Below are 104,182 nucleotides of genomic sequence, written 5' to 3'. Positions count from 1 at the left end.
GAAACAGTCCTATAAAATCTCCTTTGTTTACTCTCACCTCGAGTGAGTCCAATTAGCAATTAGACTGCCGGTCTAAATCCCACAGGGATCAACGAACGCTTTTCATTCCACTAATTTATTCGTATTTTTCTCGTTGCCATGTTCCCACCAATAACGTAGCTCCATTTTCTGCCTTTAAAATTACACACAATCCACAATTCTTCTATTCGCTCCCACGAAGTGCTAATGCTCGAAATGTCAGCTTTTGTAATCGTTACGGTGGCCAATTTACCATTTCAACTTTGTTGATATATCCAAATTATTTCGTTACCCCCACCGACGCAGCCTCAAACAGTTTCTTTAGAAACTATCAGCCTTTATTCACTCTACAAAATACTAAAAGTAATGTACACTTGTCCTTCTCCAGTTTATTTCAATCAGCTGGTCTCATTGAAGCGAGGTACAAAAGTTTTCAGTCAACGGCATGAGTCGCGTTCTAATGAGTTGATTCTATGGAAACTGATCATATTAAGAAACTGTACACATTGCCGCACATATTTAACTCATGACGAAAATGAGTTAGCTCATGACAAAGGAATTTAGCCAGAATGTGTTTTGACCACCTTCACATTAATTAATTTGAATAATCACTTAAGAGTGACGAGGTCGTTAAAAAATTCGCCGTTATGCTTCATTATTAGAAACGCAATTTAACGTAAATTAATTTTGATAATTAAGCTGCATTTCAAGTTCAACCGACTCAACTGATTAAAGTGTATACTAAATACTTTCTAAAATTGGAATTGTGAGAATCATTTGTAAAAGAAAATGACTGATGTTTATGCGGGAATAAAGGGTTCACCATTTCCGAAAGCAGACATTGACAATCATTTATCATGATCACTACTTTAATTGGACAAAAGCTTTTAAAAATATTGGACCGTATTATTCCTAACTACCTATGGTTTTATGTAAAATACTCGATCTAAGGTACCATGTGTTCTTTGATATTCATTCCCTACCACTTACAACACTCGTAACCTCGATTTGGGTCTACAGTTATTCCCTTTACATATACTTTCCACTTCTTCTTTACGACTACCTCCTCTTACTCTCCAAAGTTGTTGAAAAGTCGCTGCTGCATACACGTGCATCAACGGGTAAACATACTTTGAAGACCGCTTCCTGTTTCGTGTGCGCAAAGAGTGCCCGAGGGTGTTTAAAACATAATTTTCATGTGTGTAATGATGTCTAAGAAACCGCAAGCCGACGGCAGAACAAAAAAATTAAACCAAAAAAAAGAAATAATAATAATAATAATAATAATAATAATAATAATAATAAAATAAGGAAACAAACAAAAAGAGGGAGAGACAAACAGCGCTCATACACGTCCATCAAATTCAGTGATACATTTCTTCATCGTGACAGTACCGGGTACTGTCGCGATGAAGAAATGTATCTAGGATATGGAATTTCCTAACGTGGCATTCACTGACTGAGTCATTACAGGAAAATAATTGTACTCCCTACGCAGGTAAGGCTGGGAAAATCTGGCAAAAAAAAAAATTGCCTTATGATAAAGTCGTATTGGTTGTGGTACCACAGGCAGCCCAAGCTCTCTTTGAGAACCACACAAGGAACACAATTTGCCTATCGATTTATAAGGATTTGTATGGGATTTTCTACAAGATAGCCATAGAGATAGTTAAAAGTGAAAATATTAAATAAAAATGGCTTACCTTATTCCATACGTGTGTTGCTTGCTCCTGGTGTCGTTATTTTACCGATTTCACTTGATTTAATCGTTTTTGTTTTAATCCTGGTTTTCTCTTCTTAAAAAGAAGACAAGGCCGAACACTTCTGTCCACACAGCCTCCCGAACGAAGTAAAAAATCCCGAGCTAAAATGTACCCACGGCCACAAATCCACCGCAGAATTCAAGGGCAAAGGTTGACCTTTCATTTCGATTCTCTAGCCACACAATCTCAGCCCTGCGATCGACGCCAGGTGGCTCTTCGAGTCCTCAGTGAAACTTTAAAACGTTTGTAGACATCCGAGTCCTTTTTAAAGACGACACAAAGACCGTTGAAATCGGCTTGGTAACCTCGTCATGTTGGCAAACCAAGACTCGCCCGGGTACCAAACCTGAGAGGACCCCGGGTTTTACAAGAAGTTTTGTTGATAATTTGAGATCTAGTACCCCCGCGAGTCTTGGTTTGCCAACATGACGAGGTTACCAAGCCGATTTCAACGGTCGTTGTGTCGTCTTTAAAAAGGACTCGGATGTCTACAAACGTTTTAACGTTTCACTGACGACTCGAAGAGCCGCCTGGCGTCGATCGCAGGGCTGAGATTGTGTGGCTCGAGAATCGAAATGAGAGGTCAACCTTTTCCCTTGAATTCTGCGGTGGATTTGTGGCCGTGGGTACATTTTAGCTCGGGATTTTTTACTTCGTTCGGGAGGCTGTGTGGACAGAAGTGTTCGGCCTTGTCTTCTCTTTAAGAAGAGAAAACCAGGATTAAAAAAACCGATTAAATCAAGTGAAATCGGTAAAATAACGATATCAGGAGCAAGCAACACACGTATGGAATAAGGTAAGCCATTTTTATTTCATATTTTCACCTTTAACTATCTCTATGGCTATGTTGTAGAAAATCCCATACAAATCCTTATAAATCGATATGCAAATTGTGTTCCTTGTGTGGTTCTCAAAGAGAGCTTGGGCCGCCTGTGGTGGTACAGGCTTAAAGGGTAAAGACAAGCTTTGTTCGTGGCGTTTTGCCGTCATCATGTCGAACAACAACATGATCGAAATATTAACCTTCGTAGTTGTGACCGCGTTGTGGTTATTAACCCGAATTGAAACTGCTGTGTTAAACATGTTTCTTTTTAAATATTGGTCTAACACGCTACATAAGCATCCTAAAACAATGAAAATATTCATTATGGGAAATACTTTTCCGTCTTGGGAGACAGGATGCGGAAGTTGCGTAAACGGTACAATTGGAAGCAATGGTCTATGTCAAGTCAAGACTTTTGCTACGTAAACAATACATGCTATTGCAAAAGCAGGTTTAAAAGTTGTTATCCAGACCAGTTTCTGCGTTCGGTTTTTGACGTATCAGTACTTTCTATTTCTACAAAGGAAGATGCGGCCCACACTTGTTTATTTTGCGGTAATTGTCTGTGCAAACTCGCCTGGTAAGTTTTTTTCCTACTTCTAGAGCCGCACCTGTACATATAAAGTCAACGTAAGCTTCATTTATTGTGTGTACAGGACGTTATAATATAAAGTGGTACTGAAAAACAGATATTCGACAATAACAACTTCTGCATAGGTTCCAAAGCTGAGGAAATTTCGAGTTGAACGCATTTCGTGACAGTCACAGTTGGAGCTGATATACTTATTTATGTACTTGTAATTTAAACAAACGCTGAGCTCAATTCAATTTACTTGCACGGTATATTCATAGCTAAGGTAACTGCCATGATCGTAAGTACCCATCGATAGTGACATTCAAACAGATGCGTGGCAGTGACCGTGAGAAGGTGAAAAGGGAAAGTATTATTGAACTCTCTGTCTCGGTGAAGTATTCGTTATTGAAACTCAGTGGCGAGTCACTCGAGACTGTGATTCTCTCGTTATTTTTACGTTGAGCCGGACACTGATCCTATTTCGCGCTCTGAAGAGGATATCATTATACTTGACTTGGATTTGTCAATATATGACGAAACTTTCTTTCTAAGCAAATATCTCGTACGTTCAATCGTTTTTATTATCGTCAAACTATCTCGCTTGAGTGAACAAACCACTTTCAGAACTTGTTCAAAACACAGCTCTTGCGATGCTACGAGTTATTTGACAATCTAACTTTTCAAGAATCGGTAACCATAGCAATCCAAAATCATTTTTTCCCCCTGTTTACCTAAGTCTCCAGATATCTTACAACCATCAGTTATATATTGTGTTTTCAGGCTGAGTAAAACCCTCAGCAAACATTTATCATTCGGGCTCATTTTAATTTTACTCACGAGCAAGTCCATGTAATAATGTCTATATTGAGTCACCGTGGTACTGTGTCAGCTAACAAAGCTGTAGATTCATTTTTGCGAGGACGTGGCAACTGAAATATATTTAACCGCTATGTTCCTGGAGATGTTAATAACCTCTAAAATCCCAAGGCCATTGAGGCTAGATTGACCCGGCCTCGCGATCCAGACCCTTGATATACTTGATTCTTACGTATGATGTACGATCCTTCGAAGTAGATAGCGCTATTTATGCAATAGCGAGAATCAAACCTGAAAAAAAATCAGGCCTGTACGGGATTCGAACCACTGACCTCTGCGATACTAATGCAGCGCTCTACCAATTGAGCTAACTAGCCAACTGGGAGCAGGCCGTTAAGTCGATTCGTAATAAACCCGTGATGATAAATCAGATATGATAAAGTCGTATTGGCTGTGATACAGGCTTAAAGGGTACCGGCAAGTTTTCTTCGTGGCGTTTGCCATCATCGTGTTGGACAACAATATGATCGAAATATTAACTTTATTAGTTTTGACCGCATTTGTGGTTCTTAACCCGAATTGAAACAGTTGTGTTAAATATGTTTTTTTAAAGACTGGTCTAAAATGCTGCATAAACATCCTAAGACAATGAAAATATCCATTTTCGGTAATACTTTTCCGTCTTGGGTTACAGGATGCGGAAATTGCGTTAACGGTACAATCAAAAGCAATGGTCTGTCTCAAGACTTTAGTTCCGTAAACAGTTCATGCTATAGAAAAAACAGGTTGAAAAGTTGTTATTTATGCAGTTTCTGCGTTCAGTTTTAGACGTCTTAGTACTTTCTATTTCCACAAAGGAAGATGCGGCCCACACTTGTTTATTATGCGGTGATTATTTGTGCAAACTCGCCTGGTAAGTTTTTTCCTACTTTTAGAGCCGCACCTGTACATATAAAGTCAACATAGCCTTCATTTATTCTGTGTGTGCATGAAGCGTTGTGATATAAAATGGTGTTGGAAAACAGAGATTCGACAATAACAGTTTCTGCAGAGGATGCAAGGTTGAGACCATCATGAATTGAACGCGAGAGTTTGTGACAATCACAGTTGGAACTGACTGACTAGGTAATTGTAATTTAACCAAACGCAGAGCTCAATTCAATTTACTTGCACGGTATGTTCATAGCTAATGTAATTACCAAGATCGTAAGTGCCCATCGATAGTGACATTGAAACAGATGCGTGGCAGTGTCTGAGAGAAGGTGAAAAGAGAAAGTATTATTGAACTCTCTCTCTCGGTGAAGAGTTCTTTATTGAAACTCAGTGGCGAGTCACTTAAGACTATGATTCTCTTGTTATTTTTACGTCGCTACACTGACCCTATTTCTTTGAGAACTTGTTCAAAACACAGCTCTTGCGATGCTAAGAGTTATTTGACATTCTGTCCTTTCAAGAATCGGTAGCCTTAGTAATCCAGAATCGTATGTTCCCCCAGTTTATCTTAAGTCTCCAGATATCTTAGAACCAACAGATATATATCGTGTTTTCAGGCTGAATGAAACCCTCAGCAAACATTTATCGTCCGGGCTCATTTTTTAATTTTATTCGCTGCACGTACATGTAATAATGTCTATGTTGAGTCACCGTGGTATTATCTCAGCTAACAAAGCCGTACATGTATATTTTCGATGACGTGAGAACTGAAATATATTTAACCGAAAAGTTTCTGGAGATGTTAATGATTCCTAAAATCACAGGCCATTGAGACTACATTGACCTTCGTGATCCAGTTCCGTGATGTACTTGATTCTATAACTTAGAGATGTTATTAGTAGCACTATTGTTACAACCATTCCATATTGCGAATGACGTCGGTCGTTACACAGTGTTGACGCAAGCATACTAATTAATCAAATAAGTGTATTAGTTATTAAGGCAGGATGGCACACTCTTTTTCTTTATTCTTAATAAGAACGTCTAAATTCTGAACGTTCTAATTGATCCTTTTTTAATGCGATATAAGCCTGAAAACTTTCTTAACATGTTCTTAAAGTCGTGTAGTTAATTTCATGAAGTTTTTAGAAGTTTCATTCGTAAAGACTAAGTTAGATTACACACTGAGTTGTTCTTAAGTGTATCGTGCAATACTGCATCGTGAATGTTGAAATACGTTCATAATTATTTGAGTTAATTGTCCTGTTAGACCTTAGTTTTACACCTCTTTTACCATTTTGTATACTTCTCGCAAAAAGATAAAAATAAACATAAAAGACATTCTTAACTGACACACAGCCTTGAAAGTTTTGTTAATCTAAGCCTATACGCTCCTTTATATAAAAAAAGGTTGCTAGACGAGTGCACATCAAATGTAGGCTTCGGATTGCAATCAACGAGTGATGCCTAAAAAGGAAATTACGAAGTTTGAGTTATGAAGACATATTTCTTGATAAAGAATCTCAACTTATTTGAAGCAAAAATTACGCTAAAACGCTGCACTTGTAACTTTTTAAGCTAAGCTCTAGAAGATTTATAAAGTAAACAAATAGCTGGGGTGCTCTTTCGTACAGCTATTTTTCTAGAAGAGTAGCAGTATTGATTCGTCTCAGAAAAACCCCGGTAGACCTGTTTTGTTGTTGTTGTTCTATTTTAGCAGTAATAGGACAGCAGCACAATATGTCCCATTCACCAGAGTTTCGATTGAGGAAGACTCTTCTTTCTTCATACGACAAAATGGTTCGTCCGGTGTTGGAGCCGTCAGATGTTGTGCAAGTCGATTACAATGTGCAGTTCCAGGCGCTAAACGCAGTGGTTAGTAAAACTTTCTAAGAAACACCACGTCTAATTCTATAATCTGCAACGGGATGTGTTTGTGTTCCCTGCTTCCTTGATGTCCAACTCACTTGCCCCACTAAAGAAGGAATAGTCACGTATCTCGGTTTACGATAATGAGTGGATCTGTTTCATTTTTCTCAAAATTTGTATCACTCAACAGGAAATCTCTCTTAAGAAAATGAAATAAAGTTTTGACACGTAGAAAAGTAAGTCAAGAAGAGAATCTTTTGGTTAACTAACTCACTCCTAAGCCAAATAGCCCTAGTTTCTGAACATGTGTCTGCATCTATTTCACCCCAACGATCAATCACTCTTAAAGGTAAAATGATATTTTCATCGCATGAGGAAATATTTTCATGTCACACAGGACAATAAAGGACAAACTATTACAACAGATATGATGATCACCCAGGTATGCTATGTTTCAGTTTTAGAAAGTGCAACCTAACTACGAGGCAAATGGAGATATGAGCCCTTCCTAATATTTCTGGTGTTAACGTGACTTTAAGGAGTGGTTTTGAAGTTATTATCTAACAACGAATTAAAAGTCGGAGATTCTCTGAAATTTATACCTATATTTTATCTATAACGACCGAAAGATATGTAAATAGAATAAATTTCATCTTTACTACCGAAAAAAAGCAAAAAGTTTGATTTTCTTTTAAAACTTGATTGTAAAAGGGCAAACCCGAAAATTTTCCCAATTTGTTGTATGTGTCTGTATGTGGAAGTAACTTTTCAGTCCATAAATATATAACTATTGCGAAGAAATTTGAGGCAAACTTTCCAGAACTCTAAACTATTTCAAATTGATTTGCCTGTATTTTGCAAGAGTTCGGCTAAAGTGGAAGCTGGATTTTTTATATCTGCATATACTTTGCACAGTTGGCAGCGGTAATTAAGGTTCGAATATCTTCAACCAAGCGCCCTTATAATTGTTTTTTTTGGGCTGAACTCCTCCTGCCTCTAAATATTCATAATTTTATCTATAATGAACGTTCTCGGTGGAATACGAAGATCCTAATTAATAAAGTGTATATACCTGTAATAGTTGATGGTAACTTTTTATTAATTCCTTTATCTTTTACTCTTCAAAACGGATTAACCTAACACGAGCTGTCGCGAAGTCTTATAACTCTATTCCTTGGCTCGCAGAAATGGAATAATCCTTACCTACGTTGGGATCCCTTGAATTATAAAAACTTAACACAGATACTTGTGGATCCAAGAGAAGTTTGGGTACCGGATATAGTACTAGAGAACAAGTAAGTTAAATTCTGAAGCATTTCAAATCATGACACTTTGAAAGTGACGCGGAATAAGCTACTATCCCGAGAGGTAATAAATTGTTGATATTCTCTTGGCTACACTAAAAAACAAAAGATCATAATCTCTTGATGGTATAAAAATATTTAGAATGCTCTTTAAAGTTGAAACAACAGGATTATTTTGCATCGGTTTGAGAATTGAAAAACATGGACAATAATACATGTGCTCCTTTCTGGCTATGGTTCGACCCCTGGGCTTTAATTGAGTTGCTTTCAAATAGTATTTCGTTGTGAAGTATTCTTAGTTCCACCGGTCATGAGCATTACTGACAATCTGTGCATATCCACTTCTTTCAACCTCCAGTGCCGATTATGGTGTCGTTCAAGCGGGACACTTAGAGAAATTCCGAAGTTGGGTGCGTTTGCACAGCAATGGGCAAAACACGTGGCTATCTCCAGCAACGTTCAAAAGCAAGTGCAAGCTCAGTTTTAAGGACTTTCCCTTTGACATACAGGAGTGCAGCATGTCTTTTCGTTCAGTAATATCTGATCGCACCCTTTTGAATGTCAAAACCAAATCAATCAGGAACGATGATCCTGAGGAAGGTAAGGTTACATGGAAACATTTGTGTTAAAATTCAATGATCAGAAATAGCTATAGGAGCCCAAATAACTCAATTCAAATATTGCCTTACTGAAAGCAGTAATGTAAGCAATTATATATCAATATATTACTTTTCTGATTTTTTCGGGATTCAGAGCTTAATATTACGACATCTAATGGTTATTGGTCACTAAGAAGCATTGAGATCAGGACAGAGGACGCAAAGCAATCGCCGATATTCAGTAAAGTTGAAGTATCATTCCGTATTGGTCGCAAACCCATGTTCTTTGTACTTTTCACCATCGTTCCATGCATGATCATTGGGCTGCTGATTCTCGTCAGCTTCTTTATACCAACTGAGGCTGGTGGAAGGATCGGATTGTGTTCCACGATTCTGCTGTCAATCAGCGTGTACCTACTCGTCGTCGTAAATGAACTTCCAGAACAATCTGACGAGTTGCCCCTCATTGGTGTTTACTACATTGTGATCATGTTTGAGATCGGTCTGGCGCTGACCACTACAGTTCTGATCACAATGGCTCACCATGCGACTTCCGAGCCACCCGTCATCTTGACTTGGATAACAGGTGAGGCTAATAAGAAAGAAAGAAAAAAATTTTCAGCAATGAGTCCATAATTGACAGTAGCAATTTTAATAGTAACTGATGATATGGTAAATTAATCATGATTACAGAAAGATGTTTTTCGTCTAGTCACGAGCGTGGTACAAAGAAAAAACTCTGAACATCCATGAGGAATTGAACGTCAGAAACGCGTCCTGTATACTGCTAGGATTGGCAGTGTCAAAAGCGTCATCTTTTGTAAAGAATAAGAAAGTATGCGGGACACGTGTGAAATATGATCTTCGTAATGGACCTTGCTCACCGTAGAGTTGTTGTGGCTCAGTGGTAGAGCATAGGAGCGCGGAATCCGAAGGTCTGAGGTTCAATTCTTCATGAATTTTTTCTTTGCACCACGCTCGTGACCAGACGAAAAACATCTTTCTATATTTCTTTACCGGGCTCAAAACTTATCATCTTTCTTATTCTTTACAAAAACATGATAATCTTGATCATGACGATGATGATTACAGAGAGAAAGGAAACGATAACAGTGACCTACTAAAGACATTGATACGCTCCTCAAGGCAGTTCTACAAAAGGCCAAAAACTAGCTCTATCGATTTTTCAAATTTCAGTGTTCAACAAGATTGGCTCCTGGGTAAGAAAAAAAAGAAGACTCGACATCAATCAATCTACTTACGGCACATCTCCTCAAGTTAATGAAGGAAATGTCAACATTGAAATGGTGAAAGTTTCTCATGAGGAGCATGGAAAGGTGGATAAGCAGATTTCAGCAGACACCCTGGAGGAGCAGACGATATCCACTTCAGTTTCTAAAGACGTCAACCAAGAAACCTGGAAGGAAATCGCTCGCGCACTGGACCGTGTTTTCTTCTGGTTGTTTTTGGCGCTGGTTGTGTGTTCTTCCATTGCCATTTACTCACACGCAGGAAAGCTTTAATCACTTGGTAGATATAATTACTACTGGCCTCTTAAAAAACTGCTTAGTGAAGTTTACTCTGGTGTGTTCCATATATTAATCAAGTAATTTCTGTCTACTTTTGAGTAGCTTTTGTTTCTCTTGAGACTAACCGTGTGAACAAATCCAAAAACTTGTGGTTTAACCGGTCCCACTACTAAGTGGTAGTAGACAGACTGTAATGCGGGCAGGACAAGCTAGCTGAGTGAATTTAACTAATAAATTCTAATTGCTCCTTCCAGTCGAAGTCCAAACTGACTGGTATTACTAAATGCAGCAATATTTGCTGGAAACTGGACGCAAAATACTTTAATTAGTTAGGATGATCAAATCCAAATTTGTAATGAAATGTTTCCATCATCATGATTTTAATTGCGAATAATAACATTTTCAAGAACTAAGAGTGAAGGACGAGAGAACTCAAAGGTCAAGCAAAGAACGAAAGAAAAACAGTGGGGAATGAAGGAAAAAGGCCATGAAAAGATAATAGAAAGTTAATCACGTTGACGGTTGACGGTTAAAAATAAGCCTTTTGACGGTTGACGGTTAAAGTTAAGGTCATATGGAATGTCGTTTATAAAAGGAACCAAGCGTGGGAATTTGGGGGTAATATTTCATAATGACGCTTTTCTAAGAAACTTTTAATCCATAACACTTTTCATTAATAAATGACTAACGCTTTACGACACCAGAATTGTTTCCACACCGGAAGGCAGTTCTCTCGCTAACCAGTTTTATTTGCGGCTAGAGGTTATATAGGCTCGATTACCAGCCGCTGTTCGGGAACCGGAGCCCGCGCTCCTCCCCGAACTCTTTTCGTGGAGGAAAGAAAAGGACCGGACTCGAGAGAGCGGCGGTAATCGAGCCTAGAAGTTATAGGACTTACATAAATGTATTTTTGCGATATATCAAACTTTGATGTATAGAAAAACCGAACTTGATCCCAATTAAGGCAATCGTTTAGCTCTTAATTAAGGATATCTGAGACATTTGATGGCTAACATTGGCTTGCTTATTTGACGGTTGAAGGTACAAATTTTGCGTTTTTGACGGTTGACGGTTAATAATTTGGCCATTTGAAGGTTAACGGTTAAAGGTTAACCTTATTGGACTCTCTAAGAAGAAGAGAGCTTTAATCTCTTTTCTAAGCTTGTTGAAATAGGAACTGTTTAGGTGATGCAGTAAACTTTTTTGGGATATGTATCAACTCAGCATGTCAAAGTTTTAAACTCGCTTGCTATGTTACATTTTAACGCGTTTGTAAAGAATTATATAAGTACCCTTGTAAAAATCTAATAAAAATACTGAGTGTTTTCGTTGCAACAGCCTGACAAGAGGAGAGTTGCATATCTTGATTAAATCTTGATTTAGAGTTTTTCCCTTTTCTATATACTCTGACGTTCATTGATAACAAAACCTTCGGAAAGTACTTGAAATAATAGAAAACAAAAAAAAAAGAAAAAAAAAGGTCTTTTGAGTGAGGGACAAATAGTACTTCTGCACAGCATTAAAATTCAGTACATTTCTTCATCACGACAGCACGATTAGGACAGGAAGAGAAATACCGCTGCCCATGTGTGTAGAATTTACCTAATGATACAGTTGTAATGGTTGTGACAAAGTCTTAAAGGGTACCAAAAATAATAATAATAATAATAATAATAATAATAATAATAGTAAGGATTTATTAATTCATGGTGCGCCTTTTAACATACCAGGTGAACAAAAGCGCATACCAATACACTTTCTACGTGGCGTTTTGCCTTCATCTTGTTTTGGTCGCTGTAATGAAAAATAGATTATTTCAGAAAGCAATAGGATCATTACATACCAACCTTTAGCCCACTGGTTTTTACCACATCGGAAATTATTAGGCAAAATTTAACAAGTCGTGTTAAATATATGTATATATTTTTAAGACTGCTCTGACGTGCTACAAAAACATCTTAAAATAATGAGAATATCTACTTTTCAAAACACTTTTCCGTTTTGAGAGAGAACAAGCTATTGCGGAAGATACACACTCAGAAGTATGGTCTGTGTCAATGTGTCAAGACGGTTGCTATTAGCAAAACAGATAAAGAAGGTGTGTTACCTGAAAACGTGATGGCTCTGTTTGTGCGTTCAGTTTTAGCCACCTCGGTACTCTCCATTTCCACAAGGAAGATGTGGCCTGTTTTAGGTCATTTTGTATTGGTTAATTGTGCAATCTCGCCTGGTAAGGTTTTTCTTACTCAGATCTAGTTAGAGCAGCATGTGTGCGTCCAAATTTATAGCGCCTCATTTACTATGTGTGTTCGAGACAATGAATAGTGTATTGGAAAACATAGATTCGACGGTAGCAGCTTCGGCACAGGTTCCAAAGTTTAAGACAATTACGAGATGAATTAAAGCATTTCTTGACACGTACAGTTAACAGTAACTATGTACTTCAGTCCAATAACGCTGAGTTCAATTCACTCGTACGTTACGTTCAGAGCTAAACTAATAGTCATTGTAACTTCCCATAGTAACATTCAAACGGATGCGTGACAGTGACTGTCTCGTTGAAGTATTCGTCATTAAAACTCAGTGGGCGAGTCACCCAAGAATTTGAATCTCTCGTTATATATTTTAACGTTGAGACACCGATCCTATTTCTTGCTCCCAGGAGAAATCATTGCTTTGCACAGGTTCATGTCACAATTGTGTCCCGATCAAATAGATGTACGGACGTTCTCGTTTCAAAATTTTCTTTCTAGGCAAATATCGCGTTTAATATTTGTTATTATCAACAACTTAGCTTGCTTGAGCAAACGAACCCCTTTCACGGACCTTGTTCAAAAAATGGCTCTTGTGATACCACGACTCATTTGACATTCCTTGTTTATCTTAAGTCTCCAGGACACATCAGTCATATATTGTGTTTTCAAGTTATGTAAAATCATCAACACTTATTTTCCTGCGGGTTCATTTTTAATCTTGCTCGTGTGGGCATCCATGTAATTTATATAATTCTACAATGAGTCACCGAGGTACCGTGATTTCAGCTATCAAGGCTGTACGAATATTTGTGCTATGCCGCGTGTAACTGAAATCTTCTTGAAGATGTTAATGATTCCTAAAATACCACGTATTCATCTTCACTATCCAGTTTCATGATATATTTGATTCTATAACATAGAGATGTAGTACTACTGTGGCAACCATTCTATTAGGGAAGCCAGTTGCGAGTTCAATAATATGCGGATAAGAACGTCTTATTTTGGGGTTCAACGTTTTCCTTTTTTTTTATATCATTTTTTGGGCTATTTGAGCCTAAAAACGTTCATAACATGTTCTTAAAGTTGTGTGGTTTCTTTCATGAAGTTTTTAGAAGTCTCATTCGTTCAGACTGATTTCGATTACAAACTGAGTGGTTCTTAAGTGAATCGTACGATAAGATAACCGCATTATTAATGTTAAAAAAAAATGACGCCATACATTTAATTGTCCTACTAGACCATAGTTTTAAATTTCTTTTGCTTTCATTTATACTTCCCCTTCCTAGATTAAATAAATAAATATATAAATAAATAAATAAATAAGCAAAATAAAGACTTTCTTGACAAACTCTCAGCCTTGGTATGTTGTTGCTATGCTCATAAAATTTCGGTTAATCTCAGCCTCAAGAATTGAAAAATTAAAAAAAGAATGTTTATACTTCTGATAGAAATCAACAAGAGAGTTTTGGTCACAGAAACAATGTGGTAAATTGACATTATTATACATTCTCTTACGTCGTACCTACAGAAAATAGATTTTACATATGTAGAAGTGACGTCATACCTACAGACAATAGATTTTACATATGTAGAAGTGACGTCATACCTACAGACAATAGTTTTACGCGCTCTTGCCTTAACAAGTGCAGCTCAGGAATAGGCATTATAAAACAATTATTGAGTTTAATTTTCGCATGACAGCGATAATTATTGAGGCCTCAGTTTGTTGTGTTATCCGCCTCAGCCTTCGGCTTTGGCAAACAAAACTTTAGCCTTGATATTTATCACTATTATGTTCAACCTCATTCAATAATTGTTCATTATTTGGAACGTTTATACCTGTTTTTGTTTTTGTTTTTGTTTTTTTGTTTTTTTTTTGTGAGCAGTGGTTGGACAAAAGCACAGTATATCACACTCAGAAGAGTATCGATTAAGGAAGGCTCTCCTTTCTTCGTACGACAAAGTTGTACGTCCAGTGTTAAAGCCGTCAGATGTTGTAAAAGTCGAATTCAATGTGCAGTTCCAGGCACTCAGTGCAGTGGTAAGTATTAGTCAAGATTATGCATTCCTCATCAACCTGAACCGCCAACCCAGCAATGCAAACATAAGAAACATAATTGAAAATTAAACGACACTTACCTGGAAGTTGAAGTTTGATTGGAATTCTATGAGTCATTACACTGCATCCTGGGATAACATGAGATTGCTTGCGCATGCGTACATCAGTTTTTAAAGCTCGAGTGTGGATGTTTTCTACTGAAGAGGACTGTAGTATTTCCCATAGTGCGTAATATATGTATTACTAAGTAGTAAGGGAGGCAAGAGTGGGCGGGCATGTTATCCCTGGATGCAGTGTAATGACTCATAGAATTCCAATCAAACTTCAAGTTCCAGGTAAGTCTAGTTTAACTTTCAATCCCATTTCGTCATCACTGCATCCGGGATCCCATGAGATTTTAGAGCCAACATACACACGAGAGGAAATAAAGCAGAAGCAATTATTTGGTAATGGAAAAACCCAACCCAATTGTACATATAACAATCAAAGTGACTGAAATGTCAACAGTTGTTGATCAACACAACAAGACAATTATAACTGTCCAAGAGACTGATATGTGAACAATTCACTCAGTCAGCTTTCAGTACAGAATCGGCAAATGTGGAATGTGGTTTGTTGTAAAATCTGTCAAATGTCCGGTGATTGGACCAGCCAGCTTGTTTCAGTATGTCCTGTATAGGAACACAAGCTTGAGTTGCTTTGGATGCTGCAGCCGATCTAGTGCTGTGGGGCTTGAATTTGGTAATATCAATTCCAGCTTTCAGCTTAACTGTACGAATCCATCTTGCTATTGTGTCCTTGGAAACTCCTCTGTGAGGTTGGACATAACTAACAAAGAGCTTATTTTCCTCCCCTCGAAAAAAATTTGTTTTCTTGAGATATTCATTCAAGTGGTTAATTACACATAATCCTGGGTCTGTAGGGTATGCTTTAAGGATAATGGTGGGGGTTTTATACCCTGGTCGGCTTTGTTTGATACGTGTAGGAATAACAAATTCAACCGTATCGTTGCTAGGTTTCATAAACTGTAAATCAAGTAATTGAATGCTCTGAGCTCTCTGTGCTGACACAAGTGCTATCAACATAGCAAGCTTATGAGTGAGATTTCTAAGATCCAGCTGGCTTGGTGAGGCAAAGGATGACAGACACGATAAGACTACTTGAACATCCCAAGTGGATTCATAACGAGGGCAAGCAGGTCTGTTTCTAAGTATGCCTTTCTTAAACCGTGAAATCAGAGGCTGGTTACCAAGGGCTGGGCCGTTCTTATGGCAGAGACTGCTGATTTAGCTGTATTGATTGCGTCATATCTAAGGCCTTTGTCATATAGGCTTGTAAGAAAATCTAGGACCTTGATTAGAAGTGGATCATAGGGACTAACCTTCCTTTCACAACACAGCTTGAGCCAGGTCTGTAGATAAGGTTGGAACTGCTTGAGCCGGGAAGTATGTGCCCAGGAACACATGATGATTTCTGCAGCTTTGCTTGATACATTCTTCTGCAGGAAACTAGTCCTGATAATTTGCATGCTATTAGCCGCATTTTCCTTCCAAGAGGGTGTTGTTCCCCTGTCTGGGGTAGAAGTAGCAAATTGTCTGACTGAGGAAAGACTAATGGGCTGTCTATCAGCAGGTTGAGGAGAATTGAGAACCATGCCTGTGTGTTCCAAAAGGGCACTATCAGAATTCCTGTTGCCTTGTCCTCTTCTAACTTCTTCAGGAATCGAGGAATGAGACTGGATGGTGGAAATACATAGAAAAAGCAAGGTTCCCAACCAAAGCAAAAGGCATCTTTGAATTTAGCCTTTGGGTCAGGTCTCCAAGCAACATACTTTTTCACTTTGTAATTTGGATATATCAACAAAGTTGAAATGGTAAATTGGCCACCGTGACGATTACAAAAGCTGACGTTTCGAGCGTTAGCCCTTCGTCGGAGCGAAGGAGTGTTTCGCTCCGACGAAGGGCTAACGCTCTAAACGTCAGCTTTCGTAATCGTTACGGTGGCCAATTTACCATTTCAACTTTGTTGATATATCCAAATTATTTCGGTACCCCCACCGACGCAGCCCCAAACAGTTTCTTTCGAAACTATCAGCCTTTTTTCACTTTGTAGTTGAGTCTTGAGGCAAACATGTCAATATGAAAGGGACACCAATGTGTAAGGATAGATTGAAATAGTTCTTTTAATAATGACCATTGAACAGAATATTTAAACAGTCTTCAAGCTGTGTCACCCGAGTATTCAGTGACCCAGGGATGTGAAGAGCACTTATCCATATACTCTTAGAGATGCACCACTCCCAAATCTGGATTTCCATGTTATGACATGGTCTGATTTCAGGCCCCCCGTGGCATTAAGATAAGTACTGCAGTTGTGTTATCTCAGTGACTCAATGCAAATATGGGTAGCATGAGCATCTCTACACAAGGATGGCAACCCTAACAAAATTGCCTTCATTTCTAAGTAGTTTATATGAAAGCTTTGTTCCTCTAAGCTCCATTGGGCTCCCGTTTCTTTCCCATTAGACACTGCACCCCACCCTAGAAGAAAAGCATCTGTTGTATGAAATAGAACAGGTTTCTGAAGCACAAGAGGTTTTTGTGCATGATTTACATTACTTATCCACCATAAAAGTTCTGATTTTGACTCCTCAAACAAGGTCATTTCTGCATCAAAATCCCGTGGTTCTTTCTCAGGGCATTAGGTTTGTTTACCTCTAGCTTTCTGTAATAAAGCTCCCCATATTGTACTACTGGCAGGCTAGAAACTAGAAGCCCAATAACTTGAGCCGCACCCCTTATTGTGATGTGCTTTCTGTTTAGGATATTTTTGCAAGCTTCTTGCACTTTCGCAGCATTAGCCGCTGAGAGTCTTACGGACATAGAAAGGCTATTAATTATAAATCCAAGAAATTCTATTTCGTGCGTAGGTGTCAGAATTGATTTCTGAGGATGTACCCTGAATCCAAGTTCTGTAAACAAGTCAACTGTGTCATTAATGTTTGCTGCACATTTACTGAAAGACAGGGCAATTAACAATGAGTCATCGATATGCCCCGTAGATGTATGACCCAACATTCTAAGATGGGCATAGATAGGTTTAAGTATTTCGTAATGAGTCTCGGGGCACAGGATAAGCCATTGGGCAGGCAAGTGAACCGATAATATGACCCCTGCCATGCAAACATTAAATACTTTTTATCCTCTGTTGCTATGGGGATAGAATAGTAGGCATCTTTCAAGTCGACAGATGCCATTAAACATCCTGGTCGAATGACTTAACTGCGGTTTGAACGATGGTAGGACACAAACGTATTTAAACCCTTCAGGTTTAGAATCATTCCGTGAGTGCCATCCTTTTTTGGACGTACAAACACATTTGAGAGGTAACTGTTAGGGGTATAGTTTGTTGCTTCTATAGCCCCTTTTTCCAGAAGTTTACAAATTTCACTGCTAAAAACCTCTTTATCTTTTTGGGAGAACCTCGGATATGTAGGAAGCAGAGTTTGTAAAGGAGGTTTGCCCTCAAACTCAATATTGTAGTGCTGAATTAAAGGCATTGAGAATCACAGGGTCTTGTGTAATCAACTTCCATTGAGGTAAACAATTTTTTACTTGACACGCAAAGAAAACCAGAGTCTGGGCCTGGCCATTTGAAGCACGAAATGAAGGAATTGAGTTCAAACCTACCGGACCTGTTAGTTGTTCTTTAGGGTAGGGGAGAGGCCTTTTACTTAGAAAACCTCTCTCAGTTCAAAGATGCGCAACTTTTAAAAGTCGAGGAGTATATAAAATCTATTCGTGTAAAAAAATGACTTCGTTTTTAAACCTTTTGACTGAAACTGAGGCAAACCCGAAATTTCTCTCTAATCTGTAGAATATCTGTACATGTTAATATGTTTTGTTATTTGTCAGTCGTATGCACCTTTTAAGTTTTCCTCTTTCTCCATTACATAAAAATATAGCCTGTTTCTTTACACTTAAGTCATTATATTTTAAACGCTTTCATAGTTGAAATATCATTAAAAATGATTGTATCGCAAATTTTATGAAAGGTACAAAGGAAACTGAATACCCAATTGGGCCAACTACTCATTAAAATACACCACACGGCCAAAATACATAAATAGTCCTTTGTAAATGTTTATTATCATTACTCTTGCTGTGGTTAAGATTTTTTGTATGGATGATCATTTCGCGTTGTGCGCTTTAAATCCACTAACGCCAGAAGATTGTGGCTGAACTTTTTTTCCAAAAAAAACCTTCGCTAAATGCAGCTTTTGCACCAACGGATTTCTTTCGAAAACTATAGACAGTCTCTAGTCAAAGAGCTTATTTCATGTTCACGCACTTTTGTTCCTCAGAATTATGACTCATAATAAGTTCTACAATAAAATTTTGCAACTTTTCAGTTAGGGTTCCCAGCGCATCTTCTTCAGTTTTTTGCATATCTCTAGGATCCGCAAAAGCTAAAATGAAACATGACAATAACATCAATTGTAAAGCAATTTGAGGCAAATCTTCAAAATTCCAAACTGATTAAAATTTGCTCTCAATTCAGTCAAAATGGGAAATGGATTCTTTTTGCATTTCTGCTTACGCAGCTGGCAGCTGTAAGTAAATTTAGAATATCGACAACCAAGCGCCATCAAAATACTTTTTTTGAGTAGGACTCCTGTTTTCTCTAAATGTTCATAAGTTTATTTAGAAGGAATGTTCTCACGAAGATCTCAATAAAATAAACCTATACTTTTATAGTTGATATATATTTTAATACCTTTTACTCCACCAAACGGATTAAAATAAGCCCCAATCAAGACATTGTATGAACAAAAGCGAAGGTCATGCGAAGTGTAGTACCATCTGTTTCCACTACTTCACTTTATGGTAAATTTGATTTTCTTTTCCATATGTTTTTGTCGTACGTTAAATCTGTTATAAAAAGCTCTGAAGATTTGTTGGCACAGAAGACATCTTAAATAGCGCGCTCTTCGTGTATATCTAATTAGGCCGCCATAATGACCCTTACACAACATTTAAAGAAGCACTGTGATGTAATTTACTGAATTTTTCTCCAAAGTTCTTAATTAAGATGGGGTACGGAAATTGTTCATCATGCGAAATTTCGGATCCCACGGGTTTTATGCTTTACAACGGGCATCTATCACAAAAACTTAACTTCATCCTGAAAGTGGGGAAAATACCTTGTGTTACAAAGCTCGTTCGTTTTATTCATGCAGAAATTGACATCTTGTGATGTGCCATAATGAGTTTATTGTAGAAACTGAATATCTGCTAAAATAAACGAGTAGTTAACAAACTGGATCGGCAATAGCCCTATGTAACTGGAACAACTGGTACAACTCGCTCAGAAATGATCAGATCACGTTGGCACAAGTTTGAATGTTTAGCAAAGGTGTACCGGAAACCCTAATCCTTCAAAATGTCCAACGGTAGTTTTGAGCTTTTAATTTGAATGATTCAGCCTCTGATGACGACAAAATACCCACCGGTCCGACAGCTTTCGTCATTGCTAAATATATTCTCAATATTCCACTAATAGTTCCATCTGTTCTTGGAAACAAAATAGTTTTCGCAGTCGTTTTCATGACATCGGCCTTCGCTTCGTTCACCCTCCATAATTTTGCCGTGTGGTCTCACTGTTGCCAATCTCGTCGCGGGTTTGATAGTCTAGCCGATTTTCATAGCCAAGGAGTTTACATCTGTTTACTTTTTATTCAGACGGACAAGAACTTTGGCAGCTTTTCTGTGGAATTTCACTCGCAACCATATCGGCAATAATTGGGAATATATTTTTGGCTTTACAATTTCATATTGTTTTACTGAACTCTGGTAACTAAATCGCGAGTGGAGATAACTTTGACATAATTAAATTTGGCTGATAAACTTTATGCTAATGTCCGTTCTTAATATATGGCATGCACCGACGCATGTTTATTTAGTCTTAGTTATATTCAGTATCTGCATTATAGCGTCCACCATTTTGTACATTGGTATATAGTGACTTTTTTTCTCGATGGACAAAGAAGTTTGGGTTTTTATAGTGACTTTGGTGCTTGTAAAACTGTGCCATCAATTCTTTCTTGTACTGCTGGCGAATTCGCGATCTTCGGAAGGCAATCATAAAAGACGGAAAACTTCATTTGAATGAACGAAGTAGTCTGGATGTCGAAGAGAATCAGTCCCAAGGACAGAAAAGTGTTACTTTGTGCATGTTACCCCGGTAATGATAGGCAGCAATACATGCCAGTCTAGATTTGTGTGTCTTATTTAAAGGTGATTTGTAGTTGGAGAGACGAAAGTTTCGCCTAAAGCGAAAGGTGGCTGTAACTTAATATATCAACACCCTCCTGAGTCGAGTAGCAAGAGGTTAGAGTGTTATGTCTTGTGGCAGATTCAGGAGAGTGTCAGGGGATCCGGATCGCCCTCCTTCACCTTCCTCGATGAAACCCGCGGGTATGCCAACTATTTGATTTTAGTTACGCGTTTCAGTCGTTCTCGATATCCAACTGTTTCCAGCTGGCCTCGAATAAGTCCCTTAAAACAATAAATAAAAAAAATCAATGAAAATAATATTTTGAATGATAATAATGATAATGATAATAACGGCAATAAAAATTACATTGAAAATGTCGAGGAGAGCCACGTTTTTAAGCTGGGAACAGATTGCACATTAATTATTAAAAAACCTATATGTTAGAAACACAAAACTGTGGAAAGAACAAGAGGACAGATGACCTCGTTGAATTGGGAATCAAAAGTGCCTGTTCAAACAGTGGTCAAGGCAAATGACATGCATTACATTACCGGACACGAGATTTGCCGGAGTAAAAGAGCGAGTGTTTGATTTTGAAAAATGAAAATCGGTCACATTTCAAGAGGAAAACTCCGAGTTGTTTGGGGGTGGTTAAAAAAAGGCAAAAATTGGTCCAAAGTGCACATGAAATGAGAAAAAAGTGCGAGGTTTAATTTTTTAATCTAAGGCTAAGACAGGTCAAGTGACGAGCGTGCACGTGTGCGTCACGTACGTAGAAAAGTCGAGATAACATGCTCGAGAGGAATCCCCAGTGCAACGCGCTTGAACAAATCCCAGTCAGTAACAATTCACATTGAACAAATCTCAGTCAGTAACAATTCACATTGAACAAATCCCAGTCAGTAACAATTCGCATTGAGTGATATTGCGATACGAACCGGCTTTGCTATTCAGTCCAAAGACTATGCGAACCTTCGGAACGACACTTCTCTTTAAATGTGCTTGAATCCATTTTCGATACCGTCATTTTGAATATTTCCAAGGAATCTGACCATTTCACCCACATTTTTTCATCTCTGGACAATCTTTTGAACAAAAAGGGGAGAAACAGAAAAGCATATTCTAGTTAACGAAACTTAACCTTATTTACTACGTTACTGTAGCCCCATAGAAGAACCAGAAACGGTTTGAAATCACTTTGACTTAATTGTCTTTATGTCAATGTAACTACAGCCAGGATAAGGCAATTTGCGAAACTTTATTTCGATTCGTAGTACTCGGTGAGCTGGCTACGCGCCGGTGATTAGTAAACTTTATCTTGAACACAATAGAAACCCTTTCCTTCAAACAATAGATAAGGACATAAAAGGAGCGAAAGGTTGACTTATCGTCCAGACAAAATCCTAAGCAAAACTTTCATACGGCATGCAATCCTAATCATAATTATCCATTGAGGCATCCTTAGGTTTTTTCCATTCATCTGTCCATCCCTTACAGCCTTTTAAGCAAATTTCTCATCTCATGAATTTGTCAATAGATTTTTCCTGTCTCTATCGTTAGTATGACTATCAAAAACAAAAAAAGAATTAAATACTTTTTAAACCTGGCTCGATAGCTTTGTACAAACAGATCAAAGAAATCCAGTTACAAAGTCCGAATTTTAAGATACAGGGTGAAAACTTGACAAAAAAGCCAAGCAGCTGTCGATAGGTTATAAGATTGTAATTAAAATGAAATAAGATGATAACCGAACACGAGCTGTCACCAAGTCTTACATGATATCCCTTTGTCCACAGACATGGAATAATCCTTACCTACGTTGGGATCCACTGGACTATGAAAACTTAACACAGATAAGAGAAAACAAGAGATCATTATAATCTCTTGTGAAAAAAACTATCAGAAAAGATTCAAATACTCGAGTATTTATGCCAAGTAACACGAGCCTTACACACGTGAAAGATTTTAAAGTTTTGAAGGTATATAAATATTTAGAATGGTCTTTAAAGTTACAAATTACGGGTTGTTTTGCATGGTTTTGGGACTTGAAAAAAATGGAAGATATATAACATGCTCAAAAATTTAAAAGAGAGTTTTATAGTTGTAGAACAACTATAAATTGTTCTACAAAGTGAGCATTCAGTATTTCCTATTGCATGCAGCATTTTAGCTTTCATTAAGACTGAACAGGCATGCATACAGTGTAACATTAGCAAGCGCGTTCCTCAGTCTCTGATTGGTCCGATCCCTGGACGCTAAAACAAAATTTTGTCATGGTGTCGTCCTGGTGAATTCGGCCCTTTGTCGTTCATTTATAACACTCGCTCCGACGAAGGGCTAACGCTCGAAACGTCAGCTTTTGTAATCGTTACGGTGGCCAATTTACCATTTCAACTTTGTTGATATATCCAAATTATTTCACACATACGACTTAAGCTGTTTGTTTTCCAATTGTCATGTCAAAAAAACTTGCGTGTTTTTATGAGCCACAATTCGATCGCATTTCACTGAACAATTCACTGAAAATTAAGAATAAAAAAACCTTATGTAGGTGTTAAATTCGACCTGCTGAAATTATTTCAGTTTGTGAACTATTGTAGGTTGTGAACTGATTATTTGAACGGTTTACGGTCAATTCGCCACCACAACAAACTCGCCACCACTCAAAGTCAAATCGCCACCGGTGGCGATTTGACTTTAACGTTATGTCTAGCCATGTTGATATCATGAAGATTATGATCAGTTTGCGAACAGCAAAACCAGAGTGATATTCGCCGAGTGATTTCCGCTAAGTGATTTCGTGTATTAAAAGACTGTAATTAAAATGAAATAAGATGATAACCGAACACGAGCTGTCACCAAGTCTTACAAATTATAACGTTATGTGTAGCCATGTTGATATCATGAAGATTATGATCAGTTTGCGAACAGCAAAACCAGAGTGATATTCGCCGAGTGATTTCCGCTAAGTGATTTCCGCCGATATGAATGACATCTTATGAAACTTACATCATTTAAATGCTAAGAGGTCAAAGTATATTGCGAAATTAAATGCGCGTACAAATACAGCGAAGTTTACTCAAACAAACTTTGGCGTCCTTTCTATGTTTAGTAAACCCTCTGTTTTCAAAATCGATCTAATGTATTCAAAATCGACTTGTTTAACGCCTTCAATTAGTAATTCGTGTTTGTTTGTCCTTAACATCGCCCGCCTAGATTAGCTCGCTATTTGCAGGCGGTGTTTATTGTAAGTAATTTTGGAAGACCTAATCAACTTGAAACTTGATAAACTTGAAACAAGGAATGTCGACGTTAGCTTTCACACGAGTTTCGCTCTTAAGAACACGATTTGCAATCAAATCTATTGAAACATATCATACGAAAGGTTAGATCTTGAATTTTATTTATAGTTTAGTTTTTATGATGTAAAACTAAGAGTGCGTGCAAATACAGTAAATTCCACAGGAAGTGACTTGACGTCCTCTAGGAGTCCTTGAAGGGCAAACGGATCAAACTTAGAATTAATTAAAATAGTGAGTAGCATGTCAGAGATGTTCCCTCTGATGGCCGCATTCGTTAAATTATTCGATCAATATCGTTTTGAGAATGTAGTATTATCGTCAAAGGCTCCTTCTCTGGTTTATTAAAAACTGTGTCCTGCAGAGCCCAGAAATCGAAAACTGAGGTACAATGCCAAACACAAGCGCTTCATTACGAGTTTCAATCACTGAAAAACAGATGGCGTCTCATGATGAAGTACGAAGCCCGAGTTTTTGACATGACTTCTTAATTGAATCAATCAGAAATTATGAAGTGACATTTTTTTTTTTAAAATAAGATAATGATAAATTGTGCAGTGGCCCATTTTTGTCGCTCACGGAAAGAACACGTTTATGTTTATATGCATGATGAATTGTTGTGCTGTTGTTCGGTTGACGTTCGACCATGAGTGGAGAAGGCGCGTCGTCTGTAAAGTTTAAATAGCCAAAAAAACTGAAACTTTCTTCGAAAATTGATACGCTACATCTAACTTCTGAGTCCCTTTACCTTTTCGTAATATACTTCTACATCTTAGCTTCCATTTGATGTAAGTTTCACACGGAGAGGCTACACATAAAGTTTAAGTGAAATCGCCATCGGTGGCGATTTTACTTCGAGTACTTTTTTACTGCGAGTTATGTGGTGGCGAGGTTGTTGTGAATTGACCGAATACCATTTGAACCATTCTGACAGGGATTCTGATTGACCTATTGTAGCGTGTTTTATGACAGTAAACAGCATGCTTACGACACTCTTCTTCGCTTTGGAAAAAAAAATTTTTGGAAAAAAAATTTTTGGAAAAAACAATTTGGTTTCAATATTGAAATAACTACGCGGAGAATTCAACGGATTCTTTATTATAAAACAAATAGAGAAGCCTTGACGGTGCTCTGTTCTGTTGAAAAGCTCTCAGGAAGCGGCAAGAGCACTCAAAAAGTAGCGAGAAAATAGTCTGGTTTTTCTCCCTTCACTTCTTTACTGCAGAACAGATCACAGTCAAGGCTTCTCTATTTGTTAAGACTAAGTGTTTTCTTTGCAAAAGCCTGAAAATATGCATGTCATTCAGTCTGCGAGCAGGCTTTGACTTGTATTGCGACGAGAGCATCGTAGCCTGCCCGTTTCTAACTCAGCGAGCGTGCGAAAAAGTCGCGAGGATTCTGGAACGACACAGACCTCTTGCACGCTCGCTTCGCTTGCCGGCTCGAAACTTACATACTTCGCCACTTGTCCCGCAGCGGTGATGAATACCTGCATGAATGCCTAAGCGGTCAAAATTCGGGAGAGGGCTAGGGACCAATTTTGCCAGCCTCCCAAGACTCAATACTCCGTAAACTTATTTGAAAACGACTTATGCAGGTGACATACAACAAATGAGAGTTAATTAAAGTTTTACCGGATCACACTAAAAGATCACAGGTCAGAGCTTGCTCAGTTCAGTCAGAGAATTTGACACCTATTCTCTCACTGTTCATACTACTGGGCGCGAGTGGTTGCGACGCTCTTTTTTTTTAGTTTCCTTCAAGTTATAGTGTTTGGCGAGATTTCTGGCGTACTACTGTTCGACATGACTCCGATTGCGAAGCAGCTTGCAAGCCACTGGCCAAGCATTCAGTCGTCGAATGATCCAATGACTGAATGCTCGACTGAGTTCGATTAGATTACATTACCTGGCAATATTACCTGCGGTACAAAGGGAGTTCTTTCCTCAGAATTTTGTTAGCCGTTGCGCCAATAAATTTAAAGGCTTTAGAGTTTCCAGCGTAGAAACTTGTTTCTCCTTTTGGGTCCATCTAAGCTGCGCTGCAGGTTGGCCGAGAACAAGTGCGTCAAAGGAACATCAACTCCGACAAGATCTATTTTCAGGTTCTGGAGGAGTTCCATTTAATTATATAATTCGACCTGTGCTAAACTCGAGGGAAAATATTAAAGTGAAATTCAAGGTGGAACTGAAAGCTGTCATGGATGTGGTAAGGTCCAGTTATCTCAGAGTCAGTGTTATGCTTATGGGTCGTGAATGTTACAGCTCAGGTGAGGGCTCCCTAGGAAAACAAAAAAAACAATTCTGCTTATTTTTTTTCGAAGTCAAAGACGTATCTTAAAATCACCTACCTTACAAGTGTATTTTAGACCTTATGCAGTGCATTCTAAAGAAATCTCAAATAGGAATTTTACTCTGAAAACGCAACAAACATTTTCCGTGCTCACAAGAAAACGGATGAAGTGTTTCCTTTTAAACTACTCTTGAAAGTTGAAAAGTAAACCTGATATTTTGGAATTCCGTGCCGATCTCTCCCAAAACTGTCACAAAAATGCTACGTCTCCGTGTCCCTGTGTATACCATACATTACGCGGTTTTCCGCACGGTTGTATTTCTTGCACGAAATGCCGCCTACAATACATTGGTTCCACAACAAAAGACTTTAGGGCTAGATTTCGAAACCACAAGTCTGCTATGGTCACTAAGAAAAAGACCTGTGAAATAGCGGTACATTTTAACAAAACACCACATGATTTAAACGATTTCTCATTCCAATGCATTGATTCAGTGCAGGCAACAGTAAACAGTTCAGGTAGCATCGAGAAACTTCTAATTACCAAAGAAGCATATTGGAGCGCACAGCTGTTCTCTCTGGCACCCTTCGGCTTGAATAAGCGCCAGGAATTTCTCTCCAAAAAAAGAATAAACTATAATTAATGCGAAGAATTTTTTCAAATTGGGCGGGCATCAAAAGTCCCAGTCTCAGCGTTAATTGGGAATTTTAGTACAATTCTCGCCTTTCAAGTCAACGCTGGTTCCTTTACATTTTCAGTGGATTTGACAATTTTTCTATTTCTTTTTATAGTGATAATTTTCGCGTAGTAATTACTGTGTTTCTTTATGTGTCATCAAGCCCTATATAAATCTATTTTAGGAATTTTTAAGTCATTGTATTACAACTGATGAAGGTCTCGGACCGAAACGTTTTTTAATTAAACTTTTTAGACTTTTATTGAGTGTATGTCTTCCTTCGCTCGAAGTTGTCCGTCCTCGTGTGCCACACTACTTAGATATATATATATATATATATATATATATATATATATGATGTCCTTTTTTCTATTTTTTTTTGCAATATTTTCAGCGATGGAATAACACTTTCTTCATGTGGACACCCAGTATGTATGGAGGAGTGGAGGAAATTCTTGTCAGTCCTAACGTTATGTCGGCACCTGACATTGTGTTACACAACAACTACGTGATTTTTTGTAGAGTTTAGGTTTTCATTGGCATGTTGGGTATGAGTAGCTATAATTACTCAAAAGAACGACCTACTAACTGATCAGCTAACTGACTGGCTGACCGGCCAACCAACTGTCTATAGAAACAGACGAAGTTTCTTTAGAGAGGAGGAAAGGCGAAGAGAGTGATGAGGACCGAGATTTCGGTATGTTTCAGAGAATAGATGATTGAATTTCAATGAGTTGGTAGAGGGACTGAGCGATCAGAGCTATTCATTAAGTCGGCATTAAAATGACTTTTGTTGGAATTTCGTGAATAATAACATCATTAAGTGAGATGAAAATTTAAAAAGACTTGATTTTGTGCGAAATTTTGTACTGAATTTTGCACGAAAAGGATTACTAAGGAAGTAAGTTAGTAAGGTAAGTAACCTTTTATAATGTGGTCAAATACATTTAGCTCATAGCAGCATTGTGAGTATCACTATTCTCCAGATCAGTTATAGCTGAGAGCAAGCACAGTGCTAAAAGAAACTCAACTATGTACAGATAATTGGAATTGTGTGTTGTCAGTTTTTTTCTTGCGCTCTTTAAAGGTATTTAGTTTAGTCTTTTGTTTCAATGCTTCTGGCAATGCGTTCCATATTTTCGGGGCCAGGTACTCTTTTTCCATGAACACAATATTCGCATCGATTCCAATTAACAGAACAGATTCAAAAGAGTGCCTCCTGATCAATACAGAAGATAGAGGTAACAAAGAAAGAACATCGTATCGAAGGTTTTCCTCACCGGCCCCTTTACTGTGATTCACTTGAGCCTCATAATCTGCCGGAAACCACTGCACTTTGTTGTCTTTTGCATGGTACCGTGCATGCTGATCGGAGCATTGATTTTTGTTAGCTTCTTCATTCCTGCAGAAAGTGGGGAGCGAATCGGTTTCAGTTGCACAATCCTTCTCTCCGTAAGTGTTTACCTCTTGACCGTGACAGAGGCCCTTCCCGAGCAGTCTGACTCTTTGCCACTGATCGGTGTGTACTACATTACAATCATGATAGAAATAGCGTTGGCGCTGACCGCCACCATTTTAGTACTCAAGGCCCATCATGCTACTACAGAACCACCTGGCTTCCTCAAGGGGATGTTATTTATCAACAAAATCTACAGATGTTGTCGTTAGCCTAAGAGAAGTAAACGAAGCTCAAAAATTGAGCCCCCGCGCAAGCGGTCGTGCTGGACTACAGCAGTGATCAAAAGGAGAAACAAGAAGACAGTGAAGAAAGATACCGCAAGAAAATCTCAATAGTCTGAGCCAGCTCTCAGTAAGCAGGGGTTCCCAGCTGTTCACTCGCCCCAACACCACCGACGGTGAAGTGGAAGAAGGGGGCTGGAGCGAGACCTGGCGCCAGATTGGGAAGGCCCTAGCTAGACTGCTCTTTGGACTTTTACCATAAGGCTTTTTATTTCTACTAGTGTCGTTTTCACCATCCTTAGCCATGTCGTTAAATGATGAAGTGGTTAAGTGCTACGGTGCTCAAAAAGGAGCTTGAGGACATAACTTTTGAGAAACGGACTGCGACTGGAAGGGGAATGTAACTGACTCCTTTTGATGCGCACTGACATAAACGAATTATCTGAGAAATTTCTTTTTTCTTAAATTTTAAACTTTATGTTATACACAAAAGATCTGCAGCAAGCATCCGAGGAAATAACTCTCAACTTCTGGCAGATATCCAGTTATATAAGTGGCCTGTACCTAAGCTGCCGAAAAAATAATCCCAACCAGGTTAACTGCTTCTATGCGAACTAGATCTATCATGATACCGGGAAAAATTTAGAATTTTACTTCGTGCGAAAAAGCACCAGTTGCTGACCAGTAGGCTTTTTTTATTTTGATTAGTATGAAATTGGTTGAAAAGATAAACAGAAGTAAAGTAATTTGCATACGAAACTCATTAATGTTTGAATAGAAAAGCAAATTTCAAGTTGCCTTGTTTTTGTTTGAGGTACCTGGTCAATACGACCACAGCATTAGATTTGTACTTCTCGCATGGATAACCATCGAATCTGAGATTTTGTAATTTTGTTTCCCGTCGATGTCATCTTTGACAAGTCGTGGAATCAAAAATTAAGAGATCTTGTGGTAAATTCTACAATTAACTTGGTTTCGATTTACTTGGAACAATTATTAAAAATTCAAGTAAAAAATGTAATCAACTAAATTACCGGACGTGGTTAATGTATGTTTGAATAAAGTGTTGTCAGCTATATCAGAAATTATATTAGTAATTGTAAGCGTTGTTACCGAGTATCCGCCAGTTTAGTTGCTTTATTACTGTATACTTGGAAAGGTGAACCATATTCGTGTCATCTATCGTAACATTGATAAGATTAAGGGGAAATACACGTTCGGCGATGGCACTATTAATGAATCTAGAAATTGTAAGTGTTGTCACCGAATATCCGCCCATTTAGTTGCTTTTTTAATACTGTAAATCTGGATAGATGAACCATGGTCGTGTCGATCATCTATCGTAACATTGATAAGATTAAGAGAGCATACAGTCACGTTCTGCGGGGGCACTATTGACTTTGCAGTGAAATGAAAAACACACCAAAAGAGAAAACTTTTTAAAATTTTTATTCTACCTTAGCGTTTATCAATGATTGCAAAAACCAAAACAAAACAAAACAAACAAAAAAACAGCACCACCGCCAACAACAAATAAAACAGAGAAGCCCAAAGATATGTCCCTTTCCAAATGTTTAGAATAGTACTGATGAATGTTTAATCCGGAGAAAGTTTGTCGTCTTAAGTTGTAATGAGTGACGTGCAAAAAAAAAAAAAAAAAAAGGTATCTACAATCAACTGAATATAACTGGAAACTAATAAAATTTGAACAAATAGTGAGTATTAAAGAAAATACTTGTCAATTCTGGAAGCGCTTGATTGATCACTTGTCAGCCACCAGGACTTAACGGGTTTCTCTAGAGAACAAAAAGCGGAAAAAAAAAAACCAAACGATCGGGTAGCCGGTTATTTGACTCTTCTCACCAACGCCGATTCAAAGCCTAGGAACGGGTGATTTCAGCAGTGGCCAAGACGTCTACGACACCCATTGCAAGTAAGTTTATAGATTGAACTGCTCGCTATCATTGAATTGGAACAAGATTTTTTTGTGTTTTTCGTTTTCTTCAAGTCGGTTCTCTGAGCAGCTGTTCTGATAAGTAGAGAGAATATCATTAACCCCTCCAAAATTCACTTCATTTAATGTTTCAGTGACCGAGAAATTCAGTTAGGTATTTGTCCTCGATAACTTCCCTTTCAAGAGTCGTAAATTTTAAACTTAAGCGATACAATCTATACTTGTGAGACGGAGGCTTCAAGCGCTAGCATCAGCTAATTAAATTCAAATGCATAGACGGATAAGCTTTATTGCAGTCGACTGTCTTCGTATTTAAGATATATATGGATGAAACTAAAGAAACATAAGCTACCATACGGCAACGGCGCACAAGATGGAAACGCTGGACAGGTAGATGATAAAAAACTGTTCTTTCTTTCTTTCACGAGCGTGAAATTTCTGGCATGATGTGGCTGAGAAAGTAAGAATATTGCAAGATATCTGCTTACTATCTTTTTTAGGCTAAAGTCGGAGATCATTCCACAATCATCTACTGAAATGTTGAGCTCAGTCTGAATGTAAAATAATATTTAGATTCTGTTATCATGATCGAGAGGGCGGAAAGGACTCTGGAAGCATAGAATCATTCAGTTTCCCTGAGCAGATATACTGATTTGCTTTGTTCCTGTTGTATTATCGCAGTCTAGGAAATACTTTCTTTCCCTATTTTTGACTGTCCCTGTATTCTTTCCGTAATGGGAATGAAAAATGAGAGACCAATGTCTTATATACCATCAAGGAAAACAGAACAAAAAAAATTCAGCAAACATTGAAAAATCAGAGAGAAACGAAAAAGATATCGACATCACCCGCTTTGGTGATAAAAACTTCCAAAGTCTACGTAGAATAATGATCGAATTACAGTTTAGAGGGTTAGATGTTATTGTTGATGTTTCCTTTTTTGGTGGAGAAAAAACCGTCAGAAAAAAATACAAAATAAAATTCCATTGCCCAGAAACTTGTCACTTGTATGAAACCATTGGCATAACATTCTGTACAATGTATATCTATCTTCCTAATACCTATCTTTGAAAGTAGGCTGATCGAGGTAATTTCTGAATTCTCGTAAAAGCTGTATTTCATGTTAAACTAAACCAACACATTTTTTATATATCATCATCGTTCTCAACTGCTGCTTGTCTTTTTTTCCAACGGAAGAATTGATTGAAGTTGGAGAAATTTGTTTTACATTGATGTCAAAAAGATATTGTTTGGATTAACTGACATTTCCTAGTAAGACAGTTTTGCTAAAGTGTGTTTAAACATTCTTGAATTGTTTGGAATTTATTGGAACAGAGCTGTCTCTGAAGTACACAATACATCGGATATTTGTCTCTCCTTCAGCAGGTGAATCGTTGTTGTAATAGCAATGAAAGAACAACATTCTGAATTTTGGGGATTTATTTTAAGGGAACGCTGGCTAACCAGCTGCATGTGTTAAGCCATCACTTTGTACAGCTTGCCTCCCTCGATCTATCGGATTAATTTCTTTTATAATGGAAATGGTATCACAAACATGATATTTATTCTTTTTAACGGGAGAGGAAGAAAAGGTTCACCTACTGGTATTAATGTCTTCGCTATAACATATTGGCAGGGGCGTAGCATGAGATTTTGAAGGTGTACCCACAGCGCGGAAATTGCGAGCACCGAAGGCGCCCCAAACTAGGGCCTCCCTCAGAAAATTTTGAAATCTAAGGTCTCGGGAATGCCATTTTCAACAATTTTCGCGGAATTTTTTTAATAAATAAATGCGACAGAAAATACAGTAGTTGTTTATTTTACCATCTCTAGAGTCTTAAAGCTGTAAGGGTGCTGGCTTCCTAAAATAACTAGAGAGTTAACAAGTCTAGAAAGCCACATAACTTTTCTTGTCGTTTATGGAAAGGTACTTGAAAAACAAAGACATACGCCAGTATAATTCGAAATTTAAAAATCGGTCCTATTTTATGGCAACTATGACAAATGCTATGAGGGAATAAAAAAAAGATTCCAGATTTCAGCTGTTCGCACGGGCGTACGTGCGTATATGAACGTTATGCCTCTGATTGGTGAGAGCCATGACATAATGCAATACAAAAGTGAAAGAAACTGACAAAACAAAACAAAACAAAAGAAACCAACATACAAAGAACAAAATTTATCGACCGTTTGTTGACAATTACAAAAGAATCCGACAATCTTCGTTGAAATGAGATTGACAATAGTTTTTAAAAGCGGCTCTACAACGGTTAGATCACCAAAATTAATAGACTGTCTTGAAAGTGATATAAACGCAACCCAAAGCAGACATTCTGAAAAGTTGATTCAATGAGTCTACATTTTTTGTCATGTTTATCCTTTGAAGCCCTTCACCAAAATATGGCTGAGAAGCACTAGCCAATTTGATTAGCACTCATCGATATTCGTTATTGTGGGATTCCATTTCAGTGGATCGACATTTAACTGGTTCCCTAGCATGCATGTGTCAAACTAACGTTTTGAAAATCCTGCTACCTTCAACTTATCGAGTTTTTTTTAAATGCTCCGGAGTGGAGGATGAAGGACCCAATTTTGAAAGAAGCTGAGCTTGCCCTGAATCGCCTCAGAATCATAGAGCATGTATCTAAAAAAGAATGGTAACAAGATTAGTGTCGCTAGTGGCATTTCTGTTCTTTAGTTTTCAAAAATTAAGTAAATGATGAAGACGTTTGAGTCAAGTTTGGGGTTCTCCATTTTCACAGCAACTTAAGCGACAAAAATAAAAAAAAATAGTTTTGATCCAATATTTTTTCGTCTACAAATACGTCAATTGCCAACTGTGAATAATCTAATTTTTTTTCCACTTTTTGCAGTAAGAAGGACGGAGGCAGCATTTGGTCCGACCTTTTTGAATTCCGGCCAATCTGAGTACACAACATCACCAAATCATCAAACGATATTTATCTTTCCAACTTCAACATCAATTTACAGTAAGACTTTAGCACTGACGGGCGGAAGAAGTTATGTTAGTTGTGCAAACAACTTTATGCAATTTGTGAATTTTGCCTTAAAGTAGTGAAGACCTACAATTACAACGATCACCACTTGGAAAAGGCCAACTTTGCGGTACAACGGTGCTGAAAGCAAAAACTAGATGAATAACAAAACTCTTGCGCGACGACCACCTCTGTCACCGGAGTTAGCTTCCCTTATAAACACGGTAGATGTAGTGCATCTGATATCTGGAGTTTATCTTTCCATTATCGCTGTCCTGACGATAATTGGAAATGGCCTGCTTCTCTTGGCTATCATGAAAGACCCTTTCAAGTCATTCCGAACACCCACAACCCTCTTTGTGGTAAGTCTTGCGGTAGCGGATTTCCTTACTGGTGCCGTTGTGGAACCGTTGACAGCTTATATTTACATTGGTGTATACCTTAAATTTCATCTTAATCCAGAAAAGCAGAAGGCATTTAACAATTGTCAAAATTTTACCTCGCGCTTCTCCTTTGTTACCATGAACGCATCTTTCCTGATTTTACTGGCATTGACGTTTAGTCAGTACGTGGCCATATCGTTCCCGCACAAGCACCGCTCTGTTGTCAACCATAGAAATGTTATGATCGTTTTGATCGTAATAACGATATATTCAGTTCTGTTCTCACTTCTTCCCGAATATAACGTCTCTCTTAGATTGAAGTTGGAAATAGATGTGCTTTTAAACACCAATGCCATTGCCCTCGTATTACTCCTGAGCTATGGGCTCCTCTATCGAGCTTATTATTTACATCTTAGTCGTGTGAGCTCATTGGACGAAAACGAGGCCGCACGGGCTCGTAGGAAAGAGCAAGAACGCGAATTTACCACCGTTAATTTACTTTTGGTGACATTTTTTCTTGTATTTACACTGCCTTCCATTATTCTTTGGAATCTCACGCTGTATAAGTATTACGATACTCGTTCTCTACCCCCTGACCAACAGCTGAGACTTTCTCTTGCACGTGCGCTTATTTTTGATGTTTTTGTCATGAAGTTTGCTCTTGATCCATGCATTTATGCGTGGAGATTGTCCAAATACCGTCAGGCAATCAAAAAGGTTATTAAGTGTGGACAAGATGTTTCTGAAATCGACGCAAGCACTTCTACGAACACAACTTCACTCCAAAGTTCAAAATACGCCGGAGTCGATAGCAAAAAAGGTCAAGAGAGGGGTCGGTCTGGCTCTACTGCTCTTCCCCTTAATCCGCATCATCAGGAAATTCCAGGGCCATAAATTAAATATAATAAGGATAAGTGACCGAACTAAGTTGGCTTGTGAAAAAAAAAAAAAAAAAAAAAAGGAAAAAAAAAATGAAAAAAGGAGACGGAGGTGAAAGAGGTGTGAGAAGAGAGGTAAAAAGGTGTAAGACAACTTTGAACCTGGCATAAAGATGGAATCGAAAGGACAACTTCAGGGATAAAATGATAAAAGATACGTGTTGATAAGTAAATAGATAAATAACAGAATAACTAAACCGACGCATACTTATGCAATCTGTGTAAATAAATCAAGTATTGTAAATTCTGGGGGCAGCATCGCACCACCTGTAGGTTTTACACGTGAGGATAATATCGATTCTGCTAAGGCCCTATCTGACCCGTTAGTGAATAAATATTGCTTATTATCTTCGCTGATGTGGTCGTTGATGGCTTTTATTTCAATAACATAACTGAATTTTATGTAGAATGCTGCCAGCTCACACGATCACGTTCCTAAGTTCAGGATTGAGAAACAATTGAAAATACGCTAGTTCGCGTCTTAATGATACATGCCTTTGGTGGCGATTTCGGAATTTTCCATAACGTGTTTACTTCCTTTTTTGAAAAATTGATCCCTTCATGGTTGACTCGTTAACTTTCTCTTATCACTGAATAAAGGCTGATAGTTTCTAAAGAAACTATTTGGGGCTGCGTCGGTGGGGGTAACGAAATAATTTGGATATATCAACAAAGTTGAAATGGTAAATTGGCCGCCGTAACGATTACAAAGGCTGACGTTTCGAGCGTTAGCCCTTCGTCGAAGCGAATAGAGCTAGGAATTGTGGGTTGTGTGCGCTTTTAAAGGCAGAAAATGGAGCTACGTTATTGGTGGGAACATGGCAACGAGAAAAACACGAACAAATTAGTGGAATGAAAAGCGTTCGTTGATCCCTTAAAAACTTTAAATTACTTCAAAACGATCCAGAGACAAGCACTATCTTTTTGCAGCCTCCGCTCATTTCATTCAAACGCGACAAAAACATAGGCAATTTTTTTAGTCAGAAGTTCTTTTCAGACTGATGACCAACCAGGCACTTTTAAATGCACTCGTGCACGATGCAAAACGTGTCCTTTCATTCACAACACTGATAAAATATCGGGACCCAAACGATCCATTAAGATCACCGATCACTTCACGTGCACCTCCGTCAATGTAATCTATTGCATAACTTGCACTTATTGCAAAAAGATATACAGGCAGAAGACTAGGTGACCGATTCCGAGAACACCTTCAGTCGCGAGGTGGAAAAGAATGACAAGGACACATCGACACCAGTCGCTAGACACTTTAATTTACCTAATCATTAATGAGTTTAATGATATATTACAATGATATATTACAATATTATAAAAAATTAATATGCACTGCCCGCAGTTAGCAAAGGCTAGTCGAGGCAACATATGGCAATCCGCGGTCTTTCCTTACACTTAGGTGGCACGAAAAGCCGTAAAACTCTTGAACAAAAGCTCATCTCCTAAACCGGCAGTCTACATCCCACAGGGATGAACGAACGCTTTTCATTCCACTAATTTACTCGTGATTTTCTCGTTGCCATGTTCCCATCAATAACGTAGCTTTATTATCTGCCTTTAAAAGCACACACAACCCACAATTCCTCTATTCGCTCCGACGAAGGGCTAACGCTCGAAACGTCAGCTTTTGTAATCGTTACGGTGGCCAATTTACCATTTCAACTTTGTTGATATATCCAAATTTTCTCGTATCAACATTGTTATCCCGATGAGCGGAACTCGTCGGGATAACTCCGATTTGTTATCCCAATAACTCGTCGGAACTCCGATTTCGCTTCTTCGTAGTTCCGAACCCATTTGTCGTTCATTGCACTAAATGAATGAGGGTCCAGTTTTTCGTTAGTCATGATAGAAGCAATATAAGCAAGGTTTGCAAACATTGAAAAACAAAAATTACATAAAGTTAAATAGATAATGGAATAAATCACATAAAATAAGATAGGAAAAATGAAAGAAGACAAGAAAGTAGAAAAAGTGAATCATTCACAACCTAAACAATGAGCGGAAACCAAATAAGCAGATAGAAAAAAACAGATAGAAAGTTCAAATAAGGCACCAATAGTCTTACGAAAATGATAAGAATAAAAATGGAAAAAGAATAATCATAATATCAGCGCTTGTTTTTTCCAAAGTAGACGAAAATGGGCGAACAGTGTTTCCGTTTCCTCTTTTCTCATTGAATGTTTGTTAAAAATGCATGATGGGTAGAAACTGGACATCGCGCATGCGTAATACGAGCACGTGTTCATATGATGTCACGACGGGCTCAAAGAAGGAAAACTTTTTTATTTGTGTGGACTGATGGGCTTGTTGTATTCGCGTGTTAGAACTCCAGAACGACTTTGAATGAACTAGTAATTTGAAATATTGGACAAAATTTTAATACAGTTATTATTGAAACTCCTAAAAACGCGATTTACCACGACGAACTCACACATAAACATCAAGAACTCTCCGGTCCGCGCCAGACGTAAGCGAGCTGCTTGCGGTAAAATGGCAATTAAATGTCTGCATTCTGACCATTCGTCTACGGATGATCAGGTCAAATATCAGAAGACTCAGGCTGAAGAAGATCAAAAATTTAAAGAAAGTGAAGGTAAGGACTAAAATTGGGTGAGACATTGCTGTATACTAATTAACAGTAATGTTTGTTTACTATTTGTCAGAGGACTGTCATGAACCCCTAACGGAAGTGATATACCTATCATGATCTGGCTTTCATCCTTTTCTTTAGTGTATTTAACCTTACGTCAATCCGTATGTCAAATGTTTCACTCTTTTTCCCTTTCTTTTAAGAATTTGGTCGCCTATGTATCCTTATTTCGTTATTTTTCTTTGTTGATAAGTTGTGTTAAGTTGGCTCATTGAATTGTATACCATTTTTTATTTTTAATTTTAGTATTTTGAAAGCTTTTGTTTCCTTTTTTTTTTTAAGTTGGGTCAATTCCAAGTCTTGATAGTATCATGTACAAGCCATTCTATGAGTCAACTTGAAATTAAAGTGCAGATGAAGCCAGATCAGTTTGATCTTCTTAAATTTTCTCTGTGATCTTTTAAATACAAACAAGTGAGACTGAAAATCTTAGTATTATAATTGAGAATCATTATGTGCATGGGGGTAAACATTAAGATAAACACCAACAAATACAACAAGCTAAGAGAACAAAACCAGGTTTAGCCAAAACTGAAGGTTTTCTTATTACAGTAACTTTAATGTAACTGGCTATGGTTTCTTTGGTTCTGAATTTCTTTTTACTTTAAGATATGGGAGGTTCTCAAGTAGTCTCTGGAATGTGTGTAAAATGAATCTTTTCTAATTGGATTTTATATTTTGTACATATGAACAAAGAAAAGTTCTCATAACACAAAAATTTCTGGCCAGTAAAATTTTTATGCTAGCCTACACCAGAAGTATATTAAGTAGTTAAAGTTACACCAGGGTTAAAGTTTAAGAACTGTTTTATTTTGATGTTTAGGTGCTGATAATGCTGGTGTTTTATATGTCCTACCCCATCTTAAGCATGACTGGTATCAGAAGGTGAGTTTTAATCAAAACAAATTCAAAAATACTCTAAGGAAAGTATGGAACTACCGTCTGAAAAGGATTATTTTTTCTTCATGTTTTTAGGGTACAACATGCATCTACCATGCATGTAATGTGTATGTATACATTTAACATGCATGTAATATGCATGTAGTTTTGATTCCAGTATGCAATATTTCTGGCTGTTTTCTAAGTTTGTGAGATGATTTTATTTTTTCATTTTGAAACATCATTCATTACATAGAGGTAAAGATACACTGAATCAGGGCTTGACACGGACTTTCAACTTCCTGGACAAGTGGCTAGTGACAATTTCAGTTTGTTTATTGGCCAAACTGGCAAGTGGAAATCGAAAACCATTAGCCAAAACTGAATTTCTACTAGTCTATGGCTAGTTAGCTACTATTGGTGTCGAGCCCTCCTGAATGAATTTGATTTTTGTTTGAGAAAATCAACGTTTAACCAGCAATTCTAGAAAGTGAGCAACATATTGTTTTAACATGAAGAAGTACTATAACCAATGAGGTGTATAAGGCTCTTTAATTTTTCTTTTATTTTAGAGTCTGAATAATGAAAAAAATATATTTCTCAGATTCTTGTATCTTGTAAGCTAAAGTTTCTTCCAGTCCTCTCCTTTCCTCTCCACTTCAAAGTAACTATAGGATTAATTCTAAGTTTATGACTGAGTTGAAACTACTTGTGGGGTTAGCATTTCTTTGCTCCCAGAAAGGGATTTTAGCTCCACAACATGTAAATTTATTACTTGCTTTTAATGATAATCGTTTTCATAAACATAAGAAATGACATCATCAAAACCCTAACCAGGGTCCTTATGGTCCATTGCTACTGTGGAAATACATGCTACTCAAGTCCCTGATAAAGTGAATTGAATGTTAAGTGTATTATCAGATAACAAAATTGTGTGTATATAGGTATTTAGGTGTTTATGATCTGTTATAACTGAATTAATGGTGGTGTAGTTTCAGATAAAAAAATTGTGTGTACATGTTAGTATTTATGGTCTGTAATACATCTATTGCATGACCCTCAAGGATATATATAGTAGTTGGAAACTTTGAAGAGAATCTACTAGAAAACTATATTAGGAAATAGAAATTAAAGTAAAACTGAAACATAAAGGTAAGGAAGAAAGGAGTGGAAACCTTAAGAGAATAAAACTTGCAGGAATAGTCCAAGTCAGTTATAGTCCAAGTCAGTTATATGACTATGTTTTTTAACTAGATGCAATCCTAAACATTCTGGAGTGTAGTTGAACCCCACTAACTCAAGCTTGGTGAACTCAACCCCCTGGTAACTCAATCAAGATCCAATTTCCCTTGACCCCTTTCAGTCATTTACCATCAGCTTAAACTTGAACCTTTGCTAATGAACTGGCATCATTTTTCCCCCTCTGGAGTTTCAAGAGTTAGTGGAGTTCTACTATAATTTATTTTGGAGCTTAACAAGAGCCAATTGTTGACTGAAGACTGATTCTGTATGCTGTTTTGTTACATGTCTTTGTTGTTTTCTAACTTATGGAATTTCTTGGTTTTTAAAACAACAATTGACATGCACTTTGTGTTGTTGTATCTTTCTGTTTCTCTCAGGGTGAAGTTGTTGTTGTCCATTTGTATATTAAAAATTTTATCATGCTTGATACAGTCCTTTATGAAGATGAAATTCAGGTTAAATTTTCCACCAGGTTTGTTGGCATATTTTATTGATTATGTGCATTTGTTGGTGATCCTGTAGATACATTGATGCAGTTTTTTCCTTAGTTCAACTTATTTGTTCTTATCTTGGGTAGGGTGCGGAACATTATGTTTTTAAAAATGATGAACCGATTGATGGTTAAAATTTTACTGCAACATACAGTTTTGCTAATTTCCATATACAGTACATACTATACATTTCCTTGTACATGAACTTATTTTTGAGAAGTATAGAATGTTTGAATACATCATACCTTTGTTTTGATTAACTCTGAATGAGAGTTAAGTCAGCATTTTTACTTTTAATGAACTTTCGGGTGAAAAAGAAGAGTAAACCAGCTAAAAGATTAAATTCTCTCTATTTAGATGAGAACCAGATGTTTAGACTCAGCTTAGAGCATTTGTAAAAATAATTATCATAAACATATGGTTTTCAAGAAAATTTTTCCCAAACCTTTTCATCAATTAGCTATGGAAAATGGTGTTGTTGTTTGCCAGTTGATGTAAACACTTCTGATGTTGGTTGCAATGTTTCCTTGGTAATTTTGCTCTCTGTTGAACTCTATCAATTAATTTGTTTTACTGAATCAATCCAAAGGAATGAAGCATTTCTGAAGATGTACTCTGGTACATCGGAAAAGACTTTGTTTTCATGGAATCTTCAACTCAGGTTTGCCACAGATAATTGCAAGAAATTTATGTTTTTTTGTAAACTTTTTGTTAACCCATTAATCCCTTAGCAGCGCTCTAAGCTGCGACCATTTTGGTCGCCATGGCAAGTGAAAAAAATATTTGGCGACTAAAATTCTGGCGAAAGTCGCCAAGTGGCGACCAACAGATTAAAAGAGAAACTTACTTGAAAAATTATCATCAATAGGACGAATTTAATCAATAGTACAAGGGGGGCGACTAAATTTTTTTTATGCCAACCATTTTACAATTGAAGGTCACCAAACAGTGACTTTTTGAAGAATTGAGCTTAGAGCGCTGCCTAGGGTGACTGGCTTGCATGCACATGGAAGGTGATGGAAATAAATAAAATGATCACAGATTTTAAGAATCTCCTGATACTCAAACTTTGGGGAGAATATGAAAACCAATTTTTGGTTGCAAAGTGTAAAAACTTGACTCTGATTTATTCTAGTGCTGTGTATTTTGAACTCTTCCTGTTATTTTTTAATCATAGCCTGCCCACAAGTAGTTTTGTTTTTACTTGGAACCTCTGATGCCTACATGTGCATGTAGACATCATGTACACCTGTAGTGTGATTAAAAACATCTCCTGTCCTGTATTGTTTATTCACATATTAATTACCTATCACTGACAGCAATTTAAGAACATTTTTTCTTTACATGTAATGATGTTGCCCCAACTAGTACTGGACTCGATACTAACTTTTCATCTTGCTAGCCAAGTGGCTTGTGACAACTTAGATGTTACAACAATTTCAGTTTGTTTACCAGCCAAACTGGCTGGTGGAAATTGAAAACCACTGGCCAAAACTGAATTTCTACTACATAGTCTGTGGCTAGTTGGCTACTGTCAGTGTTAAGCCCTGCTAGTAGTCATTCAGTGATGGTTAAACCAAATTCACATTATAATACATTTAACATTATTCAACGATTATGATTCTATCTAATAACAAAGGAGAAATTTTGTTATTCTAGTTTCTATTTTGAGTATTATTACGTCACCTTTAAATAAAAATAAGCCACTCTTCAATAATAATTATAATAATAATAATAATTATAATGATAATAACACCTTCATTTAGACATGTTAATGTTTAAAGCTGAACAGCTTGTGGGGTTGTGTGTAAATCCAAATAAACCCTAAATGAAATAAATTCAAATGATGGTGGTTTTTGAGGAGAGGGGGAAACCAGAGTACCTGGAGAAAAACCTCTCAGAGCAGATTAGAGAACCAACAAACTCAATCCACTTATGACGCCGGGTCTGAGAATCAAACCCAGGACACATTGGTGGAAGGCAAGCACTCTCACCACTATGCCAACCCTACTCCCCCTAGAGAAACAGCCTAGAGACACATACCGTGGTCAGTATGGACAAATTACGTATGTTATTTACACAAAACACGTGCAAACTTAATAATTTGCAGACAAACGTAACAAAAAGCCAGCAAACTTAACAAAATGTGTACAAACTTAATAATGGACATGCAAACTTAACAAAATGCGTACAAACTTAATAGTGGACATGCTAACTTAACAAAATACGTACAAACTTAATAATGGACATGCTAACTTAACAAAATGTGTACAAACTTTATGACAGGCATGCAAACTTTAAAAGTAGAACGCAACTTTAAAGTGAAACACATACAAACCAAAAATGAAACGCATACAAAGTTAAAATGAAAAACATGTAGACTTATTTGCGTATGTTCTATTTTAAGTTTGCGTGCGTGTTTGCTCTTAAGTTTTTAGGCGTTTCATTTCAAGTTGGTGTGCATTTCATTTTAAGTTTGTTCGTCTCATTAAGTTTGTGCATGTTTTATTAAGTTTGTGTGTCTCATTTTAAGTTTGTGTTTTCAATTTTAACTTTGTACGCTTTTCATTTTTAGTTTGAATGCGTTTCATTTTAACTTTGCTTGCTATTTTTAAAGTTTACATGCCTGTCCTAAAATTTGTACACATTTTGCTAAGTTTGTATGTCTTTTATTAAGTTTGTACGCATTTTGTTAAGTGTGCATGTTCATTATTAAGTTTGTACACATTGTGTTAAGTTTGCATGTCCATTATTAAGTTTGTACACATTGTGTTAAGTTTGCATGTCCTTTAAGTTTGTTAGTGCTTTTTATACATGTAGTTTGCGTGCATTTTATTAAGTTTGCTGGTTTTCTGTTAAGTTTGTCTGCAAATTATTAAGTTTGCATGTGTTTTGTGTAAATAACATACGTAATTTGTCCATACTGGCCACGGTAGACACAGCCTAGAGAGACAGCCTAGAGAGACAGCCTAGAGACACAGCCTAGAGACACAGCCTAGAGACACAGCCTAGAGACACAGTTGGTGGATTGTTCCGAATGCAAGAGATAATGATTTTAGTTTTGGCATGTTGTTAACGTTTTCAACAATTTTGTCTTGTTCTTTCTCTGACTATGCAGCGAGAAAGTTGATCTGGAAACTTCAAAGAGCAGAACGTCAAAAGCCATTATTGAGTTATCGTTAAAAAAGACAACCCCCAACCGATGGCTTGGCTTAACACCACCACATATCCCAGGTAGTTAGATATCCAGGCTTAATTTTTATCCTGCAGTCCTGACAGGTATATTTTTGGGGAGCAAGTACTTGGTATTTTGTATTGAAAATTTTTTCCATTATCATAGAAAATGACAAGAATTTTTCACCTCCTTGGTGAGCTCCAGCTGTTGGGAAAATGGTGCTTTTTAAGTAACAAAAAGATGCCATGTTGTTGTGCATCTGTTCAGTAATACATGTCCATTAGATCACAGATGATGTCAAAATGTGGTGGAAACAGAATGTTGAGTTGCACACAAGGTGCAGTGGAGTGTGTCTTCTGAATCTTTAATATTCTTACCACATTTTGATGGCTTCTGTGATCTATTATTATACAGACCCACAAACAAAATGGAATCTATTTCTTTTATATCATAAAAAAAAAGGAAATGTTAATGGTGACCTCTTCTGTGAATTTGTCCTCCAATAGATCATTTAAGTGAGAACTAACCAAAATGTGTGTAAGATTTAGCTTATGTTATACTGGTAGCTGATTTTTGTTTTCGAGAATTTACCTTCTGAATTGTCCACTTAAATTTACCCTGCTATAAATCATGTTGACTAAATTGTCTTCCAAAAGTTTATTATGGATGTTGTTGTCATAATGATGACTTGAGTTAAACTCAAGTGAAAAACCCCCTACTAAAATGTCACTTTTTTCATTAATTTATTCAGAAAATATAAAGGACAGTAATTCATCAATCGATAGGCCCTTCAAACAACTAGTTAAAATCCCAAACTCAGATACAGGGTCACTGTCCAAAGAACCAATGACAAATGGAATTCATGAGCATTCTAATAGTGAAGAGAACACTGAGGCTGCTCTGCCTAACGAATCAACGAAAAGCATACCTATGGAAGATAAAGAAAATGTTGGTGAAGAAGTTGCTGCTAGACCTGAGGAAAAACTACTTCAAGGTGGGCATGCTGAGACACTAAAAGAAAGTGACTGTCCTCTGACAAGTGGGTCTTTTGTGTCCGAGAATCCTTGCAACTCCTGTGAAACTTCAGATAGGGAAAGTGCCAACTTAGATTTTGCTGAGGAATGTATACCAGGAGCTGTGGATAGTGATGACTTAACAGAAAATTGTGATACAAAAACTGGATTGCAATCTCAACCACAGGCAAAAGATAGTGTAATTAGAACTCCATATGTACACACTGATTCATCAAATGGGCAAGTAACTTTAGACAAACCTGTTGAAAAAGAAGAAACAGAACAGGATATGTACTCTCAGGTTCAACATGTGGCAGGGACCTCTACTGCAGAAAGCCTGACAACTTCATTCAGTACTCTTTCCACTTCTGTGCAACCTAGTACATCAACTTCGACCCTTCCTTCTGTGTCACCATTTGACTCAAATTTTAGTTCAGCAGGGGAAGGAACTGTACCTCCACCACCTCCAATTCCACCACCTCCTTCCTCGCACACACCTGCTGTGCGTGGATACAGTGATGGCCAAGTGAAGACTAGAGTTATGGGTGGAAACAACAGTAATATAAATCACCTTCCGTTCAGTGATGCCATTAAAGCAGCAGCGTCCAAGGGTACCAGCAGCAGTAGTTTTGATGATGATGATGATGATGATTATTATTCTGATCAGGAGTTGTCCTATGTTGGCCTCACAGGGTTGGAAAACTTGGGAAATACCTGTTACTTGAACTCCATAATCCAATGCTTAGCTAACACAAGACCCCTTAGGGACTTCTTCCTTTGTAAGTTTTAACAATATTTTATATGATTTGTAATCTTCAAAAACTGGTCTTGTGCCACAACTGCCACTCGACATCATTTTGAGTTTCATGGCATGAGTTATCAGCATGTGACGGTCTGTCTTTGTGAGATACTTCTTTTTCACTGGGTCTTTCCTTAAGAAACAACTCTGATCAGGGCTCACACCCAAAGCTCTTGTTGCAGACTGCAACAGGCTGAGCAATGAGTAAATGCATCTCATGCATACAGAACACTTGGACAATGTATGTTACTTGGTCAGTGCTGGTATTTTTGGCATCTGACGATTCTTTCAAATCGATAAAGGCCAACTTAACAAAGGGAGAGTCATGTTCAAGTCTGTATTATCTTGCACATGTGATTGTCAGTTTTTTTCTTTCATCTTAATTTATTTCACATTCAGATGAACAGTTTAAAGAGGACATTAACACAGAGAATCCTCTAGGGACTGGAGGAAGGCTTGCTCTCATTTTTGCTGACCTAATGAGAAACTTGTGGTCTGGAAAAGACAGATCATTATCACCATATAAACTAAAGGTAACAAAAAATTAAATTATATGTGCATCACTGCATCCTTAGACATGATCATTTGTTATATCTGGGTAGATAATTGCCATCCCTTGGAAACTAGTCACATTTTTGTTGTTTTTTATTCATGTGGCTGCATGCAATCATGAATGGTAGATTGTTGAAACTGAAAGAACAGGGTGCACAGACATGACTGTGGCAAGCATTTGAAGAGTAGTTCTTTGTCATCTGAATGATTATTGTTTTTTACTGTAGGGAATTGTGGGTGAGAAAGTCTGTCAGTTTAAAGGGTTTATGCAGCAGGATGCTCAGGAATTCATGGCCTTTTTATTGGATGGCCTTCATGAGGTAAAAGAAGAAAAACGTTTTTTTAGTAGGTGTAGAAAAGCTGTTGCTCTGTTAGTAAAATGAATGTTTAATCGCAAACCTATAATTATTGTAGATAAACTCAAAGAAACAGTTACAACCATTTGCTCTAGAACCTACATAACTTGTGACTATTAACATGTGTTGGGTATTTGTTAGGATCTTAACAGAGTCAAGAAGAAGCCCTATGTAGAAGAGGTGGAGGGAGCAGGGAGGCCCGACACTGAGGTTGCAAATGAAGCATGGAGAAGATACAAGAGCAGGAATGACTCAGTGATTGTAGATTTATTCCAAGGACAATTGAAATCCAAACTCACTTGCCCAGTGTGTAAGAAGGTTAGTCAGGGGAAAGGTGGAGTTGATTGAAGAAGACTTCGACAATCTTAAAGTGCGTGAAAGTTGCACAAAAAAAAAAAAAAAAAAAAAAAAATTCCAGGAAAATACTGCGATTCATTTCCAAGTTTGATTTGGAAGTTTGGATGGGAGGCTGCTACCAAAATAATATTTGTCTGAATTATTTCCATGTGTCATGCAGGTGGCAGTATTGTAAAATCAGACAAAGTTCTTGGGGAAATTTTCTTGTCAACATCTCTGTTTTAATGATCAACTGTCCTCACTTGTTGTGGGTAAATGCAAATTCAGATCTTTTAACTTCTTTAGATGTAGGGTTAACATGTGTTAACAAGTTCAAAATTAGTCCAAGATGACTCGTTTTGCGTTCAACATATATAAGTCGTTTAAAGCCTTTCTGTGTCACTTTAGTTCATCTCTTGCTACCTTTAATTCAAGGCGCACTTTAGTCTATGATTAACATAACAGATCTAGAACTCAGTTTTACAAGATTGTAAACATATAATCAATTATTAATTATTTTTTATTTTTTGTCCCTAGATTTCAATAAAATATGATCCCTTTATGAATCTGTCCGTACCACTGCCAAAAGATCAGAAAAAGCTGCCTGTGTATATTTTCTTCAAAGATTACAACAAAGTTCCTCTCAAGGTAAAGGGAGAAGGGGGGAATGTTAAGGTTAGCTCAATTGGTTAGAGCGCTGGGTTGTGTTTTGCGGTAGGTCGAGGGTTCGAGCCCTGGCCTGACCAATACTCAAGGTCTTAAAATAACTGAGGAGAATTTGCTACCTTTCGATAATCAAGAAATGGATAGATATTCTAGTCTACGCGGACAAGGACGAATAAACCGTAAGCCCCGTTTCCTACAGGGTTAGGGGTAGGAGACGTTCATTTCTCACGCACGAGATTACTGTATGGTGGATGTCCTCCCCTGGGTGGGATGGGTGGGTGTTGGCCTTCAAAAGCCCCTATGGGGAGTGGTCAATTAACCTATGTATGTGTGTATATGTGTGTGTGTGTGTGTGTTTGTGTGTGCGTGTGCGTGTGCTTGCGCCTGCACGTGCGCGTGTGCGTGTGCGTGTGCGTGTGTGTGTGTGTGTGTGAGGTTAAAAATTGTTCTGGATTTATTATTTTAGAATCAAGCTGGCTTGAATAAGTTAAAACAAAGTAAAAAAGAAGTGACACGTACATTTCTGGCATTTTTTGTTTCTTTGTCTGTTCGTTTTTTTCAATCGATGTACATTTTTTGAATTGGTTTATTAGTTTCAAACTTTTTTGTCATTTGCAAACTACTTTGATTTAATTTTGTTGATCTGTTAGTATTAGCCCTTGAGTTTTTAGAATAAAATCAGTCTTTTAATGTCCTTTGTCGTTGTTTAAAATAATCTGTACAGTTCACAGACAAAAGGATAATTCTTTTCTATGTGTCCATTTTAGATTGGGGTGAAAATAGCTTTGGGCGCTAGTATCGAACAGTTCAAGTGTGCTGTAGAAAGATTTACTGGAATTCAGCCTGATAATGTAAGTGGCCTTTTCTGTAAGCGTGCATACTGTTAAACCGACTGGGTGCACTATTTTTTAGGCGATTGTTATTTAGAAACGTTCTTATAGAGAAACCCTAATGGTCTTTGAACTAATTTGCGGACAATTTTTAAAAGTGTTAAACCATCTCAGTGTATCAAAGGGACAAAGCATGTAAAATTGCATAAGATGTCTCTCCTACTAGGGGTTAGCCCTGTTGCAAGTTAATGAATCCTCTCGTATCGGGGGCATTTCAGTTGGCAAAAAAACAAACAAACAAACAAAAAAACCTAAAAGACAAAAACAAAAACAAGAACATTGAAAAGCTTTCTTTCTCCCATAGGCCATTTGTTTCAGGACAGTAATTTCTCATATACTGTAAAGTAATATGCCCTGTTTGTTACTAATGTCACACAGATGAGAGTTTATGAAGTCTTTAGTGGCAAATTTCACCGCGCATTTGACAACGGAACCAGCTTGTCTTCTGTGATGTCAACTGACATAATAGTTGTGTGAGTACTTGTATTTTACTCATTCTCATATTTGTAAAGTATTGCAATGTGGTGGTTGGTTATATATTCCCTTAGCTCCGGTTGGAGCATAGGCCATTAACCACTTCCGTCCTCCATCGGGTTCTGTCCTGGGCAAATCTTCCTAAAGTGGCCCAAGTGTGGCCCCAGTTTCTCATTTGGGACTCTACACCTCTTCTCCAGGAGTTCCTGGGACGACCCCTCTTTCTCTTGCCCTGAGGGTTCCAACGTAGTGCCTGCCGGGTGATGTTGTTAGCCGGTTTCCTTAGGATGTGACCTATCCATCTCCACTTTCTCTTTGAGATCTGAGTTATGATTGGTTCCTCGCCTGCTAATTCCCACAGCATCTCGTTCGTTACCCTGTCAGTCCAACTGATTTTTAAAATTCGCCTAAGGTGGTTGGTTGCTAAGGGGAAAAAACATGGATCTGCTTGAGGTTAGAAGAGGTCTACAACAGTGAGAGAATGTAAAAAAATTATCGATGTATTGTGAAAATGACGCCCAAGAAATAAGTGTGATCGTAAGGTGTTTTTCGATAATACTCGAATTTTCTTACAACTCTTTGATCGCCAAAAGATTTGTTGATACTGTGCTTGTGCCATAGCAGGAAGCGGGAAGCTTTTCGCAGAGTAGAAACGCCGGAATTTTGCAGCAGAATATCTACACGTTTGTGTTTATTATTATTATGTTTATTTCGTCGCAGTTACGAAGTGCTCAGCGAAGAGGAGGCAGGCGAACCAGTGTATGAAGTACCAATCATACAGGTATCACCTCTAAGTTCCGAAAGCTAACCCTCCTGATCTATTATAATAGATTTCTCTGTAGCGTATGCTTGAGAAGACTCAATCTTCCCGAAATTTTAACTGTTTTAACATACTATGTCCACAGGGCAGTGCAATAAAATCGTAAATGGAGGAGGCCTAAGTATAGTATTACGCCAAATCTTTCACAGGATGTTGCTTTTGAGGGAAATTGACTAAACGCAAGCTCCTTCACAGTTTTTTTTTTTTCCATTCTCTCTTTCCCTTAAGCCTCTAGGAGAACAATTTAACGATCTCGCGAGTTTGGTCGTAGGGAGAAAAGACCAAAAAGATAACACAACGGCAATGAAACTAAAGGGCACATAAAAATGGATTGTTGGTGGCTTATTCATTCGAGAGAGAGTTTCCTTTAGATGCAGTAAAACGCAGAGTTCGACCAGGTTTTATATTTATTTCCTATTTTTTGTTTTTGTTGTTGTTTTCGTAGAGAACAGTGTGTCCACGAGTGGTGCCCTCTCATTGTGCAAGCTGCTACAAGCATCCGGGACACAATGAAACACTACGGAGATGCACTCAGTGTTGGGGGATAGGATATTGTAACATGTAAGTAAAAAAACAAATGTTTTATCACCATACTTCACTGCGTGTCGAGGTAGTACCTTCTTTTCCATGGTGTGTCCTTCGTACGCTTCATTTTCACGCGTGAGCAGCGCACGCGCGGGAACAAAATAGCAGCTTCTATCACGGCGTTCTCGTGCGCTTGCGGCGGCTGGCGTTTTTAGCCGGTGACTCGTTTTTGAAGCGTTAACTTCTACTACGTAGAAGTAAAGGAGTTGTAATGATCTGAAAGGAATGTCAACCTTTTGCTGGGTAGTGACTTTTTTGTGTTTGTTTACTCAACTGAAAATTCTCTGGAGAGGACAGTTATTCTGATAATGTACCAAAGCTCGCTAGGGATGTAGATCGTGATTTTATCGTGAACGAGCGTGGTAACCCCTCGCGTGCGAGGGGATAGGGATACATGTAGAAGATGGGAGGGGAGGTGAGGGGAGGGAACGTGATGCGAGGAGAAAGAAGTCATTTTATCATAGCATTCTTTTGTGTATTATGCAGGCAATGCCAAAAAGATCATTGGACAACTCATAAAAAGACATGCAAAAGGGTACCTCAACCCATTGGATTACCCTTCGTTATCAGCATTCCTGCTTCAAAAGCCACCTTCAAACGACTTCAAGTTATGGCGGAAGAGTATGCTAAGTATGTCGAATCTTGATAATTTCAGTTCTTTTCTTTTTGTTTTGTTGTCGTCGTTGTTTTTGCATTGCACTGCACTGCATCAGCTGTTATAATTTTCAGCTCACCCGAAATTGAAAGGGCGCAAACGTCATGATATTCATTCGTAATTTCCAGTCTTTTCTATTGAATGATTAGGTATCTCAGGTTTAGCTACACAGTACGAAAAGATATTTTTTCACTTAACTTAACCAAGATATTGCATTCAGTGAAATTTGTGTTTTTTGTGCGTTTGAATGTTTGTTGATTGGTTTGTTTGTTTTTTTTTCGCGGCAGGTATTCAGTAATTGTTCAGCCCGGTGATAGCAGCCCGCCGACCTCGCCAACAAATGTTGACAAATCGACCCCAAGCGAGGACTCCGGTGAGTTAAACGACGAGAAAATTGTTTTATTTGTGGGTTAAAATGTTGCCTTATCATCTGTTCCAGCATGGTCTCCGGTGCAAAACCTCTACCACTGAATTCTAGTGTATCTGTCAATCGCCATGCGTTTCTTTGAGTCATCATGTACGAGATAACTTTCCGTCAACAGTGTTCTACCCAAAGGAATTACTTATATATAGAAGGGCGCTGCCTTGTGAGTAGGCAGTACCCTAATAAAATTTAGGGCCGAAGGCCCGAAGCTCTGGGGGGGGGGGGGGGGGGGGTCCGGGGCATGCTCCCTTGGGAAATTTTTAAAACTTGAATCTCCCAGGAGCACATTTTCCTGCAATCTGTACAAGACCTCTTCTTGCAATGATGCATACGTAATCTAGTTTTAGTTAAAAAAAAAAAAAAGTGGTACTCTGGGAGAATTTAATTACTTTAATACACAGCTGTAGCTACATCAAAACAATACTGTTGTTTTTTAGAGCCTCCTTCCTTCTTAAAGTTACAAGTTGGCTCAAACTTTACGAACTCATCAAGAGAGAAACTGACAACATTTTTGAAGTTTATGATAACTCAAAGTCAGAGCCGTAATCAGAATCTTTAGCATCCAAATCTGTTAGCTCCAAGGCTTTGGAGGTTTCCTCTACTTCTTCCTCAATAGAAAAATTACTCACTGTCAGAGTTACCAGGAGTTTCGAAATATCGAATATTCCAGACTGCACGATTCCAATGATGACATTCTGCGGCAGCATCTATCAAAGCCGAAGCAGATTTTCACGTTTAGAATTTTTGATATGTTAACGCTTTCGAATGCGTTTCTTGACTTTATCTTGAATGAAAATTAAATTGGAAGAAAGTTTCTTCCAAGTTTCTTACAACTGCTCGGAGTATATAAGCTTTGAAAACCAAGAAAATACTAATGAACAAAGGTTGATAGTTTCTAAAGAAACTGTTAGGCGCTGCGTCTGTGGGGGTAACGAAATAATTTGGATATTTGAGCGTTAACCCTTCGTCATTCGCTCCGACGAAGGGCTAACGCTCGAAACGTCAGCTTTTGTAATCGTTACGGTGGCCAATTTACCATTTCAACTTTGTTGATATATCCAAGAAAATACGAGCTTTATATTGAGACGCACGTGTTAGCTGATAAGCATCTTTTACGGCGACATTCTACTCTTGTTGTTTATTTCACATTTTGAATTGTACTTCAGACAAAGTATTACATGAACAGTTTAAGGAATGGAAAGCAAAGGAAGCATTGTTACTGAACGTAATTTCTCAAAAAAGAGAACCATTCTTCCGAAAACCAGAAAACATAAATTTAATTTTCTGGGTCAGTGCTCTTCATTTTTCATATGCAAACTAGTGCTTGCGTGTTTCCCTCAAAGGAAAGTGTAAACATTACAAGATTGATGAAATGCTGAAAACTAACCTTTTGACTTCCAGCCCTGTATGTAAATGACAAAAAAGAATCCGGGAGGCCTTGAGTTTTTCTTTTGCTTGTCATGATAACTCCACAGAATGCATTTGCTTTAAACGTGTACCACGTTAGCCAATTAGGCACTTAAAAAACTCGATTAACACGCAGCGCCTTTCTTGTCAAAATACAAGCTATTTTCACGATCTTGTGGCAAGTAGTTGATAAATAAGTGCAGAAAAAAGGTTTTAAACCTACAAGGAAGGGTAAATATTTAGTTGAGGTTGATAATTTTTTTTCTTGACGACTTTCTTGTTGATTTCGTACTTGAAGTAGCCGGGTACTCTGTTTTAGGTAGACAGGTACCGGTACCCGGGGCCCGGCTTCTAATAAAAACCCTGCATGTGGCCCACATGGTATCTGAAAGGCTGCCACTCGTATTCAACCGAATCCTTCATCTTCCCATTACATAAACCCGTCCCCCTTGCCAAGGCATTGACGAAATCGTTTGAATTCTTTCTTTAGGCGTTACCTGTGTGGTGGGTCCCCCTAAAGGCAACGTGCCCAAGTTCTACGTGAAGCCTGTCACAGCTTTTGGAGATGCTGTCATTGGACAAGAGGGAAATCGCCTTTCAGATGAAGGTACAGTTGAAGCATTTGTAAAGAGCGTGGGAACAGGGAAAACTTCGCTTTCCCCACCAAGTGTCAAACCTCCGACCCTCTGATTTTGTGCTCGGCGAGATGTTTTACCCTTTGAATTACACATACCCCCTTGTCAAGGAAGGGGTAATACTAGTTGGTTCATGTGAAAAAAAAAAATAAATAAATAAATAAATAAAAAATAAAAACACCAACAACAATAACGACATGAGCAACAACAAGGGCATCATCATCATCAGCAAAGACTGGTTCATCTGCTCTTTCAGTGGTCTTTTCTTACTGCAAAATTAAAGTTTAGCATGTAAAGATGAAATAAAAAATTTTTAAAGTTAAACGGAAAAAGGGGTTCGTGTCGTACCATGTAACAATAATCTTTTTGACTACGACAGGATCAAAGCCGCTGGATTTGGGGAACAAGTACTTTTCAATTGACTGGAGGAATCATCCCCGATCACCTGAGTTTGTTGACGTGGTAGAAAAAAGAGACTGGGTATGTTACCACTCAACTTGACCCTCTGACTCCCATGAGGGACCAAGACAGAATTTCTCTTTACAATATCTATACTATATCAAGCAGGCAAGCCTTGAGAATAAAGAATTAAAAAAAAAAAAAAAAAACATCAATTAGGGTATTATTAGTCGGTCCAACAGCAAATTCTTTGAATCAACACCATAAGACCTGTCTGGAAGACAGAGAGGAGAGTTGGGGAGATCTTGGAAGGGAAAGAGGTACATGTATAGTTCTGTTACATTAACTCGCTTCGCTTTGTTTTGATTATCTGTTTCTACTCGAAAGTGGACAAGATAAACCTTACAAGGACATATGTCACATACTTTTAGATGTTAACTTCGTGTTAATTTTTTTTCAGTTATTTTCTAGGTTAGTTTATACTAGTAGATTTCGAGAATAGTTAAATATTCCTTTGCTGAAAACGCATCTTGTAAAGCAATAATTTGATGATTTCGTCCACTGAGAGCTGTTTCGTCAGTGGCACCTCACCATTGGTACATTTGTCGCACTTACTGGGCTCTTTCATTTTTATTTCAGGATTTCGTAGAACATTCGTCATACAAATCAGGGATGATTACAGGTGAATATTTGCTTTGATTCAGTAAAATTGACTCTTTTTAGTTTGGTTTATTACAAAGTTTTGTTAAATCCACTTTATTTCACTGAAGGAAATATTTTCTTTTCCTTTTTTAGAGTCGTACAGTTGTTCGTTAAACCAGTGTTTAGAGTTGTTTACAGAACCGGAGACATTGAGTGAAAACGACGCTTGGTAAGGTTTCCCCTAAAGGATGTTTCTTGAGGGTTTCTACAGGGTGATGGCTTCTACGGTTAGCGGTTGAAATTTTGGCCAATTTATGACTAACGGTCAGCTTCCTTCCTTGGTGATAAACGAAAAAAAATTACGGTTAACTTTTTTTTTTACGACAAACGGTTAAAATATTTCAGTTTTTACGCCTAATGGCCAGATCATTTGGCCGTTTTAAACACGAAGGCGCGCTTTTTAAGGAAGTCTTCCCTGGGAAGACCTAGGCTCATTTGTCACTCACCGTTGACGTGTGCGGGTTAAATTTAAATGCTGGTAGACGAACAAAAGGAGTTAATAAGATATCTATTGTTTACTTCCACCAATATGGTGGCACGAGGTAACGTGCGAACCACCTACTTCGATCTCAAATTTACCGCCACAAATAAAGACAGTTTCCATTGGAGAAAGGAAATAAAAATCTCAAAAATTCTTGTATTGTGATGAAGACATAAAACAATTTTGAGGAATGCGCCCTCTGTTCACTGCTTTGGAGTAGCTGTAGCTCAAGCTGACTTGACTCTAAGGGTTCTACATCACACGATGGTTGATTGACAAATGGTCCAGTGGGACATAAGGCTCCTTTTATAGGGCGCCTTCTTGTTTAACTTGAAGGCTAACGGTTAGCCGCATTAAGACCCTCTTGCTTTCTTCATTGCTATTTACGAAGTATATGAAATCCGCGTACGAAATTGATGGTTGTGCATGTGAGTAAGGCTTTGCCCGCTGACTTGCAGGTACTGTCCTCAGTGTAAAGCCCATCGTGAGGCCACCAAGCAGTTGTCTGTGTGGCGTTTGCCGGAGATACTTATCATTCACCTCAAGAGATTTTCCTTCCGGAACATCTTGTTTAAAGACAAGATAACTAAATTAGTCGAATTTCCGCTAAGGTTGGTGAATTTATTTGTATGTTGCACGAGAATCAGTGACATCCATGCTTTTTTTTTTACCAGGAATGTTCTGGTATTATTTCGTCTGTTGTTACTCTCGTTTTCCTGATTTAGAAGATGTTTCAGACACGTCTGGTTAGAGCCCTTCTCTTTTATAATGATGCTTGAACATGGAGTCTCTGTGGGTCAGCGGTAGAGCATTGGAGCGCGGAATCCCAAGGTCTGAAGTTCAATTCCTCATGGCGACTCAGAATTTGTCTATGTCCCACGCTCGTGATAAGCCGAAAGAACACCTTTCTATGCTTCACTTATGGTAGCTAGCTCTCTTCCGATAGTGTTTCGTACTTTTATGAGGGAAGGCAGGCGCAGCTAGTTCGCTGGTTCTTTTTGTGCTTTATGAAGCTTTTGTCACCGCTGGCAAAGCTAAATATCTCAGCTTAGAATTAAAATCACTAGACAATTTTTTTTTTCGCTGTTGTGTTAGGGGCTTGAACATGTCTAACTTCACTCTTGGTAAAGATGACAACGAAGAATCCTTGTACGATTTGTTTGCCGTGGCTAATCACAGTGGGACAGTCAGCTTTGGTCACTACACCGCATTCGGTCGGCTGGCAGAGGCGGACCATCCTACCACAGAACTGGGTCGTGATGGCTTGGGTTTGTACAAACGTTGCTTCTTTATGCTTTAGTGTTGTGTTAGAATGGATGGGGGGTGGGGGAAGGGAATCGGTGTATACTACGTGAATGGTTCAAACAAAGTGTGTGTCGAAGTCGTTGTTTCCGAAGTCAACTATGGTTCTTGTTGGATATATATCGCTCGTAAAATCCAAAACACAGCGTTGGGAAACAATTACGACAGTGATAGGTGGAGAGATTCAAAACCGCGTCTTCTCGAGCGGCAGTTCTAGCTTTAACAACAACTGCCAACATTTTTAGCTCTGGTATTTTGTAAAAATGGCACAGCGGCAGGCATAAGATGCGTTCCCTTAAGCAGTTTTGTAGGACTGAAGTAGGTCTGATAGTCACAGCTGTACGTAAAGAGCAAATATGCTGTGCCCTTGAAGAAATTGTCGTTTAATTTGCAGCTGCAACCAGATGAAGGTTTATCTGTGGATATATTTGTTTTCACAAAAATCAATTCAACTTCCTTCTTTTCACCCCACGGTACTTGGTTTTGCTGATTTTTTTTTTCCTTACTTTCACAGGTTGGCGTTATTTTGATGACCGGCATGTCACGGAGACCCATGAAGAGCGTGTCGTGTCCAAGTACGCTTACGTGTTGTTCTATAAACGGCGGCCCACTGTAAAGGATTTTGTGAAACAAGTGAAACGCCCTAAACAAGATGTTGATTCCAATATGGAAAGCCTCGAAGACGTTGACGAGAACGAGCTAGATTGAAGACAAAAAAATTGTAATATATCTTGGGTAAATGCGTCGCTAAAATTATAACCCGTAGCCCCGTCTAGATTTAGATCTTACCGTTTCCTAAAGATAAAATTATGAACTGTGGAAATAACTTTCAACAGTGAAGCTGTCTATTTCTCCAACGAGGAGATTGACAAGGCGCGGAACGATAGGGCTCGACCTAAAGTTTGAATGTCTTGGTCAGGTTTAAGGAAACGTTAATGGTTTTTAATGCAAGCTTGTAATTAAGTTCGTTTTAGGTTTTTTTCTTTGGCACATTTAGCATTTGTTTAAAAGTCAACATCTTGTCTAGCCCTGTATGCTTATCTGTACAGTTGGGGTTTTAAAGTTCGTGATATTTCGCGTCCAACTATTTTTGTACTGATGAAGGATATTTTTAATACATAGGCCTATTTGGTTCCATTAGTTCTAACTTACTCTAATTGTTCTAACTTGAAGGATTAATCTTTAATATTGTTTACAATTATCAAAACCACTCGCCACAGCCCCATAGCGCAGTTTGGCAGACTCAGGGGTAGGGGTTGCACTTTTCGAAAGGTTCCAGGTAGGATAGGGTGTGGCGTTTCTCCCAGTTCTGCTTATGAAATGGTTGCGAGGAGAAATTTACAGTAGATCTGAAAAACTGAGTTGATACTAGGATAGGGTGAGTAAAAATGTAATTTAAGTAGCAGCCCTATAACATTTACAATAAAGGAGATATTTGCAACTGCTGCTTTTGGCTCTTTTCTTTCTTTTCTTTTCTCTTCTTGGCATTTTCATTCATTGGTTCTTATTAGGTTAGACCTTCCTTCCTTCGTTTTATTAGAGAGGAGAAAGGAGAAAAATTATAAGGAAAAGAGAAGCGGAATTTAGGGGCCTAAGAAAACAATGATAATGACAATGATATTCGACATTACTAAATATATATAGATCACTCATTTATCCTTATTTATCATATGGCCTTGTAGCTAGGGGCCAAGCAGCTAAGTCTCGTATGGAAAAATATTGATACTCCAGAAAAGGGTTGTGCTATTAATGAACTTTGCCGACTATAATTCACAAGTCATCCCTTATTTTATATCAGCTATTATTATGCCAATTAATACGCTTTGCGTTAAACTCTCTTCTTTCCTAATGCATGATGTCGATAACAATTTAACCCCCCCTCTAATCTTTCTGGTTTGTTCACTCTTTCCCACCAAATACACAATCATAATACCCGATCTTCACCTGCCGGTAACTATTACATAAACTATTCTAGGCTAAATCAATATAAAAACTCATTCTTAAGGATTGGTTGTAAAATTTGGAATAGCATCCCAGGAAACTTAAGGAATCTTCCAAAAGATTTTTTCAAGAAAAAGCTAACAACAATATTATTTCAAAATCTTCAAGTTCAAGATAGTTATGTTGACTAGAACGAGTAATCAATGATGTGTCAAAAGTTAAATCCAGTTAATAGTAGTGTATATAACTTATGTATTCTTGTAGTTATTGTCATGTGTTTCTATTCCTGTATTGTTGTATTATACCGTCATTTCTGCTTTTAAATTAATGATTTAATATATAATTTCTGTTTCTTTTCTATTTACTGAATCTTTTGTTGAACCGAAATCTATGTAAGATGTTTTAGTGTCCACACACTGCCCGCCGAGACTAGCTATGCTATTTGTGGGTAGTGGTTGATTATGTTAAGTTAAGTTTAACGCCATTAGAATAAAAGAATAAAGGAATAAATAAAGGAATAATAAATCCAAATTTCAACCAGGTAAAATGATTATTTGCCTAAGCTATGCGAGAAAGTTCACCCTGTTTCGCCTCTGTTTTGGTTTTGTTTTGTTTTGTTTTTTTCCTAATAAGCCGATGGATTGTCGCCGATAGAAACAACCTTAGTTCTCAACCCAGAAAGTCGTTCTCTTTTGGTCAGTTATTCACTGTGAGAAATACATACGGGGAATTGAACGCGACCACAGTCATGTAAAGACGAACGGAAGTACAATCAGAAGGAAAACATAACAGGAAGGTGCGATTAAAGAAGCAATAGCTGAAGAAGGTTACTTCCTTTTTCGCTTCATTCCGATTGTTATTGTACCCAGTAAACCACATGCTTCAAATATGATTTTCTCCGCGCTCAAACATCACGTTATCTTCTCGCGCTCGGCTTGTACGAAGTCTAATGTTTTGGTAGTACTGATCGTCTTCTACCCGATCTTAGAAAAAAAATGTGACAAAGCACGCGGTTTTCTTGTGACCCACTCCAGACTGGGTAAGCCGTTTCGGAACGTATTGCGTGTTTGCTAGAATCACTTCTGGGAAAAACGGTATAACTAGTCCTTAAAATAATTTGGATATATATCAACAAAGTTGAAATGGTAAATTGGCCACCGTAATTTACCATTTCAACTTTGTTGATATATCCAAATTATTTCGTTACTCCCGCCGACGCAGCCCCAAACAGTTTCTTTCGAAACTATCAGCCTTTAGTCCTTAAAATATCTTAGTCACAGAAAAAAGCTCCTATTTTCTAAGAAACTGCATCACATCAGTTAGGATTTTAGTGAAGGTAACTGTACACCGTTAATCATCTTTCTTACACGGTCTCTCTCTAGGGTAATACCCTCAATCAAAAATATACCCTGAGGATATAAGAAATAATTAAATAGATAAATAAAACGACGGTAAATAAACAAAGTGAATAAAACTGACGAGCCACACACCGGAAACGTGTGTTGAGGCAAAGGTGCGATAGGTCATGAACAACAGGAGAAGAGATTGCTCTCATTCCGTCACGCAAGTAATGATCTTTGCCGTGTTTATATTACACCGATTTCTGAAGAATAAGAAATAACTATTTGAGCTATACTTGTCTGTCTCAGACGTTATCATTTATTTCGTTAATCTATTCATTTATTTGGTGACTATCCAATTATTTTTTTTTCAGCACGTGTTTGGACGAGACCTAGTCACGTTTCACGCAATCTTCGTGACGTTTACAACCATATATGGTTACGGCAGAATTTTATTGGTATTGGTCGTAGTCAAATGTTTGCGATCTCTGTAGCGAAATACAATAAAATATTGCCCAAGACGAAGGATTGATCTGGAGGTCTTCCAAAACTAAGGATGCGTTTGGACTTAGAAAAGAACAGCAAGTGATTAATTCGCCAGCAATATTGTTTTTCTGCTATGGCTGCGAATCTTCCTTATGAAATAAGCAAGTTCCAAGAGCACTCGAGGCTACTAAAGCAGATAAAGCGAGACACTAACCGATACTTTCAGGAAATTCAAGACTCGGGGCAATTCAGTCAAGACGTCTTGTCTGCATATCTTCCAGAAAGCGATTATCAGTCCTTAGCAGTTTGCGAGAAACCTCCTACTATTATCGTGATAGGACAGACTTGCTTCGCAAAAGTCTGTGTGATCAACGAGCTGCTTGGGGAACCCGTTCTACCCGTGGTTGGAGAGTTAGACAGTCGCACATCATGGCGAATGATTCGATTGAAGTACGGGAACATTTCCAACGTCAGCCTAGTTTTACCGGATAGTTTTGAATTAGCGGCGAACCTTAACGCCTATGAAGGCTCGTGGGAATGTGTTCCGAGAGCTGATCTCGAATTGACTGAAGTACAAAGGGACGATCCAGCATTGGCCACTGCTGTAGCTGAGGTTTCGTTAACACATCCCCTGCTGAAAGCCGGAGCAGAGTTAGTGTGCTCCCCCAGCAATCACGAGGGCGACATTGACAACATATTCCGTGCCTGTTGCGAGGACGTGCTTCCAATTGTTCTTTACGCGATAGAATTTGATATTTTGACCGAGAAGGTAGGTTATAATTTCATTGCTGTAAACATGCCCGTAATTATCATATTTAGTTCACGCATGCGAAGACATGATCTGAAAGAGCTGTTTACAATAATATTCCAACCTCTCTCGCTCTTTCAGTGGAGGATGTTGTTAATAAAACATTTGTTGGGACAGACAAAGCTCAAGATGCGTTTTTTTTATTTGTATTTTTTCATCTGAAACAGTCGAAAAAGGCAATCTATGGGGTTGTAATTAATGAAGACCATTACAGCATGAGTTACATGTATTTGGTAACTCTTATGTCTTTCATTATCACCATTCATAACAATTAGTTCTGATCGGTAGAAAGTGACCACACAATGTCAACTGCTGTGAATGAAAACTTCCACGCGAAAAACTGGCTTTTGAGATAAGAACTGGTGTGTACACTGTGCTTTGCGCTTTAGAACGAATTGCGTGTATATTGTTGAGGCGATACCGTGCGAAGTTTTGTTTTGTTTCTTTGGAATGTGCGGTGGAAATAACGTTACTTCATTTAATTGTGATAATTTTTTACTATGGGAAATTTCTGTTTCATGTGCTTCTACAGCGAATTTGTTGTGTCTGGTAAAGGGAAATTATTAAGATATCCTTTAAAATACTACCATCTTTCTTATCCTACTTTTCCAGCTAATGTATTGTTTGTTGTAAAAACTGATATTTCCTCAACTCCTAAGGAAGTGAAATATTGTGCAATAAATCGGTTATTTTTCAAATTTAGACTTTGTCCTCTTGTAAGGGACTCCAGATATGCCAAACATGGAAGTTATGAATTTCCTAATTAATACCTAAATGATTTGCTAATTGAAAGTAACTTGATTGCAAGGCAGATTGTATATAATATGCAAAAAATTTACTTTTTAGTGCAATGAATGATTTTTTTTTTTATTTAAAGTCTTTTTGTATCTTTTGTATCTCTTTTCAAAAAAATAATTCACATATATGGCACATGTTCATGTTTTTTGAAATACAGTTGAACTTGTATTATGGGGCACCATGTTAAGCCATCCCCTTGTATAAAGTGGTTGCTCTGTAAGGTCCCAAATTCATTCCCAGGAATAACAGTACTGTAATTTTCACTGCTATTAAAGGGGAACTGAAGCTTAAAATTGGTATATTGTTTGCATTCATTTCTAGTTAGCTTTAGAGGAGTAAGATAAAGTGCCGAATTTCATATTCATTCACTTCTTGTTTTTTATGAGAAAATTCGATTTGAAGTTGCCTTTTTCCCACTTTTGGGGCTGTAAGACCGTCGGCTCAAAATAAGTCAGCAGCGGTCGTTTATGGCATCAGTGGTGAGGAACCAACTTAGGAAAAACAACTGTTACTATTTCATTTTCGTAGTTAATCCCCATTACAAGCCACGTAACTTCAATTACTCCAAAACCAAACCAAAGTTGTGTAGGAAGAGTACGGGTTTATTGTCTTTCTTCCCCACCAGTGACATAAGAGCAAGGTAAAATGACCGCTGACATCGCTTTTCTGAGCGGCCGTACTACGAGGCCAAAATACCACTTTAAACTATTTTTTTTGAGGCGAAGTTGGGCCCAAAGACTGAAAAAAACCCTGGAACATTGCTATTTGAACTATAAGCTGGAATTTAAAAATGGTTCATTTTTAGGCTTCAGTTCCCCTTTAAGCAGTTACCTCTATTGAGCAGTTGTGGTCACCCCTTTTCTAAGTCCCAACAGCCTCATTGAATAGTAAAACTGTTTTCTACTAGGAGTGAATGGTCAAGGTGGAACCACTCAGTTGAAACTAAGAATAATTGATCAAATAATTTCCTATCCATATATCTCTTCCATAATCAACGTAAATAGTATTTTTTTTAGGGAGTTTCTGTATATCAAGTGGTCAATTATGGGATAAAGTGGCATTTTGTTTTGTCTTTTATAATACCCTTTATCTGTGGAACCTGTAGTGAGTGATCAACCTTTATTAAGCTGTCACCCCCATCATTCCCCATAGGCCATTGCAGAAACGTGAGAGGACTGGGAATGAGGGTGGTTGTTTTCCATTTGTTTGAAAAACTAAGATATTCAAATGAAAGATCAACTAAATTGGAGAGTCTTAAGCAAGAATAGAAGTATTCAGAGGAGGAGAATGGCAAAATGACAGCTTTTTAAATATCACCTAAAATAGAGAGTTTGTATGCATTGGGTAGACAGGGCAAAATTTTTTAAGGGTTTGTATGGAATTTTTGTAACTTTTGCAGGGCTCCGCTATAGACACTTTTCCACTGAAAACTCTCAAACTTGGCTGGGTAGCTTTTCATTCAGTAACATTTCAGTTGAAATGTTCAGATTTTCAATGTAATCAATATGAGAAACTTGTCCTAGTCCTCTCACATTTCTGCAATGGCCTATGGGTGACTGCTAAGTACAAGTTTGGACTTATAATGAATATTGCAAATAGTTAGAGAATTGCAAACAAGAAGCCATGGAAGTTAATGTGATTGAGGTGTGAAAATCAAAGACGTTCAATTACAGGTATCTAAGGATGAAAAGTTGTGTTTTGCTATGCATATGACCATTGTATCAGTTCAATTCACTAAATTTGGCCTCTGCTTTTGCAGTTATTTATTCCCTAGCTCTGTTCCTACTTCCCTTTCACCCTTAAGTAAGCAATTCTATGTAATTTTATCTGTCAAGCAATTTTTCAGTTTTAATGATACACAAGGTTGAATTTATGTTGTGGTTTCCTTTTTTACTTCAAGGATAAGACAGAACTCCGGCAAGTGAAGGCAATGGCACCAGATATGGCTGTGTTCTTTGTAAAATGCAGTAGGAATGCTCCTGCTGAGCTGACAGATTCCATGACAGAGTCAGGCCGCAATTATGCTATTGAGGCAATGGAGCAGAAACTGGCAGATGGCAGCCAAGAGCCTGATATCAAAACTGAATCAATTCGGTCAAGGAAGACAAAGATTTTTGAGCAGCTTTGTGAATTAGGGTACTTGTCGTTGGAGAATGAAGAGACCAAACTGCAGGAAAATGAGCAATCAACAAACAATTCAATATTAACAGCCATTCGACCAAAATCAAATCTCATTGAAGACTTCAAACTCTTCCCTTGCTTTCTGCTGTTTGTCCGGCAAGTTCTTAAATACAATGTTGTTTCAGCAGCAACGGTGCTAAATGAAGCTCATGTAAGAGTGCTTGGCATGTTCATCACTACAGCCTTTGACATGGCACGAGATATGGTGGTCACACCACGCAGACTAGACTATGCCAGAGAAAAGGAGGAGGATCTGTTTACAGCTCTGATGGAAAGTGCAAGCCGCAAGCAAGAGGAAATCAAAGACCTCATACACAACACTATTACCTCACTATCACCAGAAATCTTGGCTGAAGTTGAGAATCTGAAAGTTGAAGGGGTAAAAGTGCTGCCAAGTGGTGAACTTTCAAACCCTAAGGATTTGCAGTACTGTGTTACTGTCATTCAAGAGCTGGTCCTAGCAAGAATCAACAACTCTGTGGCAGAAGGATTGATTAGTTCAGTCAAATACCTCCAAGAAAATTTTGTCGGAACTCTGAAGCGGTGCATTGAGTGCTTGGAGAAGATAGACAGGGAAGGGGTATATGAAAATGGAGAATCTGCAACATCATCACTGAGACATGTAGGTTCATTGCACACTGTTAATGTATAAATTTGTTACAAAGTTTCTGCCTAATGGGAGGGCTAATTCTGCCTTTTCGCTGCTTATCTGAATTTTCCTGTGCATAAGGTACATTTAAATTTAACTCCAGAGAAACAAAGACATAATTTCTTCTTACAGCATCTATGTAGTACCAAGCAGACAAATGGCAAGAGTAGAGAAAAGCATCAATCTGGAGATTGTTAGTTGATCCAATACCAAATTCACAGAATGAACATGACAAGAACTGTATGGCAGTTATAAAGGAAAGTTACTAATGAGATCTTTGGAGTGACTGGGTTAAAATAATTTGGTTAATTATTCTACTAATGTAGTGATTCTTGTCACTTGCTTGCTGCACAATATACAGTGTATTGGCAGAAGTTACCCATCAAACACTTTCAGTGATAAACGTTATTAACCAACATGTTCCATTTAATTATGAATTACAGTATCTGCCAAAGGGATTGCAACATGGTATGCTGGTGCTGTGCACATAGTATGCAACATGATTGCTTATCTTGCATGTTTTAATGCACTGACCATGCAGATGCATCTTATTAATCCTCAGTCAACTTCAACTTATTTAATCCTAATTCCTGTGAGTGACAAAGACAGAATTTCTGCTAACATTATCGATACAGACAAGTTGATCAAGCAGATAAGTGTTGGGAATAACAAAAAATATCAATTAGGGGATTATTAGTTTGATGTAATACCAAATTCTCCAAACTAATGTCATTATAATTGTATGGGAGAGGTTAAGGACAATTACTTGTGAGATCTTGGGGATTAACCCCCTCCAAATGTGGTGTTGAGGTTGCCACGTCTGAGAAGGATGATAGCTGTGTGCTTTAAGAATGCAGCCATTCTGAGGTTATACACTTTTCTCTTTTTGCCGACAGGTTCTAAACTCTGCATACCAAATTGAAGTTACAGTGAGAGCAAGTTCCTCTCTAGCCCGGCTTTTGTGGGAAAAGATGAAACAAGCACTTCAAACTTTCCCTGGTCAAGCTCCACCAAAGGTAGATGGTGTCTGGAAGAGGAAAATTGCACAAGACATGCTCACGAGCTTGAGTGAAACACGACTGGCTAGACACATTTGCTCACAATTTAGGTTGCGACTCCAGAGATCTCATGAGGCATTTGCAACATCCTTGAGAATACTTGAAGCGCATCACAGTGGGAGACTAGAGAAAACGGAGGAGAGACGTTTGCGTCTGCGTAAATGCCATGCTCCCAAGATTGCCAGACTGGCTCTGGAAAGCACCTCACTGAGAGATGTGGTGGTGTATGGAATGCCTCAGATGGGTCGAGAAGTTGGGAGGGGACAGTATGGTGTTGTGTATGCATGTGAACGTTATGCTGGTCGTTCGCCATGTGCTATCAAATCTGTTGTCCCTCCTGATGATAAACATTGGAATGACTTGGCTTTGGAATTTTTCTACACAAGGTAAATGTACAGTACAGAATTAACAAGCTTTTAAGTGTTTTTGACAACAAGCTCTTGGGAAGAGTAACAGCTTACACCATGTACATGTCTTTGTATTGCCTTCCTACACTTATTTAACAAATGGTAACCTTCTGTAAATGCCTAATTTGAAAATCTACGGGTTCTCCTCTGTATTTTTAGCCCTTAACTTTCTAAGAACCAGTAGTCGGTCAACTCCTTGCACCCTAACATCAGTATGCATGTTCTCTGTACTGTACTGTTCTCTGTACATTGTCTATGGTGCAGACGAGGAGAGTTTGTTCAACAGTCTTGAGCTGTTTTAGTTGTTGATCATTTCGTGTATTCTTGTGACCTTGAGGTTTTACTCATAGGTGATGTTATAAGGAGAAATTAGATGTTGGTCACTTGTAGGGTTCAAAGGGTGTCTATCAGCTGTGTATCCTTCTGCTCAACGAGGATCTTAATTTGACAGTTTTGAATTTGACCCTCACTCTGGTTTTTTTTAATCGTCTTATAGTTATTTTGTTTATTTTCGTTTTTGTGGGCATTTCTTCAGTTGTTATTTTATTATTATTCTTTTTTCAATTAGATCCATTCCAAAACACAACCGCATTGTGTCCATCATAGGGTCAGTCATTGATTACAGTTATGGAGGAGGCAGTTCCCCCGCTGTTTTGTTGGTCATGGACAGGCTTCAGCGAGATCTCTATCAAGGCATCAAGACTGGACTCAACTACAAAAACAGGCTGCTTGTAGCTCTTGATGTGGTGGAAGGCATCCGTTTTCTCCATAGTCAGGGATTGGTGCATAGAGATATCAAGCTTAAGAATGTGTTGGTAGGTAGATTAAACCATGACTAAACAGTTCAATGGACCCCATCGGTCTTTAACGTAAATCACCCATGCTTGAAATTCAACTTCATACCCGCTAAATCGTGGTACTTTTGGCTACTCCACGGGTTTCGAGCCAGTTGGGGTGCCATTTTTGTACTTTTGAATTTGGGGTAATAGTGCCATCATCACGTCAGAATTTATTGTGCGGTCAAGTTTGATTCCCGTAACTTGCAGGATCATTAATGCGCGAGGTGGTCCATCTTGCCGGGGCTTTTGGAGGTTTGAGTAGCATGAAGCCAACAAGGGTATTTTTTGCTCCCTATCACCTCTCATGGGCGGGGTGCTAATTCATTGAACGGATGACTCGTTGCTTCACGGGCTCCATGCCGCCCATTTTTACTTCTGTGTGGGATGAGGCAATCTAGTGTCTTAGAGAAGAAGCAGGAAAACACTTGAGTCCGACAATAGACGGCTTGTTGCCGATGGTACTTGTACGTGTAGTCTCTTTTGTCCGTAGATTATCTTATCAGAAAAACTAGGTTGCATTTTTTCGATCGAAATTCCGTAACTAGGTTTTACTCTTCACTTATTTTTCCTATTCTTGCTTGCAGTTAGACTCTAAGAACCGTGGCAAAATAACAGACCTTGGGTTCTGCAAACCAGAGGCAATGATGTCTGGATCCATCGTAGGTACACCAATTCACATGGCGCCAGAACTGTTTTCTGGTCGCTATGACAACAGCGTCGACGTGTACGCCTTTGGCGTCCTTTTCTGGTATATCTGCGCAGGGACAGTGCGCCTTCCCTTGGCATTCGAGCAGTGCGCTAGCAAAGATCACCTGTGGTCAGCTGTTCGGCGTGGCGTCCGACCTGAGCGGTTAGCGAATTTTGAAGACGAATGTTGGGCATTGATGGAGGCATGCTGGAACGGAGACCCTAGGGGACGACCGTTTCTCGGGAACATTCAACCAAAGCTTATTGATATCATCAAACGGGGGGACAGCCGGCGTAGTGGCACAACGAAGCATCATCGAAAAGAAAGTCGACCTTTCAAAGAGCTAGAGGTACTTCTCTAACCTGCAAGACTCCAGAGAAAACTTATTATAAGATCGTTTGGTTATTGTTTATTGGAGCAATTTAGTTAGGGTGTTTCCCATGCAAAGCGCCTCTTTTGCCAGTGTAACAAGCGCTTAGTTGAAAAGAATTTTTCATTCCACGCATTCTTTTTACCGTGGGTATTTTTGGCGCAACATTGTGTCGGCACGGTGTTAGACGAATCGCACGAGTGTTATGCTGTTTTGAAAATTAGGAAGATACAAACTTGTTGACCCCTTTCAACCAACGAAAACCACAACACTAGCCTGCACATTTTAGATAATAATGTCAAAGTGACTTGTTTTCAGAGCATCTCTTAATTGAGTATGTTCTTTAAAAAATGCATTTGGTTTCACTTTACTCCGCTCAGTGATGGGTTGACCCGAAAGACTGAGGCCACCGTGGGAGTCCTTGATATCACTTGTTAAAGCTTAAACCAATCGATGCATTCCCGCGTTTAGATCGTATGCATGTTTTTTCTTTCTTTTTTTTCTAGGTTGCTTTCGTTGCGTGCTCTTTTTGTAGATTGTTTTTGTGTGGCCCTTGTGAGTACTTAGTTAGTGTAAAACATTCGATCCGAAATTCAGCGTTCTTATCGTCGTTGTACGTGCGCGAAAAAGCCAAAAAAAAAAAAAAAAAAAGGAAGAAAGAAAGAAAAATATTACTGCTATCCCTTTCCCTCCCATGAGTAACTAAAGAAGAATTTCTCTGTACAATATCAGTCCCTATCTAAAGCAGATGGGCAATGAGAAGAAATGCAAATATCAGTGAAGGAATATTCTCTGATGTAACACCCAATGCGCATGCACTCAAATGGCGTACGGTGTAGAAGATTGATATGTAGACCATCTTGGGAGAGAAAGGGTGATACATAGTCTTTTGAATACCGTGGGTAGAAAAAAAGACGAAACACATCACTGAGCCATAGAGGACAGGTACATCGAGATGGGAGCCGCCCATCCTCCCATCTTCGTCTGTAGTTTTTTAATTTTTTTGTTTTTGTTTTTTTTGTTTTCAGCAAGACTGACTTGAACCTAGTCGAATGATTTATCATTAGTGGGAAAGTCTATGTATATAGTCCCAGGAAACAATTACCTATTAGAAGTCCATATATTTTAATGCTTCGAAGAATTTTCAGTGTTCATTTCTCTCAACTGGGACGTGGTCAATGAATTACTAAGTGATCGGGTGCGAAATAGGCAAAAAGGAAACTTAAAATACCCATAGATAGAGGAATAATGATAGAAATCGAACAAAAGGAACACGAAAAAGTGATAACAATTTAAGACGTGAGACAAAAAAAAAGAAAAGGTTTCTTCATCGTTCTTGCTTAAATATCATTCAAACGAAAGACAAGGATTACTCTCACGATTACTTTCTGTTATCGTTGCTCTTGAGAAACTCTCAATTCTTTTCTTGCGTGTGATGTGTTAGTCATTAGTACGGGAAATCCGTGCATTTAGAGGCATTGGTAAGTGGTAATGGCTGGTCAGTTTACAAAAGCAACAAAATTCCAAATAAAAAAAGAAAAAAAGAAGAAGCAAAACATGAGCTAGAGTGGCTTACTTCTCTCTCCTGACATTATCATCTATCATTCTTAACTCAAATGTAGAGGTCATCAGAATAATGAAAATGATCAACAAGTGAGGAAGTTTCGGATTGCCATACATTATTCTTGTCACAGAAAATGTTAGGAGAATATTGCGGAGGATATGAACGCCAAGATGAAGGTGTAAGGGGTGTAGACGAAGTAAATGAGGGTTTAAAAACCTTCATTTACTTCGTCAAAGTGGTGCTTGTGTAACCCTGAAAATAAAAAAAAAACAAAAGCAAAAAAACACGAGTAAATTGAACTTGTAACTTGTTATTGCGGTTTCGTAAGGGATTAGTTATTACGATTTGTAAATAATATTGACAATTAAATTATTTTTGGCTAGTTGTTTATTGTCTTGGTATGATTTTCCCTTCGCGAAGGAAGTGCTTGGGACTAAAGCTGATCAAGACGATTCAGTGAGAAGCTATCGCTGCAGTAATGTGGCTGATGTTTTGATGATTAAGAAGGGAAATGCGCGCGATTAAAGGTGAATAACCAGAAGAACAACCAAACGGAAAACAGCAACAAAAATGAATGATAATAATAATCAGAATAAAAACAACTACAACCAAAAACCAACAACAACAAAAAACAGAAAAAAAAAATAGGAACTGTCTTCTATCAGGATAGAAACTGAACTTCTTGAAAAGGTCTCTTCTAGTCATTTGTCCATAAAATCGTAAACTTAATGTGCGTCCCACAATTTTTTTGACCCAGTCGAAATTAGTGATTTTTTTCGCGGAATTTGCTCTCCGCACACGCTGGTTCAACAAACGAGGACTGTATGCTTTCTTTTGATTTGCCTTTATTCTTCAGCTCACAACATTCACGTTCCACTCTACGATCTAACTGACTTAGGATTACAAGTGCCACTTTCATTGGCTACAGATGTCCACACCCAGATACGTAGGTCCGGTGTGGTCATATAGGGCTAAGTTGTTATTAATTTCCTATTTTGTTGATCCCGCTAAGTCCTGTTGCATGTGTCTGTTATTTAATCTTAACACGTCGTTTTACTAGCAGTTATCTAGTTAATTACATCATCGTTTTGTTTGTCGATCGTTTTACGCATTCTCTGTGACAATATTTCCTGTTGCATTCGACCGGTCTCTATTAGCGGTAAAGAAACAATAGCTCACTTAGTGAGCCACTAATCATGCGAAATATAACAAAACAAGCGAAATCCTAAGAATTGGTGTAAACGTTCCAGAACAATTTTCAACAGAAAGAACTGGTTTATGGGAACCTCCTGGGGTTTATTTCCTCTTAATGGATTGCGGCTTCTGCCCCATTTACAATGCCATTTCCAGTCATTTACATAGAGGTAGCTGGTAATTGAACGTTCTGAGGTTCTAGAGCGAGAGAGAATCAAGCTGAGAAATTCTGATTAGGACGGGCTTCACATTAATTCACTTTAATGTCATACGCGCTAGCTGGTGAATCGTTTCGATAGGTTATCGTTGCATCCTTCGTTGAGTTATCGGGTAAATCTGTGTAACTGGACATTGCTGTTGGTGTCGATGATGAAGATAACCATCGGTTCGGACATGTGCCTCAGGAATTGTCAAACTAATGGTAACTCAGGATCCTTATGATTAAGGTACAGCTAGTTTAAGGACCATAGACCACTTTCATAAATGGCTGCCGAATTAATATTCTTTTGTTTAAATTTAAATTAGCCCATCTGGCCTCGTTCTCCAGTACAAAATTCAAAAGAAACGTTATCTCAAGCGAGGCCAGAAGGGCTAATTTAAATCTAAACAAAAGAATATTTATGAAAGTGGTATGTGACGAGACTTGAAGGAAAACGTTTTTTCAGGTCCTTTGCTACTGACGCTAGGGTCTCGCCTTCCTAGTTATACATGTATTCATTTCCCTTGAACTCTTCTGTTCTCCAGTCCGAGTATCCGGTCCAAAGATTAATATACTTCAGACAACGCCGTTGACTTATTCGTGTCCAAGCCTTTCAAAAACAACAGTTGGCTTGGTTACTTGATACGGGATAGGTTGCTGCATCTTACCTGGCCGAAAGCAAGCGTAGGTTTATTAACTACATCGGAGGAGCATTGAATTGCTGTAAGTACCTCTTTAAGCTTATTTACTAGGACTAGAGTTTTTCGGTTTTGCCAAAGCTCTCGGTTTGTCCGCTGAGCACAGGAGTCCATCTTTAAACTACTAGTACGAACTGAATCAAGCTTCACTCTCAAATGAGCTTTAATGCACAATAGCTGAAAGGAAACACAAAGAACCGTGACTCATTTCAGCCCAATGCAAACTGATTTTAGACGTTGCAGTTATCACTTTTCTCCCTAGATGACTGATAAATGTAACTGAGCATTGACAAGAGAGCAAGTTATCTCGTTATCGATCGATTCTGTTCTCGCTGATGAGCCTCTCTATGGGTATTTCCGAAGAAATCGAAGACGCGAAGATCACCGCGGAAAAAACTCCAGATCGGAGCGAAGATCGATATCTGAAAATTGACCAAAATTTGCGTGATCATATTGAACACTCAGATATAAAACAGTCAAAATACTACGGAAAATATCTGTTATTTCTGAATTTTGGCATTTGACCACATTTCACTGCGATTTTGACAACGGTGTCAACAGTGGTTTACAGTCGCCGCCACGAAACCACATGATGCCGTTTATACAAGGCTGAAAACGACAAAAAATAGTCCACTGATAATGTAATCATTAATGACATTAATGACGTCAATGAGAACCCACTTACCAATGGATTCTATTCCATTCGTATCACGTTGGTCGTGTCGCTGGTCTTTAACCTCGCGGTCCGCAGAATACAATTTATTCATGGTAGATTTCGACTTAGAGTCAAGTATTCTCTATATGCATTCCATCAACTCAAAAGATACCGAAACGCCGTCTGTGAAGCCGTGGTGGTGTCGAACGACGTTATGTGGAGCAGTGGAGCAGGGAAGCTTGCAATTTCAATCCGAAAACCGAAGACTAAAAAAAGCGAAGATTTGCCAAAAAAATCGCGAAGCAAACGGAGACCATGGGTACCCATGGAGAGGCTCGTTGATAGTGTGAGAGATGGTTCACGTGATTTCTTTGACAAGAAAAAGAACTACTTTCGGTCCTTTCAAGGTATTCCCTCGGGGAATACCTTGCCTTTTAAGGCAAACTGTACGACCGCTGTCATGCCAACTCTTACACATGGTGACGTAGGAGCGTACATGTAGCCAAACATTTTAAAATGTAAGTCTCAGGGAAAAAAAGTGTTATGTGACCTATATAAAAATGCAAGCTGTGATGTTTTGCTTTCTAATCATCTTCTCAAGCCAGTTCAATTCCATTTCAATCAAATCAACTTAAAAGCAAAAACAAAAAATATCCTTATGAGATATGACTCGATCGAAAACCGTTATTGACAAATGGAGAAATGAACAACCGGGTAGTGCAAAATCACGTCGAGAAATTGGCCACGTGGCTATCAAGAAATAGACATGGATTTGTTTTGTTCCCTTTTTGATAACGATATCGATAAAATTTCTACATCTACTTTGCCCAGGTTGACAAAATTAAGAATGATTACGTTCGCAATGTCTTAAAAATTTAACTTCAAAGGTTGTTAGACTAAAAAGCTATCCCGCTGGGCGAAGGGGTAGGGGATAATGTTCCGGTAGGGAATGATTTCCCGGTAGGGGATAATAGGGAGTTTTATATGAGAACGATCCTTCGCAGTAAAGCACTATTTGAGCAATAGTGAAAATCAGACCTGAAAAAAATTTCAGGCCTGTACGGGATTCGAACCACTGACCTCTGCGATACTAGTGCAGCGCTCTACCAATTGAGCTAACAAGCCAACTGGGAGCAGGCCATCAAATTAATTCGACATAAACCCGTAGATGATAAATCAAACAACAACAAACATATGAAACATATGTGTGAACTGCGGTTATGAGACGTATATGAGAACGATCCTTCGCAGTAAAGCACTATTTGAGCAATAGTGAAAATCAGACCTGAAAAAAATTTCAGGCCTGTACGGGATTCGAACCACTGACCTCTGCGATACTAGTGCAGCGCTCTACCATTTGAGCTAACAAGCCAACTGGGAGCAGGCCATCAAATTAATTCGACATAAACCCGTAGATGATAAATCAAACAACAACAAACATATGAAACATATGTGTGAACTGCGGTTATGAGACGTATATGAGAACGATCCTTCGCAGTAAAGCACTATTTGAGCAATAGTGAAAATCAGACCTGAAAAAAATTTTGGTTTATGTCGAATTAATTTGATGGCCTGCTCCCAGTTGGCTTGTTAGCTCAATTGGTAGAGCGCTGCACTAGTATCGCAGAGGTCAGTGGTTCGAATCCCGTACAGGCCTGAAATTTTTTTCAGGTCTGATTTTCACTATTGCTCAAATAGTGCTTTACTGCGAAGGATCGTTCTCATATACGTCTCATAACCGCAGTTCACACATATGTTTCATATGTTTGTTGTTGTTTGATTTATCATCTACGGGTTTATGTCGAATTAATTTGATGGCCTGCTCCCAGTTGGCTTGTTAGCTCAATTGGTAGAGCGCTGCACTAGTATCGCAGAGGTCAGTGGTTCGAATCCCGTACAGGCCTGAAATTTTTTTTTTTTTTTTCAGGTCTGATTTTCACTATTGCTCAAATAGTGCTTTACTGCGAAGGATCGTTCTCATATACGTCTCATAACCGCAGTTCACACATATGTTTCATATGTTTGTTGTTTTTTTTATTAATCATCTACGGGTTTATGTCGAATTAATTTGATGGCCTGCTCCCAGTTGGCTTGTTAGCTCAATTGGTAGAGCGCTGCACTAGTATCGCAGAGGTCAGTGGTTCGAATCCCGTACAGGCCTGAAATTTTTTTCAGGTCTGATTTTCACTATTGCTCAAATAGTGCTTTACTGCGAAGGATCGTTCTCATATACGTCTCATAACCGCAGTTCACACATATGTTTCATATGTTTGTTGTTAATAGGGAGTTTTAGCAACGATGACGGCGACAGCAACGAAAACGTCGTGTCGAAATCTAACTTTTCGTTTTTGTAACTCTTTCGAGGTCATTCCGATGTGTTTCACTTGGAAAATGCTGGCAAACTACTCAGGGACTATATCACTACGAACGGCGTTAAAGCAAGGAGAAAGAAAGGAAAATGAACCGTCATGCGCTCACGTTCTCGAGGAAATCTAAAGTTTGGTTATTTCGCGTTGTTGTTTTGCCGAGAACGGCAAGGAAATGTACTAAAATGTTAAACGCACGTGCAGGGCGATTGTTTCTGCTCATTAAGCCTATTGTTTTCTGCCGTTCTCGTTGCCGTCGCCGTCGTCGTTGCTAAAGTTCCCCAATGTCTCTGGTTGGGGATAACGTCCCGGTAGGGGATAATGTCCCAGTAGGGGATAATTTCCCGGTAGGGGATAATGTAAAGTGAGGGTGGAACTCCCTTATTATAGCTCTCCGAACGTAAATTCCGCGCCAGATAGAAAGGTGTTTTTAGAGTTTTTGATGTGGGATAAAGTGAACATCCTGATTTCACATAGGGCGTCGTTTGTGCTGTACGTTCTTGTTGATAGTTTAGTTTTATTCTTACAATAAAAAGTACCTAGATTGGATGATAACTCAAATCCAATAACTCAAATTAGATTAAGACCATTAATTACAATGAATATATGTTCACATATTTTGAATTGTGGTATTAGATATGTATGATGCACGATCCTCGCAGTAGAGAGCGCTATTTATGCTATTTATTCTACTGCGAGGATCGTGCATCATACGTATCTAATACCGCAGTTCAAAATATATGAACTTCATATATTCATTGTATCTGATTGCATAAATAGCGCTCTCTACTGCGAGGATCGTGCACCTTACGTAAGACCATTAAGTTATATGATGTATTCCTTTGCTCTTATTGGCTGTAATTTGGCAAGCTGTGATTTGATGGTCCAGATTATGCACTATGAGGGCCTGTTAGAAACTAAAAAAAAAAGAAACGGCCGATATCATTGTCCAAATTGGGCTTCTATGAGGCCTAGGAAATCTGAAAAAAAAAAAAACCTTCAAAATCACATTGGATGCTAACACCGATATACGGAAAATGAGAAAACAGTCAGAAAACGATCAAAGTGGGAAACTGAAAAAATGTAACCAATTTCACAAAATCCACTTCTCCTGGTTCGACTGATTTTTCCCGTCTTTACAGTAGACGCCTAACATGGGAGAAGCATTATCCGTTTGTACGGATGATGCATCCTTCAGTATGAAAACGGCCGATGTAAAGCACCAAGTTCGACCAAGGAAGTAATTGTATCAAAACGGCGACAAGTTGTCCTAAGATTTCATCTACTATTTCTGTTATCGTTGCATAAGAGTCATATAGGCGAACAAGTAAGGTTCAAGTCTCAAAGTAGTTCCTTAGACTGAATGGTGCCAGGCCAATCAAAGGTTAACGAGCCTTTTAAGGTCGTGAGTTATTACGTACAGTGAGTTATTACGTACAGAAACACGCATTATGCGCTATAATTAGGGTTAGTTGTCCAGTTTAACTTTTGAAAAGTTAAGTGAGAGGCACTCTGCTATTACTCTCGATATACTGGTTACTGGGAAACTTGCAAACATCTGTGTCCAATGCAAATGTGCCATGAGTCAGAAAGTTTTCTTCAGTTTCTAAATTCAGTTTGTACCTTTCAATTTGTACCGTTTGGTCGAGCGGTTATTATGGAATTAGAAAGTCGAAGGACCATAAACTAAAGCGATGTACTCGAATGCGTAGTTTTCAGTTTGTGGAAATTGTTTTTCTTTTTTAGATTTGATTCTCATCAAACAGACATGACGCCTCACATGTATTGAAAATATTGTGTCTCGTCAAATCAAGTACACTCTCCAAATTTAGTTCCGTACTAAGTTACATTGTTATTGGGTAACATCACCACATTGATATTACAATACCTACTACAATATTGTCAAATAAAATGTCAAGATTCATACACTAGTGAATTAGATGTTCCATTGCGCTTCATTTTGAGCTTAATAATTTCGGATTATCCTACGTGAAGTTTGCGTTTGATCAGTAAGGTTGAATAAGTTACAAGCTGATTCATTTGCAATGAGCAGAATTTACGTATATTGACTCTAATCAACTACAAACTTACAGTTTATATCGTACATGTTAGTCTGTCGTACCAAACTGATATCAGATGTTTGCATAAGATATTATTGTGATGTATCTCGACAGTTATTTCAATCAATAGTTAATGCATGAACCATGGGCTAACAAAATTCTCGTCTTGTCTGAGAAGATGATCTCATCGCATAAGTCAAGCTGTAAAGAATCTCAAAGGCACATTTTGCGTATTTATCGATTTCCTCCGAGATATTATGCTGGTGGTCAGCCTGTAGAAGTATTGTTTTAGCACACTATGGCAATATAAAAGAATAATAGTGTTCGTTTTTCGCGTGCATGAAAAAAAGAAAATAAATCTTAGCTTCCTTGAAAATTTAAAACTCGGACTATTTAAAAACCAGATCTTTTCCCACGTTCATCAAACAGTGATGGATAACATCTTCTTTATTTGACAACTGAGCTCAAGGTATTTACATTACATACGATTTCGAAATTGGTTATCCTAGCTGTTTGCTGGAAACTGTCGCATACAAATTAGTTTAAAACCTAGCTTATCGGCAATTTATGTTTCTTTGTGGTAGAGAATCCTATCGCGAAATCCGAAAGTGAAGTTCAATTTTTTTATGTGGGAATCAGGAAATCGTGCCCAATAAATAACATCTAATCTCAAAATGTACCATCTTTGCGAAAATTCTGCTTATTGAAAACAAGTTGAAGTTAAATAAATAGTAGTGTCGTGAGGTCTTTTTCCGTCCCAGAAGCAGCTACTTGATAACTTGAAAGTGTTTACATTCTGTGGATATTGAGCTTTGAACTGAGATTTTTGTGTCGTAAATTAAAATTTTCCATAGAGGGATGGCTTATTTCAAAAAAAATAAAAAGCAATGCTTTTTTTTTTTTGCTTTGAAATCTTTTCATCGCGCGAGGTTTCCTGCGCCAAATTCTTTTTTATCAATGGTTCAAGTGGTCCCTCCATTTCTTGAAGAAGAATGAAAGGAAATAGGCGAGATGATATTAATTCATGGAGAGAGATATAACGGATTGTTTCCTAAATTGTTCATAAAAAGTGAAATACGAAATTTTCATTGAAACGTCTGGAAGCATACAATGAAAGTCAATTCCAAGTTTCCATGTTACCTGGGATTAAGATGTTTTCCGTGGTGTTACTAGCGTCGTGGATTCAGTTGATTGTTTTTCTACCACTGCCTTGGGTTTCGATCGCCTAATAAGGGCCTTTAGAATGTTTAACAAAGTTTGACGATATTTTTCATTGAAAGTGAAATAAATACACGGATTCACTGAAGCATTTAAATATAAAATGAAATAAACGGCAAAAACGAAGCCTTCCATACCACAAGGCAATTTCCAGTCCCAAACAAAGTACAGTAGGATAGCGAAAACGTTGATTGGGATAATGCAAACCATAAAAGCGATAAGAATTGCCAGTATGTTCCTCACCACTTTTGTGTCTTCTTTAAGCCTCTGAGACGTAACGAAATTAGAAAGACTTTTACATCTTTTTATCCCTCTTTTAAGATTCAGGATTATTACGGAGTACAGCGACGTAAGTACGCATGTTGGGATAGCGATCAGGAGCACCAATAAAATGGCATAATAGATCTCCTGAGCGTCCTTCTGATCAAACTTGGGAGCCCAGCTCAACTTACACTGGGATTTATCATGGATTGTTATTACACGAAAAGTATAGAAATAAACAGCGTGTAGACCCATAGAAACAAGCCAAATTAACGGTATGATAACTTTGCAGAGTTTCGCTGGCTTTATCAGTGGTTTCCGCCAAGGGAACACAATTCCTCTGTACCTGTCGATAGCTATGACGACGAGACTTAAAATTGACACTGCTGTTGAAATATCTTGAAAGAAAGACACAGTTTTACAGAGAAAAGAGCCAAAATTTCCCTGAATCAACCAAATACTAGGACCGCGTAATATTTCCGTGATTTGTCGAGGGATGGCTAAAACTGTTATTAATATATCTGAGACCGCCATATTAGCGATGAGATAATTGGTGATGGTTTGCATCCGCTTATTTTTCTTGATTATTACGATGAGTAAAGAATTCCCAAAGACAGAGAGAAACAGGATGATACAGTAGGAGAATATTTTCAATCCTTTTGTTATCGAACCATCGCTTTGATACGACTGACAGCTGAGGCCATCCGATGTTTCAGTGGTAATGGAGTCATTTATGGCCCAAAATGAATTAGTTTTCACTGCTGGTGATTCTGTAGTCATTTCCATTTGGAAATTCACTGGAATTATGACTGATTATGCGTTGCTCCTTTGGCTCTAAATGCACTAGTTGTGGAACTTTCCAAAATGTAAATTATGATCCGCATGTAGAGTTCTTCGCTCGACACTTTTTCAGGCTTTCGATATATAGCGTGAGGTTGTAGGACGCCAGCTGTTTTGCCACCAGTAACTAAATCCGTTGAACTGAACTTGCTTTTCGAATTCTTTCAGAGCAAAACAAATTTCATCTGCTCTACTGGCAATCAATGAGGAAAAGATAATCTTGAACCTGCATCGTCAATACAACGGACTCTGCTGCCCACAAGGAAAACCACCCATATTGTTCAGGAAATAATAATCCATTCCTAATACTTTTCCGAACAGATCGGCTTAGCATTCGCGTTGATTCCCTGGCTCAAAGAATAATTCCCGAATTCAGTGTTCGATTTTTACTTGTGCTTCTATTGCTATCGTCTCATGCAATTTACTCAAAAAAACATAAACTCGTCGGTGTTGGGGGATTTCGGGGAGCATAATTTTATTCACAAATTATATACTCATTTGATTATGATACTATTGAAATATTGGGCTGCATAATTTTCAAGGGTGACTCATTACGACTGAGGTGCCAGCTTGTTACTGAGCTTCGTCGTTGATTGGGTACAATTTGGAGAACACAGACTTTGAAGCATCGTTTCTTGTGCGTCTTGTCGGGCTGCTTTTCTGCCGATTTCAGGTACGTTCTGATCCAGTGTAGCTGTTTTTCACTCTTCGGCATGACTGGATCGCAATGACGCGTATGCGAATACGCAAATACGTAAATTGTGTGGTATTGCTTGCTAATCCTTATCCGTTCGGAACTTTCTTTCCGATTTGATTTGAAAGAGACCGATTACAATGGAAAAATCCGAGGTGGTTTCAAGCTCTCTTTTTTCATGAAATTTTGGTCAAATTATAGAATTAATCTGTAATGCTGTTATTGAAAGCGTCAATCAAGATTACATTGTATTCGAGCATATATTGTTTCAAAGCAGACAATGAGCTAAAAAGCCCCACTTTCTCTAAATTGAGGTCGTTATTCACTATGATATTTAGACCTCACATTGTTTTAAACCAATTGGGTTGTCAAAACTACCCTGTCGTATTGCTCTTTTAACTGATCCAGGGTCAAATAGGCTCGTTTAAGATTTCTAGTTTGGCAGTTTTCTAGTGAGAGGAAGCATGGTGTTCTTTAGACCATCATTCACTTTACCTTCACACACACACTGCTAATGTTTCTCCTTGGATAATCAGCGAGGCGCATATTAAGCGAAGTGATAAGGGCCTCCTTATTCGAGGAAATTAGCACTTCATGAAATGAGGTCAAATTGTAAAATTTTAAAGTTGTCAGCAGGACCAAATTACCGCTTTGTTAATTAATTTCCGAAGGTTTTATTTAATTTTTATTTTTAGCAATCTTTCAACTGTGCAATATCTCATCAGATAGCAACGGTTTGATGGACGCTGTTATGAATATTTGGACAGTTTGACAAATATTTATATTAGGCGGTTCGAGCAATTCAATGATGACTGTAAAGAAGATCTCTTTCGTTATGAAGTAACGTCCCAATTTTCCCGATCAGCTTCTTTTTTCTTTCATTCTCTAAGGAATTGTCTATTTTTTCTGAAAAGTTTTATGCTACTTGCGTTCTAAAACAACCATTCTTTTATGATGCAATGTTTCCTGAATGTTAATTTCGTCTATTATTATTACCTGAGAGCTAGCCCAGTTAATTTCCAGCGAAGTGTTTCTTTTTAATTAATTCTAGTTTTTGTAGGCGAGAACCAGAGAACGAGAGGCGATCAAAGAGGGACAAGATTGTATTTGTTGCTTTGCTGTTTTGTTGTTTTTATGGTCGAATCTGCACTAAGTGGCACCGTATTGAGCAGTCACCCTCTCTTAAGCGGTAATATCTGTTGAGCGGTCGCTGTCACCCATTACCGAGTCCTAACTGAGTCTACTTTTTTTTCCTTTTTGTTCTGTACCGGGACCATTAAAAAAAAATAAATAAATGAAATAAAAACCTTAGCTGAATGTTCTAACGACCCAATTGTAAGAGGAAGAGAAACTAAACAAATAGTACGTTCAGTTAGCGTTTTAACAATTGGTAAAAGTTATGATATTTTAACCACAAAATCAACTTTCTTTTAAAGTTTCTGTACGGCCAACAGGGTTTTTATTGTTTTGGTATCTCTTTAACCTGTAAAAAAAGTATTCTAAAAAAGAAAATTGATTTTGACGCCTCTTCACTCTAAAATCGAGCTTTAAAGTTCCCACTTCGGCTACGCCCAATGAAGTTGACCGCGTAAGGGAAGATTGGTGATGAGTGGAGTCACTCCAGGAGCGTCTCGAGCGTCGTGTTGTTACTTTGCTTGACAAACGCAGTACTTTTACGACACATCTATCGGGCATATTTATGTCGCCGAAAACTCTTTACGTTACCGAAAAAAACAGTGAAATGAACCACTGGGGGGATTTGGTGCGCGTTCCTGACTTGACGTCATGACCCATCCTGAAACCCAATCTCTTTTTTGCCTCGACTCACGGTCACCTTCAATAGGCGTGGCCAAGTTTAAAGCTCGATTTCAGGGCGTAGACTTGTCTGAATCCAATTTTTTGTTTAAGAATACTTTTTTACATGTTAAATACATACCAAAACTATAAAAACCCTGTTGGCCGTATAGACACTTTAAGTCAGAGCTAACGACACCGCAAAATAACAAAATGATAGCATCCGAAGAAAGCTGAATATGAATGATTATGTTAATGTTCCTTCTTTACCTTTGCTAAACAAGGAAAAGCTCTGCATTACCATGTAAAAGGTTCCAATCTTTGCATCTGAAAAAAAAAAAAAAAAGATAACAAAGAAATGAAAAGGCGAGAGAGGGTTAAAATATATATATAAATAGAATAAATGTTTGAAAAGAAAATTTGCCCTGAGCGGGATTTCAACCCACGTCCCTCCTGTTACTAGTCAGGTGTGATCTCCCGGGAAACTTAATTTTCAAGGTGACAGGGTAGGGGAAGCCTAGAACCCCATATGAAAACCCAACTAGGTGATGGAATAATTGATGTTGTTGCCATCACCTGGCGCATCCTATCTTCCCACCTGCCACCTGCCCTACAACAGCTCAAGCAAACGATGCAACCTATGCCTTAAAGAGAAATTCCTAATCATCTGCCAACCAGACCTATCAACACTCAACAAGCGTAACGAACTCGTCTCTTCCTGCCGACACAGAATCAAAGCACTCCTACGCAACAGCTGACTTGACACTTTTCACACTGCATAAACCATGTTAATTAGCAATTAGTGTAATATTTAAGCGATGGTATCGCATTATTCTGCCATTAAAATCCCCTGATGAGTGGGCAACCGCGAAACAGGTCTGTAGGGATGCATATGTAGTTGTTTTTTTCCGACTACCACACATTATACCTGCTCTATTTGTATCGAGCACTGTTTCACGGACACCGAGTTTAATCCCTCTCTCTCTCTCTCTCTCTCTCTCTCTCTCTCTCTCTCTCTCTCTCTCTCTCTCTCTCTCTCTCTCTCTATAGATATAGATATCTTCTTTTGCTTTGATTTGTTTCACATGTAATCTCGGCCCATCTGTGCCAAAATGATCGGCATAAAAGGAAGCCGGAGGCTTAATTTTTTCTTGTATTAAAAGATTTTCTTCAAGAACATATCGTTCTCAAGTTGGAGATTAATGAAAAATGAATACATAAAAAATAATTAAATAAATAATGATGAAAGAATCAAGGAAGATAAAAGGATTAAAAACGGAAAAAAATCCCCACAAGTTGGATCTGATTGAGATGAGGAAGTCAGGGGTCCCAGAATACTTTGCAACAGCGGCGAGAGATCTTTATCGTTAGGTTGATGGTCTTAATCTTCAGATCTACATGAATTTGAATTATGGGCCAATACAACTACTTTAGTCGTTTATGATTGTGACAACTTCTATTTATTTTCTATGGTATTTACATGTCATTCTCTTCTCCAGTTTCATCTGCTGAGGAAAATGCATGGAGACCTGATGAAAATGTACACGGTGACAATTTGGTTTTATTTTATTTATCTTTTCTCTTTGATGCTGCGCTCAGAACACTGATCATGTTGCTATCTGTATGATCGAGGTATGTTTTAATGGTCTTTATGATATGGCTCGTAGCCCTCAGGCAATATAAGGCGAATCCTGTGTTTTGATTGGCTACCAGACAGGGGAAGATGGGCCCATCTTGTCCGCTTGGTATTGCTCGCTTTGTTCCCGCGCAAGAACGAAAGCGTGGAGCGGACTTACAAGGTTCGTTACTTTGGGCAATGTCAGCAACGAAGTCGCGAAAAGCGGCAGAAGACGGTCAAAACAAAGAGAAATTTACCCGACACTAATGGTTCATTGTGCTACAAACATGGTTAGCTTTCTTTCCCGGCTCTCGATATGAACAAGTCATTCTTGATTGAGTATTCTCGACTGAGGTTATTCGGTCAGGATGACAACACTATAACATCGATCGGACCTCGTCTCGCTCCAGAAAAACGCTAAGAATGAAGTCGGCCAATATCCAGCCATCTTGACCTCACGCTTGGTCAATGTCGCATATATGATAGAACTTGTGAGAAATTTTTGAATACATCTAAATTATTTTTCGGGCAAAACCACCGTCAAATATATCGTATTCCCGATACTTGATTTTTTCGATGTGTTCGAATCGAGATCACTGGGTTAGCTGTATTGGAGGTCTTTAACGGTAACGATGGCTCTCTTCTCAGTAATATCTTGTCAAGAAATTCAGTAACAAAAACTTTACGAAGAAGGATGCGAAACTTTAATGGAAGCTCTGTCTTTCTCTCGCCCGATTTTTTTCCGCTTAGATCTCCAGGGATGGAAAGCATGAAGACAACTTTAATTTCCATGCTGTTGCTTCCCGTTACAAAGATTGACAGCAGGTGGCTTACACCATTAGTTATTGAAAAAAGTTCATTGTTTGTAATTTACTTCTCGGCCTCTCGAAGTTCTGTCATTTAAACCGTCAACTCCTACGACAAGAGTCTTATCTTTTAAGAGTATTTGTTATTGCTCAGGTTGCCGAGCGTTCCGAAGTCACGTCGTTGCTTTGATCAAGTTCCTCTGCATCTGAGGCCAACTGAAATTGAGTCTGACGTTCGTCAACATTCACTCCGTCTTCGATGTGAATTCACTTATAAAATTTAAAAATAAAAGAGAAATAAATGATTATTGATTTTTGTAATGGTTTTGTAGGAATCTATCGTATGTCGCATTAAAATTTCGATGTAGTCGCGAGAGTTACCTAAAGATGTGAGTAAAATGTAAATGGACCACAAACATCAGCATAACTAAACATTTTCTGCGGTTCTGCAAGAAATGATAGAACTGAAACCTCCGACCTAATCGACTGCTCTTGCAGACTGTTGCGAGCTGACCTTCTACTATTTTTCACCCGCGGCTGATTTATGCGGTTTTCTTTTATAATTATGATTTGTTTACCTTTCAAGCTTCTGACTTTGACTGCGTATGTGCTTTCTAAACACAGGTGGACAAGTTTAAAGATAGCACAAGTGGGAATACTGATGCGTTTTTGAGACAATTTCCTCTTTAACCATTATATCAAGGTTAGCACCATTTTTTGTCCAATTAAGATTACGAGAATTAATTCTCCCAGAGAGGAGATTAGGCTAAGTTGTCATATCAAGGAAATTCGACTTTGTAAAGCTCTTCAGTTTTATTTCTCTGGTAACCAGTCAAGAGCTATGCCAAAGTTATAGCTCCAGTTTTACTTCTGTTGGACTGTTGGGGGTAAACTAGCCTGAATACCACGCAGAAACGGGAGGCACCAGGAGTCTGATCAGGAACTTTATTTCACTCGCTGAGTCTCTGTTTCTCTCTAATTCAGCCCTAAGTACATCCTCTCAGACATCCTATAGGTAGGCGTCTTTGGGCTCACGGGACAACTGCCCTTGGCATAGTAAAATATTTTTAGAACGCTTACCCCAGACATTTGAAACCTAACAAATCTTCGAAACCTAAGCCGTTGAGGACTCTAAGCGAGGTCAAGGACAAACCCAAATACAACTAACGATGGCGATCATCGTAGGAGAATTCAGCCTTAGACAACGGTTAAAGACCCATCACTCAGAAGGTAAAAATAAATTTGTGGTCTTGTAACACATAACAAAGACTCACAAGACTCGCTTGGGCCCGGTTCAAACGTCGAACTTTACATGTGCCGAACCTAATACCAATTTGGGTCGACCCAAATAATTAAGTTCGGCAGTTGATTGAGATGTCGAACCTAATGCAGTCGAACCTAAATGCCGAACAACAAAGTAAACCATTACGGTCAGCGGTTACTGATATGGACCCAAGAGGATTCAACTTGGCGGAGTTTGCGGAAAATCGCGCGAGAAACAACTCGGAAGAATTTCTCATCGCTAATGCCATCCTTGAAGGAAGAAGAAGGCGCCTTAACATGCAAATGGCGTTATACCACCTAGTTGCTCGGAGGAGGAGAGTTTTGAATGCTTGTTTTCTTGTTGTGTTGTTTATTTCATCACAACGAAACAACATCACTCCTGTGTCTCGCTCCTGTCGTCGGTTGAGGAGAAACACTGGATGGTGGAAGAATGCTTGGAATAACTATTTGGAGGCAAGATTCAAGAAAACATTTCGGATTTCTCGGTCAACGTTCAGATAAACAATCGTCATCCAACAATAAAATTTACGGCTGAAATTTCCGATAAGGAAACAACAGTCCTGGACACCTACATCTACAAAGGCGAAAGATTCGAAAAAGACGCAATCCTTGATGTGCGTATTCATTTTAAACAAACTGATACATTTCAGTATACACATTATTGTTCCTTTCACCCACAAGGAGTTAAAAAAGGCTTCATAAAAGGGGAGGCCCTTAGACTTCTCAGAACAAACTCCCCTCAAAGAATATTCGAGGAGAAAATTGCTAATTTCAAAGCGCATTTGCTAAAGAGAGGATACCCAGAGGACCTCATTAACACAACCCTCTCAGAGGTGAATTTCAAAAACAGGAAACTAGCTCTTCAACAGAAACAGAAGACGAACCAACGAATCTTGCCTTTTGTTACACAATACCAAACATCAGTGCCAAACCTAAAGCAAATTCTCTCGAGACACTGGCATTCAATAGAAACACAACCACTACTGAGCGAAATATACAAAAGTTCGCCCCTCGTATCTTACAAAAGAGGACGGTCGCTCAAAGACATACTCGTGAGGACCACACTTTGAATAGGCTATTCTAAACACGCGCTGGGGAGTCGTGTAGGCCTGTCAACCCCATTTCACATCGAATGTAATCTTATGCGCATGGCAACTACCTAAAAGCTAGTGGGATTGTGGGAAAAAAATACAAATTTAATATATTTAAAATGATGCATTAAGATCGGCACATGTGAAGATCGACGTATGAATCAAAGTCGATCTTTTGCCGTTCTATTCGACAAGCTCAGTCGAATAGAACGGCAGAGTCGACCCTAATACAAAAAGCGTCGATCTTAATTGACTCAAACGTCGAAGTTTACATGTGCCGAACCTAATTATTAGGTTCAGCACATGTAAAGTTCGACGTTTGAACCGGGCCTTAGTGATTTTAAGATGATCTAACAGGCCTAAACATATCCCAAATCCCAAGCACTTTGTCAAAATATTCCTTATCTTTGTAGTTCTGATTTTAGTAGTTCATAACACTCCGAAGAAACTATTAAGTAAGGCGGAACGTGAGAAGGGCAAGGATTACCTTCTGTCACCCGCGCCCTCTAAAGATCGTCTTCTTAACTAGTCGACCAGGCTGTTACATTAGATCACCTCAAATCCTCTTGCAAAGCGTGCTCTGCTCATCTCTCCCCCACAAAGGCTTGTAGTAAGAAAAAATGGTTTAAAGAAGAATAATAGAGTGTTAATTCCATAAAACCCGGTTTATGCAGCGTTGCAAGACTCCAAAACGACTTTCACTTTGAATCAATTAGGCGAATATTAGTTACATTCTTTCATATTTCCATTAAGAATTTTAGATCTTTCCTTAAAACCATAGATTCGGACAGAGGTCTGTTTTGAACATTTCAGGGTTTTGGGTAATTAAACTAAACATGGTTTATGCAGTGTGTGTGTGTGTGTGTGTGTGTATGTGTGTGTTTTGCCTGAAGGACTCGTGGGAGCCGAAAGTTATGACACAACAAGTGATTTCCTTTCCAAACATTCACAGGTGATTTACACACATTAATTACTTAAACGGTCTTTTTAAGCAATTTTGCATATCACCCATATGAAAAGTCTGTCAGGTTAGACAAGACCATATATAAATATTTAATTGTTATTCATGCATGTTTTGCTTAGTGAGTTAAGCAAATAATTACGAAACGTTTTTAAAATCCTGTTTTAGTCAAAATCTGCTCAGAACTTTCAAAACATTCCATGTTTTCTCTTGTACAGACTTTTAACTGACATCAGTTTTTCTATCCGTATTTCCTTTACATCACCCATAATTTTAAAAGGCATGCAAAATTCAAAAGGGGCTAAAGATATCGTAATTTATTTTTTCTCTTTACTCTAAATGTAAATTGAAATACAGTACTGATCATATCCTGTTAGCCTGTCAGAAAGCTTTGAGAGAGCCGAAAGTTTTGACGTAATTAACTTACCCACAAACGGCACGAACAGGTGATGACCTTCACCTACTATTTCTAATATGGTCATAATATGCAAAGTTTTACTGACATATTGCCCTTTTGAAATGATTTCTTGAACACCGTCAACTTGGACAGGAAAGCTCTTAATTTTTTTTTTTTATTTTTTTTTTAGTGTATCATTTAGTGCAATCCTTAATCAAGCAGAGAAGCGGTGCTTCTCATTTTGCACTTACTCGTTCTGAAAATAAAAGAAAACATTTTGTTTTTCTCTCATTAAAGAATATTTGATTCACTTCGACAGAAATCCCATCTTCGTCCTCGATCGTGTTGTAAGTGTATCTTGAGTCCCTTACCTGTTAGCCGAATTTGAATGAGGGCAAAAAAAAAAAAAAAAACGCATCTTCCCTTCCAGTTCAGTTTGCTCTAGAAAGGTTTTCAATTTTCTTCAGAGAACACTGAAAAAACTGAAAATTTCGACGTATGATCAGCATCACTTATTAATGGTAACGGCGCCGCTTACAAAACCAATAACTAATTGAGAAATATGTTTTTCGTCCGGTAACGAGCGTGGGACAAACAAACCGTTAACTGAAAAACTTAGCTCAGGAAGTCGCTCATTTTTCGGGCATGTTGTTTAGAGTTTTGGTCAATCAAGCGAATAGATCTTTCTTCTCTCAAACAAACAAACGAATGAACAACAGCAATGAAACGTACTGAAACGCATGACCTATTTTTATCCTCGCTTTCGGTTGTAAGCTGTATGCCACTTCCTCTTAGATAACAAAGATAGATAATAATTAACTCCGAGTCCCCATTTCCCGTTTCGTTTCACTCTTGTAGAAGATTTTATTTTGAGTATTTTATTTTACCAACACAAAGGAAACAGATATCCTTTCCTTTCAAATGGGAATTGAAAGCTTCGAACAAATTAAACCAACTTCCCTTTTAATTGTAAAATGCTAATCGACACCATCAGTTATTAAAAGAGTCGTTATGTTACATATTTATTTATCAGCTTTATGAACTTCATAATTAATTTAAACCGTCAATTCGAACAAAAGCATGGTTTGTCCTTGGAGAAAACTGTTTATTGCTGAACTTCCCAAGGTGATGTCGAATTTTCAAAGAGTATCTCTGTGCCTTAGGTCTCGAGAAATTCGGCGCGTTTTTTGACAGCATTTAACCGTGTTCGGCGTGAATTCACTTATGGAGAGACAAAATGAATTATTTTCAGGAGTTTTGGAGTTATTTTTCCTCGGTCACATGGAAGTTTCAACCAAGTTCCGTGGCGTTTTCTTCTTTCTTTTGCCTTGTTTGCCTCTAGAGGGATGAGAGTCTTGGCGGAAGATTTTCAAAACACCCTCTCGATATTTGTCATTGAAAATATAATAAATGAAAGGATTCACTAATGAATGCAAATAAAATATGGAAGGGGCTACAAAGAAATAAATCTCCTTACCACAAGGTACTTTGAAATCCCAGACGAAATGAAACATGACAACAATTACATTGAATGGGGTAATAGAAACAGTAAAGGCAATAAGTATGGCGATAATGTTCCTCACAACTTTTTTGTCTTCTTGGAGCCTTCGTGCTGCCATGCTATTTGAAGATTCCAGACATGTACTTCCATTTCTTCTGAGATTGAATATGATAACAGAGTACAGTGATATAAGGATACAAACCGGAATGGCTATGGTACAGATGAGGAGTATCATGACATATATTTTTTGACTCTTCTTGAAATCAAGTCTGGGACCCCACCTCGGAACGCAATATGTTTTGTCATTAATTGTGTTTGTGCGAAAGATGTAGAAGTAAGGTGCGTGAAGACTCATAGAAAAGAGCCATATCAACGGTATAATGACTTTTTGGAGTTTAGCCGGCTTTATGAGTGGTTTTCGCAGTGGGAACACTATTCCTCTGTATCTGTCGATGGCTATAACGACGAGACTTAAAGTTGACACCGCCGTTGAAATATCTTGAAAGAAAGAGAGACTTTTGCAGAGAAACGAACCGAAGGTTCCGTCAACAAACCATCCTCGCAACCCAAACTGTACGTCTATTATTTTTCTCGGTACTGCAAGAACTGTTATTAATAGATCAGAAATCGCCATATTGGTGATCAGATAATTGGTTACTGTTTGCATCCGCTTGTTTCTCTTGATGATAAAGATGAGCAGACTGTTCCCAAGAACTGAAAGAAGCAGGACGACGCAGTAAAATGATATCCTGACTTCTTTCGGAATCATGGTCTCACTTGCGCGGTTACCACAGTCAGATACGTACGATGGTGGTGTGTCTCCTGTGCTGCTTGGTTTAGTTTCGAATGAACCGCTCGTTGCTCCTGGCGGTGCGCTCGTGATATCCATGAGTCTTCTCTTGAATGTCGTGGTTTTCAAGCGTTGTTTATTAATTTAGTATCAGTGTTGGTTCTGAATATTCAAATTAAGTACTGACTCATGAATCACGAGTCCTTGTCAGAATGTGGTCGTGTTCCGGTTTCATTTTCTATGAGTTCTCCTTTTTTTTATGATAGTTCTTTGATCATTTGTAGAAGTCGCTATGACGCCGTCTTGACAGTTGAAAGCCTTGAACACGGAAAAGATGGAGAGTCGAATTTAGGCGACTTTCGCAGTGTCGCCTTTTCGACTAGGCGGACTGCTGTGGTTAAAAGGCACTTTTGAATAGGCGATCCCAAGAAGATCGCTTTGCTAATGGTTTAGAAGCTAAAAATAAGGTGGAAAGTTTATATTACGATTGGAAGAGGATAATTAAAGTACAGACGAACACAAACGCACACACGCACGTACACTTTGATGATGAATTTACATTTTGCGAGGTAGATGTCCTATGGTTGGTTAATTACACGAAGTTAAACCTAAACCACGATTTTACTTAATCACTTGGCCTCCGAATTTCTCTATAAAAGGTTTGTTTTGTTCAGTAAATTTCCTCCCACTGATTTAGCTTTCAGCCCTTTTGACGCTGTTCACAAAAATGAATGTTCAAATAAATCATGGGTTTAGCTGGATTGAGGATTGTTTAAATTATGACTCAATTTTGTGGAACAACTGGAAAACTATGATTAAATAAGCAGACCCTTGTTTTGTTTTGTTTTTTGTTTTTCTCATTTCTTATTTTTTCGGTTTCTTGTTTCATCATTGTCTAAAGGGTGATTTTTCCCAATTACGGCGGTTGCTGAAAATTTGATGTGACTGCATTTCCATTTCCACTGTTTTTATTTGTAATTTATTTTCCGGTTTGTTAATTAATTAATCAAGAAAAGCGAGAAAATGTAGAAGGAAAACACATTTTACACGGTCTCAGCAGCAACAACAAAATTAAAAGTTATTGAAGCGAGACAGGACCACCTACAGTTTGGTACGGCTGCGGATTTTTTATTTTTTTTTTTTTTTATTTTTTTTTTTTTTATCGTTTTCTGTCTTTCTTTTTTCCGATGCTTATCTCAATTGCAAGTGTTTCTTCATTTGCAGCTGGCGGAGATCCACGCATTTATTCGTCAAAAACGCGGATCGAGTCACAATGACTGACCCCGCCAAAATTCCGCCTGAGAATTTGATATTTAACGAATTTAGAACAGAAAAGAATTAACAAAACAAAAAGAAAGTCTTCATTGCCCTCCGACGGAAACGAGATGTCAGATGCCTTTTTAAGATTGCATTGGTAATGTTATTGGGCTCGTAATTTAATTGAGGAGATGCCGTCTCAAAATTTATCGGGGAAAGGATTGCTGAAATAGGTATGATGTTTTCTGTCTGCCATGTTTAATGTTTATTATTTATTTTGTCAGCTTTAACATGATTTGCTGTCTCCCAAACACTTTTAAAACGTTTTTAGATGGAAGAAATATTGAACTACTCAATATTCAGTGTTTATTTTTGTCAACTGTGGGAGCTTCCAACTTGAAACTGTCGATGTCATTCTTCAAAAATCATCAATTGCCTCTCGCCACATATCATTTGGCCTTACTTGAGCGTAAAGAGTGTTTTGAAGTCTTTCAGACGTGACTTGCGGGCTCTAAGCGACATTAAAATTGATTTCGATAGTTCCGAGCATTTAAAATAGCAATTAAGATAAGACAGTGTGAGATGGAGAATGTCTGACTGGTGTTTTAAGTTTGACTTAAGTCAGACTTATTGTAATTATCTTCTGCTGATCCAATTTCAATCCTATTTTCATCCCTTTGCCACTGTGGTCCTCAGGAGGTTCAAGGTCAATGGTAGGTGGTCAGTGTTTACTTTCCCAGTGTGATAAACACTTTCCTAATATTCTTTAACTAATATCTGCATGAGTTCAACTTAACACATTGTGACGCTTTTAATTTTTTTTGTTTTCATTTTCAAGAAAAAAGTGTCTGTGAAAGTGACTTGATGACTTCATTACGTCATAGTAGAATTGCACCGGTGGATTTTTTTCCATGAAAATCGAATCTTAAACGGGTAACGATAGAACCGAAGTGTTTGTTAAGTAAGACGAAGAATGTGATGAATATATGACGACGGTTTCAAAATCGAGGCATGTGGTATTCTGTATACTGGACTGGACTGGACTGGACTGGACTGGACTGGACTGGACTAGTAAAACGTGGACTAGTAAAGCGCAGACTAGTAAAACACGGACTAGTAAAACGCGGACAAGTAAAACGTGGACTAGTAAAACGCGGACTAGTAAAACGCGGACTAGTAAAACGAGGACTAGTAAAACGGGGACTAGTAAAACGTGGACTAGTAAAACGCGGACTAGTAAAACAAGATATTTAGTTCTTGAGGAAGGAAAACTTTCTTAAAAATTGACTTTTTTTTTTTAAAGCATCGGAACTGTCGCTGCTTTGAAAAGGACAGTCTTCGCACTTTCAAAATCATAATGGAAACGATCCGAATGTGAAAAAGTTTGTAATTGGATGTAAAAGAAAGTTTGTTATTTGAACAAGAACGATAGAAATAGTTTTTATTCATTTAGTTATATTACACCTCAAATATTGAAGCCACTACGAATATCGAGAAAACGCTGGCAGTTGCAAAAACTCGTAATTCATTTTATTTTGTTTCCTAAAGGAATCTTTTGATAAACCATTTTCAAAAATTATATCTGAAAATTCCATCGCGCGTTGCTTTTTCGAAAAATCTATAAGTTCAAAATATACCCGAGATGGCTGTTGTCCCCACTCCCCCCCCCCCTAAAACAATGACAAATTATGCAACTTCGGCAACTTCCTACGCCCAAACGCGATGCAATCTCACTTTATAAATTCTGTGTACTATCAGATAGTCCTATGATTTAAAATAGAAAACAAACGACGTGTCATCTAATTACAGTTTGGAAGTAAGCAGGAACGAAGAGTAAGTCTTGTTCAAGTTAAAGGCCTTCAGCGGATATTAAAATTTTTGACTTGTACAGGAAGTTAGAAAACATGAAATGGTTCCGCAAAATCCGCAGCTCAAAATGTTTTGTAGTTGAAGTCCTATTTGAAGTCCTATCTACCTACGTGGTTTTTGTTGTTGGCGTATTTCCTGTACACCAAAGAAGAATTGATATTTTTGGGTACAAATGGGATAAAATGGGATAAAATGGGATAAAAGGTCAAAACGTGTCCATTTCCCGTCTTGCTGTATCCCAGAAGAGAAGGGGAAGTTCAGTAGTTATAATTTCGTATATGTGCACGATCCTCGCAGTAAAGCACTATTCGAGCATTAGTGAGAATCAGACCTGAAAAAATTCAGGCCTGTACGGGATTCGAACCCCTGACCTCTGCGATACTAGTGCAGCGCTCTACCAATTGAGCTAACAAGCCAACTGGGAACAAGCCAACTGGGAGAAGGCCATCAAATTAACTCGACATAAACCAGTAAGATGATGAATCAAACACAAAGAATACATTAAAGACATATATCTGAACTGCGGTTATGAAACGTATATGTGCACGATCCTCAAAGTACAGCACTATTTAAGCAATAGTGAGAATCAGACCTGAAAAAATTCAGGCCTGTACGGGATTCGAATCATTGACCTCTGCGATACTAGTGCAGCGCTCTACCAATTGAGCTAACAAGCCGGAGAATCAAAACACAAAGAATCACACAGGCTATTAGCTCAATTGGTATAGCGCAGCACTAGTATTGCAGAGGTCAGTGGTTCGAATCCCGTACAGGCCTGAATTTTTTTCAGGTCTGATTCTCACTATTGCTTAAATAGTACTTTACTGCGAGGATTGTGCACATATACGTTTCATAACCGCAGTTCAGATATATGTCTTTCATATATTTTTTGAGTTATAATTTCCTTTCTGAAAATAGTGGGGGAACTGAGTGTTCTGTCGTTGTCATTCTCCTTTATAAACACAAAGAGGAAACTTGAAACTATACCATGAATTATCAAAACGATTATTGTGTGGCTTACACAGCGTGTAGCCACATTATGGCAAGATCGGATTTATTTATTCATTCATTTATTTATTTGTCCACGATCGAGAGTCGAGCGCCTGTCACGTGGTCTATTGTCGTACGGCGCACTAGTCTGAGTCAGGTATCTTGGTTGTAAGCGTGGTCTTGTTAAGAATTTATTCATGCTTACCGTGCGTATATCGCGTTATGGATGCGCGCGGGAAGTTTGGAGAGCACAAAAAATGCGTAAGAGTAGGTCGAGGCGCAGCCGAGAGCTACTCTAGCTTTTTGAGGGCAGGAACAAATTATTTTATAACAGAGCGACAACAAGGATATGTGCGAAGAAGCTTTTTTATTGTGCTGGAGTGCAAAACTCTCACAACGCACAAAAAAAGGTAAACAAACGTCCCTATTGGCTGACCAAAAACACGCTACATTTTATACTTTAATTTGAGCGAGCGCATTTGATCCAGTTAATCGATATAACTGTGAATGAAAAGTTCAAAATTAACGGGAAACTAAATTGAGAAAATAAAATCTAAATGAAGTCAAGAGTCACTATAAAATGTTTTAAAACTCAACGATCCGACAAATTTGCGAAACGTGCAACTTGCGAGTTTTTTTCGGCTTTGATTTTGCTTCTTGTTAGATTAGGACCTAGAAGCTCAATGCCGATAGAAAAATTGGGCAGTTCTTCGCTAGTTTCTTCCATATTTTAAAGAGAAGGAGAACTGCACTGCAGCTTAACCGGCAGGACGGCAACTCTGCAGCCAGGTAAAGAAAAAAAAGGCTCACGTCATCTTATTTACGCACGGGCGTGCGTAAATAAAGATTTTGTTTATAGCGCCTCAATAGGACTTAGATAGGGCAAGCAAGCGCACTGTGTAATAAAGTAATTTTTTTCAGGTGATCGTATCACGAGTTAGTTCTACCCACACAACTCAACACATCCAAACCCGGCTTGTGTCATGAGTGCAGCTTGGGCAAGAGCTTTTACCCTCATAAAAGACAAAATTTAACTGCTTGACTCTTCGTTACGGTTTGTACTATACTGAAAGGAATCAATTGCACTCTCGCAAGCCAACAACTATCGGTGTCTGTTGCACCACTGAGTGTCTGAAAGTGTTTGAATGTATTGAAAGTGTTTGAAGCCACCTGAAAGTGCCATAAAGTGAAATAGGTTGTATTGTATTGTAGTTGCATTCTCCTTGCACGCTGTTAAGAATTCATGGAGACATATCTGCCATTGCAGGCAATGATTGAAAATAGGATTTTTTGTCACAGTTTGAAAATCAAACACTGCTGTTGTCTGGAAATTAAATATGACAGCCTCTTAAAATGAAATTATTCTTTCATGTTTACATAGCTAAACCGATTCACAAACGTCTAACGACTAATCTGAAACTGCGGTTTGTCGTTAACATGGTGCTAAACGTCTATTTTGATTGACTACAAACTTTGAGGAAGTAATACATTGAAACTCAGTAACCGGCAAAGAGGTTTTGCTTTTATTAAAATACGAAATGTGATTAGTATTATGTTTTCCAAGTAATGCCCAGAATTATTCAGACCTTAACATTTTATGACTTCCTGTAAGCTTGGCAGTCTTCTAAATCCTCTATAATGGTTCAGATAAGCATTGATATTTAAAGTTGGTAGCAATACAAGTATAACTTTATTTAAACACGAAACATTGATGAGCAAAGAGATGCTCGTTACAAAAATGTACGTGTATACTAACTAATATAATTAGAAACTATAATATGATAAATGAATAAATAATTTGAGAAAATATATATCAAAAAAATAAAAAAATACATGCTATATGCCCGAAATATACAAGCTAAAAATATTGCAGATTAAGGGCGAATAAAATCTATTATTGAAATAACGCAGAAGGTGCATTTGCAATTAACTTCGGTATCCAAATTTAACTTAGTTACATATGTATTAGGCCTTTGTTTGGTACTAAAAATATTTTTAAGTTACTTGTTTGGTTTTGGTTAATTCACCACAATACTAGTATACATGAAAAATTACACTCTTGATTGGCTGAAAACAGCTAATTGCCTCTTCCGTGTATTACTTGTGCAAAAGAAATAACTGAGGTACAAATGTAAACTAGGCTCGGATTTACATGAAGTGGGTTATGCAGATTGATATACACAGTGGCTGACCAGAACTTGGATATTTTTATGTATATTGATAAACACTAACAAAATAGCATTCAACAACAAACATATGAAACATATGTGTGAACTGCGGTTATGAGACGTATATGAGAACGATCCTTCGCAGTAAAGCACTATTTGAGCAATAGTGAAAATCAGACCTGAAAAAAATTTCAGGCCTGTACGGGATTCGAACCACTGACCTCTGCGATACTAGTGCAGCGCTCTACCAATTGAGCTAACAAGCCAACTGGGAGCAGGCCATCAAATTAATTCGATATAAACCCGTAGATGATAAATCAAACAACAACAAACATATGAAACATATGTGTGAACAGTTCACACATATGTTTCATATGTTTGTTGTTGTTTGATTTATCATCTACGGGTTTATATCGAATTAATTTGATGGCCTGCTCCCAGTTGGCTTGTTAGCTCAATTGGTAGAGCGCTGCACTAGTATCGCAGAGGTCAGTGGTTTGAATCCCGTACAGGCCTGAAATTTTTTTCAGGTCTGATTTTCACTATTGCTCAAATAGTGCTTTACTGCGAAGGATCGTTCTCATATACAAAAATAGCATTCCTGAGTAAGATTTCAGCTGAAGGACAAATTTTGATAGCGTGTCAAGTTGAACATTGATATTTACCTGATGATGTCAAGTTTACCTCTTCATTTCACGTCTCCACATAGCTTGAATTTTGGAAACACACGGGCATGAAATTACAATTTCATTAAGGACAAAAATTGATAGATTCTGGTACTTTAAATCATCTGATTTCATCTTGCACTTACCTTTACATTGAACTATGTTGTGTTTCAAATAGGTCTCTGTTTACTGTTCCTGAAATCTATTATGATGACACTCTATCTCTATTTTTTAAACAATTCTTTAAATATAAACTAGTGAGCAGCACTTTGCGAACAGTAGTTTTAAAACTTTATTCTCCGATCCGTTTCGTCTAACTGTCGTAGACTTCTTCAGGGACTTTCACAATTATAACTAAGCGCCTGTATCAATAAGCCAAAGTTACGGGGGCGCAATGACCATAGGGGCTTGGCAGGACTTACGAACAGGAACAGGCGAAGTTGTGAAAAATGTAAAACGTGTAAGGCAAGGTGAGAAAAATATTTTGGGGCCACGGTTTTAGCTACAACCGTGACCCCCAAATATTGAGCTTACAATTAAATAAAACCTCCACGTCAATTTGTAAATCTTATTGAGTTAAAAATTAAAAGCAATGTCAATGTAATATTACTTCAGAGTACTACTCAACATATGATTCATTAAAATATTCCTTGTGATCTGATCTTATTATGCACCTATCTTTTTATCCCTAAATATAATTCTTCCATTTGCAACCCCAAGTCTACCTAACGTAACTTAATTTTTCTGTGTTCTTTTATTGAAAACACAGTCCCACAAAACCCAAATAATAATTATAGTAAATGTTTCGCTCTCAACCAACTGAAAATAGCACTTTGTGCCCTAATGGACAATAGAAACCTACGCTCAGCATTGTATTGCTTTACATGTGTGTATTGTCCAAAATTAGTCATATATTCAAACTAAATCAAGCCCGCGATGGCTTTTAGTGAAGATTACACCATTTCCCGAATGTCTTAGCCCTTCTGCAAAGTTTTTTCCTCGTGTAATGGTACACAAAATGCCAAAAATATTCATATGAAACGCTTCCTTGGAGTTAATTTCATATCACTTACCTTTGAAAAGACAATCAATCTACAAACTTCAGAACTCAATTCCACTCTGTTAAGTAAACAAAATCATGACTGAACCTATCAGACCACTATGGGAGATGATTCTGAGGGTTTTTTTTAAGTTTCTAAAATCCTCAGTTTACATGTGTAGCCTTAGTTGTCAAAATGAGACTTCCATAGCAAAGTTTGGCCATTAATCCTGATCTTGAAAATGAACATTTTAGAACTACTGTATGTTAGTTATCTTGTTTTATTGATGAACAGGAACAATATTTAAAACGCTCTGACCGTACTCAGATATTAGCTCTTCTTTTAGAAACTCATTAAGACACCAGACACTAAAAAGCAGTTTAAATAGATACGCATTGCGGACCTATTTTTATCTACAGTCTTTACCTATCACCCGGGAATATCACATTTAAATATCGCTTTATCAAACCGTCATTTCATATGTGTTGTTGACGTCGAAGTTTTCTTCGAGTTACAAGGCGTACATTAAAATTTTGAGCTGACAAAAGTGTGAGTATCATACACTTGGCCTTCATAGATTCTTCAATGACATGCTTGGTCATGTTATCCAGTTTGTTGAAACGATAGGATGATGAAATGATCACTCATGTCTTTTGTCAGAGTAGCTTTTTGAAAGTTATTTCAGCTGTCTCGGCGAAAAAACGTCTAGCCATCGGTAAAGAGTCCTCGAAATCTTTTGCATAGTTCATCTTCTTTTTGCTCTTAAACTGAAGATATGTACACATTCAGATCATCTGTGGAAGTATGTCAGCTTTTGGTGGCGGCGTTTTGCGAGGCTCTCTTGAGGCAGAATCTAATACGAACGACTACTTTCTTCTGACATGATAGAGGGTAAATTATTGTTTAATACTCTCCTCCTAATTCTTTGAATTCTCCAATAAAGTCTATCCAAATCCTTCAAACCCTACAGCGATTCTCCGCCTACGGTAACACTGGCTCTAGTCCACAAAATGAGGCATCTGCTGAAGGTGTCGTTGTCTCCGAAAGGTAAAGTGAGTGGGGACTGAAACTGACTTTAATTCCTGTTTTAATTTCTTAAATGCTCTCTTTTGAATTTGTATTCTTTAAGAAAATCTCCCCTTAAGATAATCTATCGCTGGATTTTTACTTCCATGCCAGGTGAGCAATATATTTTCCTTGCTGGCATGCTAATTCCGAAAAATCTGCCTACGCCACTCCCTTCTAAGGAGAGAAGGATCCATGTTGAGGATAAACTCGGTGCTCTCTACATTGGACATTATTCCATCGCTGTTAAAAAACTTCCAAGGTTGGCATTTTACTTTGAAATTGCGTACTCTTAGCACTGAAAATAGCTCCGGAATTAAGAAGTTTGCCACATCTTGTAACTTGAAGGTTGTCCTCCTGGACGTGTGCCTTGATGACATGTCGTCTTTGGGTATTTTTCTCTCTCTTACAGTCAGTCGTTGCGACTATGACTGTCCTATGGATTCGGCTTTGGTTGGATAGCATTTATCCATGCTGTTCTGTTATTGAATAAAGGCTGATAGTTTCGAAAGAAACTGTTTGGGGCTGCGTCGGTGGGGGTAACGAAATAATTTGGATATATCAACAAAGTTGAAATGGTAAATTGGTCACCGAAATGGTTAATTGGCCTCCGACGAAGGGCTAACGCTCGAAACGTCAGCTTTTGTAATCGTTACGGTGGCCAATTTACCATTTCAACTTTGTTAATATATCCAAATTGTTCTGTTATTGGCTGTAGTCTGCCAGGATTTTCGGTCTTTGTCTCTTCACCACATATTTCGTTTCTCTACATCCTTGTATCTGAGTCTAGGTCTTCCTTAGTTTCTGAATCCTTCACAGAGCTGGGAGTAGAGCATTTGTCGGGGGAGCCGGTCGTTTTCTATCCTGTGCACGTGTCCTAACCATCTAAGGTTTTTCTCAATCAGTATGTCAGTCATGCATGGCAGGTCTGCCCAGCGTAGGATTTCTTCATTGTTGATTATATCGGTCCATTTGATGTTCATGATGTCTCTCAGCTTTCTCATCATGTAGGCATGTAGTTTGTAGTTTGTAGTTTCTTAACCTGTGACCTGTATATTGTCCATACTTCTGCTCCATAAAGGAGGCTTTATAGTACCACTACTCTATAGACTTTGCACTTCGCTCGGATGGAAACGTGCTTGTTTTTCCACAGCCTGTGTTGGAGTTTACCAAAAGCAGCACTTGCCTTTCCCATTCTATTTCGAATCTCCTTGTCTTATTCTAGCAGTGTTCCAGACAGTACTTCCAAGGTAGGTAAAATCAGTACTTTGTACAAGTGGCTCCTGAATTACCCTGATTGATTTTAGCCCAGGTGGAGGGTTAAATAGTTGACTGGTTGGAACAGGGATTCTGTCTACTTGATGTTTATCTTCAGGATGAATTGAGGGGCAGCCCTGGCAAACTTATAAACAAGTAGTTGTAGATCTGCAGCATTGTGAGCCACCAGGGCAGCATCATCAGCAAACAGCATCTCTCGAACTAAGTACCTAGTAGTGCGAGTTTTTGCCTTGAAGTGAGAGACATTGTAGAGATCTGCCCCATGACTTGTCTGAATGTAAATCCCTTCATGTACGTTCCTAAATGCTACTTTCAACATTGCTGTCAGGTATAACGAGAATAATGTAGGCGCGCGCACACAGCCCTGCTTTACACCCTTTTTGACTACAAATGTTTTGGTAATGTCTTCACCTTGAACTACTTGGGCCTGCATCCTTTCATGTAGAGCTTTGATCATGTTGATGACTTTGTCTGTACATCCAAACTTTTTTAGTATTATCCAGAGGGCTTCTCTTGACACTGTATGAAAGGTTTGATTAAAGTCTATGAGTACAGCATACAGTTGCATATTCTGTTCTATACATTTCTCTTGGATCTGCCCCAGGCTAAAGATCATGTCGATGGTACTTCGGTTGCTTCGAAATCCGCACTGAGTCTCAGGCAAGATGTTAAGAGTTATCTTGTTATTTAATCTGTTGAGGATAATACGAGCCATTATTTTTCCAGCAATAGAAGTGAGATTCCTCTGTAATTGCCAGTCTCTCCTGTTGCCCTTCCAATGTTTGCATCCTTCCAATCTTGTGGCATTTGTTCTTTTGCCCAGATATCAACAATCGGTACGCCTAGATAATTCCGCATTCCCACTCAGTCACGATCATTTATCAATTCTTCTTTCGGAGATATGAATTAAAAATTCTCGATCTGTTGATTCGTAAAGTTTGGAAAAAAATCAAGAGCAAACTCTTGCTCATCGAGAACTAGTCAGTTGAATTGCCTGCTCGTTGGATGATATTTGCAGGACCCAAAATGTGTGTTAACTGAAAAGTGAGTTGACTGGTGCTTTAAACATATCCACGAATTAGAACGCTGAACCATGTCGAATTTATACATTTTAATCGTAAAATAAAATAGAATAACTAAATTCTTGTGAGTTCCTCGTGGAACATTTGGCGTTCAAAGCTTCCGACAATTTCACAGTTATTCATTTCATAACTAATGACAGTGAGGTCAAAGGAAGCCCAAAGCAAAAGGCCGAAGACTACTACTAAAGATGGTTGTGAGGTGGTTTAGTTTTTGTTAATTTTAAGTTCAAATTTTTAATAACTCGCATTAATTATCGCTTTAAATTGAAGGCATTTCATTCTTCGTACAAAGTCTTAGAAAGCGTTCTTATTATCCACGGTTCCTATCGTGACCTAGCACTGCCTTATCCGGGAGATTACGTTCGGAATACACACGCTGTTATGAATGGAAAGAGAATTGAGTAGGAACAGCATTGAAGGGCATGGGGTATGCCCATCAATTTTTTTTTTCTTACACAAATATTGATGTTTAAATTGTGAAGACCATCCCAGTCAGTCTGGGATAGACTGGACACCCAATACAGGTTGGATAAGCACTAGAAAATTTAAAATGAGCCCATGTTCAAGTAGAAATTTAACTTGTTTCGACATAAAGACCTTTTTACTTGAATCTCTTCGCAGCTCAAACTTGATTCTATTTCCTTGGATCACTTTCTATACAGTCTTACCCTTGACAACTCTGATATGTTTTTATTATTTTCCACAACGTTTTGTACAGTTTAGTCTATGCTTAAGACAGTCTTTACTGCCAGCGAGAGGTATTGGAAGTAACCACAATTTTTTAACTGAATGAAATGCCAGTACACTTAATGAGTTATCAGATCATAATTTTTATTGGAGAGGCTGTTTTTGCAAACCAGAAAACTTGAATGTGGCAGCATCATGAACTGTATACGGATTACAAATTTAGTTCCATTCTGATAGGGCAATCGTTACAAATACATAGAAGCAAATCCAAAACAGTGCAAGTAAAGTCAGAACAGGTTGAAAACAATTTCAAGAATATACACACAGTCAGTAACCCCAAAGGCCAGTACCTAATTGCAGAACTGTAGTCTGTTGGGCAATTTGTTTCTGATGCATAGCCAATCAGCAGATTGAGACCAACTGAAACATTGTAAACATTCAAAATGCGACTTGTACAGTGCTACCTGCAGCTTGAACATTTAAATGTGGCTTTCACCCACTGAAAACGAACGTTCACACAGAGGTAAAAGCCCCCAATGAATGAATAGACAGATGAGACTATCCTTTAGCTAGTTTTATATAGGGCAGCAACGAAGGTCCTCACCCTCTCCCAAACCTTAATTCGTACGAGCACACAAGTCGTGGGCTATTTTGATTTATTCAAGTTCCCGGCTACGTCATGATAGGGACCTTAAGAAACCACGACGGCGACGGCAACGAGGATGAGAAAAAACAAGAGATCTGATTGGCAGAACAATAGCTCAGCACGTGCGTTTTGAAACTTTGTCCATTTCTTTGCCGTCCTATGCAAAACAACAACGTGAAATCACCAAAATTTGCGCCGTCTGCGAACCGAAACCGCGACAGCAAATTATTTTAATTTCCATTTGGAACTCAACGCTGCTTTTATACGCCATGCTGAAGTTGAGCTGTGGCGTCGTATGAGACAATAAGCTCATGCAGCCATTTTTAAAAAAATTCTAACTAAGAGTAGAAATTCATTTTTTAATCGACGTATTCCTCGGCGTTGCCGTCCTGACTGCTTAAGGTCCCTAATTACTTCTAGTCTTCCTAGCAGTGTTATTAGCCTTCCTCATTCGGGTACTTTTGCGTCACCTAATTCAATTAAGCTTCTCTAGCATCTCGAAGGATATAACTATCACATAAACGCATCGTCTCCGCTCATAAACTATTACATGACAACTGCATTCAATCTTTTGATGCATACAACAGTCGTCACACGATTGTTATTTCGTGGTGGGTTCCCTAAAGGATTCAAATTTTGGTTCATGTAATCATGGTGACAGTTTTGCATTTTTTTCCTATTGACACATTTGTTGAAAAAAAGGAAATGACTCTCTGGCTTTGGTTAAGAAGAATCTCTGGGAAATCTCACGTACAGTGTTATCATTGTAGCAGCGGCGGGGCATAAATGCCAAGAACTCAGCCTGTTAAAAAAGATCTCCATTTCAATCATTTTTCGTTCATTCCGGAAAGACGAAGGAAGTATGTATCGAGCTCTCCTCTAGGAATATGTCATTCGATTCAAATCTAAGATGCGTCTTTCTCTGTAATATGGATGGATTGAATCGTGCACGAATACGAAAGTAAGAGAGAAATTTGGAGAGAAAACTGCGTATTAAGCACAACAAATTATGTTGGATGTTGCGAACACTGTTGCGATCAATGTACGTTCAATAATTCAGCTTTTTGTTTTCAGTTTAGTATCTAAGTCATCTCAAATGTTTCTGGTTTCATGTTTTCATTATTGATAGGCATAAATCGACCGGCAAAAATCATTAAAATTTCTGACAAGCTTAGCTTTAAGCAAATATTTTTGCCCTAGTGGTGCAGTATGTTCTCCTTGGGTGAAAGAATACAATCAGGATAATTGTAGTAAATTGTTAGCTAAATATATTCAGTTGCAGCTCTACTACCGTGATACAATTTGCAATTTCATTCAAATATTTAGTTTATTGTTGCAAAAAATTGCTGTCAAAGCAAAATTATTAGAAAGAGAGGAGCAACATGTTAAACAAAGAAGACACAAGTTTAGAGTTGCTAGGTCTATCTTTTTTTATTTAAAATGTTTTTAAAACATACATGGGTTGTATCACTATTGAAAATTAAAAAGAGCTAGGTATTATGTCACTGGCACATGCCGTCTTTTTGTCAATGTTTGTCTAGATGTACGCATTTTGTAGTCACAGCCTTAATTTATTCTTTCAGAATGTAGGTGTTATTCCAAGATGATGAAATTACGAATGCTTCAATGGAAATAGCATTGTTAAACAGTACTACCTCGAATAGCCCTTATTCCAGTTCTGCGTGCGCGGTGTAGTTGAACAGCGGCTTCCTGTATTAGTGCACACGAAAGCGAGGCTATTGGGTTAAGCTTTCTCGAAGATTACAGAAGTTGAGGTCGAATTTAGCATGAGCGTCGAAAATGTTGAATTCTTTTCAAAATAAGCATTTTTATCGGCCGAAGAGAAAGTTAAAATATTAAGCGGTAAGTGTTCTCGTGATTTTAAAAAAGG

At 38.1% G+C, this 104,182-nt stretch overlaps 6 protein-coding genes, 1 long non-coding RNA gene and 2 pseudogenes across 11 annotated transcripts; 5 read left to right on the top strand and 4 right to left on the bottom strand.

The window, feature by feature from the left end:
• Positions 1–2,639: 2,639 nt before the first annotated feature.
• On the top strand, positions 2,640–11,628 carry LOC111327368 (neuronal acetylcholine receptor subunit beta-3-like). Of its 2 annotated transcripts, XM_088732228.1 has the most exons (8): positions 2,640–3,184; positions 4,852–4,907; positions 6,645–6,802; positions 7,194–7,238; positions 7,982–8,091; positions 8,459–8,700; positions 8,854–9,285; positions 9,897–11,628. In XM_088732228.1, the coding sequence occupies exons 1-8, from the start codon at positions 2,961–2,963 to the stop codon at positions 10,220–10,222; spliced, it is 1,593 nt and encodes a 530-aa protein (XP_088588354.1). In that variant the 5' UTR covers positions 2,640–2,960; the 3' UTR covers positions 10,223–11,628. The 2 variants fall into 2 exon arrangements, with proteins under 2 accessions (XP_088588354.1, XP_022787258.2); XM_022931523.2 differs by lacking the exon at positions 4,852–4,907 and having other exon boundaries at positions 3,022–3,184.
• A 3,483-nt stretch (positions 11,629–15,111) lies between these two features.
• On the bottom strand, positions 15,112–17,619 carry LOC148723777 (uncharacterized; annotated as a pseudogene).
• A 6-nt stretch (positions 17,620–17,625) lies between these two features.
• LOC148723776 (neuronal acetylcholine receptor subunit beta-3-like) lies at positions 17,626–29,844 on the top strand (annotated as a pseudogene).
• A 175-nt stretch (positions 29,845–30,019) lies between these two features.
• Positions 30,020–35,389, top strand: LOC111327343 (adenosine receptor A3). 4 transcript variants are annotated; one of them, XM_022931500.2, is made up of 2 exons: positions 30,020–30,699; positions 33,594–35,389. In XM_022931500.2, exon 2 carries the CDS (start codon positions 33,875–33,877, stop codon positions 34,991–34,993), a length of 1,119 nt encoding a protein of 372 aa, XP_022787235.2. In that variant the 5' UTR covers positions 30,020–30,699; positions 33,594–33,874; the 3' UTR covers positions 34,994–35,389. The 4 variants fall into 4 exon arrangements, with proteins under 4 accessions (XP_022787235.2, XP_022787237.2, XP_022787236.2 ...); XM_022931502.2 differs by lacking the exon at positions 30,020–30,699 and adding an exon at positions 30,972–31,110; XM_022931501.2 differs by lacking the exon at positions 30,020–30,699 and adding an exon at positions 31,051–31,180.
• A 1,915-nt stretch (positions 35,390–37,304) lies between these two features.
• LOC111327342 (ubiquitin carboxyl-terminal hydrolase 19) lies at positions 37,305–57,434 on the top strand. Its single transcript, XM_022931499.2, has 23 exons — positions 37,305–37,648; positions 38,529–38,590; positions 40,204–40,298; positions 40,907–40,978; positions 43,436–43,551; positions 44,244–45,284; positions 45,704–45,837; positions 46,084–46,176; positions 46,354–46,530; positions 47,086–47,196; positions 47,982–48,065; positions 48,483–48,577; positions 49,299–49,359; positions 49,844–49,959; positions 50,470–50,613; positions 50,926–51,011; positions 52,960–53,076; positions 53,484–53,584; positions 54,143–54,185; positions 54,299–54,374; positions 55,145–55,297; positions 55,782–55,954; positions 56,503–57,434. The coding sequence occupies exons 1-23, from the start codon at positions 37,546–37,548 to the stop codon at positions 56,694–56,696; spliced, it is 3,447 nt and encodes a 1,148-aa protein (XP_022787234.2). The 5' UTR covers positions 37,305–37,545; the 3' UTR covers positions 56,697–57,434.
• LOC148723775 (uncharacterized) lies at positions 51,433–52,753 on the bottom strand. The gene is made up of 2 exons (XR_015991407.1): positions 52,450–52,753; positions 51,433–51,769 (listed from the first exon to the last, which is right to left on the bottom strand). It is a non-coding gene; the product is annotated as an uncharacterized LOC148723775 (long non-coding RNA).
• Positions 57,435–59,764: 2,330 nt separating the features above from the next.
• On the top strand, positions 59,765–69,499 carry LOC111327341 (dual serine/threonine and tyrosine protein kinase). The gene is made up of 5 exons (XM_022931498.2): positions 59,765–60,524; positions 63,262–64,164; positions 65,088–65,635; positions 66,225–66,471; positions 67,080–69,499. The coding sequence occupies exons 1-5, from the start codon at positions 59,889–59,891 to the stop codon at positions 67,542–67,544; spliced, it is 2,799 nt and encodes a 932-aa protein (XP_022787233.2). The 5' UTR covers positions 59,765–59,888; the 3' UTR covers positions 67,545–69,499.
• Positions 69,500–76,718: 7,219 nt separating this feature from the next.
• On the bottom strand, positions 76,719–79,077 carry LOC111327356 (QRFP-like peptide receptor). Its single transcript, XM_022931513.2, has one exon. The coding sequence runs from the start codon at positions 78,552–78,554 to the stop codon at positions 77,436–77,438; it is 1,119 nt and encodes a 372-aa protein (XP_022787248.1). The 5' UTR covers positions 78,555–79,077; the 3' UTR covers positions 76,719–77,435.
• A 9,026-nt stretch (positions 79,078–88,103) lies between these two features.
• Positions 88,104–91,350, bottom strand: LOC111327354 (QRFP-like peptide receptor). The gene has a single exon (XM_022931511.2). It carries the CDS (start codon positions 89,641–89,643, stop codon positions 88,531–88,533), a length of 1,113 nt encoding a protein of 370 aa, XP_022787246.1. The 5' UTR covers positions 89,644–91,350; the 3' UTR covers positions 88,104–88,530.
• Between the last annotated feature and the right edge of the window lie 12,832 nt (positions 91,351–104,182).

The sequence above is a fragment of the Stylophora pistillata genome, chromosome 9 (genome assembly GCF_964205215.1).
Source record: "Stylophora pistillata chromosome 9, jaStyPist1.2, whole genome shotgun sequence".
NCBI classification, from domain to species: domain Eukaryota; kingdom Metazoa; phylum Cnidaria; class Anthozoa; order Scleractinia; family Pocilloporidae; genus Stylophora; species Stylophora pistillata.
The sequence above is the reverse complement of the archived record's forward strand: the minus strand, read 5'-3'. Positions and strand labels throughout refer to the sequence as shown.

What these genes read in the sequence shown, in the direction of transcription:
- LOC111327368 (XM_088732228.1), top strand. Translation starts at nt 2,961, where the DNA reads ATGCGGAAGTTGCGTAAACGGTACAATTGGAAGCAATGGTCTATGTCA. An exon ending in CAGATATGATGATCACCCAG is followed by an intron (nt 7,239 to 7,981) that starts GTATGCTATGTT and finishes CTTGGCTCGCAG; the next exon opens with AAATGGAATAATCCTTACCT. An exon ending in GATATAGTACTAGAGAACAA is followed by an intron (nt 8,092 to 8,458) that starts GTAAGTTAAATT and finishes TTCAACCTCCAG; the next exon opens with TGCCGATTATGGTGTCGTTC.
- LOC111327343 (XM_022931500.2), top strand. Translation starts at nt 33,875, where the DNA reads ATGAATAACAAAACTCTTGCGCGACGACCACCTCTGTCACCGGAGTTA.
- LOC111327342 (XM_022931499.2), top strand. Translation starts at nt 37,546, where the DNA reads ATGGCAATTAAATGTCTGCATTCTGACCATTCGTCTACGGATGATCAG. An exon ending in AACACCACCACATATCCCAG is followed by an intron (nt 43,552 to 44,243) that starts GTAGTTAGATAT and finishes TAATTTATTCAG; the next exon opens with AAAATATAAAGGACAGTAAT. An exon ending in TATTGGATGGCCTTCATGAG is followed by an intron (nt 46,177 to 46,353) that starts GTAAAAGAAGAA and finishes GGTATTTGTTAG; the next exon opens with GATCTTAACAGAGTCAAGAA.
- LOC111327341 (XM_022931498.2), top strand. Translation starts at nt 59,889, where the DNA reads ATGGCTGCGAATCTTCCTTATGAAATAAGCAAGTTCCAAGAGCACTCG. An exon ending in TTGATATTTTGACCGAGAAG is followed by an intron (nt 60,525 to 63,261) that starts GTAGGTTATAAT and finishes TTTTACTTCAAG; the next exon opens with GATAAGACAGAACTCCGGCA. An exon ending in TTGGAATTTTTCTACACAAG is followed by an intron (nt 65,636 to 66,224) that starts GTAAATGTACAG and finishes TTTTTCAATTAG; the next exon opens with ATCCATTCCAAAACACAACC.
- LOC111327356 (XM_022931513.2), bottom strand. Translation starts at nt 78,554, where the DNA reads ATGGAAATGACTACAGAATCACCAGCAGTGAAAACTAATTCATTTTGG.
- LOC111327354 (XM_022931511.2), bottom strand. Translation starts at nt 89,643, where the DNA reads ATGGATATCACGAGCGCACCGCCAGGAGCAACGAGCGGTTCATTCGAA.